At 37.8% G+C, this 144,179-nt stretch overlaps 3 protein-coding genes and 2 long non-coding RNA genes across 9 annotated transcripts; 2 read left to right on the forward strand and 3 right to left on the reverse strand.

The window, feature by feature from the left end:
- The first annotated feature begins 33,798 nt into the window (after window positions 1-33,798).
- LOC142161815 (uncharacterized) lies at window positions 33,799-39,750 on the forward strand. Its single transcript, XR_012693453.1, has 3 exons — window positions 33,799-35,180; window positions 35,260-35,539; window positions 39,321-39,750. It is a non-coding gene; the product is annotated as an uncharacterized LOC142161815 (long non-coding RNA).
- A 4,616-nt stretch (window positions 39,751-44,366) lies between these two features.
- LOC107768917 (uncharacterized) lies at window positions 44,367-45,852 on the forward strand. Its single transcript, XR_012693454.1, has 2 exons — window positions 44,367-44,662; window positions 45,292-45,852. It is a non-coding gene; the product is annotated as an uncharacterized LOC107768917 (long non-coding RNA).
- A 6,287-nt stretch (window positions 45,853-52,139) lies between these two features.
- On the reverse strand, window positions 52,140-58,377 carry LOC107817276 (squamosa promoter-binding-like protein 8). 3 transcript variants are annotated; one of them, XM_075217408.1, is made up of 4 exons: window positions 57,489-58,377; window positions 56,729-56,886; window positions 55,641-55,803; window positions 52,140-55,534 (listed from the first exon to the last, which is right to left on the reverse strand). In XM_075217408.1, exons 1-4 carry the CDS (start codon window positions 58,091-58,093, stop codon window positions 55,432-55,434), a joined length of 1,029 nt encoding a protein of 342 aa, XP_075073509.1. In that variant the 5' UTR covers window positions 58,094-58,377; the 3' UTR covers window positions 52,140-55,431. The 3 variants fall into 3 exon arrangements, with proteins under 3 accessions (XP_075073509.1, XP_075073508.1, XP_016498564.1); XM_075217407.1 differs by having other exon boundaries at window positions 55,641-55,812; window positions 57,489-58,373; XM_016643078.2 differs by having other exon boundaries at window positions 55,326-55,534; window positions 55,633-55,812; window positions 57,489-58,368.
- A 20,025-nt stretch (window positions 58,378-78,402) lies between these two features.
- LOC107817308 (uncharacterized) lies at window positions 78,403-85,387 on the reverse strand. Of its 2 annotated transcripts, XM_016643113.2 has the most exons (7): window positions 84,061-85,387; window positions 82,564-82,658; window positions 81,428-81,523; window positions 81,090-81,348; window positions 79,363-79,507; window positions 79,222-79,271; window positions 78,403-79,062 (listed from the first exon to the last, which is right to left on the reverse strand). In XM_016643113.2, the coding sequence occupies exons 3-6, from the start codon at window positions 81,509-81,511 to the stop codon at window positions 79,253-79,255; spliced, it is 507 nt and encodes a 168-aa protein (XP_016498599.1). In that variant the 5' UTR covers window positions 81,512-81,523; window positions 82,564-82,658; window positions 84,061-85,387; the 3' UTR covers window positions 78,403-79,062; window positions 79,222-79,252. The 2 variants fall into 2 exon arrangements, with proteins under 2 accessions (XP_016498599.1, XP_016498605.1); XM_016643119.2 differs by lacking the exon at window positions 82,564-82,658 and having other exon boundaries at window positions 84,061-84,224.
- A 140-nt stretch (window positions 85,388-85,527) lies between these two features.
- On the reverse strand, window positions 85,528-88,626 carry LOC107817292 (malate dehydrogenase, cytoplasmic). Of its 2 annotated transcripts, none has more exons than XM_016643102.2 (7): window positions 88,470-88,626; window positions 87,398-87,556; window positions 87,001-87,176; window positions 86,630-86,907; window positions 86,339-86,474; window positions 86,133-86,244; window positions 85,528-85,857 (listed from the first exon to the last, which is right to left on the reverse strand). In XM_016643102.2, exons 1-7 carry the CDS (start codon window positions 88,510-88,512, stop codon window positions 85,763-85,765), a joined length of 999 nt encoding a protein of 332 aa, XP_016498588.1. In that variant the 5' UTR covers window positions 88,513-88,626; the 3' UTR covers window positions 85,528-85,762. The 2 variants fall into 2 exon arrangements, with proteins under 2 accessions (XP_016498588.1, XP_016498582.1); XM_016643096.2 differs by lacking the exon at window positions 88,470-88,626 and adding an exon at window positions 88,051-88,246.
- Between the last annotated feature and the right edge of the window lie 55,553 nt (window positions 88,627-144,179).

Here is a 144,179-nt window from a genome sequence, read left to right on the forward strand (position 1 = left end):
AGGTGCTGAAATGGAAGAAAATCCCTTTACAAATCTCCTATAATAGCCTGTCAAACCGACAAAGTTACAAACCTCCGTTAGTATTGTAGGTCTAGGCCAAGTCTTTACTACCTCAATCTTTTGTGTATCCACCCGGATGGCTTCACCCGAAATGATATGCCCAAGGAAAGCTACATATTCAACCAAAATTCACATTTAGAGAATTTTGCATACAACTTCCCTTTTCGTAGAAATCTGAGCACAGTACGCATCTGGATGCTCAACCTCTGAATGAGAATACACCAGTATATCATTGATAAATACAATTACAAACAGATCTAAAAAGGGCCCAAACACATGGTTCATTAAATCCATGAATACTGCTGGGGCATTGGTCAAATCAAACGACATAACATGAAACTCAAAATGATCATAGCTAGTCCTAAATATTGTTTTCGGAATATCTTCCTCCTTAACCTTTACCTGATGGTACCCAGACCTCAAGTCTATCTTTGAAAAATACTCGGCACCTTGCTACTGATCAAATAAATCATCAATCCTCGGGAGCGGGTACTTATTCTTGATCGTCACCTTATTCAACTACTATAATCAATACACATCCATAAGGAACCATCTTTCTTCCTAAAAATAACACAGGTGCTCCCCATGGTGATGTACTAGGTCTGATAGTGCCTTTTTAAAGCAAGTCCTTTAGTTGTTCCTTCAACTCTTTCAGCTATGTGGGGGCCATTCTATAGGGAGGAATAGATATTGGATGAGTATCATGTAGTAGGTCGATAGCAATTTCTCGCTCTGGCGGGAGACCTAGAAGCTCACCGGGAAAAATATCGGGAAACTCATTAACCACAGGATGGACTGAATGGTTGATGACTCTACTTCCACACCCTAAACCCGAACTAAGTGATAAATACAACCCTTTCTGATCATCTTCCTTGCTACTCAATTTCTCGCTCTAGCGGGAGACCTAGAAGCTCGCCGGGAAAAATATCGGGAAACTCATTAACCACAGGATGGACTCAATGGTTGATGACTCTACTTCCACACCCTAAACCCGAACTAAGTGATAAATACAACCCTTTCTGATCATCTTCCTTGACTTGGGATAGGAAATAAATCTACCTCTCGGTGACACCGTATTACCTTTCCACTCCAAAATAGGCTCCCATGGAAATTGAAATCGGACTATCTTTGATCTACAATCAACGTTGGCATGACAAGAATCCAACCAATCCATACCCATTATAACATCAAATTCTACCATATCTAACTCGATTAGGTCCGCTACGTTAGATCAACTATGAAATACTATTATACAACCCTTATATACTTGCTTAGCTATCACTGAGTCCCCAACAAGTGTAGACACCTCAAAGGGTTTAACCAATTCAGTTTTTATTCCAAACTTACTAGCAACCAACAGAGTAACATATGATAAGGTGGAACCTAGGTCAATCAATGCATATACATCAAATGAGGAGACCGATAATATACCTGTAACAACATCAGGGGATGACTCTTGATCATGTTGTCCTGCCAACGCATAAATGCGGTTCTAAGGACCGCTCAAGCTAGATGTTCTACCTACACCTCTACCACGACTCATTGGTGCTTGTGAACCAGTTATAAATCCCGCTTGCTGAGCTATGCTTACTTCACCTCTCGTTAGACAATCCCTCATAACGTAACCCAGATAACCACAAGTATAACAAACACCCAATCCCATACGGCACTGCCCGGCATGCTGCTTACCATAATGAGTACATCGTGGCAAAGGAGACCTCATCTGGCTTGACTCACCCCTATACTGAGAACCTAAGGCCAAGGAATTCTGACCAGGCCCTGAATATGTGGAACGATCAAATCTCTTACCGCCAAACTAGGGGTGAGCTAGCCGTTGGCTGGGCTGGATACCTCGGGTACTGTTGCCTCTAACCACCTCGAAACTCACACGAAGAACCCGAAGACCTCTCACTCTTATTTTGGGACCTATCATGCTCACGATCGGCCCTATGTTTCTTCTTACACTCCTCTACACCCTGGGCATATGCCTGAATATGAGAAATATCTATGTCTGGCTGAAGTGAGACCGATATACAATTGTTAAGCAAGTGCGGCTCTAATCCTATCACGAATCGGTGAACCCGATCCTCCATCTTAGATATAATAGTGGGAGCATACCTAGCCAACGAATCAAACTGAAGACTGTACTCCCATACACTCATGTTACCCTACCGAAGGGTCAAGAACCTATCAACTCTAGACCGTCTAAGCTTTGGTGGCAGATAATTATGAAGAAAAGCTTTTGTAAAATCTTGCTATACAGCTAGAGGGGCATCCTCACCTCTAGACAATTCCCAAGACTCGTACCAATTAACTGCAACATCTCGGAGTCTATAGGAAGTTAGCTCAACTAACTCAGTCGTAGTGGCCTTCATTACCCTTAACGTCCTCTGCATTCTATCAATAAATACTTGAGGGTCTTTATTTGGGTTTGCTCTAGTGAAAACCAGAGGGTCCAAATTAATGAAATCATGAACTCTTGCACTGACGGACCTATCTACATAACCAATAACTACTTCCTAATGTCGATCCTGCACGGCTACTAATTGACTTAATAGTTGAATAGTATCTCTCATCACCTGACCCGGTGTATCTGGTTGAGGTGTTGAACGTACAAGGGCGGGCGTTGCAGCTAGTGCCCCTCGGAATTCTTCTAGAAAGGGCGGGGTATGTGAAGTATAAGATATAATCTCACTATGAGACTCTCCTCGAGCCCTGGTAACTCATGGCGGTCGACTAGTAGTTTCACCATCCATGGACATTCCCTTCTGGGCGGCTGTAGTTTTCGGAGGCATCACTAAAAACGTAACATATTGTTAGGAACATGAATTCTTATATCGTACCATGTGAGATAAAAAGATAAGATAACATCTTATATGTCCTGTAGCCTCCTATCTATAAGTGTGGTGCACAACACACCCATAAACAAGACTACTAGACATGGTTTGTAAACAACCCTAGGACATAGCTGCTCTGATACCACTATTGTCACGATCCAAACCGATTGCCCGAATCCTACATGTCGAACATCCTTAAGCATGCGTTTAAGATATAAACTTGAATAACATACGTGAGGGAAATCTATCCAAAAGACATATGAACATACTATATACTAAAAACTGAAAGCCGACAAGGCAACATACTATCCAACTATACATAACTGTCTACATACCTTTAATAGAAATACAATTGTACAAATACGGGACTGAGCCATGTCATACCCATATATATATATATATACACATTCTAAGAAGGGGGACCGTCGGCTTGCCTACCTACACCTGCGGGCATGAAACACACGCCCCGGGAAATAGGGCGTCAGTATGAATAATGTACTGAGTATGTAAGGCATGAAAATTAGTACATAAAAGACATAGATGAAACATGGAATAAAGAAATTCATCTGTAAGTCTGAATAACTTTGTAAATTTTGGAATATTTATAATGTCATGCACGTGCATATAAATGTCATTCCATGCATAGGTGTAGGTGTATATAACATCATCAAGCCTCTGAGGGCATTCCATCATATCGTCTCGGTCACTCTGGGCAACATCATCAACATATACCAACTGATCAGTTGGTGGTGCGTATATAACACCGTAACCTTTTTCCTATATCCCGTCTAAATATAATATACATATATACACGTATAAAAATCCATTAGGTCATGGGTCAATGTACATGTATAAATGCATGATATGCATAAGAAATACGATAAAAAGATTTTCTCTGAATGCCATAAAACTCAATATGCCTTTCAGATAAACTTTATTAAATACGTCTTTTTCTAAGACCCATGAAACGACGATAGAGTAATAAGACTTATGGGAGAATAAGAATATACACATCTCTAGCATTTTTACGGATAGAATAATTTATGAAAGTTGTGCATTTGCTCGTTTCGTTTGTGTCGAATAGATCATGCCAAAAAGAAAGAAGGTACGGCCTTAACATACCTGGAGTAGGGAAAATTTCGTATGATATTCTTGGAAAAGGTTGCACTGTACTCCTTTAGAACCGCAAAATTTTTACATTGTTAAGCTTCTAATAATTCTCGTTAGATTTTGGTTGAAAGTCGTTTTGTTGAAAGCTTTGTGAAAATGGCTAACGTTCTAGTTGTGTCTTTGTATTCCAGACATGAGAAAATAAAGTTTGTTGAAAGCTTTGTGAAAATGGCTAACGTTAGTTTGCCATTAGTTTGCCACCTAATGTCTTGAGAATGAATGTGAAATGTCTAATGTTTTAAAACTTATCATAATGCTAATGTCTTGAGAATGAATGTGTAATACTTTTACATTAGTTTGCCACCTGAGCTCATATGACTACTTAGTCATATGTATCAATGGTGGCTTACTGCCACGTGGGGGTGAGGGTGGGAAAAGTTAATCTTTATATACTTATTAGGTAATGTCCAGTTATCCGGTAAGTAACTAATTACCCGCATAATAAAATTATCTCATATTACTTAAAATTGTACTCATTTTTAATACACTTTATACATCATACTACCATGGTCATATGGTACCTTGTATGGTACTAGTCCATAAATATTGGGTATTATCGCTCGACCCATATTTTATCCCAAATCGGCAACCTTCAATGAAACTCATTTTATTTAATTTGTGTACCCTTTATCCTTCATGGAACTTACTTATCGCTTGCTATAAATAGTATAAATACGTTAACCTCAAGATAATCTTATCCCTGAGTCTACGTCGATTAACTGAAGACGAAACTTTAACGTACAAAAACGCGAGATGTGACAGTTACCCTCGGCAAAAACATCATCTTAGACACTTAAGCACCTTAAAGGCCTTTGGTTTTATCGAATATTCAAAATGGGACCCCATTCGAGACTCTAGAGAATGGATGTTCTAGACTACATTTTATTTTATGCTACGGCATTCAAAATGATATGCAAATAGAAAATTGCAAATAGATGCGGGAAAGTAAAGATATGGTGTTGCCAAAAGGGGAAAATTTTATATATTACAAAAAACATTTACAAAGGCACAATAATACGGCCTCAAAATAAACAAAAAAGAAAATACACAATGAAAAACTAACAAAGAACTAAGGCATTTATGCCTGGTCTTCACGAGGGCTCGACTCGTCACTAGAACCGTCAGAACCCTTAAAACCCTTAAAGCCTTTGGGACCCTCAGGCTCATAGTGTTGCTTTTCCCCGGCCTCAAGTCTCTTGGCTTATTCAATCTCGGCAGACATGTCAAAACCTCGGGAATGGACCTCCTCGAGGGTCTCTCTCCTGGATAGCCTCTTTACGTACTCGGTCTTCTTCTTTAAGCGAGCCTCGACTATCTCCATATCATCCTTATACTAGGACAGCATTTCCTCTGCATCAGAGGAATTAATAGAAGATACCTCCAACTTGGACAATAGCGCGGCATATTCTTGGCCAAGGCATCCTGTTACGTGACGGATGAATTCATCTGTGCCTGAAGTTCATCGTTTAGCTAAGACAACTTGTCATACTTATTCTTTTCCATATGGAAGTAGTCCTTGATCAATACCAGCTCCACTTTTGCAGCCTTTTATTCTAAAGCAAACAGGTCCATCCTGCCCGTCCACTCCTTGGTCGTGGCTTTAGCCTCATCTATCTCAGCCCAAAACTAGTCGATCAGTTTTACCTTCTCTTGGCCATGCGAAGTTCCGTTGTTAGCCACCACGAGTAGCTTCTCATTTTAAACCTCAAAGATCTTTACTTTTGTATCAAGGTAAATGTGCTCCCGCTTCATGGACAAGGCCTCTTTTAAGCCTTTTACAGCTCGGCTCGGAGAATTAGGAGGTCCTTGAGGGCATTGTCTTGTTGCTCACTAAAATCCATGTACATGTCCTTATTTTGGACTTGCTCTTTGAGCTCGAACTGGAGTTGGTTGATCTCCAAGCGGGACCGAAGGAAGCTTTCATGGTGAAGCACTAATGCTTGAAGAATAATGAAGTCATTAGAACATGTCTAAATGCAAGCAAGATTGAGTACGAAGGGTAGGCGCCATACACGATTTAGTGCCTGTTGTGCCTCATTGAAGAGGCTCGACGTGCCTACTTTATTCATCTTTACTTGGTCTTCCTCGGTCACCTGACAATGAAGGTAGCTGGCTACGCCCACCTGAGTGAATAAAGCTCGAGTGTCCGTTGGGATAGTAAGAACGATCGTTCTCTTGTGGTTGGGGTCAACACTTGGGGCAAGGAGGTGCTTCATTAGTTTCGGACTTGAGCTCAGTTCGCCCGCTCCCGATGGCGCATTCTTTTTTTTTGACCTCCTAGTGACCAAGCCCGAAAAAGTCCTCCAACGCGGCCATGTCCATACCATTGAAGAACGTGTTGAGGGCATCATCTGGGACCGGTACCGTCTCGTTTGATTTCTCTTTACCTGCTTGAGCCTCTTCAAGAATGGACATTGTATAGGACGGTGTCCCTGATGACGCCCACAACACACCTCAATAAGAGATATGATACGGTTGTATGCAATAATAATTACACAACTAAGAGTTGAGGTCGAATCCACTAAGAGTTATGCGGGGTGTTAGGAGTATATAATCAAAGAAATCAAATGGGTTATCTAAGATTGCACTTCCACATAAAAGTTTTGTTTTCTACTTCTACTGTTACTCTAATGAATGCAATATAAAGGAAATAGCTTAGAGATAAATGTTTTTTTGAGTTTTTTTTTCAAATAAATTAAAGGCTAGGGTTGTAACCATAACCTAGGTGTTTGCTAATAGGATAAAGATGTTAATGCTTGTTTTGTTGATTGGGGCGTATTATAGCTCTCAACTCTACATTACCCATTCAATACCTCTCGGTCAGAGAGTGATTTTGTCCAATTTGGCTTTCTCAAGTCCAAATGGGTATCAAACAAATCAGTTGATATGAGCTCAAGTCGGGTTCTTACTCTCTCTAGTTTGAACCCTTTAATTAGGCTAATCAATCTCTCAACTAACCTAATTCCTTGTTAGCTAAGTTATCCTAGACTAGGCACTTCTTTCTCAAGTAGAGCCTAAGTTAAATAGGAATGAGTCAATGTTTGCAACCATTAATTCTAAAATTGAAGCATCAACTAAGCTATATAATCAACATTCAATCATAAATAAGAACTAAATTAAAATACCGAGAAGGTTTATACACTAGGGTTGGGTCACAACCCTTATAAAAGTCTAGCTACTCATAATGGAAATTGCAGAAAATAAAGAAAAAAGCTAATTAAACTCATAATGGAAGATTAAAATGAAGAAATCTAATATTAAAATACTCAAATAAGCTAAAACTTCCTAAAATAGTAAAAATAAATGGCTACAACAGCTTTGGATGTTCAAACTTGACCTAAATTTGTGAAACTCATCTATTTAGGTAGGACCAAAATTACGGACAAAAATGCCCCTCAGGAGGTTCTGCGGTCGCACAAGTCCATGTGCGATCCTCAAATTTCTTTAGTTGGCAAGAAGGTGAGTTTCGCGGCTGCACATTTCTGGACTGCGACCGCGAGGCAATTTCTGCGGCCGCACAATTTTTGTTCAGTCCGCACTTCACAAAGGCTTTAGGATTTGGATTTCTGCCCATTCTCTGAACTTGAAAATATTTGTCGTTGCAAGACCAGTTCTGCGGCAGCACAATCCATATGCCCTGCACATTGCTGAAACTCCTGATGGGCTCATTAGCTTGGGTTACGGCCGCAGATGGAATTCTGTGGTCCACAATTTTTTCTGCAGATAGACGAGGTCAAGTTTTTTCTTCTGCGCCTTTGGGGCAGAATTTTTTCTTCTGCGCCTTTTATTCCCTTGTGCTTCGGAACACTCCTTTTTGAGTGGGATTTCATCATGGGAGACCAAACTTCCAGCATTCCTGCAATTTACACAATTTCATTAGTTTTGGGAACACAATTCAATACTTTCGGACTAAAACAAAAGCAAAAAGGTTTTAATAAGCAGTCAAAATCCCCTTATCAACTCCTCCAAACTTAAGTCTTTGCTTGTTATCAAGCAAATAAATTTGTTCCCACCACCAAAAGTTAAGGGTCATTTCAGCGAGTCAAAGGTGATCCATTTACACATCAGTTAGGACCAACAATTACCCACACTACTCATGCATTATCAACAAGGAGACAAGTTAAGCATTCATGCACATATAGTTCTACTGTGACATTTGAGCTTCAATAATTGACTTTACTCATAAAGGATTCTTTCTCTATCATGTAGGCCATGGTGGACACCAAACTCTTCCTCCTCTACTTTCCATTTTCCAAGCTCACTCAAGAAATTTAGCAATCAATCCAAAGATTCATGAAGGATTCACTCATCTCTCATAAGAGAATGTCACAAATACGACCTCAAGTACCATAGGCTTGCCCCTCATGTAGATCGCCACTAATGTAAGGTCACTCGGTTTGAAATCAGGTAGGACTTCTTTTGGGATGTAATGAAGGGTTTTCTGTTAGGGTAGGATACCATATGGGTAAGTGGTTATAGCTTTCCTTAAGCACTCCTTTGTTCATTTATCAACTCACACTTTCCAATTCTTAGAGGCACTGTCTTCTCATTAAGAGACTAGAGAGAGTTAACATCACTCTTTCTTGTTCATTTTATTCATTTTCTCCCTTTTTAATTTCTTAATGCTTTGGATAATTACCTCTATTTGGATTTATTCAACCCTTCCACTTATTCACTTTTTGCATTTTTTTTTGTTCTTTTCTTTTCTTTCCTTCTCTTCTCATAGAAATCAGTTCTTTCTCTTTTTATGCCTTGATACCTTTTTCAAGTTCCTCATCTCTCCCCCAAACATACGTTTTAGGCCATCTATTTTACAAGAGTGTTAAGGAAAGCTCGGGTGCCAAGAGAGGGTCACGACAAAACGGGTAAAGGCTTGTAATATTGTTATCAAATAAGAAAGGCTAGAGGCTCAAAGGGGTTGAGTAGGGATAACGACATTGGTTGGCAATAGAAGAACTCAAACGGGCCAGGGAGAGCCTACAACTACTTCTCAAACCAAGAAAAACTTAGGATTTTGCCTTGAAACACATTCGGGGCAAGTACTAGACCCTTCACACAGACACTTGGACTAGCAACAATTCATCTCACTCCTCACGCAACTAGATTGTAAAAGAGGATAGAGTCGAGGGCCCACAATGACCACATTTAAGTTTAAAGATCAATATGGTCCAATTAAACCACCCGATGATTGCCAAAGTCAACACAAGAGTCACAAAGTCACTAACTTGAGCTATTTTTTTTGGAAACCTTGTCTCTAACCATAAGCACGTAGTTAAGTGTGTTGTTGCAAATTGAAGCATGGTTGACTCTTTGAGCGTGACTTATTTAGGTCTTTTTATTCATTACTACTAATATTATTTCCTAAACACAAAAATGGAGTCATTCTCTTAAGAAGGTTATCGCGCCATCCATCATTGGGATGAGTCATCTGGTTCGCACAACAACTACCTTGGAAAGAACCATGGAGTTAAGAAACCAAAGGCTTATTATCTACTAAAACATAAGAAGAAGCTACTAAATCAAACAATAACTAATAAGGAAACAAAAATAAAGAAGCTAATAAGCAAAAGCTACTGAAGATAGAGTGAGTATACATAATGAGAGAGAGAGAGAGGGATAGAGAGAATATATATACATAATAAAAAAAGAGAGAATATTATCAAGTTATTACAGGCCAATTGTCTGAGAATGTATCAAATGTAACAAAAAAACTCCACCCCCCCCTCCAGAATAAAGATAAGCATTGTCCTTAATGCTTGCAAAATAAGAGTAGAAGAGGGAAAAGAGTGAAGAAAACTCCCTATATCTCCTTGGACATCTCTATGTCCCCAGCAATGTCATCGCTCTCTAGCTCAGCCAACTGGATCTCATCATCCTTGACTCTAGGTATGGCCGGGTTGGCGAACATCTGACGCACTTTCTCAGCAGTATCTGCAGGATGGTATGGCTCCTCAGACTTCCTAGTTGGAGCTACCTGTGCAGATGGGGCTGAAGGATATGGTGCCGACTGGTGCGGGTCAAGTAACATGTCAAATGGAATGTCTCCGGCTGTAGCAATTATGTTCACCTTTTTCTGGAGCTTATCCACTGACTGCTTGCTGGCCTGGGACTTCCTTATCTTTTTTACTTCCTCTCCTAACTCTTCGATCATTGACCCATATTGTACCAAGGTGTTCATGATTGTGTTCTGGTTATCCAGAAGATTCTTCAATGTCTCCTCAATGGTTGAGGGAAGTTAGGTGCCTGAGCAGTTGGCTACACTGCAATAGTACTGGACAAGTCAAACAGCTTTTCAGTAGTTGTCTGCATCTAATTGTTGAGACTTACCAATGTATGGGACACTTGCAGTGTAGAGAGTGGGACAGTAGGTGAAGGCACTGGCTTCAAAGCCGAGGTGGGAGTTGTAGCAGGAACTGCAAAATAGGGGTTGTAGATGATGGTGGAGGCATGGATGCGACATTGGAGGAAGGCTCGGCCGAAGTGGGTGGAACATCAACTTTCTTAGCAACTACCATAGTTGGCTCATCAGACTAGCCTATGGTGGTAGAAGTATGACCTTTCTTTTCAGGTTGTTCGCATCCATCAGTGAGTACCAAGAGAAAGGCTTCTTCGGTCTCACCTTTTGTATCATAATCCCTCGGCTCTACCCATGCATTAGTGAGATATTCTATAATAGTGTTGGGAGATGGGTAGGATGAGTCATATTGTCGAGCAATCACTGAGATGTTGGCTGACATCATGGAACCCACATTGATAGGTTACCCAGCCATAATAGAAGCAACCAAAATTGCCTGAGGGATCGGATGATGAGTCTCATTTTGGCTTGGGTCTAGTCTGCTGCACACAAATGTCTGCCACCCATTTGTCTCAAAGCTCAAGGACTTTCGATGGATAGGAAACTCAGTGTTAATCCATGGTAGTGGTGGCCCTGGTGCTGCTATAATCTCCGCTAACCAAGGTCGGGCTACATCTCCCAGTGCATACTTCTCCAAATATTCCTTCGGCTCAACAACTTTGAAGCCCGAGTTTGTGTTGAGTGTATGTTGGTCAAATCTCACTTTGAGGTTACACACTTTGGTTACTTTTGTCCCCTTTTTGATATGCGCCACATTGGGTTAGAATTCACGGACAAGTTACTCTTTGGAATCCACTACACTCTGAGTGAACCACATCCACCCCTTGCTTTCCCTGAACTATCTCAACACTGATGGGTTGTACCTCTCCAAGTGTTTCAATGAAAATTGTCGCTCAAGGGTTAGTGACCTCGTTGTCCACCTTGTACAAAAGCTAGTAAAGGCAGCCAGGCTAACAAAATGGTCCTTCCAAGCATCTTTCTTTTTCGATCTTTCAAGACCGGAAACCGTAGAATCTCCCCCTCTGCCATAATCGGGGATATCCTGAGCTTGTGTATTCTGTTCCTCATGGACAGGTGTATCCGATACCTCAGAAGCCTGACTAGCACTTTTCGATCCCTCGAAAGTGCTATGAGGTGAGGACGATTCTTCCCTGAGTTGGAATCACCCTTTATACTTTGACTATACGGTCGACTACTCGTGAACAGAGGCTGAGTTGCCCTCTTATGCTTTCCTAGATGGGACATATGAACTCGCCTTGGAGAGGTCTGCACCTCTCCCTCTCCCGATTGTTGTCTTCTTTCTAATTTCCTTTTGTTGGCCAAGAGGTAAGGCTCTCTTTCCTCGTCCCTGAGAAGGTTCATCCCTCCCTTTAGAATTGATGCCTCATCCCCTAGATCGAACCAGTGTCTGTATCAAGCAAAGGCGATTGTTAATAGCAATTCAATGTACAAACATACACAGGAGATATGCAAGTAAGGCATAAACCAGAAGATACAATAAGGGTACTAAGTCAAAGCATGCTTGTAGGGAACAGGGTCTGTGGTCTGCATAATTTTTCTTGCGGCAGACCAAGCTTTGTGGACCGTACATTGTTTATGTGCGGTCGCAAAAGTCAAGTGCGGTCCGCACAATTTCACTTGCACCCGCACCTCTGAGACCCACAAATTCCAACTCTCTGATGATAGAGAATTGGGTGATGTGCGGCTGCAACATGTTTTCTGCAGTCCGCACAATTAGACCTGCGGTTGCACATTAGAGTCAAAATGTATGGACTCTCTGATGACTGTAAATGGGCTATTTTGCAACCGTGATGAGAATTCTACGGTCCACACATTTTAATTCATGGCCACAGAATAAGTTATTCACTAAGCTTCCCCAAATTTCACATATTCAGACCACACAAATTCAAGTGCAGGCACAGAATTTAAAAATTACGTACAGATCAGTTATTTTAGTCTAGGTTTTTCAAATTCGTGCATACTTTGACATGGAAACGTCATAGAAACATGAAAATATCTTAGCCCAGTCCCCATGGAGCATGTATTAGTTAATCCCTTACAAATTTACCCCCACGTAGATACACAATTGAATTCTAATGATAAATGGCCTAAAAATAACTAAACTGCTACAAATTAAACTAAAATGAAAATATTAACAAGGAATTTGAAGCATACAAGATAAATGAGCATAAAGAGTGAGTGATCAAAGTTGTTGGGAGTGTATACAGATGAAATCACCAAGAAGTTTTAGCAGAGGAACATTTTTTATGCTCAGAGAGTGAAAAAACGTAACAAATACCTTTGTTCCTCTATTTATATGACTTGGTTAGATAAGGGAAAGAAGGACGAGTGCGGCCGCAGATTTCCTATGCGGTCACAGATTTCCCTTGAGGCCGCACATCGACCTCTTCTCTGACATGCTCAAACTTCAGAGAGTTTATATTTTCCACCTCTCATTTGTGCGGTCCGCAAGATAATTGTGCGTATGCATTGATTTTTTGCTACAACACCCATAATCGTGCGGTCCACACAAATCTACTACGGTCTGCAATTCTTACAACAATTAGCCCGATTTTTTTCCACAATTCCTGTAAATCATACTCAGTCCTGTAGCACACTTCAAATCAAGTTAGAACAAAAGTAACACCTAACTACCAAAGAAAAAGGAAAAGAAACATGGGTTGCCTCCTAAGATGCGTTTGATTTAATGTCACGGCACGACGCAGAATACAATCAATTGAAATGAATGACCGCCACGACATGGCTATCTCCAAATTTTTACAAGTAGTGCTTCACCCTGTGACCATTGACTCAGAATACTTCATTATTTTTGTTCTTCAAGTCCAATGCACCAAAAGGTGTCACACCCACAATTTCAAAAGGACCATTCCATTTATACTTTAGCTTCCCGGGAAATATCCTCAACCTTGAGTTAAACAACAATATAAGATCCCCCACCTTGAACTCTTTGTTCCAAATTTATTTGTCATGAAGATATTTCACCATTTCTTTGTACAAGGACGAACTTGCATAAGCATGGTACCGTAACTCATCTAATTCATTCAAATGTGCAACCCTCAAGTTACCGGCTACATCCCAATCAAGATTCAACTTCTTTAGAGCCCACATGGCCTTGTGCTCAAGTCCACTGGAAGGTGACAAGCTTTCCCGAATGCCAACCAGTATAGTGACATTCCAATATATGTTTTGTAAGTTGTCCGGTAAGCCCATAATGTATCATCAAGTTTCTTGGACCAATCCGTCCGATTAGCATTTATTATTTTGGATAAAATACTCTTTATCTCCCGGTTGAAGATTTCCAGTTGACCGCTAGCTTGTGGCTGATAAGGAGTCGTGACTTTGTGAGTAACATCATACTTACTAAGTAAAGTGTGGAAAGCCTTGTTGTGAAAATGTGATCCCTCATCACTTATAATAGCCCGTGGAGTACTAAACCTTATGAAATATTCTTCTACAAAAACGCCACCACACTTCTCACCTTGTTGTTGGGTGGAGCCATGGCCTCAACCCATTTGGACACATAATTCACCGCGACCAAGATGTAGGTTTTTCCACAAGAAATCTCAAAAGGACCTATGAAGTCAATACCCCACGCATCAAAAATATCAATCTCCAAAATGATAGTGAGAGGCATTTCATTTTTTTTTGAGATTCTACCGGCCTGTTGACATTCATCACATCTTTTCACTAACTCATTTGCATCCTTGTAAAGAGTGGGCCAATAGAAACCACAACTAAGCAGTTTGGTTACCTTTCTCGCTCCACCATGATGACCACCATATGGCGACGAATGACAAGCCCCAAGAATTTCACCTTGCTCTTCTTCCGGTACACATCTTCTAATCACCCCATCCATACAAATCCGGAAGAGGTATGGTCCATCCCAATAATAATCTTGACAATCCCGTTTGATATTTTTCCTTTGGTTTGAAGAGAACTCATCCAGAATGATCCCCCTAGCAAGAAAATTTGCTAGATCCACGAACCATGGAACCTCTTTCATTGAAATAGCCAAGAGTTGCTCATTAGGGAAAGAATCACTAATTTCAAGTCCATCATGCGGCCTCCCCTCCTCCAAACGAGACAAGTGGTTGCCACTTGGTTTTCACTACCTTTTCTATCTTGGATGTCAATATCAAACTCTTGCAACAAAAGCACCAATCTCATCAACCGAGCTTTAGAGTCCTTCTTGCTCATAACGAAGCATCGCATGATCTGTGTAGACAATGACTTTTGCACCTATCAAGTACGGGCGGAACTTCTCAATTGCAAACACAATGGCAAGGAGCTATTTCTCCGTTACGGTATAGTTCACTTGGGAACTATTCATGATCTTACTAGCATAGTAGACCGGATGAAAAATCTTGTTGATGCATTGCCCCAAAACAGCCTCAACCGCTATGTCACTTGCACCGTACATGAGTTCAAAAGGGACACTCCAATTTGGAGCGGTGATGAAGTGAGTAGTTGTGAACTTGAACTTTAACAATTCAAAAGCTCTCATGCAATCATCATTGAAGTTAAACTTAGCATCCTTCTCAAGAAGCTTGCACAACGCGTTCACCACCTTAGAGAAATCTTTTATGAAATGCCACTAAAACTCCGCGTGGCCTAAGAAACTCCGCACACTCTTCACCGAAGTTGGAGGTGGAAGTTTAGAAATCACCTCAATCTTTGCCTTGTCAATTTCAATTCCATTCTTTGAGATTTTGTGGCCAAGTACAATGTCCTCCTCGACCATGAAATGAAATTTTTCCCAATTTAGCACCAAATTTGTTTCTTCACATATTGCCAACAATTTATCCAAATTTGCAAAACAATCATCAAAAGTATCTCCAACCACCGAGAAGTCATCCATGAAAACTTCAAGGTAGTCCTCCATCATATCTGTGAAAATAGCCATTATACACCTTTGAAAAGTCATCGGTGCATTGAACAAACCAAATTCCACCCACTTCAAAGGAAAATTACCACATGGACATGTAAAGGTTGTTTTCTCTTGATCTTCCAGAGCAATAAAATTTTTGTTGTAGCCAGAATACACATCAAGAAAGCAATAGAAAGCACGACCGGCCTATCTATCAAGCATTTGCACTAAGAAAGGAAGTGGAAATTGATCCTTCCTTGTGACTTTGTTGAGCTTGCGATAGTCCATACACATTTTCCAATCGGTCACCATTCTTGTAAGAATCAACTTATTATTTTCATTAGTGACCACCGTCATGCCCCTCTTCTTTGGGACACATTGAACCGGAGAGGTCCACTAACTATTGGAGATGGAATAGACAACCCCGACATCCAACCACTTGATAATCTCCTCTTTGACAATTTTTTGCATAGCCTTATTGAGTCTCATTTGATGTTCAATAGATGGTTTGGCGCCATCCTCCAAGTTGATCTTATGCATGCAAAATGCAGCGCTTATCTCCCGAATATCCGTCAAGGTCCACCCAATAGCCTTCTTCCTCTTTTGTTGAACCGACAAAGTGGAATCTACCTGCACGTTAGTCAAACAAGAGGAAAGAATAACTAGTAAAGTAGAACAAGGACTAAGAAATTCATACTGAAGATATGGAGGCAATGGATTCAACTCCAAGGTAGGAGGCTCTTCAATAGAAGGCTTTGTAGGAGGAGCTGTCCTATTTTTAAGATCCAAGGACAATTTCCAAGGTGCATAGTTATACGACCCCATTCCTTGCAAAGAGTTCACATATTCCATGAAGCCATTCATCTAGTCATCATCAAAGTTGAGCAAGACGACCTCCAACATATCACCAACATTGATCATAGCACTTGTTTCATCAACAATAAAATTGGTCACCAAGTCCACAAACGAGGACACCTCATTGCTATTTGGTTGCCGCATAAACTTAGACACATGGAAAACCACTTTTTCATCACCAACACGAAAGGTAAGTTCTCCAGATTTAACATAACAAAGAGTCTTCCCCGTATCAAGGAAAGGTCTCCCAAGAATAATCGGCACCTCATAATCAACTTCACAATCTAAAATGACAAAATCTGCCAGAAGAATGAATTTATCAACACGAACCAAGACATCTTCAATCACTCCCAAATGTCTCTTCATAGTATGATCGGCCATTTGCAGTCCCATAGAGATGGGTCTTGGTTTCCCAATTCCCAACGTCTTGAAAATCGAATAGGGCATCAAATTAATACTTGCCCCACGATCACAAAGAGCTTTAGCAAACTCGACACTTCTAATTGTACAAGGAATTGTGAAAGTACCGGGATCCTCCAACTTAGGAGCCATTAATTGCACAATTTCACTCACTTGATGAGTGACTTTGATGGTGTTAAAGTTCATTGACCACTTCTTTGTCACATGATCCTTCATAAACTTTGCATAGCCAGGTATTTGCTCAAAATCTTCAACTAATGGTACATTGATTGAGAGACTCTTCATCATTTAAATGAACTTTTTTAATTGATTCTCACCATATTGCTTGGCAAGTATTTGAGAGTATGAAGGTGGAGTCTTAGGCAATGGTGACTTAGCCTTTTGCACTACTGGCGCCGGTATGTCAATAATTTGATCCCTAGATGAGTTCACCTCCTCTTAAGTCTCTTTCACACTACTATCAATATCAATTTGAACTTTATCATTTGATTGCACCACATTATTCGAGATCTCTGCTTCTTGTACCACTTGCTCATCATCTACAAGTTGCCTTTGACTTAAGGTGGGGGCATTCCCACCTCTTCCACTTCTTGTAATAACGGCTATGGCATGCCCCATGTTGTTTTTACCCTTTGGGTTTACTGCCGTGTCACTTGGTAGTGACCCTTTAGGACAAAAATTTAGAGTTTGAAAGATTTGCCACATTTGATCTTCTAGGTTGCGGATTGATGTGTTGTATAAGGCAAGTTGGGCATCCGAAACGGTATTCTTTTCCATCATTTACTTGAACATATTCTAAATACGCCCCATCTCATTGTTGGAAGAACTTGGACAATGGGAATGATAAAGAGGTTGCTCAATTGTTGATACATCGGGGACCTTTGAAAACCCGACCCCGATTAACTTGATTATTGTTCCATCCGCTTTGATTGTTACCCCCCAATTTTCTTGATTGTTGTTGTTATGCCAATTCCCTTGATTGTTGCCACCACTCCAATTACCTTGATTGTTAGAATTTCAATTGCCTTGATTGTTTTAAGGCTGCCATTGTTGTTGGTTCGGGCCTTGGAAGTTGTTTCTTTGCCCTTGAAAGTTGTTCACATATTTCACCTCATCTTCTTATTCATTATAAAAATTATCTTGATCAAAACCACTATCCTCTTGCACATAATTCTCCACTCAATTTTGCACTTATGGACCCTTGGTCATTCTCTTGTTTAACATCATGTTCACCCCTTCCAAGGAATTGACTTGCTTAGAATTTTGCACTTGATGAAGTTGAGCCTTTGAAAGTTGATTGATGGTGGTAGTCAATTCGGCAATGGCTTGCCCATAGTCATGCAACTCTTTGTGAAGTTGGATTATGTTTGGATCACCTTGCAAAACATTTGTCCAAGATTTCCACGCCGATGATGTTTCTGCCATTTCATCCAAAATCTCACACGCCTTCGCATAAGGCGTAGTAACAAAGTTCTCACTGGCAAGTTGATTCACTACACATTGGTTGGTTGTGTTAATCCCACGATATAAGGTTTGTTGAATCATGTTTTCCATCATATCATTGTTGGCACATTCCTTGACCATTGTTATATATTGCTCCCATATCTCGTGTAGTGGTTCATTTGGCTCTTTCTTGAATGATAAAATATCATCTTGAAGTGTAGCCATATGCCCGAGAGAAAAGAACTTAGCAATAAATTTCTCCGTCAAATCATCCCAAGTCCGAATGGAATCATTCGGTAATTGTTCCAATTAATCTAAACCTTTCCCCCATAGAGAGAAGGGAAAAAGCCTTAGCCTCAACGCATCTTCGGAGACATTTGTTTGTTTTCTCCTACAACAAGTATCCACAAACCCCTTAAAATGTTTATACGCATTTTGACTTGGAGCACTGGTGAAGAAAACCTGTTGCTCAAGCAAAGTAAGCATCACATTGGTGATTTGAAATTTGCCTGCCCTAATACAGGGAGGGACTATTGCACTAGCATATCCTTCATTGGGTAACACCCGGTGTGGAGCCTCTCTTGGTGGAGGTGGGGGTGGAGCGGGGACATTGTCATGACGCACTCGACCTCTTTTATTGGCTTGAGGTTCAAGAGGAACCTCATCAACTTGCCCATCGTCGACGTCCACATCCCCCAAAGGCATATTTTCGAGTTCATTTTTTGCTGCCATAATTGTACCTAAAATTGTTTCACACAAGTTAGTAACAACGGAAGGAAAAGAAGATAGACCAAAAACAAACCCAAATATATAGCTAACACCGTTTTAACTCCCTGACAACAGTGCCAAAAATTAATGACGCCCACAACAAACCTTAATAAGAGATATGATACGGTTGTATGTAATAATAATTACCCAACTAAGAGTTGGGGTCGAATTCATTGGGAGTTATGAGGGGTGTTCGGAGTATATATTCAAAGTAAGCAAATGGGTTATCTAAGATTGCACTTCCACAGCAAAGTTTTGTTTTCTACTTCTATTGTTACTCTAATAGATATCATAACTTAGGTGTTTGCCTAATGGGATAAAGATGTTAATGCTTGTTATTTTTATTATGGTGTATTATAGCTCTCAACTCTACATTACCCACTCAATACCTCTCGGTTAGAGAGTGATTTTGCCCAATTTGGCTTTCTCAAGTCCAAATGGGTATCAAACAAAATAGTTGATATGAGCTCAAGTTGGGTTCTTACTATCTCTAGTTTGAACCCTTTAATTAGGCTAATCAATCTCTCAATTAACCCAATTCCTTGTTAGCTAAGTTATCCTAGACTAGGCCCCTCTTTCTCAAGTAGAGAATAAGTCAAATAGGCATGAATCAATATTTGCAACCATTAATTCTAAAATTAAAGCATGAACTAAGCTAAATAGTGAACACTCAATCATAAACAAGCACTTAATAAAATACCCATAAGGTTACACACTAGGGATGGTCACAATCCTAGTAAAAATCAATCTACTCATAATGGAAACTATAGAAAATAAAGAAGAAAAGCTAATTAGACTCATAATGGAAGATTAAAATGATGAAACCTAATGTTAAAATACTCAAATAAGCTAAAACTTCCTAAAATAGTAAAGAAACGGCTACAACAGCTTTGGATGTTCAAACATGACCTAAATTTCTGAAACTCGTCTATTTATAGAGGGCCAAAAATTGCGTACAAAAATGCTCCTTGGGAGGTTCTGCGGCCGCAAAATTCCATGTGCGGACCGCAGATTTCTTTAGCTGGCAGGAAGGTTAGTTTTGCTACCGCACATTTCTCGACTGCGGCTGCGAGGCAACTTCTGTGGCCGCACAATTCTTGTGCGGTCCGCACTTCACAAAGGCTTCAGGATTTGGACTTCTGTGCATTCTCTAAACTTAAAAATATTTTTCATTGCAAGACCACTTCTGCAACCGCACAATTCATGTGCGGTCCACACAATGCTGAAACTCCTGAAGGGCTCTTTGGCTTGGGATGCGACTGTAGATGGAATTTTGCGGACCGCATATCTTTGCTTATGCGCCCTTTATTGCTTTTTACTTCGGAACACTTCTTTATAAGTCGGATTTCATCATGGGAGAACAAACTTCCAGCATTCCTACAATTTACACAATTTTATTAGTTACGGGAACACCATTCAATACTTTCGAACTAAAACAAAAGCAAAAAGGTATTAATAAGCAGTAAAAATCCTCACTTATCAGTCCCCACGATGTCAATTGTCGTGCCCCCTTTTTCCCTCATGGGAGTTCGGGTTTCGACATTTATGGGGGGAATAACTCGTTTCCCTTTTGGAAATTTGGGTATTTGGAGAGTCGCCATCTAACGGATTATGGTGTATTCGGGCACCTAAAGTGACTAACGCATGTAACTAGTATGAATTACCAGAGATTAGGGTAAGGGCTTGAAATAACCTTGAGGGGAAGGTGTTCGGCACCCTTCGCGGTCCATAACGGTGTGTCCCGACCGAACTTAAACTATGTGAATTAGTCATTTTAACAAATAAACAATTTTAACACATACTCGCAAGTAAGGCATGTTTTGACATTCTAAGTACAAGTATGATTCAAGTAAAGAAAACAAGGGAAAAGGTTTGATCAATTTGTACATATGTAAAGAAAAGTAAATTCATTTAAACAACGAGAGTTAGGAAAGAAGGGTCCTAGGTTGGTTAGCCTACAGGATCATACCCACACAATGCCCGGTAATCACTCCTCAATGATGGGCTACACCTAACATTAGCGCGTAGTCATCATATCCTTACTACCCAATTCCCTCCCCTTGGTCATAGCCTAAAGCGTTCTAGCAACCTTGAAAGATATCCTATGCGTGCACTACATGTCCCTTCCCCATGGCCTTGGAGGTATTTATGGCCTCTAATTAGGTAGTTCTAGACCATCCTAAGGTACTTAAAGGAGAAAATCTAGGCGTCAACCAAAAACAATTAGGACTGCATTTAAAGAGGGAATAATTAAAGGCTCACATTTTACCTCCACAAACAGAACAAGTGCACGTCTCAAACAACAGTTTTCAGATATTTAAGAGGAATTCTAGAACATGATATCTAGATGAGTAGAGAATATGCAATATTAAGTTGGACCAAAGTGTCAAAGACCTATTCAGCTTGCCCACTGCTTTTAGACATGTTGAATATGAGCGGTCACAGATAACAGAACATAGTTTTACAGTTGCAGGATTTTTAAGCGCCCTATAGGCTTGCCTAGGCGTATAATAGTGATATCCTATGAGCATGGTATCTAATCATTAATCAGGAGTGCAATAAATCAGTAAACAGTTTTAAACGGGTAATTTGGATCCTATAGGCATGCTTTCTAGTAATATTATTTAACGCAGTATAAAGAAACGAGTAGATTATTAAACTGATTTAGAATCTACAAACATGAATTAAAGTTAAACTGATTTTAGGTCTAACTAAATTGGTTTTAGATCTTATATGCATGATTTCTAATTGAAAATAAGGTGAAGCAAGCAGAATTTATCTGACCAAAGCGAAATCCCTATAGGCTTGATTTCTACTAAAACTGATTTTTAATCCTATAAGAATGATTTCTAAGGAGATGAATTTGAATACATGTTGTAATGGAAACTGAACTTCAATTACTTTACGCCTTATAGGCATGACATCTAATTATATGAAATGGAGCAGGTAGAATTCATTTCAACCAAGAAATCATATAGGTAGATTGTCTAACACAGCACATGTAAATCAAATAAATCCTATAGGCATGTTATCTACCCAACTTTACCCACAATATACAACTACCCTCCCTTTTCACTACTCATCCCAATATTTGTTTACAATTAATTATTACAGACCAAGAATTGAATAAATTACATAAATACAAATATATATTGATCTATAGGGAGCCTGAAGTTAGCCCAAAATAGTTTCCCAAGCCTCCAGTAGTCTTAAATGCCCAAAGTTCCATAGCCAATTTTATGTCTAGGTGTGTCAAAGTTCCCTAAGGACCTCAAGGATCCCGGGAAGTGCTCACACCTAGACCTTTCTCAAATAATAATTGATTTATGTGCAGTGTGGAAGTGCCAGCCCTGATATGTTAGAGTTCAGAGAGATCTCAAGGGTCTCTAAGCAGTACACATATCAGAGGGGTGGGACTTAATAATCTAGGAGTAAGTGAGCATAATGGTTTGAAAGAGTTTAATAGACAGTATAAAGAAAGTTCTTAGGAGTGAAAAGAATTTCTAAAAAGCAGTACTGATTTAGGGATAAAACAGTTTGAGGAAACTATGAAAAACAATCTGCAATCAGAACACAAGTCATAGAACAAACAGGCTTCAGGAAGTACTTTGGCAAACAGCTTTCACACAAGGAAAAAGGGGTTGGGAATACAGAGAATATTTCTTAATGGAGCACATAAACAATAGGATGCATAGAGTTCTTAAGGGGTTCTGCAAAACTACTAGGTTAGATAGAATGCAGGTCATACAGCAAAGATCACAGCAGAAACATGTTGAGGACATCTAAACAACACAGCTAGAGTCACTCTAGAGGGATTAAATAACTTAGCAGGAGTGAGGCAGAACAGGCAAGGACTTAAACGGGCATGTCAGGCAAGTATTAACAAGTGAAGGCATGCTAATTATACAAAAGCAGAGTTTAGGCATGCTAGATAAACAGTAGTCAGTCAAACAGGCTTAGTTACATATGTAGACATGTTAAACAAGATAGCAACAAGCAAGTAAAGTGGAAACATGCTAATCACAGATTTGAATAGGCAGTATTTGGCATGCTGGGTAAGCAGTAAACAGAAGTAAGAATGGACTCAGGCCATATGAACTAAGGCAGTAAATAAACACATAGGTTTAGATTCTTAAAATTAATGAGAAACATACCTAGTTAAAGAAAGAAAACAAAAGATGTGAGAAAGGTATTGTGATATTTCCAGCCTTGGCTTGCAGCCGGCTAGAATAACCGAGATCACAAGTAGTAGAGAGAGCCATTTTAGAGTGTAAAGGTCATAGTTTCTGAACTATTGTTCGTGTTTTGAAGTGAAAATAGGTAAGGTCTGATATAGTAATCAAGAGTTAAACAAAATAAGGTAAAGGATCAATTATATAGCAATTAGGGAAATTCACAGAATCAGTCACACACGTGAAATTAGTAAAGTCTTCCCCTTAATCAAGGGATAATCACTCAACGGTAAAAGCATGACAGATATTTAAGGAAGGAAATCAAGTAAGACTTGGGTACAGAGTATGTAATTAGGGGCAAATGAACAGGAGTTCAATTAAGGAAACAATTAGTAAGAATCAGCAAGTAACATCGTTAATTCAAATAAGGCAAGAGAAAACTAATTAAGGAAAGAAGTTCAATCAAACTAGAAAGAGTTCAAATCAAACCAAAAATAAGAACTTCAGAATAGTCAAGGGTTTAATTAAAAGAGAAAATCACGTAAAGAGTCATCTAATATCGCGTCCTTAGCCCGCATTGATCAATATCAATAAGAATAGCAGTCGTATAGGTATAGACAATTCAAATAAGCAAGAAAGGAATAGTCAGAATTCAATACATAGGTTTTAACGAAGCAAATTGGTAAATCAAGAATCCAAATCAATTACTGATTTAAGGAGAAAAGTATAGGTTTACTATGAATAGGCAAAAAATGAACATAGACACATATAATCAGTATAAAAGTCAAACCAAGAACATTAATAGAGGCACATTAGGATAAAAAATTAAAAGACATCGAATTAGGCTAAAGAAGGATCACAGAAACCAAAGTATAGGACAAAGTCAGTACACAAGTAACTCAAAAACCAAACAAGTGTTGAAAAATTAGGGGTTTTAGCATAAACGAGTTGGGGTTGGGGTTAAAGCAAACCTTACAAAATCGGTTAAAACACATAAGAAACAGAATATTAAACACTCAAAATTCTGAAACATTTTTGGAAAAGAAATTTTCGGGAAACCCTAGTTTAGAAAAACTGGAAAACCATTCGAAAATCAGAAGGTCTTTGTAAAAATCAGAAGGTTCTTGTAAAACTCATATGAAATAAGTTCGATCTATCTCAGATCTTGCACAGATTTGAGAAGTTCAAAGGACAAATTAGGGTTTTGAGGAGAACAATCACAGAGATGAAGAAGTTGGTTTAGAAATCCATAGATCATAGGAAGATTTACTCGAAATCGAACCGGAACAGCCTAAAACAGGCAGGCAAAGACCAAAGGCATAAGCAGTCTAACCCTGGTCCCTTGAAGACCCCAGAGACGATGAAACCATCGTAGGAGAGGCCATTAGAGGCCTGGGGTGGTGAGCAACCACCATGAATGGCCATAGATGAGTGACAGCGAGGGTGGATTAGGGTTAGATTTTGAGAGCATTTTGAGAGAAGAGGGGATCAGATGTCGGCGTGAAAGGAGAGGGAAATAAGAGGTTTTGGGGGGTCATTAGGTTTAATTTCTGAAAGGGGAGATATGGACCGTTGATCAAAATGATCAACGACCAGGATTTGGCAAGAGGTGGGTCGGGTGAATGCTAGGTTTGGGCTGGGTAGCTTTTAGGCCCGATTGGGATTGGGGGGTTAAAATTGGGCTAATTAAATAGGTTGGGTCCAAAATGAAAAGGGGATGTTTGTTAAATACGTAATTAATTGCTAAAATAATTTGTAAAAATAGTTAATAAATTATAAAAATGATTTTCATGCATGGAAATATTTTAAAGTAATTACGTAATATTTGAAAAATATAAAAGTCTATTTTTCGGTAAAAATAATGTAATAATGCATGCATAGGCTATAAATGCAAAGTAATTACAATTGCATTCTAAAAATACATATGTGGCTATTTGTGCAATAATTGAAACTTAATACGAATGCAAATGATAAAATTAAGCCACAAAAATTATTAAAACTATTTTGTGATGCAAAATGATGGGATAAATTAATTAAAAATATTTTAAATGCAGAAATTGTATGAAAAATACTAATTGTTGCCAAGGCATAGTTTTGAAAATATTATAGAAAAAATTGGGTATCAACATCAATAACCACCAGCTACCTCCTTAGGGACCTGAGCGTCTTCTTGGGAGGTTGCGGCCTCCATCTCCCCCTCTCGTTCCAGAGCTAGAGGGGGATCGACCTCGTGGTCACCTTCCTCGACTACCGCCTGCTCCCCCTCATTGAGGGTCGAATCGTGGGCAATAAACTCAAGGTCGTCTTCCTCGGGATAATCCCTGAGCCGGTAGAGGGAATTAGAGTTCGATACCCTAGACTTGGAGCGATTTTTGCTTGTTTGGACACGGGTGGTCACCCTCTTCTTCTTTACCTCGGCGTCTGGGGAGCTCGAAAACTTCATCATCTTCTTTTTCTCCTCCTTTGCGGTAGCCCCGAGCTGTCCCGAAGTGAAGGGTTCGGCAAGCGAGGATGGATTTTCATCCTCATCCAACGACCTAAGTTCGGTGGTCTTGGGCAAACCTATAGGAAGAAAGAATACTTATCGATGTATAAGCCAAGAGTATGAAGGTACTCATTGGGAGAGAGCCTCACCACGGGAATGAGCCTCCATTTGTCCTTAGAGAGCTTGCGCCAAGCGCGCTCGATGTATGGCATCTATTTGCAGATCCCCTCGATCCACTCCTTAAAGTGGGGGACTGCATTGGGAACTTGGGAAATCGCTGCACAACGACAAACACAAGCAGTTAGCAAAAGAGTAAAATGGAATGCCAGATACTCGAGAAGGAAAAGGCTTGCGGGAGGCGTTTCACTTCTCTGGGTGTTGATACCCAATTTTTTCCTCAAATATTTTAAATATACATATATACTTTCAAATAGTGCACATGCATTATCATTTGTTTACAAGCATGCACAAGTATTTTTCATAATTTTTCTATAATTTTAAGGGTTTTAAATCAACTTATTTTTTGCATTTTTATTGTATAAATATCTAATAATTTTCTTTCATATTATTTTTATGATGATTAAATCATTTAAATTTATAATTTATGTCAACATAGTGTTTAAATATTTTTAGTGCATTTTGCATAATTGCTTTGTATTTTTTGGCTAAATTGCACATCTTTGCAATAATAGACTATTTTAGTATATAATTACATTACTTATGCAGGAAATGATCTTTTATATTTTTAAAATGTTAAATAACCATTTTAGTGCACAAGGGATATTTTTGTGTTTATTTATTATTTTTACAAAAATTTTACTAAATAAATTGGGTATTTAAATAACAGCCCATTTTTAGGATTATTTCGGACCAATCCCCAGCCCAATTACCTAAAATATACTAGCCCAACACCCCCAACCCAAATCAAACAACCCCTAATCCAATACCCAACCGGTAACCCATTTTATACCCGACCCAAAACCTTTCTTTCAATCTTGGTCGTTGATCTTTCAATATCAATAGCCCCCATTCACCTCTCGCCCCTTTTAATTAAAACCTACCCTAACCCTAACTCCACATTCCCTCCAAGCCACCGACCTCACACTCTCTCCTCTCCTCCTCTTCTAAAACCCTAGCATCGTCACCCCTAATCTCTTTCGATTCCAACCAGATATGGAATCAATAGGGGATTTCCTTACCTTATTGATCATCTCTCGCTATTGGCTACTCGTTTATGGCATAACATAATTTCCTGCCTAACATGGCAAGCTGATTTCCCTCATTCTGAGCCAAATCTGGTTCGAATCATCACTCCTTTTTCATCTATATTCATTCTTCGTCTCTTTATGGTATGAATCTCTGAGATTCTGTTCGATTCTTCATTTACCCTAAAATTAAGGCTCAGATCTTTTCAGATCTGCTATAGCCTTTCCTTTTTGTTAAGTACTTCTCTTTAATGTTTCTGTATACCTATCTATGTGCATTTTTATGATTTTCGTTGATGTTTCTGACTAGTTTTACTTGCCCTCAAATTAAGGCTCAGATCTTTTCAGATCTGTTATGGTTCCTTATTTTGTTAAATATTTCATTAGTACTTTTGTATATTTACCTGTGTGCATTTTATTTGATTTTCCTCTGATTATTTCTGACTAATTTTACTTACCCTAAAAGTTATGGCTTCCGATCTCTGTTTCATTTTCTTTATTGATTATGTCTATCTGTTTGTGACTCTTGCCATTAATTGCTTCACTTACCCTAAACCTAAGAGTCCTTGATTCCCTAGATCTTTTTGATTCCCTAAATTACTGTGACTACATGTTTTACGCGTCTTTGTACTGTTACTTCTGGCTTACCTTAAATAATGTTCTGAGTTTCCTTTCCTTAATTAGTTGATTGATTACTTCCATGTTTATGTGCTCTAGTCTAATGCTATTTAAACTCCTCCCTTTTCCCTTCGGACAAGACTTAGAACTCGAGTATTTCTCACTACTAAAACTATATACTATACTGTTATTCTATTCTGCTTTGATTCCTGGCCGGCTAGAAGCCAAGGCCAAAAATCTTCTATTATTTGCTGATGTTGATGATCATTGCTGCATCACTAAATTTCTTTCTGTTTCATCTGAACTAGTAAGTTATTGAAACTTCCCTAATTTGTCACTTGTTCAATATGCTGTTGTTATTAGACTCATTGCTCTATGTGTTTTAGACATGTTTAAACTCAGTGAATTAATAGATGAAACCTATTTAATTGTGGGTAACTTAAAACTGCTATTTGGTATTAATTATGTTTTGACACTGATTCACCATGTAGACTCATTAATTTGTTGTTAAGTCTGTTGTCATGTTATTTACTTGATCCTGCACTCACCATGTTGTATCCTCTTTGTTAATGTTTATTTATAACTAATGTGCATATTGACTCATAATTGATCTCACATGACTTATCCTAATCTGAATTCCTTGTTGCCTTTGTGAAGCATGTTTAGAAGTTGGTCTTCGTCAGCTTGTTTCAAACTTGTTAGTTTCAAGTATGTTTAGTTTCAAAGTGTTTGTCTCTACTTTTGTGTGTGATTCTATCCCTAAGTGTACTTCCAAATCCTGCCTTGCACTCTTCTAAATTCTAATTCTTTGCTGGCTGTAATCTAAAGTAATCTAAGTACTTTTCCTTGACTTTCCTGGTGTGAGCACTGCTCATGGTCCTTATGAGACCCTTGTGAACTCTGACACACCAGAATGTGGTCCATAGTTTTTCTTGAATTGGTTCTGATATTTATACTCTAGTGTAAGCACTGACCGGGGTTCGTGAAGCACTTGGGAACTCTAACACACTAGAGAATTGGGTTTGGTATGCGTATCTTTGAAACAAAGGTGAATCAGTCATTGGGGTCACTATGAACACTGGCTTTTTGGAGTTATTGTGGATTGAAGGTCCTGGCCTATCAAGATATTTCTGGGCCTGCTGCAAGGCTTCCTATAGTCTATACACTTTATAATTTAGTCGTTTGATTCTGGTCTGTAGTAATTATTTGTAATGACAATTGGGGGTTATAATAAAATTGGGATATGGGCTTATTTGATATTCTGTATAAAATGGGTAGATAACATACCTATAGATTTTTCTGCTATTATATGTTAGATAACATGCCCATGGGTTTTACTTTACGCTCGAAAATTGTATTTTTAAAACTTGTCTAAATATTTGCGTATGCTATCGCATGTTAGATAACCTACCTATAGGGATTTCATTCTAGCTCAAATAAGTTCTGTGAGTATACTGTCTATTCTGCTTCATATGATTAGATACCATACCTATAAGAAATGCAACTTATAGCATACTCTGAATTGTTCCTTTAGAAATCACGTCTATAGGTTTTTAGTTAATTGTCAACACTCGCTAAGTTAATATGTGTATCTTTAAGAATTAATAAGTAGTTTCAATTACCAAAAGTAGAATGCATGCCTATAAGAATAATTATCACTTGTGCCAAATATTAAAACTGGATTCAACATGGTGTCTTGCTAAGTACCACTAGAAAGCATGCTTATAGGAGTAACTAAATCTGAATATTTCTGTTGTCAGCTGTCGAGAAAATCATATAGATAACCTGCCTATAGGTTTAAACGCTTATAATTGAAACCAATAGGCAATTATAGAATCACCTAGAAATTACTTTCATAATTTGTCAGCATGTTTAAAATCCAGAATCGCATAGAACTCATGTCTATGGGATCCAATATCCTTAACTGTTAAAACGGTCAACATGCTAATCTGTTTGCTTACATTTGCTGCTTAATGTGTGGAGGCTAAAATGAGCCTTTAACTGTTCTTGTATGAAAGTCCAACTTGTTTTTGTATGTCACCTAGTTTTGCAATTTTGAGCAACCTAAGTTGAGTCTAAAACCATCCAAAATAGAGGTCCCAATGCCTCCAGGACCATAGGTAAGGGACGGGTAGTGCACGCATATGATACGAGTTAGAATTGATTATATCACTTTAGGTAAATAATTTTAAAATAATAATCGGGTAGCAAGAGATAATAGTCTGTGCCTGCTGAATAATATGAGTAACACCCTATCTTGTGGGAGTTACGAAGTATTATTTATGTTGCACGGGGTGATCTTTTAGGCCCCATTCCTATTAAATAATTCCCTCGCTTCTTTATTAGACTAATTCACATAATTGAGTTCAGCCGGGACCCACAGTTATGGTCCTCGAAGAGTGCCTAACACCTTCTCTTTGAGGTAATTTTAGACCTTACTCGATCTTTGGTGACGTAGACTAATCAAACAGAGTTATCTGCAAATAAGTGCCCTAACGCACATTAATCTGTTAGGTGGAGACTCTCTCTTTTAAAACCCTTCCTTAAAAGAGTTGTCAACATCGAAACCCGATTTCACAAGAAAAAGGGGCGTGACATCGGGAACGATAGAAATTTGGAGGGATGAGGTCTTCTATTTTCACCCGAACAAACCTCCCCTGCCAGCCTTGATCTTGGTCATCATCGATGCTCAAGAACAAAGCATTGCTTGCTCAGCGGACGAGCTTGATCAATCCCCCTCAGAAGATCGGGGACAATATAGACGAAGCAAATTGTCGAGGGTGAACCGAGGTGCTTTGTTATTGTTCACGAAATGTCGGAAGAGGATTACAATCTTCCAAAAGGATGGGTGAATCTGCCCAAGGAAGACCTCGTACCTTTTGCAGAAGTCGAGAACAACGGGGTCCACCGGGGCGAGCATGAAGGGGTAAGTGTAAACACTTAAGTACTCCTCTACGTGAGTGGTAATGTCATTGATAGGAACGGGGACATCCACCTCATTGTCCTCCCAGTTACAGTATACCCGGACTGTAGGTAGTGTTTCCGCAGCAACGGAGCATATGTACCTCCATTCTCCCTAGCCTCGGTCATGTTGGCTGGAGGCCTTCTCAATGTGGAAGTCATTCCTAATAGAGCAGCCCTCGGGTACAAAGCTCTTTAAGGGGGCTCCTGGGCCACCTCAAGAACGGTCACCTCGGCATCTGTGGTTGGGTTGGAAGATGAAGGAGCGGTTTGCTGAGGCATGTATTTGGAAGTTTTTTCCATCGGGATCTAGGAAAGATGAAGGTTTGATAAAACAATATGAAGTTTTGAAGAAAAAATACGAAGGTTTGAAGAAAATATATGAAGATTTGAAAGTGGGATGAAGATATAAAGGTCTGGGTTGAAAATTCAAAGATAATGTATGAAAGTTGTGGATGAAGATATGAAGGTCTAAGGAGCAATGTATGAAGATTTGAAGGAGTTAAAGGCAAGTAGAGAATTCGAGGGTAAGTCTTAAGAGTTATGGAATCGAAAAGTAGAGAAGTAAAAATTTGTGGGAGCTTTTATAGAGGAAGGACAATCATTGCATGACGTTTCACATTCGAGGACAGTCAGTCGGTGGCTGGCACAAGTCTAAGTCAGAACGACACAATTGATGGGATATTTTGTTGACCTGTCACCTCGGTTGTAACGTATGAAGGAAGGAATCGAGGTCCATCTATCGCTTCCCATTATTTCGGTAAAACTATTCTTCAAAAAAAGAGGGGACTATCTGCGTCTACCCCGATTCCTCGATGAGAGAATGAAGGGAGATCATGGATCCGCAAAATTGTAATCAAGGTTAGAGACCCTTCGTATCAAAACCTAGGAAGAGTGAACGATGCATCCCTCATCAGGTATGGTAAAGTAATGCGCCCCAGGCTAAGTATAAGTTCTAAGACTTCAGGAGACACGGTGACCGATGTTGTAATGTATGAAGGAAGGAATCGGGGCCCATCTACCTCTTCCCGTCATTTCGGTAAAACTATTCTTCAAAAAAAGAGGGGACTATCTGTGTCTTCCCCGATTCCTCAATGAGAGAATCGAGGGAGAGCACGGATCTGCAAGATTGTAATCAAAGTTAAAGACCCTTCGTATCAAAACCTAGGAAGAGTGAACGATGCATCCCTCATCAGGTATGGTAAAGCAATGTGCCCCGGGCTAAGTATAAGTTCTAAGACTTCGGGAGACACGGTGACCGATTTTGCATGATGGATAGAGAGTCGTGATGCTCACCCTCAACCGGATATCATGGCGCAAATCTCGCACAATGTTGATTATGGATTAGTAATTACCGAGAAAGAAGATTTTTACCTTTTTATACTTTTACTAGGAGTAAAACTCTCCTACTATATAAAGGGAAAGTTTTTCTTTAGTCTCACACATTGTAACACGTAATTCAAGGTAATTTTAATTTTACTATCTAGCAATTGTTAAGAACTTTTCTCACTTGTACTATTTTTCATTCACGACTAGGCTCGAACAGAGGGTCCAATCGAGGATGAGGTCGCTGTTCAATCCAAGATTAAGCTTGGTCATAACATTACGATTGAATTTATCGTTTATTTCGTCTTTAATTCATTTATCTGCTATTCTTAATTATTCATGTTGAATTAACCATGTATCCTTTAAACCACATACAAATTTAATTGTTACCTAATTTTAGGGCAAACATGTAGGGCAAGTTAATTAAGGTCGGGAACTAAAGCTTTGTTGCCTTGTTGTTTTGATCTTAGAATTAACACAAAGAAAAGTCTTGTTAGCTTAAACTTTGTTGTTTGTTCATAATACAATGATTTTGTATCTCCGTGTGTGCTACAAGTATCTATATAGCATTGGGATTCAAATCAATCCTACATGTCCGGTGTGCAACTCCATGAAGAAAACCATTGATCATATCTTCTTTCAGTTCCTCAAGGAAACATCCTTCTAGAATACTATCTGCACATTTGCTAATGACTAGTCCATGCACCTTCAGTTCACTCCTAGAACCTGGAATACCACTTGGAACAAGCTAAAAGCCGAAGACATTAAAGATCTTTTTGAATGGCACTTCCCACTGCCCTTCTGCTTTTAGAATATTTGGTTAACTAGGAGCAATAACCTCTTCAATAAGAGGAATGATCATGTCCAAGCAAAGTTGGTGATTGCTTAGGCTACTAAATATCACCTGCTAGCTAGGACTAAGCCTCAAAGGCAATGGACAATAATCAGTGTTAAATGGGAATCACCTGCTAGAGGATTCTTCAAAGTTAACACTGATGGTTCCTCCATTAGTAACCCTAGGGTAGGACGATCAGGGTAAATTATTAGGAACGACTCCGGAAACTGGGTTTTAGGCTATATGAGAGGTTATCCATCTATAACCAAATATCTAGTTGATTTACTAGCAATGCAAGAACGGCTTAAGATGGCAAAGGAGCATAATATAACCCCTCTTATAATCAATACTGACTCAAAAGAGATCATTAGAATGTTGGAAATTTGTTATATCCCTTATAACAACTTTGTTTTTGAATGCAGGTCATTGATGACCCCGTCGGGGAACCCAGCAATCAACCATAGCTTCAGAGAGCAGAACACGGTGGCGGACCTACTAGCTAAGGAGGGAGAAAGGAAGACACTGTTCAACACCACTAGGATTATGGAAGTTCCTTCGGTGTTTGTCAATGAAGCACTCTGGGCAAACATCCTAGGAACTACTTTTGTTAGAAAAACTCTAGTCTATAATATAACAAATATTGTCTCAAACAATACTATCCAACTGGACAGCTCCAATGTGGCGCTACCCATGTAATTACCTTTGTTAATTAAGTATCTGGTTAACTAAAAAAACTTTGTGTGTGCTCAGAATATATGCAAGAATTATAAATTTTTAAGGCAAGTATAATATATATGAAAGAATTATAAAAATTTAACAAATACGATATTAAATTATGAACTTGGAGTTTTAAAAATGAATGAGTTTAATGGCAAAATCTTAACATATTGAACATATCAATTCAAAATTATGAGAGGGTAATGAATATATTTTGTAATAGCTCGTTTTGGAAAGCATGAGAAACATGGCGAAAATATTGTTGCATATATCTAACGCATTAAATGGAATTTACTTTGTACACAGAAAATACAGCTCTTTATATTTTATCTTTTTTATACGTCCCAAACTACTCCCTAGACGTGATTGACACCTAGCTAATACCATCTGCCAAGCGAACCCCTTTCACAAACATTTAACCATTTACATAAACACTGGAGAAAAATTAAGTGCATGCTAAAGGTATTATTAATAGTTAAAGACGAAATAATTATTACCCAATACCTTAGACAATTGATAAAAGAACTAGTAACTACTCAAATAATTAAACTCTAGCTCAAATCTCACACTAGCATCCGATTCTTCACAATATGTATATGTTCAATACTTTTATGAGATGATATCACTACAAAGCTAATTTTGATGATACCTTTTTGTGGCTCAATATCTGTAAAGAATTAGAAAAATATGGAGACATCTATTGTTGTATTTCCTATCTCAATCTGTACAGTAGCTCACGTATATATGCAACCTAGAAAGAATCTAAGAAATATCTAATTGTTACATGTGTCCCTATTATATTTGTGTATTGATAACTAACTACGGGATAAATACAAAAATATACGTATAGCAAATAAAATTATTTCTAGAACATTCTGTTAACGCGCGTCCTTCCCATGCTCCGTGACAACGGCGGTACCCCGAAACAAAGGGGCCAGTCTTCGTCGTGCCAGGGTATCCTGATCCGGATGCCACGAGCTGGGCTCTAGTCAGAGCCAAATTAGGTCTAAGGTTCTGTGAGTGCAAACAATCAAAAAACAGGCTCAATAGTTGTTTTCCCAATCCAATATCCTCAATACTCTCAGTAGGTCCTTATCTTTCAATCTTCAGACAAAGATGAAAACATTCTCAATTAAAACAAAAGCTTCTTTCTAGGTCACAGCCTGCTCGACGATTTGTGAACCATTTTCGGCAATATTTTCTCCGTCAACACTGTCCCTCAAGTTGGAGGCCAATTTTCGGACTCCCAACTTGGATAACAAAGAATGATGAAGAGGTCCGACGAGGGCTTTTGTAAAGAGATTTGCCAATTGGGAAGAAGATGGAACAAACAAAAGCGGAATCAAACTATCAAGCAGTTTCTCAAGAACGAAATGGAAATCGGGCTCTTTATGTTTCGTTCGTTTGTGAAAGATAGGTTTTTTAGCAATATGGATCACTGCTTGACTATCATAGTGGAGAGGAACAGGCAAAATCGGAGTGACAGTCAGAACTTGAAGGAGACGAACCACCCAAGTTATTTCTGCAACAGGACGTCGCATTGATCTATATTCTACTTCTGTCGAGGATAAAGCAACAATCGGCTGCTTTTTCGACTTTCGAGAAATTGGACTTCCACCAAGACTCAAGAAGAAACCACTCACTGACCGCTGTGTCTCAGAACATGAAGCCCAATCGGAATTGCAATAGGCCAATATCTGAAAAGACGGCGTAGAGGATAAGAACAATCCAAGACCAGATCTCCATTCAAATAGCATAGGGTGTGCATAGCTTCCCGGAAGTGACCTGTACAGGGTGATTGCATATATTAACTAAGAGTTTGGACTGCGAAGCATAGGTCCGGTTGAGTGTTTTTTAAAAAATTCAACTTTCCTAAAAGTCTTCTATACATGAGAGGGTCTAGATGAGGTGTTCCACGAAAAGAGGAAAGTTTGAAATTGGGATCCAATAGAGTGGAAACAGGTCGTAAACCTGTACAATTGAATTCAGAAAGCATCTCCATAGCAAATTTTCTTTGTGTAACAACCAATACACCATTTTCACGCACCAATTCCATACCAAGAAAGTAATTCCCAAATCCTTTATTTTAAATTCAGGGTCAAGGAATTGTTTCAACTCACTAATTTCGTTCGTGTTGTTTCCAGTCATCGGTATGTCGTCAACATAAATTGCAAGAATAGTTACCAGATTGCCATTTATTTTGAAGAAAAGAGAATAGTCATTGAGGGAATAAATAAAACCCATGGTGGCCAAAGCAGATGATAGCCTGGCGTACCACTGTCTCGGGGCCTATTTAAGGCCATACAATGATTTGCGGAGCCTGCAAACATGAGAAGATGAAGGTGCAGACATACCGAGAGGGAAGCACATGTTTACCTCTTCATTCAAGTCATCATGAAGGAATGCGTTATTCATATCAAGCTGGTATAATTCCCAACCTTTCTTTACCTGAATAGCTAGGATGCACCGAATTGTAGTCATTTTTATAACTGGGGAAAATGTCTCTGTGTAGTCAATCCCTTCTCTATCCCCTCGAATGACCAAGCGTGCATTTAAACTTTCCAAGGAACCATCGGACTTCAATTTCACTTTATAGACCCATTTACAAGGGAATGGCTTCTTTCCTGCTGGGAGTTCCACAATATCCCATGTCTTGTTAGATGCTAATGCGTCAAATTCTTAGGTCATTGCATCCTGCCAACCAGGGTGTGGTGATGCTTATAGATAGGAGGTAGGCTCAGTGATTTGACAAATGAAAGAATTGAGTGCTTGGTTGTGTTGAGTCAAGCCAGAAAAAGAGGAATGATGAAGAAAACAAACAAGAGGGTTAGGAGAAATAACAGAAAAAGCAGTATCACAAATATAATCAGAAAAATACTTAGGTGGATTGTGGTCCCGTTGAGATCTGCGCAGCAGTTGCCCTGGTGCAGAGGATAACACTTCAGTAGAGGGGAAGGGTGATACAGCTGATGTACCCGTAGAACGGTTAGACACAGGGGAAGAACAAGGAGAACGTGTTTGATTGGGTGTTAATGTAGAAGTAGAGTTAGGACATTGTGTAATGATTCTAGAAGGAAAAATAGCTTCCGTAGATTGTGGGAGACATGCTGGAAAAAGTTTGGTCATAGGAATAGAATAAGAGAAAGGAAAATTGTTTTCTATAAACCTGACATTTTCAGAGACAAACACCTGATTAATCTGCAAATTGAGTATTTTACACCTTTTTTTCCCAAAAGGATATCCCCAAAACACCCCAGGAATAGCTCTAGGATCTAGCTTATCCCTATTTCTAATAAGAGTAGAACTAAAATACATACACCCAAAAGCTTTAATAAAATTGTACTCAGGTGTATGACCAAAGAGAGACTGTTTTTCAACACTGTAGAAGGGTATCTGTTAATTAAATGAGTAGCAGTAAGTAAACACTCCCCCCAATATTTCATAGGTACATGCGACTGAAACACAAGGGCTCTACAAGTTTCCAACAAATGTCTATGCTTACGCTCAATCACACCATTCTATTGAGGACTTTTCACACAAGAGGTTTGATGAATTATGCCTTTGGAATAGAAGAAATCCTTAGGAAGTTGTCCTTATCCTTAGGGGTGTCAATAGATATTCGAAAACCGACTAAACTAACGAATCGTACCGCACCGAACCGATTTTTAGGTTTCTTTTTAAGAAACAATAGATTTTTATATAAATCTATAACTGCACCGATAATTAGGTAGGTTTTTTATTTTATAAAAATAAATCGAAAAAATATCGAATAAATTTTACATATGGAAAATATATTTATTTGATGCATTAAATTTTCTTTGGGCCTTGGAATTATGAAAACTATTACAAGCCAACAAGTAATTAAACTCAAAATACTAATTCCTAAAACATATTATGCTACTTCTACTTAAACTAACTTATTTCAAGTATCTTTATTAGCAAGACACAAAGTATTCTAGCGATTATAAGTAGCAAACTACAATGTATTGAATAAGTTTCCTTTCATATAATCTAGATTTATCTTTTTGAATATTTTATCTTCTATGGACTTTATTCTTGAGCCTCATCTTGGTATATCTTTCAATTCGTATGATTTATATTTTCTTTGATTTTGTTTGATTTATTTTACGTTGTTGTAGAATAGTTGATGGATCTATACTCTAGCTATCTTTTTTTTAATTCATCACCCTTTAAACAACAAAAATGTCTAGAGAGTTTTGCTAAATTCTATAAAAGAACGTATGTTATTGCATTCTACTTCTACTAGTGAATTTTACATGATATTTAAAAAAATACCGAAAATTAACTGAATCGTACCGATACCGAAGAGAAACCGACATGATTGGGACGGTTTGGAAAAGTCTAATTTTGGTTATACATAATAGAATAACTGAAAAACTGGTATGGTACAAATTTTATAAAATAACCATTCGAACCGAACCATTGACACCTCTTCTTATCCTAGCTCATAGGTATTGTCCGACCTTATAACTTTTACTTTGGTTGAAAATTGCTTTTTAACAGAAGTAAAAAAAGATTATATGGCAGGGAAAGTATTTGATTTAATGGAAAGTAAAAATATCCATGTACTTCTTGAGAAAGCATCAACAATACTGAGAAAATATTTTTCTCCTTTATATGTGGGTATGTTATATGGTCCCCATGTGTCTATATATTTAGTTCAAAATTTTCAAGAATTCACTTGCTGAGAAAGACTAAGATCAGACTGCTTATCCACAACCCGTGGAGTTTTGGGATCAAGTTGGTTGTCTCCTAATGTTAATGGAAGTTAAGACTAGAAAATAATTTTGAAAAATGAGGATCTTCTTAGAGAAGATGCTCTGATACCATGTAAAGAATTAGAAAGATATGGAGAAACTTTCGTTTGTATTTCCTTTCTCAATTTGTACAACAGCTCACGTATATATACAACATAGAAAGAATCTAAGAAATAACTAACTGTTACAGGTGTCCTTATTCTATTTGTGTATTGATAATTAACTACTGAATAAATACAAAAATATATGTACGACAAATAAAATTATTTCTAGAACATTCTGTCAGCTGGGCTCTAGTCAGAGCCAAATTAGGTCCAAGGTTCTATGAGCCCAAACAATAAAAAAAAACATGTCCAATAGTTGTTTGCCCCATCCAATATCCTCAATACTCTCAGTATGTCCTTATCTTTCAATCTTCATATAGAGATGATAACATTCTTAATCAGAAGAAAAGCTTTTTTCTAGTTCACAACCTGCTCGACGTTTTGTGAACCATTCTTGGCAATATTTTCTCCATCAACAATATTTTCTAATATGCCCAAATTATGATATTACTATATAAAGATTTTATCCATTATAAATTGGTCTACATAACAACATAGTAGTATTATTTAATAAAAAATTCTAGAAAAATAATGATTTTATCCATTATAAATTAGTCTACATAACAACTACTATTATTTAATAAAAAAATTTGTAAAAGTAAAATTTTAACAAAAAATATACTTCCTCCGATCCTCAATAAGTGATCAATTTATTTTTTTATTAAATATCCAATGCGGAAGGATAGCCCAAAAAGATAGACAACACATCTCACCTATGTGACGACAGTAAGAAGTGCGAAGTTTTTCCTTTTTCTTTTGTTAGAAGTACGAAGTTGACCATAATTTATTTTGTGAGGACTACGCTATAGTATAGACTACTATAGTATACTACTACTGTTTTACCACTTTGCTACTCTCGAGGTCTTGTAGTGCACTTTCATTCACTCGCTTCTAAAGCACGTTTGCCTCACCCTTTCACTCAACTACTACATCACCCACATATTCTTTTGCGAATAGATCGGCACTACTTTAAAAGTTTTGGACCTAATTGTCAGAAAGAATACTTGGGGATTTATTTTATACTTTCTTCTTTGATCTTTCGGTAGATTTTTTGTTTCGTATTTTCCATTTCATATACTCTCTCCGTTTCAATTTAGATGAGATAGTTTGATTCGACAAAAAGTTTAAGAAAAAAAAAGACTTTTGAAACTTGTGATCTTAAAATTTTAGGGCAAAAATTTTGTGAGGCCATGATATTTGTGTGGTATATAAAAGTTTTTCATTAAGGGTAAAATAAATAGTTTAAAGTTGAATTATTTCCAAATTTAGAAATGTGTCATTTATTTTGGAACAGACTAAAAAAAAGTACTTCATTGTATATAGGTAAAACCGGGCTCGTGATACACTCCGGTTCCAGACGTAATAAGCCAAGCCCGAGACATGATGGCAAGGGGCCAAAAATCAAGGCGAAGTTCTCATCGAGTCGGAGTCCAGGGGCATAACGCCTATCCTCGAGAATATCGGGGTCATGGTTCGGGACCGGTCCTAACTTTGAATAACTTTGAAGGACGTTGTCAAGTAATCAAGCACGGCCAACAGAAGGCCGTGATATCCGTCATCAGCCGAGTATCACGGCGGAGATCTCGGCATGTATCGATAGGAACCGACAATCAGTTAATTAGATGATTTTTACCTTTTATAAGAATTGTACCAAAGTGAGACTCTCCTACTATATAAAGAGTGTCTGATGATTCATAATACACGTTGTATCACGCATTCCAAGGTAATATATTATTATTTTTCTCTGTTATTAGCTCTCTTCTTGTTCATTAGTGTTGGCTACAGTGAGCCCGGATCGAGGGTGAACATCTCACTAAAGCTGAAACTATCCGCGTGGTTTGAATTTATTTTTATCTTTACTTGTTCAATCTAATTCAATTTATTGCTTTGTGTCAAATTAATCCGCATATCCTTAAAATCACTTACAAATCCAATTGTTATCCGATTTTGAGGGTAAACACTCATCTAATTTGAAACGGAGAAGTAACTATTAATGGGTAATTTTTGGAAGCAAGTATAGCTTTCGAAGAGAGAGATGAATAACGAGTAATTATCATGGAGATTTAAGTTATATATAGTGTAATTTTTTTTAAAAAAAAAAATCAATTAATCTTGATATGTACTTGTAAGTAAATTATCATTTTATTACATTTCCAGCATAATTATTAAAAAGTATATTCGTAATTACCTAATAAATAACACAATTGTGTAAGTAATTTTTAACCCACTGTCAGTAGCAATTGACTTAAAGATCTTATCATAAAAGTTTGGCTTTGTGAATGCAACACCCTCTCTTGGTGTTAAAAAAAAAAAAAAAGGAATCACACAGTAAAAAGTAATGTTATATATAGTAGTCATATACTCCCTCTCAGGGGCAGAACTACGTACTAAATTTAGGTGCTTCAGCACCCATTAAACTTTACACAACATAGATATAGTCATATAAGAAATTTAAGGCATCTGATATAAAAGGAAAAGAAAACACCTACCAACAAAAAAATTAAGTAGTTACTACACATCAAGAAAAATTAAGCACCCACGAACATAAAATTCTGGATCCGCCACTGCCTCTGTCTCAAATTATCTGTCGTGACTTCTAAAAATAATTGTCTCAAATTATTCGTCATTTTATAAGTTTAATACACAATTAATTATTTTTTCTCATTTTACCCTTAGTAATAATTGTTCTAGCAGATGGAGATAATACATAAATAGAATAACTATTCAATGAAGATAGAGAATATATTAAAATACTAGTTAGGAATAACTGGTCTTCGTTGGCACTTGCAAGGAATCCAAGATTTATCCCCTTGGTGCATACTAGTTGGCACTTGAATGCTGCACTTGAAGTAACCGAAAACCAGTAGATTTTAAAGTTTCTGCTGTGCAGATTGAAGGTCTTGGTGCTTTGGATAATGCAGCTGCTACAAGGGTTGAGGCAGTGATTAAAGATGTTGAAAAGGCAGAAGGTGTTATATCTACTGGTGAGGTTTTAAAATCTGGTGCACAAGAATGTGGTGATGCTTTGGATAATACAGCTACTACAGGTGCAAAGGCAGTGAATAAAGAGGATATGTGCCCTCAAAATCCTGCAAATGTTCAGGTCAATGTTGGGGTACAAACAACTTTTTTGAATGCTGCAACTAATAATTTGGAAGGACATGAACATGCTTCAACTTCCTCCAATGAAGATGGACTTAATAAGAACACAACTGGGAATGATTGGACTGTGGTAAGGGAAGCTTTTACCAAGTAGAACACACCTACAGGTGCGAAGACACAGCAACAAAAGACGAGGGGTTCAGGTGATCGACGAAATGCTCTACAAACTGTCGCCAGTCCAAACACATTTGAAATCCTAGCAAATGAGGAGGGTGTTGATATAAACTCATCAACTCTAAATGATCCTAAATTGTTGCAACAAATAATTTCAGCTACTACCTGTGACAACCACAAGCGAGGCAGTGTGTTTTCTTCTAAGGAATTGAGTGTTCGATGTAATGCTTCGGAGAACAATTTAGTTGGAATTTCAAGCCTAAACTAAAACCCCACAAACAATTAACAGAAAACACAAATGAAATAGACAAAATAAAGGTCCAAAAAAGTACTTAAATATCTACAAATCTAAAGGAAAAAACTTGCCATCAATAAAAAGTCTTATCTTAAAGAACCCACAAACAATTAATCACAAGAAAACCAACGAAATATACTTACTCAGAACCCAAATTAGACTATTCAACCCAAGAAAAAAAAGCACAAAGTAAGCAGATAAATAAAGGTCCAAAATAGTACATATCAATAAATCTACAGTTACCCAGAAGCCAAATTAGTGTAAACGAAAACCCAAATTAACGAAGCATACCCAAAAATTAAACAAAATAAAATTACTTCTTTTTAGCCCAAGAATCTGAAATTATAAAAAGTTCAAAGCTTTGAGTATAAAAGAAAGATTGTACAGAGATACCCAGATATTGTACACAATAAAAGATTATTTTTTCATCTCCATTAGTAAGAAACTAGAAAAATTGAATCTTAAAGTATAAGAGCAAAACTAAAAATTGAAAAAAATAGAAAAGTTTTGAGCAAAGAAATACTTACCAATAGAGAAAGGGATGGAGATTTGCAATATATGGGTGAGAGTAATTTGAAGACACATGCAACCGAGAATTGAAAGGAATGAATTAGGTTAAGGAGGCAATTAAGGTGAAGCTGCAGTGAGAGAAAAAAATGGGGAATGGACAATGATATTGTACTGGGGGAGGGGGAATATTTTCATTAATTCTAATATTTGGGGGGAAATTTTGAGTGAAATTTTATATAAGAAAATTTTAGACTTTTGCCTATAGGTTCCTAACTGAACGTCTTTAGCCTTATTAGAATTGGGGGAAATATTTTATAAAGTGCAATTTTGGTGGGAAATTTTTTGGGAAATATTTTATAAAGAATTTTTAGGGTAAGCTTGTAAAGTGTTGTATTTAATATGATAATATAACAACTCTTTAAAAACGTTTTAGATTTAGGCAACACTTAAAAAATGTTGTCTTTATATTTAAAAGAAACGCTTTATAAGTGTTACCTTAAAAGCTGTGACCGAAGACTATACTCAAAGGTCACGCCTAAAAAGTGTTCCTACAGATACATTTGACAACACTTTTTAAGCGTTGCCTAAATTAGTGTGGCTGTAGGCATAAAATGTTGCAGTGTTCGGACAGAACTTTAAATACAATTAAAATCGAAAAAAAAAAAATATTGCACAGCTGATTAAGCTCATATATATGGTGCTTTGCATGAGTTATTCTGTCGGTCGTTATTTAACAATTAATTGTGTTGGAAAACATTTCAAGTGTATATATTGTTTCCATTGATGGTTTTCTTGTATGGACAGTCATTTGATTTATTAGCGGATAAGGTAAGAAATCTTGCATATAATTACTAATGATCAGAAAAGGATATTCATTGATTTGATGGGTTAGATAAGGATTACACCTATTACACCGAACAAGAGAATGATATTTTACAAGTTGCATTTATATACTCTCATGTACCACATTAAAAAGATAAATCAAAGTATTGGATTCAACCCGCCCATAATAGATATTGTTTGTTTTGGACATCTTATATATTTCGAATCTTCTCACTAAATAATGTGTTACTTTATTCGCACATCGAACACAAATAATATAATTAGTTCTAATGACTAAGTTAATCACATTAATTACTTCAGGAAACCAAACAAGTAAATGTTGCTCTTCATGTGGCAATTAAAGTATTTTAAAAGCCCTCGTCCATGTTATTGCTTCTAAATGCGTCCTTTTAAATATATTTCTGTTTATTAGTAAGATACTTCTTTATAAATGATGTAACTTGGCCGTGAGATAATCGGGTTATTGCAACTCACACACAAGCTACTTACTACAGCTTCTCATCAATCAATCAATATATATATATATATTATAAAAATATTTTTAATTGAAGTTTTGGCTATTGAAACTTTTTCTTATTATAAAAACGGACAAGGTCCGAAAGCAATAAATTTTAAGTAGATTTTTTGTCTTCGGATACTGAATCGCATACTTCCTTTTAATAAAAAGTAGTAATTAATAAACTAATAATTATCAAGTAATTGTCATCGAGATAAAATAATCATTCATGTTATAATTAATCATCACGTGTTCGATATTTTTGTTTCGATTAAGCAGTTAAATTTGTTAATACTTATGCCGTTAATTAATAGATATTGACAATTGACATTATCCTCTACCATAAAATAGTACTCCTAGTAGATGGAATTACCAAAACTGGACAAGAAATTTGGATGACCACTTTGTGCGTATTATTAAGGGTAATAAACGATAGTTATTGTTGAAGAAATTCAACCCAAAAAAAGAAAAAGTGAAAATATAACTCCCGTCAGAAATTTCTTCCTTTCTGGCATGAATTGTTTCTCACGCTCCTTGAAAGAGTTGAAACAAAAGGAGTAAACCAAACCCTTATTTTCTGAAAAGCTACCAGACAGAAAATGACAAAATACATGAAAGAAATGTTAAAAATTGGATAAACTATTAAGATGAAAAAAGGAGAAAAAACATTAACCAAATGAAAGAGAATTTGTCACAGTACTAACTTGATGAATAATTGTAAATTAACTGTAAAATTAATTAGTATATTTTTTTTTTAACTCAACCAAACCTCTGTAATTCTAGTTTAAGGCATAGGACATAAAGGTAATTTTAGGCATAGGGAGTTTTAAGGATCACATCGTCTATCCCTTTAACTGAAAACGACTGCAAGCAACCTGTGGTCTACCTGTATATATGTATCCCTCTCACATTAATAATTTCATATTAATCTTTTCTTCTGAATATCCAATAAATCAAATAACAAAATAAAGTACTCCATTATTTTATATAACCATGTCTCTCTCTATATAAATGAGATATGACGCGCAAACACCGACTCAAAACGTTTTGTTCTGGTTTTTTAGGCTTTTAGTTGTTTCTCTGCAGTTGCTCTTTTGTCTCCAAAACACAGAAAAAATACTAAAAGTTGATAAAGAACAGAGAGAAAATGGTGGATCTTAAGAAAGTTTGCTCCATGTGCGGCGACGTCGGCTTCCCGGAAAAGCTCTTCCGCTGCTGCAAGTGCCACCACCGCTACCAGCACTCGTATGCTCCGCCACCCCTCCCTACACACACACACACACACTCATACATCATGTCGATGATGATTTTCTTAATTAGAATTGCTTTACCCATCGTTGAAATTAATTTTTTTTAGTTTAGATTTTTGTTTTTCTTTCTTGGCATTAACTTTCTTGGGAAACTTTAGTCCACAGATTGGTTTGCTTTTATAGTCTTTTTGACTGATTTTCTGTCCGTATTCTCTTTGTTTTGCCTTTTTCTTGTTTGTGGCAAACCAAACATGACATTAGTCCACCGCCACCATGCGCTATTTGAGGGAACACACATATATCCTACCCAGACTTTCAATACTTCATAATTCGGAAATTTTAGTTTGTGATCATATAACGATGATTAGGCCTTGTTATATTAATTACTTCACCTTTATGTTAGATACTATATTGTTATTTAGAAATCTTCTTGTCTTCTCAGAAATTTAGTCGTACCTTCTATTTTTTACTTTTATTTTGTATGATAATAGTATGAGATCATGAGTCATAATTATTGATGTTAGTATGTCATGATTAGTACTTAATTGTGATATTCCGTGTACTTGCAAATACTGTTTTTTTTTTTTAAATATTTGTTTTAATGTATGTGTAAATATCATACAGGTATTGTAGCAACTTCTACAGTGAATTATCAGAGCCAGTTCAGGTATGTGACTGGTGTCAAAGTGAGGGAAGAAGCAGCTCGAGGCGTGGAAATTCGTCTAAGAAATCAGCGGCGGGTAGTAATTCAGGAGTAGGCATAAGCAGCAGATCAGAATATCCAGGTGATAAAATTAAACAACAGCATGATCATAGGGAAGAAGGAACTCATGATCAAAAGCCAAAGAATAATCACGGCGGAGCACCGTCTCCTCGTACGTCCACTCGCAGGTACAAGCTTCTTAAGGATGTCATGTGTTGAAGAAATTCACTAAAGGAAAGAGAGAAGCTTAATTCTCAGGTGGTTAATCATGTTAATATTATGGATAATTGTATGTTTTTTTTTTATTTTAGTTTACTCTTTTGACCGGTAAGAGTTTTCTGCCCTATATGTCCTAGCTGAATAAGTTTGTTAAAACACAATGGAGCTCTATATACAAATTAGTAGTAGATGATAATCATGCGATAATATGGGTTTTTCCATATGCCTTCTCTTATAAGTATATTATATCTTTCTTGTCTTTTTCTTTTGCGTAATATCTTTTCTTGATACTTAATTAATTCCCTATCTTCATTATAAGGAAGTTCATGCAAGAAATATATATTACCACTTTTGTTTTTCCAACGGAAGAGATTAATCTTAGTGACTCCGGATTTAGAATCTAAACTATGTGTATATCATTTAATGCGATTTTACTTTTCTTAATTTTACATGTATATACAAAGTTCGAGTAGAAAATAGTAAGTTTAACCAAGTCCACAAAAACCTAACCGTCACAGTAGGGATTAATACTTTCTTGATATAGTAGGGTTTCTGTGGTAGGGGCTGGACATTTTGTCTATGTCAATTCACAACTTATTTGGGTTAGGGAGTAGAGGGTATAGGCTTAGGGGTGGGGCTAAAGTAGCACTTCCACTTGTGCACTCTATTGCTTGCATAGTTGAGTCTCTTAAGAGGAAAGGAAGGGGAAAAAAGTTGAGTCTCTTAAGGAGAATTGAATGCGCCTTTAATTCCTTATTGCATAAGAATTCATAGTACTTAAAGCTGGTAACTTTTTCCAGGTTCATTGAAGGTATTTATTGAGACCTCTCTTCCCCTTCTCTTTATTATTTATTGGAAATAAACTTAGGAAAAGTAGTAATATTTTAAAAAGTCAATGAACTTGGTAAATTGTACTTCCGCCGATACACAATAAGTGACTATATTTTTTTTTTTTAACTTTTGGTTCAAAATAAATATTCATTTACATAATCAAAAAGAAATTAATTTTATTTTTTCAAAATTTGCCCTTATTTACATATTTCAATGTGTCAAGATAACAATTAATTTAGTCAATACATTTTTTTTCTCGAGGAGTCTTGTGGATGTGTCAAAGATAAAATGAGTATTATACTACATTGTAATCCAGTGGAATTGCTTTGGGAATTTAAGAAGATTGGTATGAATTAAAGTGACGTTTATCTCCTAGCTAATCAAGATTATCTGCTAATTAAGTTTCGCTCTCGAATAAGTACATAGGTGATAAAGCTTTGTCAACTGTTCATCTTTTGTCTTTTTCTGTTGTGTCAGCAAAAAGCTCCCTCGAAGTGAAAGATTGAAGTGTTAGTCAAGCCATGGGACATTACTTCCAACGAACAAATTAAAATCACTCCCAAACTTCTTAATTTTCCTTTTTTTTTCTTCTCATTTTTCTTGTAATGTGGTGTTTGATGAGTCAAATTGAAAGTGCATAATCCGATCGTGCTGCCTATGGAGTAATTACCTCCTACCAATATAACTATTTAGTTCTCTGCCTATCAAATTTTAAGTGCATGATTAAATTATCTCGTATTTTTTGTCTCTATATGGTTGTTCCACACTTCTTTCTTCTTGCTATCCACCATCTCTTGGGTTATTTCTTTAAAGTCTCCGGATCCCCTCCTTGAGTCTTCCCAGTTAAAACGGTTAGATTTTATTTAAATTTATTATTGTATTATTCTTTTATATATGTACACACACATGTTGTAGCTTTAACTTAAAATTACAAGTCCTAAGAGTGAGCAAGACTCACGTTTTTAACCTATTTTCATGGTAAGAAAGGTACGTAACTCAATAGATCACCTATAGATATAAAAGAAGGTTTATATGTTTATATATATATATATGATAAGATAGTACTAGTAGTTGTGTGTGTCCAAGTGCATGTCTTTTCACTTTTCTTGATTTGTAAACTATCGAAATAAGAAGCCACATGGTGGGCTTGCTTGGCTTCACAAATCACAACTTTTAGTTTGAAAGCAACAGTTTCAAGATGAAGTAGAATCAACACTGATTAGAATGCAATATTCTAGTTGCTTCTTCCGTTGGTATCATATTCTTAATTATTATTTAAACAAGAAAACGTACTCTTTACTTATACAAGTAACAGTAAACGAAAGTATTCTGATTTAGCTTTTTTTCCGATGTGCAGATTCTTTTCCCATCGATCCATGCAATGTTGTTTACTAACGTGGTATCTTTGCTCTTTTTAAGCAATGGCTTTTCGTTTGTTCCATTTAGTTTGGCTAATACGTGGCTTTTTGTACGTTTTCTCGATTTTTCTTTTCTTGAAGAGAAACCTAATATGCAAAAGTTTGAATAGTTTAATCAATGTTACATTAAGTACATCGATGTTGACAAACAGGCGTGATTAGGCGGAATAGGGTTGTACACATTCGAATTGCGAGAATGGGGTTATACACATGCAGTAATGTCCATGCATGAGATCTATCTTTTCAGCAACGGTAAAGTTACGTTGTTCTGAGCCGCGGAATCAATTACTAATGCGTGCATCAAGATAGGCTGTGTAAACGTGGAATGCTTCGTGTAATAGACTACCTTTTTTAATGTCCCGGGCTTGTAATTAAAAGGAATACATTTCCAAGACCAAACTGCTCGAAATTGAAAATATGAGCCTCCAACTTTAAAATCTTAAGCAATGAAGCATTTCATGACCTTTTCTGGATGCTCTTATTATATCTCAATGTGAGAGCCGATAGGTACTATACATTTCTAAGATCCTCTTACATGTCACATGTTTATCTGAGCTCGAAAAATATATAGGATTTCTTAAAGCTTTTCACTTTAATATTTTTATCCGTAAGTACTATATAGGTAGAAGTGGCTTGATTGAATATAATGAATCGATCAGAGAAAAAAAGGAATGTAAATTCGGAGTGACTTGACCGACTGAGTTAGAGAGAAAGAAACCGACGTGATAGAATACATATAGAAACAATACACGTACAATCTTTGTGCTATTCCTAGTAAAATAGCACAAAGAATATGAAATTGGCCAAAAATGACTTTTTATAATAGAGCTTTAATGGAGTAATAGTACTACTTTTTTGTAGTTTTCCCTAGTCATTTATACAAAAAGTAACTTTCACAGTTCAACTGACTCTTTTATCATTTTAGTATCATCAACTCAATAAACAGGTCCCCACTCTTCTAACTACATGGCTTATATTAACCCCAATGAAAAGTGTTTTTAACTCTTTATCCATAATACTGTGTGGTGGAAAGCTGTGGATGGTGATATACGACGAAAAAATCTCAGTTTTGAGTTATTCGGGTAGGTAGTGTAAGAAAAATCTACACAATTAACATATAGAGTAATTATAAAAAGAAATTGTAATAAATATTTGTTAGGATCATATGATAAAAATATGTAACTTACTATCACAAATTCAAATTCAAGAAATGTGCAAAAATTCTATATTCTATCAAATATAACTTTTAATTTTATGCTAGGTTCTTGGTACTTATATGTAACAATCCAACTCACCAGTGATGTTGTTGTATTGGGAAAATCGAGTTTCCATATTAAAGTGATTGGAAGATGACGTGTCATGACACGAAGGCTGGTCAAAGAGTGATGATTGGCAAAGAGACACTAGTTGCAATAGATACGAGCAGAAGGTATAAGTAGAGGCACGAGCAGTTATTCAAAAGACTCAACGCTCGTACCTATTTATACTCAAAAGTCAAGGAGAATGAATTTGACAACATAAGAGAGTACAAATACAGTATTTAATAAGCAGTAAATACTAAAAACGTTATAGAATCTATATTAAATTACAATGATTATGTAACGTAACATTTAATGCCTTTAATCGTCTATAGTGGCCTAATTATAACAAAGGCAAAACGTTTATCTTTAAGATAACTATAAAAAGGAGAGAATGAAACATTTATAAAGACACAAAAGATCATCTGAATATACTGGTTTATTTTGTTTTCTTTTGTCTTTCTTATTGTTAGCAAAATTACTTTTCTTTATTCAGTTTTGATTATCAGTAACCCGTGTTCTTCTAAATTAAAGTTTTGACTGAAATTCCACTTTTTGGTTAAACAAATGTCCGCTTTAATTCCATGCCCGCACAGTTTTAAAATACGTTATTAGGGTCCAAGGCATGTTTACTTATATATCAATATCTCTCGTGCTTTATCGATGAGAGATTGGCCTAGGGTGTCACATACACTCCTTAAGGACTCATCATATTTGCTGAGGTTTACCCCACCACCGTTAGGGTCATACACAAAGTGACTTTCATACCATATATAATAGCCCGATTCAATAATGATATTGTCCACTTTAATCTAGGCCCCACAATTTTAAAATATGTCACTAGCTAAAATCTAAAGCACGATTATTTATATAATATAGTAATAGCATCTCTTCCCTATTTTATGGGGTGAAATTCGCCTAAAATATCACATTATGACATCAATCAACTTTTGGTATCACACTTGGAGTACAGTGCCCAAAATGTCAACTTTGCAGATATTTGTATTCTGGCGAGATTAAAAAGGGAAGAAGATATTTGTCCCGTGTTTACGGCATCATGAGAGCAATTGTTGAGGCTTGAGGGCAACAATGATAGTGACCCCCATTCACTTTTATTGGAGCTTTTTAATTCAATCTTTATTTAATTATTTTAAAAAATCTAGTATTGGTTACAATTACGGCGACGCAATATTCGATGATAACTACGTTTCCCTTGTTTATTTAATTTAAAGTGGGATTTGTAGTTAAGATTCTAAGCATGAGTTTTGAGTTATCTTCATCTTCTTGTCTCGGGAGATGAGAGATCTGCCTATGCACTACAATCAGTCAATCACTACGCAGACATGATAATGTATTCATATTTGCATCAAACAAAGTAAATATATTTTCCATAATTAAGTTAATATTTACTCTCCCTTTAATTTGATAGTTATGCATAAATTATTTGTTTGCTGTAAGTATTTGTGCCTGTTTTTTTCCTTCATATTTTTATATATCCTTATTAAATTAATGTAATTTGATTAAATATGATTGCAAATAAAAAAAATTGAGTTCATCCCGTCATCCTTTTATAGAATTATCTCGTTGAGCTAACCTAAGAGTTCCTTGTGATTTCACGAAACCTTCCACTGTAAGATAGGAATATATAATTGGGAAAATGACGTTATATAGTCACTCTCAAAATTATAATTAAAAAAATATTTTTTTAAATTTTATATACGTTTTCTGCTATTGAATATAATTAATTTTTGGTGCGAGCTAAAAGTGAAAATATTAGCTTTTTGTAGACTAAACTGAATATGTTCAAACAATTTAGAAGAGTTTTGTTGGAGTGGGCTAGTCATATTGAAGGACTGGATTGGCCTCCTATTGAGGGCCGGTTTAGAAGATACAAGTTCCCAAATGTGAGATGTGACCCTCGTAAAAATTACGCGGAGTAGCCACTTTTGAAAGTGGTATTTATATTTTATCCAGTATGTTTAATGCTGAGCAAAAATAGTCACTAATCTATTAAAATTAATATGAAAAGACAGTGTTACCCTTTCTTCTATCTCTTTTTCTTCCCAAACCCTCTATCAAAATTTCAAAACCCTTTCTCCCGATCAAACTTTCCCAAACTCCTCTCCTCTGATTACCAAGAGAACGATAGGCACCTCACATTAACATACTACTTGCAAGATAAAATGGCAAAATTGAATTTTTCACAATCTGTGGACTGGAAATTCGATATAGTTATATCATAAATAATTTGTCCTACAAAAAAATTAAAGATAGCTAGCCTCTTTCCCGTGAACATTTTATTCGCATTTATAGGTTCAACAAAATCAATCTATCTAAATCAGGCAGATTTCAACTTGGCAGATGTGCACGCCAGATGTGAGAGGGTTCTGTGTCCGACGAATAGTAAGAAAATCCCCAAGAATCCAAGCGTTCTCAGTGTGTGGAACAGATTCCACTGCAAGCAGATAGGCAAACAAATATGTTGAATTAGCACGCAAGACTATGTCTTTGTTCAAAAGTTAAGGATACTTGGTCCTGAACTTAGAATTACAAGTTCAAAAGTTAAGGACACTTGGTCCTGAACTTAGACTAACAAGTTCAAAAGTTAAGAACAATAGGTCCTGAACTTAGGCTAAGAAGCCCAAAAGTTAAGACAATAGGTCCTAAACTTAGACTAACAAGCTCAAAAGTTAAGGACAATAGGTCCTGAACTTAGACTATTAAGCTCAAAAGTTAAGGAAACTTGGTCCTGAACTTACAGTTACAAGTTCAAAAGTTAAGGACACTTGGTCTTGAACTTAGACTTACAAGTTGAAAAGTTAAGGACAAGTAGTCCTTAACTTAGAGTTACAAGCACAAAACTTAAGGATAAGTAGTCCTGAACTTCGAGTTCCAAGTTCAAAAGTTAAGGACATGTAGTCCTGAACTTAGAGTTGTAAGTTCAAAAGTTAAGGACATTTAGTCCTGAAGTCCTGAAATTAGAGTTGCAAGTTCAAAAGTTAAAGTTTATTAAACAGTGGCTAAAGACTAAAGACATTTTAAACAGTGGCTTAAAAAAAATACATGTGTTATTAGAGGCTAACCGTGCACTTCCCCGTGACCTTCCTTCCCCTTAGAGGGTCAATATTGAGGGCCGGGTTCGGACTTTTTCTTAATAAATAATCATAAGTATATATAACTATCTACTGTTGACATCATGATCGCAGATATATCACTGATTTGGATTTTTTATTTCTTTCCATTTTTATTCAAAGGAGTATTGGGTTGTTTAGGTGGCTAGCATTAGCAAGTGAGATAACACGGGCTCGTATTCAGATTATCCATCAGATAGTCTTGTAAAAATAGCACGGTATAACTAGTTTTCGGACTGTTCATTTAAAAATAGCCAGCGTTTACTAAGTCAATAAAAAATAGCCACCATTTTGCTGCAACAGAGACCGGTCCAGCATAATATACTGGAGTTCGGTTCATCTGTGTATGAACTCCAGCATATTATATTGGACCGGTATACTTTGCTGGTTCCAGTATAATATACTGGAGACTGGAGCACCGGTGCTCCAAACTCCAGTATATTATGCTGGACCGATATACTTGCTGGAACTCCAGTATATTATGCTGGAGTTCTAGTGTACTTATGCTGGAACTCCATCATATTATGTTGGAGTTCCAGCATACTTATCCTGGAACTCTAATATAATATGCTAGAGTTCAAGTATACTTATACTGGAACTCCAGCATAATATACTAACGCATTTTTCGGGTTTTGAACAGTGTTTTCGCTCAGATTTATCTTTACATGAAAAGTGGCTAAATTTCGATTACTTTTGAAACTGAGCTATTTTTGAATGACCAGTTGTAAATCTGGCTATTTTTGAATTTCATCCATCAGATAGTCTTGCGACGGATCCATATTGTTTAGGCCGAACTCATAAGCGACCTCTTAAAGTTGGCATTATTTTTTCATTTTAACATCTTATCTTAATCATGTTCCATTTGAACATTCTAACCACATTTCATATGCATCACTTAAACACAAAAAACTACAAGAAATGACACAATTTGAGAAACACATTACATGTTTTTATACCTGATATACGTTTAATACTACAACAACAACAACAACAAAATAGTCATGCTAAAATGTTGGTAATAAAATTTGAAAAGGACATGAAGATGAATCCCAAATACTAGCAACCTCAATGCGCAGAGAAAAAAAGTTACGTAATTGATAGGGGTTGGAATTGTTAAATTTCGTCGAATGTTCGGAAGAGAGGGCTTAGCTTGGTTTTCAAGAAAAGCATGAAAGTAACATCTTTAGAGAAGCTTCTTCTTCATTTCTGATGCAACACAAAAAACGTGATAACTATTACTCATATTGATAATTGGTCCAAGGATGATTGATTGAATTTCCATTGTCAAGAAACTATACCAATTACCACTTCCCTTGTACTAACTATATGAATGTGGATGAAATACTGCCAGTATATGATATTATGAATTAATTAATGACACATGACCAAAATTAATGAAGGAAAATTAAATGCCTCAGAATTGGAGAAAGGAAAAAGGGAATATGAGTAATAGTTATCCGGTTTTTTGTGGACTTGAGAGTTGGGAAGACTGATCCTGATCTTAGAGAACATAAGAGTTAGTTCACTCAATGCATCGGTGATCAGCTAAAGTTGTGGACAGGGATAATATTATTATTTGCTTTTTGTTTATTACTATTTTGAAGATCATTTAACTTGAAAGGTTCTTGGAGTAAAGTCATTCCAAGGTTGATTATATTTCATTACAACAGTTAATTTGACAAACATTAAGAAAATACACGTGAGAATTCACCAAATATATTGAACAAATTTACTTTTACGTGGAAACATTAAGAATACCGTATAATTTTAATATATAGAAGGATTCAACAATAGAATTTTCGTGGATATTTTTAATAGTAATTAAAATCCAAGTTAGCTATATAATGTCGAAGAATTTTTCATGCTCTATGCAGCCTTCTTAATTATATTAGATTCTAGTGATGGATGTAGAATATAAGTTGTAGTTAAGTTGAATCCAATAATTTTAGCGTAATCTTTATATATACATGTTAAAATATTTAAATATTAATACTATATTTTAAATTTAACAGACAAAATATTGATCAATGGGTTTAGTGACATCTCTAATTCAAATTTTAGATCTGTCCTCTTATACACAACTAACATAAACTCCTTTGAATCATGTCTCACTGACAAGAAAGTGCCAAACAATTGATACGTAGAATAGTCAAGGACAACAGTTGGTCCAATTATTAGTATTCTACTTAATGACAATAAAACACCCAAATAAAAGTAAAGATATCATTTATTAGGAAAACAATAAAGAAAGGGAAAATAGAGAATGAAAGAAGACCATGAAATACTAGATATTTATGTGTTATTTGATCATTAAAAATCCTTTTATAGGGGACCCTCAACGCATAAAAGCTTGATAAAAAATACTTTCATGCACGGAACAGCTTCACTATTATAAACCATTTTTAATTGTCTTTTAATTTGCTTATTTACCAATTTTTATACGTGGTAAAATGTTGTGTTGTAGTAAACACGTTATTCCAAGTCGAACAACCTCTGAATATGCTGTTAAACCTATAAAATATCATAGAAATATTAAACCTCTGAATATGTTGTGTCGTAGTATTTCTATGCGTTTTTCCATAGAAAGAAATACCAGACAAAAGAAAAATATAATGATGCAAATTTTGAAAAATGGGAATTCACCTGCCTGCACTTCTATTTCAAGCTGCCATGCATGTCCAACCCTTATAGCAAAAATAGAAACTTCTATTTTCTCGTGAAAACGTTTGAATGTAATTTGTCTTACCCCTCATCCTATTCAACTAGTATCAATTAAGAAACTGTTGGGATTAGGCCGAAATACGAAGTGAGGGGAAATGTGGGAAACTTAAATTCTTTGATAATTCAAGATTAATCAGTGTCTAAGTACATGCATATGATAATAAGATTAATAAGTCTTCTCTATACTATATTAACTTGATTAACGAAATCAAAGTTTAGTCAGTGTGATATGAAGGTGGAATAAACTAGTTAGCAAATATATATATAGATATATATCATTCATAAATTTCATATCTAAACTTCCTTTTTTTGGTGGGGTGGGGGTGGGGGTGGGGGTGGTGGGTGGAGGGGGAAGTATGTAATTTTGTAGATGCATGGTAGTACTAGATTGTTGTGGCCATTAAAGCAAGCTTGAAATTATGAGAAGTTCAAAAGAAAATAGATTAATTTGCGGTCACCCAATTGAGAAGAAGAGTGAGCTTGTTGATGTTGAGGAAGTTGGTATTGTTGCAGCTGCAGCTAGTAGTGGCAAAGCCAGAATTATCCCTAAGGGGAGTCAAAATATAAATAAGTAAGCATATGAAAAAGTTAAGGGGAGTCAAAACATAATATATATATATATACATAAAAATAAAATATTTAACCTATTTACGCGGTATAATTTTCCGACGAATGAGTGTCAATTGACTCCCCTTGCCAACGAGTGGCTCCGCCACTGGCAGCTAGCTGATATGCTCTTTGCCTAAAACAATCCATTGAATTACTTGGTGGTGATATGGCCACTGTCACTGTTGATGAATGTGCTCCTGATTCAGCTGGAGACTCTTCCCCAAAAGATAAAACAAAATTTATTCAAAAATAAAACCAAGAAAACGCCAATATTCAATTTCCTATCATGAACAAAAAGGGAACCACTATACAGAAGATAACAAGAGTTTAAGTTTTATGCGTTCTAGTATAAAAAAATATTTACATAGTTAGGACACTTATAAGGTAGTTATAAGTCATATCTTTATTATTTGTATTAATTGGCTGGAAATCTAGTAAAATTAATGTGTTGTAACTAATATGCTATCACAAGTTAATTAAATTACACTATAAAAAAATCTTTACTTGTGAGGATTTATCATGAATTGACTGTAGTTTTATGCTGGCTATCTTCCTAATGCGATCCTCCTGGCCTCTTTGCGTTATCAATATATATTACTCCTCTGTTTCAATTTATATAAATTTATTTGACTGAACACGAAGTTTAAGAAGAAAAAAAAAAGAAGATTTTTTATGTGAAATAAGACACATATATTTTGTGTGACTATAAATCAATGTATAAAGTCAAATTGTTTCCAAATATGAAAAACCGTCCTTTTTTTTGACACACACTAAGGAGCCTGTTTGGACATAATAAATTTTTTCTTTTTGTCCAAAAATTTTCACTTTTTTTCGAAATTAGCGTTTGTTCATAAAATATTCAATTTTCATTTGAAGATGCATTTTGAAAATTTTCGTAAATTTGAAAAATTCCAAAAAGCTGTTTTTCAAAATTTTCACTCAAATCACTTACAAAACATCAAAAATAACCCAAAATTCTATTCATGTCCAAACACAACTCTAAATTTCAAATAAATTTCACCATTTTTTGAAGTTTTACAATTCTTATGTCCAAACGCCAACTAAAAAGAAAAATAGGTTAACATAAATTGAATATTTAAATCCCAAAAAGCCGTAGGAGATGAAAGTTACTTGAATTAAGCTTGTCGGATAATGAATTCAGGGCGCTGCCAAGTTGAGGCTGTTTCTTGTTGATTACTTGCTGATTCTTCCTCCTTCTCCGGTTGTGATCTGCCAATCTTTTCCGGCAACTTCTTTTACCATTATCGAATTTTGACAGATCATGGAACCTGCGCAGCTTTTTTATCAGAATAATTATGAAATAATGGTACTAATTATATTGAATTTAAGAAGAAATTTAAAAAAAAAACTTTTCTCTGTGTTGATTAAAGCTGATGATTCTTTCTTTTAATGCTTAAACCAAAACGGAAAATGCTGTCTTTACTATAAGAAGCAAAAATAGGACAGTATGTAACATGTCATAACGGGGTAGCAAAACTAATTGAGGAACATAATTTTACGGACATAATTGCCCTCTGGATATATCTCCCATGTACGTACGACTTTTCAACTCCTCAAACCCCAATCATTAGCTCTTTAACATACCAAAGGGCATTTCCGTCATCTACTTTCCCATCTCCGTGGAAGTTGGAACGACGCATTCTCATTGTTACAGTCGTACAATACAAGATTATTGTAATGTGGAAAAGGAAAAACACATGGAAAGGCAAAAACAGTCCAAGGTTTCTAATTATATCTGTGTTTTTTTTAAGCATAAAAAGAATAAAGTTAATTAGCACTCTAATATTATTCTAACTTCAGTTCATCACATAATTATCATAAAATATTGTGATTTAATGCATAAAGATTTTTTTTCCCAACGTAATATAACCTGCTGCATTGTTGGCAGAAGCGCTGAGTCACACCGGCGGCAATAACGGTGGCAGCTTTTGAGTGAAACTCACACACTTTATGTCGTCGGTGGTAGTGCTTTGCATGAGTGAGATCAGCGTTGCAGCCGTCAGCTTGGCACTTCGGCGAACCGGCCTCCACCGCCCTAGTCCGTCGGAAAAGTCGGTTCACGAAATCGTCTTCCGACGATGCAAAATAAGTTCTTCCGCCCAAATTCAACCCAATCCTACTAGTATTAGTGAAATCAATACCACCCATAAACTGGAGTTCGCTTTTTGGTAAAACCGTATTGAACCCGGTCGAACCGGTAGGTTGTAGAGAAAGCATGGATGTATGATGTGTTTGAGAGTAGGGAACATCATAAGTGTGTGGGTTGTACAAGGAGCTAAAATGGTTGTTATTTGGAGTTGTTTGAAATTGGGGAAATTGATGATTTTGTATTTGTTGTTGTTGTTGTTGGTCGAGGTGGTTTCTTATAGGTGAAAAATGGGCAAGAGGGTTGACAAAAGGGTCAAAAAATTGATCGTTTTGGTCAGTTTCTTGGGTGGTTTCCTCGCCGCCAGTTTCCCATTCATAGTCCAGCATAATTTCTCCTAACTGTTCACTGCCAATAAGCTGTGTATAAATAAAGAAAAAAAGATAAGGAAATTGGAAATTATAACATCTCTATATATCTGAAAATTGAAAAAAAAAAAAAAGTTGGGAATTTTTGAAGTGAGGGTGGAGTGGGGAGGAAATCTGCAGGGAAGATTTTGTGGAGTGAAAAGGCTGCAGCTAAAGACTTTACTGTTTAGCATTCAGTGAAGAGAGTTTTAGTAGGTGTGCTTTATAGGTCTATGTAGGTAATAGCAATAAATAGAAAAAAGAACATTTTTTTTCCATCTTTTTGAGTTCTCAACAAAAGAATAAATAAAGTTTGTGTGTTGAGTTTTAGAATGCCTTTAAGAGACATGTCGGTTTATTGGAGACTTGTTGCTTTTCTTGCTGAATGAATTTAACTTAGATAGAAATTCAAGTTTTTTTTTTAAATATATAACATTTTGATTATATATATATATATATATATATATATATATATATATATATATATATATATTAAAGATGTTCTCGTAGACTACCACGTGTTGTCGGTACAACTTCAATAAAGGCATGTCCGACGTCTAAGCGAACTCTTAAGAAGTGATCGAAGGGCATGGCCGATAATGCTATTGAAGATCAAAGTCGAAGAGTCAACAAAGATCGAGAACGAAGAGTCAACGAAGATTAGAGTCGAGGTCGAGCACTCACCGTAAATAGAGTAAATAACAACTAGTTTTATGATAAGACATCAAAGGAGAATATTCTAGTGAATATTCTTTGTACCTGTATTATTAAGGTATTCTAGGTATATGTTCCTTATAAATAGAAAGAGACACAAGAATCGGGGAGAGAAGATGTTCACTTGTAAGAAAACACACTGACTTTATAGAGAGAATCTGACGTTATTGCAAGCACACGAGAAATACATTTTTACTAAGATTCTTGCATGACTTTTCCGCTTGATCCAAGAACTACTTGAATATTCGAAGGCTTATCAATCATTCATCATTGTCAGAAGGAATATCCACAAATCTCACCCCTTTTCGGGTGACTCGCATGTTCTTATTTACTTAAATGACATTCATTTTGCTATTTATTATTATTATTATTATTATGAGGTTTTGGCATGGTATAACAACATACTCATATAATTGGCAGAAAATAGCTCTAGTTATAGATATTGGCATCAAATAGCCAATAAATGTATATCACAATAATAATATGTATATCACAACTCTCTTTTTTCTTCTTTGTCTATACCAACATGTATATTAAAATTTATTTTCATTCTTTGTATATAAATAATATTATTCTTTTTATATCAATAATATAAATTATATATATAGTTATTGCTGCCTTTATATCAATGTATATCACAATAAAAATATTGTATTATTTGAATATCACAGTGTATAGCACATCGGACATATGTATATCAAAATAGATATCATAAGTTTATTTTTCTTCTTTGTGTACATCAAAAATTAATTTTCTTTGTATACTAAAATATTATTTACTCCCACAATTATATTTATTATTTTTATATTTTAGAACTTTCTTAAACATGCTATATCAAAAATTTATTTTCCGTTTTTTATCAATAATTAATAATTATATTATTTGTATATCACAGTGTATAACATAATAATAATGTGTATATCAAAACAATTATTAAAATTTTATTTTCCTTCTTTGTATAACACATTTCAGATTGAAAATTCAAGTTCAAAATGACTCCACATGTGTATCCCCTATTGTAACCCGTGTATATCTCTATGTACATCAATGATATCTCATGTATATTATGTGTATCTGTGTATATCCATGAAAATTTGTGTTATATATACGATATATAATGTGATATACACGGACATCCATAAAATTGTGTTGTATACCGATATACAAAGTGATATACACAGACGTCCTTAAAAACTTGTGTCTGATATACACTGATGTACCCGATATACAAAGTGATATACATATTTCACAGTTGGATTTTTAGGTATGATTTTTTGCTCGAAACTAGTCTAAATCACTTTTAATCTTGCTCAAATTTTGTGTATAGCCTCGTTTAGGTATTTTCAACTAATTTCAATCACACTCACTCATTCAATCCAACCAAAAAAAGGAAGAGAGAATAAAAACAAAGTTGAAATATATTTGTTCTCTCTTAGTTTTTGTTAATCTTGCTCAAATTTTGTATATAGCCTCGTTTAGGTATTTTCAACCAATTTCAATCACACCCACTCATTCAGCCCAACCAAAAAAAAAGAGAGAAGAAAAACAAAGTTGAAATATTTTTTTTCTCTTAGTTTTTGTTTCTGATTTTCTCTGATGTGAGATCAACCTTACCTTTTCATCCCACTGATTTTTTTTTTTTTTTTTTGCATAATTTGCAAGAATTTTTGCTAAACTATGAGAGCGAAAGAGAAGAGATAGAAGAAGAAATACAAGGAGAGAAAGGGATAGGGAAGCTAAGTGTGTAGTTTTTTTAGAGAGAATATGAAAGAGAGTAGTTTTTTTTAGGATTTGGCTATATTATGCCAATTGTTTGGGCTATCTTTTCCAAAACTAATATAAGGCTAAAAAATTGCAAATCCCTATTATGGGTTGATATAGGATGCCATTTTTTCTTATTATTTAACGCTACCTACCACCTTTTGGGTCATTGAATATTGTTAGCCTTGTCTACATTTACTGCCATTCGGTCAAATATACACCTTATCTACCACAAAATCGGATATCTTGTCTATTGGGATATTAATATTAGCTAAGATTGACTCTACTTTATTTGAATCTAATTGGTTGAACCCGGATCTAAATTTTGGGTCGAACATATATATAGATATCAAGCCTTTTTTGTTTATGTTGAACTCTTTAACTCCAATTTTTCATAATTTTTACTCATTTTATTGGTCGTTAGGCCGCAATATTTCATACATAAGTGAGATTTTCTTAAGGAGAAAAACTAGGTAGTGTTTGATTGTTGGGATAATGGGGTAGTAAGCAAAGGGTTGGAGGAATAAGAAACTCTCTGTTGTTGAAGAAAATAAAATATCTTCAGGCTGAGGTGCGGATATCTCGCTTTATTTAAGGAGATTCAAGCCCACTGCAACAAAGTCTTCACTGGTCCAGCAGTAATCCTCTTGACTTGTCTCCCCAGGATACAACAGCCCGATCACGTTGTATGACTCGAACAAACTCTAGACAAGTTGTTGAGTCCAAAACTCCACCAAGATGAACACCTTCCTTCAATAAAAGTAAAAACTCTCTTCTTCTTTTTCACAACTTTAACCTCACTTTATTAAAACACTCCACAATTATTTTTCATAACACATTAGGGAAGAAAGACTCCTATTTATAGGTGTAGGAATTCTTCCTTGAATTAAATTGGAAGAAAGTGGGATAATAAGTTATGAAATCATGGAGAACATGAGATAATTAGTGTGTAATTAGTGATAGAACATGGGAGAAGAGTTACAGCCATTTTCTACATCATGGAATAGTGGGAGTTATGGGAGTTATGACCATTTTCTATATCATGGAGTAGTAAAAGTTATGGCATTTTTTATTTTAATATTAAAATGCTAAAATATTAACACTCTCCCTACTGTGCCTCCTGCACGGGGTGCTTTTAGCGAGCAATTTAGAACTATTCAAAACCTACTGTACTTGGCCATTACAAATCAAACAAAACAACTTGGGAAACACATTTATTAGTTGAAACACATTTATTATTTGAAACGCATTTATTTTGTCTCTCTATAATGGCATCTTTGTATCTCCTCAAATAATTGTCTTATGTCTCTCATGTTTGTGTCTCTAGCTAAGAAGAGAGAGATAGAAGTTGAGAATAATAGTAAGTAACTAACTGATGTGAGGCGGCTTTGCTCAGAGATAGGTTGTATAACCATTTACAGCCACTAGAAAGGATACATCCATACAGGGAAGAGGTGAGGAGAGCACATTATAGATGGAAGTAGGGGTGACAGACGAATGGGTTGGGTCGGATACAGGCAGGCCGAGAATGGGTAATACAGAAGTAGATAAACTATTCGACCCAATCTATATTTAATACGGATAGAGAAAATCTTTTAATCGAGAGATTATATTATAGATGACTTCTGGATTATGATAACTTTTGAGAGAATACCTAATCTCCAAAACATGAAAACCTCCAAATTTTAATCTTTATTGATTATCCATTTTTAAGTGATAATATGGATCTTATTCACACTTGACTCATTTCAAAAGAAGTTTATTATCTAACCCATTTTTTTAATAGATACTCCAATATGGATGGATAACTGTTTTTCTTAAAATCTATTTTGCCACCGCTAGATGGAAGCAGCGACTTCAATTACGTATAAAAAAGTTTTATGTTGTTAGTGTAATTTAACCTTTATAGAGGTTATTTCCTTTGTTTTTTGGATCGTCAGATCATGTTAGTTACAAATAATTATTTATTACTGTGAGTAATTTCACTTAATGGTGTAAATCTATTAACATTATCATTTATCAGTGTACAACAATTAAACTTTTTTATTTACAAGTTTCACCAAAGTTATCTATTCTAACCCAACCTATTAAGAATATAGTATAATTGGATGCTAAAAGTCACATTATTCTACTTTTAATTTACGGTCTCGATTTCATGTCTTAATTAGAATTGAAGAGTTCTTTATGGGAGGATGCTTTACAACCTGTCATATGCCTTCTCCGCATGAATCTGAATTAGCCGAGCTATGAATTTTAATTTAAATACATGTTTGGAGCAAAAAATAAATGTGAAACTCTGTTAGGATCGAAAAACCAGGTGTCATGCGGAAGCTAGTAAAGCAAACCCTCAACGATGATAAATCAGATAACAAAAGAAAAATCTACCAAAAGAGACACAAACATATAACGTGGTTCGGTCAACTGACTTACATCCACGGGCGGAGATGAGCAATTCACTATGACAAAAGAGAGTACAAAATATGGTTCTAATTTTGGTTATACATAATAGAATAACTGAAAAACTGGTATGGTACAAATTTTATAAAATAACCATTCGAACCGAACCATTGACACCTCTTCTTATCCTAGCTCATAGGTATTGTCCGACCTTATAACTTTTACTTTGGTTGAAAATTGCTTTTTAACAAAAGTAAAAAAAGATTATATGGCAGGGAAAGCATTTGATTTAATGGAAAGTAAAAATATCCATGTACTTCTTGAGAAAGCATCAACAATACTGAGAAAATATTTTTCTCCTTTATATGTGGGTATGTTATATGGTCCCCATGTGTCTATATATTTAGTTCAAAATTTTCAAGAATTCACTTGCTGAGAAAGACTAAGATCAGACTGCTTATCCACAACCCGTGGAGTTTTGGGATCAAGTTGGTTGTCTCCTAATGTTAATGGAAGTTAAGACTAGAAAATAATTTTGAAAAATGAGGATCTTCTTAGAGAAGATGCTCTGATACCATGTAAAGAATTAGAAAGATATGGAGAAACTTTCATTTGTATTTCCTTTCTCAATTTGTACAACAGCTCACGTATATATACAACATAGAAAGAATCTAAGAAATAACTAACTGTTACAGGTGTCCTTATTCTATTTGTGTATTGATAATTAACTACTGAATAAATACAAAAATATATGTACGACAAATAAAATTATTTCTAGAACATTCTGTCAGCTGGGCTCTAGTCAGAGCCAAATTAGGTCCAAGGTTCTATGAGCCCAAACAATAAAAAAAAACATGTCCAATAGTTGTTTTCCCCATCCAATATCCTCAATACTCTCAGTATGTCCTTATCTTTCAATCTTCATATAGAGATGATAACATTCTTAATCAGAAGAAAAGCTTTTTTCTAGTTCACAACCTGCTCGACGTTTTGTGAACCATTCTTGGCAATATTTTCTCCATCAACAATATTTTCTAATATGCCCAAATTATGATATTACTATATAAAGATTTTATCCATTATAAATTGGTCTACATAACAACATAGTAGTATTATTTAATAAAAAATTCTAGAAAAATAATGATTTTATCCATTATAAATTAGTCTACATAACAACTACTATTATTTAATAAAAAAATTTGTAAAAGTAAAATTTTAACAAAAAATATACTTCCTCCGATCCTCAATAAGTGATCAATTTATTTTTTTATTAAATATCCAATGCGGAAGGATAGCCCAAAAAGATAGACAACACATCTCACCTATGTGACGACAGTAAGAAGTGCGAAGTTTTTCCTTTTTCTTTTGTTAGAAGTACGAAGTTGACCATAATTTATTTTGTGAGGACTACGCTATAGTATAGACTACTATAGTATACTACTACTGTTTTACCACTTTGCTACTCTCGAGGTCTTGTAGTGCACTTTCATTCACTCGCTTCTAAAGCACGTTTGCCTCACCCTTTCACTCAACTACTACATCACCCACATATTCTTTTGCGAATAGATCGGCACTACTTTAAAAGTTTTGGACCTAATTGTCAGAAAGAATACTTGGGGATTTATTTTATACTTTCTTCTTTGATCTTTCGGTAGATTTTTTGTTTCGTATTTTCCATTTCATATACTCTCTCCGTTTCAATTTAGATGAGATAGTTTGATTCGACAAAAAGTTTAAGAAAAAAAAAGACTTTTGAAACTTGTGATCTTAAAATTTTAGGGCAAAAATTTTGTGAGGCCATGATATTTGTGTGGTATATAAAAGTTTTTCATTAAGGGTAAAATAAATAGTTTAAAGTTGAATTATTTCCAAATTTAGAAATGTGTCATTTATTTTGGAACAGACTAAAAAAAAGTACTTCATTGTATATAGGTAAAACCGGGCTCGTGATACACTCCGGTTCCAGACGTAATAAGCCAAGCCCGAGACATGATGGCAAGGGGCCAAAAATCAAGGCGGAGTTCTCATCGAGTCGGAGTCCAGGGGCATAACGCCTATCCTCGAGAATATCGGGGTCATGGTTCGGGACCGGTCCTAACTTTGAATAACTTTGAAGGACGTTGTCAAGTAATCAAGCACGGCCAACAGAAGGCCGTGATATCCGTCATCAGCCGAGTATCACGGCGGAGATCTCGGCATGTATCGATAGGAACCGGCAATCAGTTAATTAGATGATTTTTACCTAAGTTAATTAGGTGAGGAGAGCACATTATAGATGGAAGTAGGGGTGACAGACGAATGGGTTGGGTCGGATACAGGCAGGCCGAGAATGGGTAATACAGAAGTAGATAAACTATTCGACCCAACCTATATTTAATACGGATAGAGAAAATCTTTTAATCGAGAGATTATATTATAGATGACTTCTGGATTATGATAACTTTTGAGAGAATACCTAATCTCCAAAACATGAAAACCTCCAAATTTTAATCTTTATTGATTATCCATTTTTAAGTGATAATATGGATCTTATTCACACTTGACTCATTTCAAAAGAAGTTTATTATCTAACCCATTTTTTAATAGATACTCCAATATGGATGGATAACTGTTTTTCTTAAAATCTATTTTGCCACCGCTAGATGGAAGCAGCGACTTCAATTACGTATAAAAAAGTTTTATGTTGTTAGTGTAATTTAACCTTTATAGAGGTTATTTCCTTTGTTTTTTGGATTGTCAGATCATGTTAGTTACAAATAATTATTTATTACTGTGAGTAATTTCACTTAATGGTGTAAATCTATTAACATTATCATTTATCAGTGTACAACAATTAAACTTTTTTATTTACAAGTTTCACCAAAGTTATCTATTCTAACCCAACCTATTAAGAATATAGTATAATTGGATGCTAAAAGTCACATTATTCTACTTTTAATTTACGGTCTCGATTTCATGTCTTAATTAGAATTGAAGAGTTCTTTATGGGAGGATGCTTTACAACCTGTCATATGCCTTCTCCGCATGAATCTGAATTAGCCGAGCTATGAATTTTAATTTAAATACATGTTTGGAGCAAAAAATAAATGTGAAACTCTGTTAGGATCGAAAAACCAGGTGTCATGCGGAAGCTAGTAAAGCAAACCCTCAACGATGATAAATCAGATAACAAAAGAAAAATCTACCAAAAGAGACACAAACATATAACGTGGTTCGGTCAACTGACTTACATCCACGGGCGGAGATGAGCAATTCACTATGACAAAAGAGAGTACAAAATATCGAGAGAACAACCTCACGAAGAGGCAAACACAAGTGACACACTAACATTTGTCCCGTAAAGTTCTCACCCTAAGCACGACTCTCAAACATCATATGACTGCATTGTGGATGCTACTGAATGAGAATGATGGATCTTCAATTTAAGGAACTCCAAACATTTTTCTACAAGAAAAGGAACTAGCAAAATATGGGAGATTTGTAATTTCCTTCTACAAGAAGGAAAACTCAATTAAGGTAAACATGTTGTCCTTTCCTTCAATAAATAGGAAAACAAAATATGTTAAGAAAATTAAAATGTATTCACATTGATAATGGTGGTGAATATTGTGGTCCCTTTGATAACTATTGCAAGGAATTCGTTATCAGAAAACTCCGCCCAAGACGCCTCAATTGAATGGTTTGGCAGAGAGGATGAATAGAACTCTGGTTGAAAGAGTTAGATGTCTGCTTTCAGAGGCTAAACTTCCAAATACATTTTGGGCGGAAGCACTTAACACTGTTGCTTATGTTATTAATTTGTCTCCTGCTGTTGCTTTGGATAGTGATGTCCCAGACAGAGTTTGGTTTGCCAAAGATGTTTCTTATGATCACCTGAGAATTTTTGGGTGTAAAGCTTGTGCGCATATTCCTAAAGATGAGATATTGAAACTGGATGTCAAAACTAAGCAGTGCATCTTTATCGGTTATGGTCAAGATGAGTTTGGGTATCGGTTTTATGATCCAGTTGACAATAAACTTATTAGAAGTCGTGATGCAATATTCTTTGAAGACCAGACTATTGAAGATATTGACAAAGCTAAGAAGATAGATTCTCAGAGTAATGAGAGCTTAGTTGATAGTGATCCAGTTTCTATTGCTAAGGCACCTATTGCACATGAAGTAACCCAAGACAATAATGGAGTTAGTGATCAAGATCAAAATGATCATCATGATGTAGATGTTATGGATGCTTCAGTTGATGAAGTTGTGGTTGATCGACAACCAATTCCTGCTCAGGTAACTACTTCGAATGCTCTTGAAACCTCTCTTAGAAGATCTACACCAAAAATCGATGCGCTATCCTCCTGATGAGTATGTACTTTTTACTGATATGGGAGAACCTGAGAATTATGATGAAGCCATGCAAGATACTCATAAAGATCGGTGGATTGAAGCCATGGAAGATGAGATAAAGTCACTCCATGAGAATGGAACATATGAGTTAGTGAAATTACCGAAAGGTAAGAGAGCTTTATCTAATAAATGGATATTCAGAACAAAGCAAGATAACCATACCTCTGCGCCTAGATACAAGGCGAGGTTAGTTGTTAAAGGTTTTGACCAGAAGAAGGGAGTTGACTTTGATGAAATTTTCTCCCATGATGTGAAGATGTTTTCTATCCGTGTGGTTCTAGGCTTAGTCGCAAGTCTAGATTTAAAATTTGAGCAGATGGATGTCAAGTAAATGAGGAGATTTATATGGAGTAGCCTGAGGATTTCGTAGTTAAGCTTGCAGATAAGCATGTGTTTTGCAGAAATTTGGCAGGCATGAAGCCTGTCAATAGTTCCTCTACTTGAAGATACATTTGGTCTCTTGGCTGGAGAGGGAGTTTGTTGGGCATATGCCCATGTTGTCCAGCCAAAGTCCCAATGGCCTAATCCTATTCTCTTTTGGTTTCCATTCCTATTCGAAATTGGATTCGATTTTTGTTCCCATTTAGAGTTGTTTTGTCTTTAAGGGAAATCACCACTCATGATCTAAAAATAGGACAACCTTGAAGAATTATTATATGCTCATTGAAACAAGTCTTTGAAATATTTAAGCACATAAGAGTGATTTTTGAGAGAGCTTTCATCAAGAGAGAAGAGAGAAGAAAAGTATTTGTGTTGCTGCAGATTTTTATTCTGACTAGCCAACGTCAAATTGCGTTTTCCAATTTGTTAACCGTTGGTTCGAGCTAAAATTTTGATTGAGTGTTCATAACATCTTGGTCTTTGATTTGAACGGTGAAGATCGGATTTGGAGGTTCGTACATCTGATTTCAAGCCTCGAACAATAGCTTCGTTTTTGCGGATTCTCCTCTTTCTTCAATTGATTTGTTGCTATTGTTGCTCCGTATTTGGCACTTGTTGTGTAGCTAATTTGGAAAACTTTTGTAACCCTCTTATTGTTATAGTGGATCTTTTTGGATCTTTGTACTCCCGTAGTTTTTATCTTCGATTTGAATGGTTTTCCACGTTAAAATTTGGTGTTCTTTACTTTTTTTATTTTCGGGTTTGCCTCTTTCTCGACATAACAAAGCTCTAACAGTAATTTGTTAAAGATGAAAAGGAGAACTCTTTCTCTGTTATTTTAATTTGAAATTACATAAAGATCTATAAATTTATGATCCATATTATTTACTAAGAACGTACGCCTGAGAGACTGTTGCATGCATATACTATTATTTCAAAATATCTTCAATGTACATAGTGTTTAACTTAAAAGATTTTGAACTATTTTAAAGCAAATCAATCAAAGATGAAGGGGTAAATCGTAGTCAAACCTAATTAATACCGGATCGAAAAATTGAATAATAACAATTGCATAATAGATGAATAGAGTATCAAAGATCTTATTAAAATTGAGCACTGTCTTTCCTCTCCGTAGAGAGGGAAGAAGAATTACAATTGCTTTGCCCTTTCGGGGTACCAGAATGGAGCTCTTCTCCTCTTTTCTTTTTGAAAAGTCCCCATCCTCCCCTTTAGAAGTGGAGTTTTATTCTTCCCTTTATTCTATGAGAGGGCCTGGAGAAAAAAGCCGCCCCCTCGGAGTTTTCTTTTGCTTGTATATATAGTCGAAAAACCCTCTTACCCTTGCCACGACTTGGCGTGTCTGGGTCAGTGAAGTTTCCTGGTCGTGGAAAGGCGTTGCTTTCGTCGCTGTGTCGAATGTCTTAAAGGATGGATGAGGTTAACTTCATTGACTTCTTCTACCTTGTGGCAAGAATGGGGTCGTTGCCACTTTGGTCGTGGTGGTCAGATCTTGACCAATACAGTTAGTCCCTCTATTCGTCGGGGTCGTGCCTCATCGGGCTCGACAGACGGAACACATGTGCGACGTAGTCGAGAGAAATCTGACCCCTTATTCTGTTCCTTAGTTGCATTTTGTGTATTTTGGATGGCTTGTGGATGTTTTTTTAGTACTCTGAACCGTTACGAGGGTTTCAGAGTCGTAACGCCGGTTGGTAAATGAAGCCTTACTTCGTGCGCAAGCCATCATTATGACACACATTTCTGAGGAACTGAAACGTTTCGTGTCTCGTTGGATTCGAATGGTGACTCTCGGGTTTCAAGCTCGGGGAATTTGTGTCTCTTATAAATAGGGAAACTTTGTCATCTGCTTCTCACACTTCATCGTTCATTTTGAGAGAATTCCCCGGATATCTCTTTTTCTGATATCTCGAGTTCCTTCTTATTTTCCTGCTCATGCAACCCCTAATCTTTTCACTTCTTCCGGAAAAGTTTTCCTTTTTTGCTAAAAATGGCCGGCGATTCTTCTCGTGACAATCTTCCTGCCGCAACACCGGTAACTGAGAACCCTGTACAGGCCATCAGAGAAGTGGATGCGGTAGAGGATGAGGAGGTTACCTCGGTGGATGAAATCCTTCCCCGCCCAGGAAGGGACGTGACTGACTTCAGTATCAGTGGTGGAACAGAGCCGGAGGACATTGCTCCCGTTATAACAGAGAGAGGGATCGTGGAGTTGAGGGAACAATGGGGAATCCCTAGTTTTGTCGAGATACAACCGGTGGGGAGGAACGATCAGGTTTAATTCGACCGTCCTTGATTTTGTATGTTCTATGCCTACCCCTTCATTGTAGGGTACACACTCCCGCTTCCTATGCTAGTGGTGTATTTCTGCCGCTACTATGAGGTGTGCCCTGCTCCGTTTTCCCCTTATTTATACAAGTTGTTTCTTATGCTACTCAAATACGCGGAGCTCGCCGGTCGTGAGGTCACTCTGGGCTATGTGCTTAGCCTTTTTGCTCCCCAATTGATTCGAGGCCCGATGATTCATGCACGTCCTCGGGGATCGAAGGGTCTGGTGGTGAAGATGGACGATAGAACCAATCGTCACTTCTACGAGAATTTTTTCTACGTGCGGACCGAGCATATTGTGGTGGACTCGACGGGGTTCCCCCGAGAGATGAAATTTTGCCCGTAAGTCTGCGTCTTTGATTAACGGAATGTTCGATTTTTTTTGTGATGTGGATACTAAATTGCCTTATTGTTCTGTAGCTGAGAAGTTACCCCCGCCGCCTCTTGAAAGGATTCGTGAATGGGTGGAGGCCATTCTTCCCCACACGGTGGGGGTTCGTACCTGGTCGACTTTTCACGAGAGGTTTGGACGTATGCCTCTTACAGGTGAGATGACGTCCTTATTTACTACTCTCTTTATTCATTTTTATTTCGCCTCTTATACATTGTTTGTCGTTGTCAGGGAGGGTACGGAGAGCCAGGGTCCCGCAACTAGCCTTCTGCCAGCCGGCTGCATCCGCTCATCTTGTCGCGGTACCTGCTGTATGTTCTTCGTCGACGGTTGCTTCGGTCGAATCTGCAGCCTTGGTTACTCCAGCAAAGGCTGCTTTTCAGGACGAGGTCACATCCAGTGCCGTCCGTCCTACGAACGAGTCACCATCGATGGGGGAGGAGGAAGGGCTGTCAAAAAGACGAAGGGTAGAGTTCGAGATGGCGCCTCCGACAGTGATTAACCTGGACGAATCTCCCCCGACAGGATCAGGGGAAGGCGTTGCCATGGCCTCTCCCATAGAGGTGGAGCAAGTTGTCAAAGCTGGCACCGGCAGTCAGTGCCTGGAAACTCCGGTTGCCGCAATGGCTCAGCCAAAAGTCCCTATTGTTACTGATGTTCAACGCCTTGTTGGAGCGGAGGACCAGACCTCTGGTGCCGCTATAGTAACTTCAGATGTGCCATCTTTGTCTGCAGTGGGTCGTGCTCCTCCTTCCGCAGCAAAGAGGGGGAAGGGCGTGGTGATTGACGAGTATGAATCCGAGTCAGAACTGGATCCTGATGACGTCAGGATGTTCGAAGAGGGCCTTACTCATTCGGTAGTTCATGCAGGGGGATCGGCTCGTGTTCTTCGGATCCCTTCTGATGTTAACCTTTTGGTGCAAGGGGATAACTTGGTACCGCAATTTAGCTTGCTATGTTCGGAGGCAGAGAATGAGTCCCTGCAAAATATTCCTGATGCCGAGTTGAGGGACGAAGTTGTCGTCATGGGCTTGAGAATACGGTACATTTGGCTTCTTGTTTTAAATTTCCCCCTTGTTTGAAAGCATTAGTTTAATTGCATTTCTATTTTTCAGACGTATATGGTGGAGGTGGAAAACATCCGTAGGGCCAATACTCGGTCGAGGATTTTCTTGCAGATGTTGGAGAAATACCGTCGCTACTACAACAGGTGTCGTGAGTTGCATGAACAGCTGAGGACGGATCCCCGTAACCGGGCTTTGGGCGAGGAATTGGAGAAAAGGATCAAGAGTTGCTGCAGACGATCCGTAGCAAGAGCGAGTTCGAGGAGCAACTCCGCCTCAAGGACAAAGAGCTCTAATTGGGTAAGGGGGTCACTGCGGAATGTGAGTATTTGCAGGGCAAGTTGAGGTCGATGTAGGCGGAGATGGATCAGAACTTGGTTCGAGTCGAGGAGATGAGCCCAGAGTGGAGAGGGAAGTTGGCTGCGATGGAGAGCAAGGTTGCTGGTTTAGAACACATTGAGAGAGCTTGGTCTGAGGCTTTGGCAAGGGCGACGGCCTTGGAGGACACCATTCGCGTACTCCAATCTGAACAGGAATCGGAGAGAGCGACAACTACTCTTAGGGAGGCGAGGCTCGAAGAACGCATTGGGACAATTGATCAGGAGGCGTCGACCCTGGGGGATCGAGTCGCGGCCTTGGAGGTGGAAAATTCACAACTACTAGCCCAGATTGCGTCACCTGCCACTGCCGTTCTTTGCCACGTGCATGAGCTCTAGGTTTATGCTGAAGCTCAACGGGATATATACAAGAATTTGAGGGAAGCAGGCACCGTGACTGAGGCATTTTATGAAGAAGCGCGAGCGAAATCTCGTGAGGCTCGCACAAATTGTGGATACGATGTGGCGACACCCGAAGCTAATGGTGGTGCGGATGGTGATGATGACGAGCCTTATGGAGATGGTGATGACGACGGCGGCGATGACACCGAGTGAAGAAAGTTGTACTTTGTTTTTATTTTCATTTCATTTGTCGGTTGGCATCTGTTTGTTCCCCCATTTTTATATTTGTTGGTTGGCCTGGGCCGTATGTAAGCGGCGATTGCCCGCACCTATGACTTTGCATGAATAAAGAGTTTTCTTCGCTATTTGCCTTGTGCTTCAATTTTTGTTCTAGCTATTTGTGATTGTCGCAAGACGGATGCCCGCCAAGCGAGTCCTGGTTTTCCTTCTACTTTTTGGTGAAGTCGTTTGGCCTCGAAAGGGTATTCATTCGAACCTGTCGAAATAACGACCCGTCGTGGTTTGAACGAAGTCGAAACTTTTTTTTTCCTTTTCTGATGGCGAAGGCCCTTGGCCTTAAGGGTGTTATTTCGAACTTATTGAAATAACAACCCATCTGAGTTCGAACGAGGTCGGACCTCTCTTCTTCTTTGATGGCGAAGGTCATTGGCCTTAAGGGTGTTATTTCAAACTTATCGAAATAACAACCCGTCTGAGTTCGAACGAGGTCAAACTTTTCTTTTTCTTTGATGGCCGAGGCCCTTGGCCTTAAGGGTGTTATTTCAAACTTATCGAAATAACAGCCCGTCTGAGTTCGAACGAGGTCGGACCTCTCTTTTTATTTGATGGCGAAGGCCCTTGGCCTTAAGGGTGTTATTTCGAACTTATCGAAATAACAGCCCGTCTGAGTTCGAACGAGGTCGAACTTTTCTTATTCTTTAATGGCGGAGGCCCTTGGCCTTAAGGGTGTTATTTCGAACTTATTGAAATAAAAGCCCGTCGTGATTCGAGCGAGGTTGAACTTTTCTTCTTCTTTGATGGCGGGGGCCCTTGGCCTTAAGGGTATTATTTCAAACTTATCGAAATAACAGCCCGTCTAAGTTCGAACGAGGTCGAACTTTTCTTCTTCTTTGATGGCGGAGGCCCTTGGCCTTAAGGGTGTTATTTCGAACTTATCGAAATAACAGCCCGTCTGAGTTCGAACGAGGTCGAACTTTTCTTTTTCTTTAATAGCGGAGGCCCTTGGCCTTAGTGGTGTTATTTCAAACTTATCGAAATAACAGCCCGTCTGAGTTCGAACGAGGTCGGACCTCTCATTTTCTTTAACGGCGAAGGCCCTTGGCCTTAAGGGTATTATTTCAAACTTATCGAAATAACAGCCCGTCTGAGTTCGAACGAGGTCGAACTTTTCTTCTTCTTTGATGGCAGAGGCCCTTGGCCTTAAGGGTGTTATTTCGAACTTATCAAAATAACAGCCCGTCTGAGTTCGAACGAGGTCGGACCTCTCTTTTTTGTTGATGGCGAAGGCCATCGAAATAACAACCCGTCTGAGTTCGAACGAGGTCGAACTTTTCTTCTTTTTGATAGCGAAGGCCCTTGGACTTAAGGGTGTTATTTCGAACTTATCGAAATAACAGCCTGTCTTAGTTCGAGCAAGGTCAAACTTTTCTTCTTATTTGATGGCGGAGGCCCTTGGCTTTAAGGGTGTTATTTCGAACTTATCAAAATAACAGCGTCTGAGTTCAAACGAGGTCGAACTTTTCTTCTTCTTTGATGGCGGAGGCCCTTGGCCTTAAGGGTGTTATTTCGAACTTATCGAAATAACAGCCCGTCTGAGTTCGAACGAGGTTGAATTTTTCTTTTTCTTTGATGGCGGAGGCCCTTGGCCTTAAGGGTGTTATTTCGAACTTATCGAAATAACAGCCCGTTTGAGTTCGAACGAGGTCGGACCTCTCTTTCTTTGATGGCAAAGGCCCTTGGCCTTAAGAGTGTTATTTTGAACTTTTCGAAATAACAGCCCGTCGTGGTTCGAGCGAGGTCGAACTTTTCTTCTTCTATGGCTAAGGCCCTTGGTCTTAAAGGGTGTTCTTTGGGGGAGTCCCAATTTGCTTAATTTTGCTTGCATTGGAGAATATGATGCATTTCATAGGGGTGTCCCAGTTTGTTTAATTTTGCTCGCATCAGGTGGCTCAACGCCGTGGACATGAGATGCTAATATTTTGCACAGGCTCTCGTTGCACGCGTGTTGCAGTTTCCTGTACGACTTGGGTCGTTCGTCTCGAAGACGCCACCGGCCGGGAGGGTTTTGGCTGTGTCGTAATCTTTGGTTCCTCAATCTGGGTACCCTGCGCTCGTTTGCTCGCGTGGATTTTACGTACCCGGTTTTGACGAAGTATGGGGGATGAGGATGAGATGTTCCTTGCCTCTGCCCGACGGTCTTGAGAGAAGGGGATAAGCTGGATTGCAACACCTTTCGCCTTGTCCGGGATATTCGAAGCCGATAGAGCAGGGAATTCCAGACCTCACGAATCCGTTTGGTTTCTTTTCCCTTAGCGCGCTCTCCACATCTTGCGTGAGTTGGGTTCTCTTCTCGTGTTTCTTAGTTTCGATCTGGGAAAAACTAGGAATTTTCACTAGGAAATCCCCACAGACGGCGCCAAATTGTTTGACCCAAAAAATTTTGAACTCTTTTTAAGCAAATCAATCAAAGATGAAGGGGTAAATCGTAGTCAAACCTAATTAATACCGGATCGAAAGATTGAATAACAACAATTGCATAATAGACGAATAGAGTACCAAAGATCTTATTAAAATTGAGTACTGTCTTTGCTCTCCGTAGAGAGGGAAGAAGAATTACAATTGCTTTGCCCTTTCGGGGTACCAGAATGGAGCTCTTCTCCTCTTTTCTTTTTGAAAAGTCCCCCCTCCTCCCTTTTAGAAGTGAAGTTTTATTCTTCCCTTTATTCTATGAGAGGGCCTGGAGAAAAAAGCTGACCCCTCGAAGTTTCCTTTTGCTTGTATATATAATCGAAAAACCTCTTACCCTTGCCACGACTTGGCGTGTCTGGGTCAGCGGAGCTTCCTGGTCGTGGAAAGGTGTTGCTTTCGTCGCTGTGTCGAATGTCTTAAAGGAGAGATGAGGTTAACATCATTGATTTCTTCTACCTGGTGCCAAGAATGGGGTCGTTGCCACCTTGGTCGTGATGGTCAGATTTTGACCAATACACGTAGTTGTACAAATGACAGGGACTAATTCTGTCCGATAGGCTAGTATATAATTATATGTACCATCGAGCATGAGTTTTGCTGTCATAAAATAATTTTGTCGAATCAACCTGGCATGTTCGGTGATTGTTATGTTTACTTAACTTTTCGGCCAGATTTAATATATTTTGTTGGCCAAATTTATTTTTCGAGTAATCAATCATAAGTTTAGTGATTCCATTGCTTCAATAACATTCGTATAAAACATGTAATAAGTTGACTGGCCATTTAATAAATTAACTTTATTATTATTCGTAATTTCCTACGGCAAATTCTAAAGCCTCCCATACCCGCAAGTCGTGCTATTTGTACATTATGGCCCTTTACAATTTTGAATTTAAGAAAATAATCTTTTTAGATATCTTATGTGTAAAAGACATATCTCTTACATATAAAAGTAAATCTCTCATGTGTAAAAAAAAGAGTTAGGGTCATAAAACTAAAAATAAATTTGTAAATCTCTCCGCAGTCCATATCATATCAAGTACTTTAGGTTCAGCGATTCAGCATAAGCAAGCAAGTAAGCAGAATGTAACTTTCATCTTTTCCTTTCTTATTTCTTTTCCCTTTATTTTTGTTTCAATTGTTTTACGAGAAATAATTATTCAAATATTTAACATGGCTTCAGAGTTTTATTGCATTGGGTTGGAAAAAGTCTGCCACAGAGTTGACTGTAAGTGTACGGATAATCCACTTAGTCAGACAAAGGTATGCTTGACATTAGAAGTTTGGGACAAACACATACACATATATTCATTTCTATGTCAGTACACTTGGTTTCTTTTTTCTTTTTGCTTCACACGCCCCATAAACCAAGTGTAATAGAGTTTCTTTGTTTGCTATTTTCGCGAGAAAATAGATTACTTGATCATTAATTGTTGTGTTTTTTTTCAATTAACTAAAATGGGGACAAATAACGTAATAAATATACCAACCTAGGAGAGGTGGACCAAATGACATCGGTGAGCCATCTTTCAGATAGCTCTCACCCCCAATTCCCATTGCAAGTGGACACTAAGAAGTGCAAACAAAAGAGACATAGAAAATCTCACTGACATTGAAAACGGTCTGTTGAAAGCAATTTGGTAAAACGTGCTAGAATTTGATTTCTTTTTCAACCAATTTTCATTAACGTGTCACTCCAAATACCTTAACAAGTCTGATTGATAATGTGGTCAAACTGCAAATACACTTCGAATGGAGGACAAGAAAGCAAAAGACCACTAGGCACTAGCTATACCCTTCTTTTCGTAGAAACTTATCCGCATTCGATTTATACCAAACTATACTAATTTACCATAGATAAGTGATAAATAAAGACAAATATATATATATAATAATTAATCGAAATATGACTAATCATAACAATGTATGTGAACACATGACATAGTTTTAAGAGTGACCTTTTCTCAAAATCCTAAATTTATCCTTTCTTTCTCGCAGTAATTTCCATTTTTTCACTTGTATTTAAGTGTATGTTGCAATTTGCAAAAAAGCTGTTACTTACTAATTTTTAGCTCTTGCTTATCATGATATGTTTAAGTGCCTTTGGTAGCCTTGACACATGAACATAAAATAGAAAAACATGTCCGATGATCAGATAATAAAGCAAGGCCTCACCAACTACAGCAAATGCCCTGGCAATACCAAAGTCTTGTGGGGCTGCAGAGGCAAAGCTCAGAAAGATTTCCATAATCATCACAGCAAAACAAACGTCTTGTTTCTTTGTGTCTAGTCATCATCTCACAAATCTTAATGATGGCTAAAAAATGACAGTAGTGATCATAAATGCATTTCCAAATAATTGGGAGTACAAGCAAAGGCAGGGGTCCGACACTCCGACTCTCCCACCCCCCTCTCCAATATCCAGATATCTACTTGCAACGACGAATTCGAGATCTAGAGTCAGTCAGTGGGTTCAAATGAGTAATATGTATATATTTTACCTTTTTGCATATGCATACATAATTAGAGCGGAAAACAATGAGTTCAATTAAACTCAAGAACTTGTCCTAATTCCGTCCAAGATTTTCAGATGGAATTCAATTATAGGAGTGTCTAACAAGAACAATGATTTATTTGGACTGAGAAAGGTTGCTGCTACCTGCAGTGCTTGCCCAGGAACAAAGAGTAGTACCTATCAATGAAGACAATACATTGAGGAAGAGAAGTTGCCAAGAAAATTATAAACACACCTACAATAGGGTTCAATCATTCACTTTCGGAAGAGGAAAAATGTGCACACTTTTATGGTGTTGTGGTCCTACAACTATGTTTTAGCTTTGTCAGTCTCCCAAACATGTAGTGCCATGTGTAACATACCAAGAATGGTGTCATATTATTGCACCTTCCTTGGTCTAACTATTTTTGTTCGAACGTGAACATCATGTCCAAGGTAAAAGATTAAGAATTGTATTAAAACTTCCTCATTGGGGGATGATTTTATATATAGCAGTTTATAGATTAATTTATTTCCGCAGAGGTAATATAGGAGGCCCCCTTTCCAAAGTTTGGACACAATTGACAATTTTCACTCTCAAGTTTCGACTATAGCATGCACATTGACTTAATGTGAAAATGCGATAATAATACCAATTACTACCATATAGTTCTCCCCTTTTTATTGTAGCAGTTCAGAGAATAATGTTTCCACAGACAAAATGTCCCCTCAAATATCAGGACACATTTGTCCATTTTCACTCTGGACCGTGGCATTAACATGTGAAGTTAATTCTTGTACCGAATCATTCTCCCTTTTCCAAAGGAGTGGGGAGGGATCAGAAACTCAGAATATTAACTGAGAGAAGTTGTTCCTGGCTTCCTGCACAACACTATCATACCAAAGTTCTCCAAAATATAGACTTATCCAAAAGCATATAATCTAGGAAAAATCATGTTACAATGACCATAAAAAGAGGACCCTAGATACCTTATTTTTCTATCTAATCCCCTTTCTCTGCCAAAGTAGAGAAATAGAAACGGCCAATTGATGTTATGCATGCACTAGCGAGAAGAACAGCAAAGTCACATGCACAAACTCCAAAATAAGTCTATGTGCTATCTATCATCCTACAGTCTTATATTAACGAAACTGAGATAATATAGTTTGTATCTTTCAGGTAACTTATACATGATTTTGAGCTGTAGAGGAAAAAAGAGGAGGCGCTAATCAAATTCTGCTCATTTTCCCGAAGTGAACCATACAATCTTGACAACCGTTAGCAGCACATTGACATTGATATTTTCACCCAAGTGTGAAGCAAGTCTGAATAACTTATGTTTTGCCCCTTCTGTAATGCAGAACCAGAAGCACTCTCTTGGCGGTTGCTCAGAAGTCTAGACATTAGATAATCACCAGAAGAATTCCCCGGCAGGAAGATAAACAAACTGACTAAACTCCACTCAAAATTTCTCCAGCTAGCTACATTGCTAACACTACCGTTAAGAATATTGCTGCTCACAGTTTTAGATTAGGTCTTCAATTGCTGAAAGCACCTGAAGAGTCTCTCTTGCTATATGCTGTGATTAATAAACAAAGAAAGATGATTTCACCACCTTCAAACTACAATCTGTTTCTTGATGGATGGAAATGCTACAAGTGTTTATTTTAATATGGAGATGCTGGTGTTCTAAGTACCATGCACAGATGTGCAAGAGGTAGGGAGTACAAAGATTTACCTTCATATGCAATATTTATTACACTTGTTGATTACTCATTCTGCTCGGTCCTGAATGGTCAAAAGAAAAAATATATACATTAAGGCATAAAACATTTAGAGGAAGACAGATTAAAAGGGCAATGCAACCACCAAAGCTTACTTTGGTTTGTCAGTTAAAGTCACCATAGATCTGAGGACATCTGGATTAATACTATCTGCAAGAACTCCTTGATCCGATATCCATAAAGACTTCTCCTTTACAAAGCTCTGGAGTTTCTTCGCTTCGTAATCAAGTAGAGTTTGATCTGCATCAAGTAACTAACTATTTGGACCGGTTCATATTTCAAATATTGAAACAGAGTAGAAGAACAAAGTAAACACTAGAATTCTCTGCAAGAATAAGGAAATGAATTATGAAAGAGAGAAAAGTAAAGGGAGACATAAGTTAAAGTTAATGGTCATTCTAGCGCTGCAACTTGCATAAAATCATTCCTACACTCAATAAGACCACCCTAATGTGGCAAGTCATGATGGGGTTGGCTTTGATAAGGACCAGAAATCTACTTATATGAAAGAGCAAGGTAACCAAATTTAAACAGCTGGCAATCAAAGCTAAATTTGTTAAGTTTCACATGAGCATGACTGCACAAAAATATGGGGCTCGAAGGGATGACAGAAAATGGCCAAGGTATACTGGTAGTAACATAGGTTGCCTCGTGGGATGTCTTTGCCTAGAAAATTATTTACTTACTAGACGAAAAAAGAGCAGAAAACATTGTTAGGCAACTAAGTAGACCCAAGTTAAGAACATTAATTTATATGAAATGAGGGTGTTAAGGCAATATGAAACAAAATGATAGACAAAAAATAAGAAATCCAAGAAACAAGATAAAATCGTCTACAGTATAAAATCCATCTCATTGCAAGTATACTCCCTACCTTTATGCTTAGACTGTTGCAATAAGTGATCCTCCATGAAAAAAGAATGACACAATTTGGATCACAAAGGTCAAACAAGTCTACTTATTGTATATTAGAAACTAATAAGAAGTATGTAGCCTTTTAAACCTAGAATATTTAAGAACGTATTCAAGAAAATCTTAATTAAAAAATTATTTGGCTCTCCAAATAGTGCATCATTTATAAAATGGATCAGAGGAATGTTCACTCTCTAGAAAGGCAAATTCACCGTCATCACTTGTCTATCCTCTACTTGGTGCAGTGTCCGGTAGAGATCATGCATCATGGCTTTAGCCTATCGCTATTCTTTGCTCATTCTAATCTTAATAGTTGTAAAAACTGTTTGTGTTCTCCTTTTTCTTCTCTAATGTGATAAACCCCACTCCAAACCCTGTGCCCTCAGGAGTATTCTCGTTTTTCTTTCTCTGACGTGATAAATTCAAATCCAAACCCCCTGCTCTCAGGAGTCAACAGTGGCCCTTTCTACTTTGTTCCCTCGGTGGTTCAAACCTCCACCCTCTTGGTTAGAAGTTGATCTTGTAACGAGAGCAACCTCACTTGCAACCCAATTCATGAGAGGAAAAAGTCTCAACTCTCAAAAAATTTGTTTACATCTTAAATAACTTCTATCAGCTTTACAACAACAACAACAATAACAATAATAATAACAACAACAACTTCTATCCGCTCTTAAGCAACTTAATTTTAATATATTGTTCTTCTTCACTGGTGACTGGTAAAGCTTTGTCTCTGAAAATGCAGCTCCTGAAACAGCACATGTTTTCATATATAGAAACTTCTTCCTCGTGCATTCATGTATAACTCAATCACTCAGATAAAGCGGATGAATTATACTCGCATAAAGTTTATATGTAAGTGCATACTTTCTAATAAATATTCACAACACAAATGTGGTAAGAAAGAAACCTTTCTCCAGAATGGTATGAGCAGCATGAAATGGTATATTAGCAAATACATCAGCTCCCGGGAACATGACCCAAGTCTTCTCCTTTGAATCGTGATTACCACAGGTTGAACAAACCTCTTTCACCAGTAGTCTTGATTCAACATCCCTCATTAGTGACTCAAACGGTGTAGGAACGCTAGTTTTTGTCGTCTTGGCCCTCCTCCTTAGTGCAGTTAATGCTTCCCTGTTCCCATTCCTCACTCTATCATTTTCAATTAACTGCATTACATTACACATAGTTTGTTTATACATTTGAACAGAAACTATTTTGCTTCAACCTAGAGGGCATTTCAAGTACCTGTTGCCGAGCTAATAAAAGATTTTCAGCTTCTATTTCAACCTCAATAAGCTTTTCTTGCAATTGTTTCATTGAGTCGTCCATTGATCTCTGAAACTGCAATAGCAATTATGAGTGTCCGCGACTTTCCACAAACTAATTCATCAAGTTTCTATGCACAAAACAACTCTGGCAAAATAACTTTGGAAGTAATGTCAGCATGTAAGGGGAAAGAATGAAATAGAATTTTAATCTCCACCAATCATATTCTCTAATACAATCAGACACTAGGGGCGGGCGTCGGCCGGTTCGGTTTTCATGAAGTTCGGTTCGGTTTTTTCGGTTTTCTATTTGGTGCACCAATAACCGAACCAAAATTAGTTCGGTTTCTTTGTTAATTCGGTCCGATTTTCGGTTCAATTCGGTCGGTTTGGTCTTGTCGTATTGAGCTTTTCAATCGAACTTTTTCTACTAAAAAATATGTTTAATTTCATGTTTTAGTGCAATTAAAACTTGAAAATACGATACTTATAATATGATTAGCCAAAACATTTATTTGACGTAGGAAACATAAATTAAATATGAACTAGGAGAAGACTCAGTCCTGCAAAGACATCTGTAAAACATGAACATACTAATATGAGTCCAGCTAAATCTAAGGCAGTCGTTGCAAATGAGAGTTTGCTAGAATTGATGGATATTACTTAGCCACAGTCGAGAGGAGAGAACCAGTCATGGGCAGACGAAACGGAAAATATGGAAGCTCAACCAATACAAGAAGAAAACTTCGAAAACCGAAGTTGCAAAACCGAGCACCGAACCAAATACCGAAATTATAGAAAACATAAACCGAAAACCGACCGAATAAGCAAAAAAACCGAAACCGAATGAACCGAAATTTACGGTTCAATCGGTTTTTTCGGTTCGATCGGTATTATACTCACCCCTATCAGACACACTTCCGCATTCGTGATACAGATATGCAAAAAAATAAATAAGTCATAATTTGTGATACTCGTCACTGAGCTCAATTAAATGTTATTCCTAATTTCCAACGAACTTGCATAAAAAAAGGAAATCATGAAGTATTAAGATGCTTTAATAATTAGAATCTATATGGCATTAGAAAGAGGTGAGGGAAGAGCTTTCCAGCTTACAGAGTGCCGAGGGACGAAGGAGAAGCTTTGAGGTCGCCGGTTGCTTAGCGGAGTTCAAGTTGGGTTTTGCCGGTAAGGATTTCCGGTGTGTGACCCTGAGAAACAGCGATTTTGGAATCAGGATTTCAAGAGATTCGGCGGCGGTTGGGAGCGATTATTTGTAGCAACCTATATTTTTACTCTATATTCGTTGGCGAAATATATTTCACTAAACAATACTTATTTACTTGGGACAGAGGAAATCAATTGGTCTCTTGTCTTTTTTGTTTTTCTCTTTCATCTTTTGAGGAAACTTTTTCTTATTTTGAGAAAAATACCTATCTTATTAGGAGTTGCGTGAATTCAATAGCTTAATATATTTACAAGACATAATTTGTGATAAATTATGACAAAAAATTGGTAATTATTGATAAATCTAATATAATAGTTAGTAGATTTATCAGTTATTATATATCAATATTATTAAACCACAATATTAAATGCAATCTATTCAAATATTATATCCACAATATGATACATTATGAAACAATTGATAACAAGCTATAAGGAAGGAAACATTTCTTTTTCGTGTTTTGAAATTTTTTATAGGACTAGCTTTTGATGAATTCTCTATCACACTGTTGGACGAAAGAAACAGGTGCTCCCTCTCTGTTCCATATCCATCTCTAGCCTTGTCTATGTTACAGGACAATAATCATGCTTATATAGCTGGCTGTATCTCTAGCCTTGGATTGGAGCATGTTTTTCAATAGCTAATAACTATATTGTTTGGTTTGAAAACTAAACTTGTTTTGACTAAATTAAACAAAGAACTGTTATTATAGATATACAAAATAGCACATGCAGTTCCTTGTTCAAACTCATTAATCTGGAGATATTTTAAACTTAAATTATATTTCCACTAAATTCCTTCGCATAAATTCTTTTTCCCATGGATTTCAAATCTTTGACCATGCTATTCCCTTATCCTCCACATCATAGGATGTCAAATACTTTTTTCCCATAATTCCATTAACTATTGATAGAACTTTCAATTTCTGAACTTGCGTATCTCCTATTTGACCTTGAATATTTGGTTGCTAAATTAGCAAAGTATTTGCATTTTTATTAGTCATGAGATCGAGCAGTGGTGCAATAAAAACCAAAACAACACATCATGATTCATGGAGAAGTAATTTTCTGAAAGACAGCCTCAACTTAATTAAACTCGGCCAAGCATTTTCTCAAACACAATATGTCCACAAACTCAACAAACTATCAAAATCCAAGACTTTAAAGCCCTAGCTCTCCCAAATTCCCACTAGAAATAGCATTCAACGGCTTCTCGTTTCAGAAATAAACAATCAGAATCACCATCAACAAGATAAAATCTCGGCAAAAGATTCAAACATTGAGCAGAACGGGAAAAGAGAGAGCGGGAATAGCAAGAGGAAAAGAAAGCTGCAGCGAATGAATAAAAATACAGAGCAAAGAGAGAGAGAGAGAGTAGTTACGTACCTAAGAATTTTAAAGGAAAGAGAAGAAATTGCTGCTTTCTTGAAGAATCCACAGTCGCATACAGCCGAGAGAGTGAGAAAGAGAGTTGAGAGGGAGGGAGACAGACAGACAGTGTATTTTGTTTCTAGGGGTTTGATTGTTTGATCGATTATACCCAAATGCCCCCTTAAAAAGTTACGCAGAAGGAACATTTTTAAAAGAAAATTAATTTAAAAATAACGTTTACCAGTGCACCAAGGTAGTCAATTTTAAAATTTATACTTTTTATATATAGGCTAGGGAGGCTCCGCATAAATCCACCCCTACCAATTTACCAGTGCACCAAAGTAATCAATTGACCATGGTGGCCACAAATATATTTATATAAATAATTTTAAAATCGATACTGTTTATATAGCCTAAGGAGGGAGCATGAGTGCATATACCTAGGGGTGTCAATGATTTGGTTTGGTTCACCCAGTTATTTTATAAAATTTGTATCATATTAATTTTTTTTGATTATTCTATTATGTATAACCAAAATTAAATTTTTCAAAACCGTCTGAGTGATATCGGTTTCTCTTCGATATCAGTGCGATTCGGTTAATTTTTGGTACTTTTTATATGTCATGTAAAAGTCATTAGTAGAAGTAGAATGCAATAACATATGTGCTTTTATAGGACTTAGCAAAACTCTCTAGATATTTTTACTGTTTAAAGAATGATGAATTAAGAAAACATGAAAGATGACCAGAGTATAGATCTATCTATATTCTACAATAGCGTAAAAGAAACGAAGCAATAAGTTGCTACTCATAATCGCTAGAATACCTTGTGTCTTGCTAGTGTATATATGCTGAAACTAATTTCGTTTCAATAGGAGCAGCAAAATAAGTTTGGGAATTAGGATTTTGAGTTTTAATTACTTGTTGGCTTGTAATCGTTTTCATAATTCCAAGGCCCAAGGAAAATTTTAATGCTTTATTACTTTAAAACTTAATATATAAATATATTTTCACATGTTAACTTATTAAGTACAGTTCAGTATTTTTTTCAGTTTATTTTCATAAAATTAAAAATTTACCCTAATTATCGGTATGATTATACATTTATATAAAACCCTACAATTTTATTAGAAAAAAAACCTACAAAATGGTTCTGTATAGTGCAGTTCGATCGATTTAGTCAGTTTTTAAATATACATTGACACCCCTAGATGTACCCCACCCCTCCTCATAAATCCGCCCCTATCAACTTACTAATGCACCTAGGTAATCAATTGAACATATTTATATATAGTAGATAATTTTAAAATTGGTACTGTTTAATGTGTTTATATATAGCCTAGGGAGGGGAGCATGGCACATATACCCCACCCCTTCCACATAATCCGCCCCTGTATGAGTCTTCTGTTATTGATTTTATTTAATTTTATGATAACATTTCATTCACACAGTTGCGAATACAGATTTTCAAGGGACACCAAAATCGGACCAAACCTCAGAAGTGAGCACATTAGTATTCAGCTTTTCGATCTGAGCATTATAAAGTAGAAACGACTAAAAGAGTCCGTAAGTTGGTTACTAAGTAAGAGACCAAGGAAGCATTTTAAGTAGAAAGATGATTCTATCATATACTCCAAGTAGTAATAAACTGAATATTCCATTTATTGCACTTCATCTTCCCACGTTTATTTTCCTCAGCGCGCAAACTCACACCATTATTAGTTGAGGCATGAATACGCCAAGGACTTTTCCTCGATCAATTCCTTCGCTGTTGCGTCCATCTTGGCTCTTGAAAACTCATCTATCTTCAGACCTGCATCAGAGAAACAGAAAGTTCAAACAAAAGATGTTCACTAGACAAGCTCAAACAAAAGATGTTCACTAGCCTGAGTACTAGACTTTTTTTTAAGATAATGGTGGTGTATGGGCCATCTTGCGCGAGCTTGACTAGCGCAGGTTCTGGATAACTTTATCCACCAACTCTTAGACAAATAGGATAAAATTACCTAGCATTTCTTGCCTCTTCGTGGATTTAAACTGTGTTTTACATACCCCGTGCGAGTACTAAAATGACACAGACAAACTAACCTTGCACAATTGACCATTCTCCTTTCTCACAAGTAACTGGAAAAGAGTAAATTAAGCCAGGTGGGATGCCATAAGATCCATCAGAGTAGACTCCCATTGAAACCCATGTCCCCTACAAAAAATATGTAAGCAAAATTTAGTCTAATAAACCAAAGTGACATATGTAAGTGTTATAACTATACAGAAAGATAAATGGGATACTGAACCTTTGGAGTGCCCAGAACCCAATTACGTATATGATCACAAGCTGAGCTAGCAGCAGATAATGCACTTGATAGCTTTCGAGCTTTTATGATGGCGGCCCCTCGCTGCTGCACTGTTGTGATAAATTCTGTGTTCAACCTAACATTTTCAGGGAAGCTTATTAGTACTGATTTGATCTTCTTATTTTGATTATATACTTTCTTGTATTTGAGGTATAAAGTTATGGATAGTATGTCTGCCTAAAGTTGTAAAGATATGAAAATAAGACTTAATAATTGAATAGAGCAATTTACCATTGATCATTAGCCACAAGTTCTCTGACAGACTTTTCACCACTAGTAGTTTTTACTGTTGCATGATTCACATCTGGATACTGAGTTGAAGAGTGATTTCCCCATATTGTTACATTCTTTACATCACCAACATGAACATTTAGCCTCTCTGAAACCTGACCTAAAGCTCTATTGTGATCAAGCCTTGTTAGGCAAGTGATGTTTTTCTCCGGAAAGGAAGGTGCGAATTCTTTCAGAATAAGCGCATTTGTGTTAGCTGGATTCGCAACAACCAAAACCTGCAACAATCGCAGACCACGATAAACATGTCTATTTTTGAGTTCGTGTTGTCTTCACAGATTACAAATTGAATAACAAATATTTTTTTTTACCTTGCAATCAGGGGCAGCATGCTGTTCTAAGGCAGAGGCCTGTGCCTTATAAATTGAAACATTTTTGGACATCACATCCTTTCTTTCCATCCCTTCCTTTCTTGGAAATCCACCAACCATAACAGCAACATTGACATCTTTACAAGCTTCGACAACATCCGTTGTAGCAACAACACCTATAGAACAATAATATTCAATATATTCACTAAGTAAAAAAGAAAAGAAACAAAGCTGTGTGAATGCTTTTCTCTTCTACTGTTTGACCTTTCCGGTCATTTGTATGTTTTCAATCAATTGACACATAGTTCAGTTACTTTAATGTGACAAAAGAATAGTTTTGCTAGTTTACTGTTTGGTAAAATATAGTGGCCATACTTGAAATTAAGGAGTTTCTTACCTTTGAGAAGAGGCAAAGCTGCATCAATTAATTCCATTTTTACTCCTTTCAATGCCTCAGCAGCAGGTTCAATATCAAGCATGTGTATGATAACAGGTTGATCAGGGCCTAACATGGCTCCTCGAGCAATCATCGGAACAAGAGCATATCCAATTTGACCTATTACAAGACAAGTTCAAACCAACATGAAGCATCATCATACATCTTTTACCATAACTCTAAATACTAAAAGGAAGACTAAAGGGGCTGTGAATTATTCAGAATCAGAATGTTTTGGCACCATATTGCTATTGGAATGTGATGGACCGACGTGAACAGTGCGATTCATATAGCCAAATGAAACTTGTTTGGGATCGAGGCATAGTTGTTGTTGTGATAGTCGAATGTTAAAAAAACTCGCCTTTTCACAATTCAGCTATTATTGAGCAAAATCACATGAGCTAAACTGCTAATCACTATATCCTTGTTAACCGATCAACAAAATCCACTTTTAGAACTTCTTATAGCATGTACTATTAGGAGGCCTATTTCCTGATTTGTATATACGAGTTGTAGCAAAGGGGACCATAATCAAAACATTCAGAAGCCGAACAGAGTAAATAAAATGTTCACAGTATAGAAAATAATTGCAGCCATATAATTAATTAACATGCCTGCAGCACCAGTAACAAGCACTGTAATGGGATCCTTTTCTATATTCAAGAAGCTCCATATGTGCCTAACAATCTTCCATGACAAACACGCACAACCCAACAAAACAAGAGGCTTTTCCATCGATCCCAAATATTCCATTTTAATAAGAAAATAAACAGAGAGAAATTTCACAGAAGCTCACACGATAATCGGAATTAGGTACTGTAACACGATACATTTATGTGATTTTTAAAGGAACAAAAGAGGAATTTTCACAAAAAAGAAGTTTGAAGACAAGGCAACCAAATGACAAAGACAAAATCCACAAGCTATGAAATAGAATAGTAACTCATCCATGTCAAGAAAAGAACCTGATATAACTACCAAAATGAGAACGAATGATTATATGATCATGGTGTTAAAAAAAAAAAAAACGTACCGGCGGCTCCAGTGACAAGAACTCTAGTAGGTTGTTTTGCCATGGTTGAAAAAATGCAGAGTCTGAGTAGATAATATTATGAAAGTTAAATTAGTTACTTAAAATTTTACAATGTTAAGGTCTGTTGATATAGATTATGAGAAGTAGAGTATGGAGGTATATAGAAATAATCCAAGGAGAATTTATAGGGATAAGTTGCCTAGAATATAGGATATGGCCATCAAAAGCAGTTGTAGCAATCACAGGAAAAGCTGAATGTTCGTTGCTGCCTCACGGACTTGGCATCAATCGGACTTGTTCAAATTTTAAATTTTTATTAGGAGAACGCCTGAGACGATAACTGTGCTACCCGTGCAATGACTTTTTCCTTGTTATTGTCTCTTTGCTCTGTAATTAACAGGAGAAGATAGCATATTTAACAAATAGATTTACTTTAAATATTAAACTTTGTAAATTTCTTTTTAATTAATTTTCAATTGCAAAAGGATAAGACAAAACTTATATTTGTGTTTTTGAATATTCCCTCCGTTACCGTTTATTAGTCCTTTGTTTTAAACATATTATTTTCTTTCAAGAGAAAATTATTATTTTCTTTCAATATTACCTTAATATTAAGTACTTACACTTTTTCTAATTTCTCAATGGATGTACCTAGTCAATAGAGCATTAGAAAAAGAAAACGGAGGAAGTAGCGGAAAGTAAACGGTCAAGAAATTAAAGAGTAAAACACTTTGTTGCTTGAATAATTAATCCACTTTACTACTGCTTCAATTGTAACACAAGATTCCTCTTATTTGCATATGGCATAATTATGAAAGCACATGAATAGTGTAATTGTTTTTAAGGTACAAATTTGTTAAAGACAAATAATATTATACATCAAAACTTTTAAAGGTGTGTCACCACTTTGCTGTTTGACCATATTACTATTACACGCGTCAATCAACGTCTGACACGTGTCATAAATCGTTAAAAAAAACTGAAAAAGAACCTCTGCCCCCTGCCCCCACTCCTCATCTTCCCAAAGAAAAAAATACAGAAAAAAACCCCCACCCCCTCCTCATCTCCCCAACCCCATCATCTTCTCCACCACCACCATACTATCACCAACCCTTCCACTACAAGCACCTTCTTCCCCAACTATAGATTCAACTCTTTTCCCGATTTTTAACAAGTTTTAACAGCATTCATCACAAATCCTTATAGAAATTTCAAAATCAAGCTCAAACACAAAGCTTCAAACTTGTTAATGGTGTTTTTTGAATTTTATCAAAATTAATCACCTAAGTAAATTTTTATTCAACAATAATCACGAATTCAAACTAATTTTCTAGGTCATGGAACATCAAAATCAACAATACTCGATTAAATTTTCAAGCTTTTTCAAAAGGTCAATAATGGTGATTTTTACAAGACCCAATAGCTCATATTTTCTTCTTCCTTTTCTTTTTCTTCTTAGTCATGGGGGTTGAAGAGATGAAATATGAGGGGGTATATAAAATTAGGATGGAGGTTAGGGAAGAAGACGAAACGGGAGGGGGAGGAGGGGGAGGAATCGCTGGGGTGTGGGTTGAGGAAGAAAACGTGGGTTATATTTTTTTTTCCTTTAATTTGTAAAGAAAATAGGTAAAAAAAGGAAAAATAAAATAAAAGAAATTAATTTCAGATGAATTTTGTAGTTTTCACGTGCCTCTTTTATGTGTACTACACGCGTGTGACACATGGCAAAAGAGGTGTGTAATTGACACACTTTTAAAAGTTTTGGTGTGTAATACTATTTCTGTATTTAACAGATGTGTAAGAGGGTTTTGAGTATAAGGTCGATCGATAAAGTATGTATTTTGCCTTGTTTTTAATGCATCTTCTGAATTTGGAGCTTCCTTTCAAAAGTTATAAGAATATTTTACAATATTTATACTTCAACAAGCATTAATTAGTTGACACCTTTTAGCCCACATAATAAAGAACACCACTATTTCCCATCCTATTTTGTATAATATCGTTTGAAATTGATCGAACTAAATTTACTGTATGTTTAATCCGAAATCGGATTGTTAGTTAGATTAATATTCTGAAATAGAAAGTCAAGTATGTACAAAGGAGGATATCTTGTGTTTATCTCAAAAATACGAATAACAATTAAATTTGATTTGTGGTTTTAAAGATATGTGATCTAGTTCAATACCAATTGACAGTCAAGAAATGTGAAGTAGAAATGAAAGAAATAAGAGAATCATTGTGCAGTAGTGACCTCGAGCTTAGTGACCTCGAGGTTGGTTTGGGATAATAAGAACAATAAAGCAAGAAAGTAAAGTAAGTAAGAGCAGTAGAGCTAAGAACTGATGAACAGTAGGCGAAAAAGTAGAGAGTATATTCTTTGCTCAATGATTGGGTGATGTTACAAATGTTTGGGGTCCCCTTTATATAATAGGGGAATCCCTAAATAAGGCATATTTCTATTTATAGTAAGGAATATTCTTGGTACAACTATCTAACCACCTAGTACGAAATAATACAATCCTATTCCGGAATTTGCGCCGTGATCTTGGGGATATGGCAGGAATATAGCCCATTCTGTTACAAGTCCGTAACGGTACTACTCCGAGGTCAAGCACACTCGACCTCGGTATGTATCGTGCTCTGCCTTCGAACTCTAGTCTGGTCCCTCGAGTTCGAACTCGATCTTGCCTGGGCTCGGACTTTGGATGACCTCTCGAGTATATAGATCGAAGGCATACGATCTCGACCGTATACAGATAGTCCCCGCGTTTCATAGAATAAGATGATAAGAAAGGATTTGATCCTCGTTTTCCCGGAGTCTTTAGTGATGACGTCATTTCCGTAACGTAGGCGCTTGAAGTGACTGAAATGTCCCGTCGATCCACTTCCCTAAAATATTGAATGCACGCCAGTACTGGTCGGCCACTAGCTCCGCTGAACCATCGTTGCTCTTCTATAAATATGAGGCTATTCCTTTGTGTATAGAACTTTACTCTTTCATTACATATTTCCCTTCTTCATCTCTTTCTCTAATCACATGTTTCCACCGCCTCTTTAAATGCTGGGAAACACCAGGTTCTTGTAAAAACATCACATTTCGATACAGCCTGTATTCTTTAGCCTAAAAATCATGGCTAAAACTTTCAAAGCGGTCCCCAGAAAAGATAAAGCATCATTTTCTTCTACCTCTCAGCCGGCCAAATCGGTGGCGCCGCCGACTCTTGAAGAAATCAGCCCTGGCCCTTGCGTGATTAAGAAGGACTTCAGTGTTGAAAATCCCCCCGATGTCCCAGGCCGGTGCGAGCATACGTCTCGATATCTTAGTTTGATATCGGAGAAGAACCTCGAAGCAATGAAGAGGGCCTGCTGCTGGGAGACGAGGTCCTAGTTCAGATCCCGAGCCCCGAGGAAAGCATTACTACCCACATTGAGGGGTTTTAAGTGTTTACACTTACCCTTTCATAGTGGGTCCCCTCGATCCGGTGGTGATAGACTTCTGCAAAAACATACGAAGTCATACTCGGCCATATTCACCCCTCCTTTTGGCGCATCGTGATCATGATGCGTTATTTTTTCGAAAAGGCCGAGGGGTTGGAGTTCACCCTCAGCCATCTGATTCGATTGTACCGGCCCCAGCTGTTTCGAGGGCTTGTCAAGCTGCAACATCGAACAAAGAAAGCCTTTTTTGCTTGTAGCGACGAAGCCAAAGATCGAGGCTGGATGAGCCGATTCATCAGAGTAAGGACTTCAGATGTCATTCCCAAGGATAAAATGCCGTTCCTGGAGAGATGAAACTTTAACCGTAAGTAGAGTTCTTCTTCCCAATATCCATTCATTCTTAGCTTTCACACCTCATAATGCCTTTACTCTTTCTGCAGCCACTGCCTGGGCGCCTCACGCGGTCCCCAACCTCGAGGACTGGGTCCGAAAGTTAGCCGACACCTCCTCCTACGATGAGCGCAAACGGCGTGAATTATCGAGGGGCAAGTGGGAGGCCAAATATCATGGTAAGTGCTTTTCACAAGTTTCAAATACTTTCATTTATTGGTGGCGTCGACTCATTCACATTTACTTATGCAGGCATCAGAGATGTCTCCGAAATGAAGCCAACGGGTCCTGGGGAAGGGATGTCACGACCCAAAATCCAACCATGTCGTGATGGCACCTATCGTGATACTAAGCTAGCCAATTATTTTCGAATACTCCATTTTTCAAATAAAAACTTAAGGAAAATCATAATCTTTTAACATAAATTCAATAAGATAAAAGTAGAAATCAAAATCCAGCGGAAAGAAACACAATCCCGACCTCGAGTGTCACTAAGTCATGAGCCAAAACTACTACATCTGTTCGAAATAACATGACCAACACGGTATGAGAATATCCAATTAAATATACTAAAGGAAGATAAGGAAAGGAGAAGGCGGAACTGCGGTCGCCAAGCAGCTACCTCGAAATCTCCACAGAAAGTCTCCAACCAGCAAGATCAGCAACCGCTACCATGCCCCGAGATACCTGGATCTGCACACAAGGGTGCAGGGAGTAACGTGAGTACACCAACTCAGTAAGTAACAAGTCCAAACTATGAACTGACGGTAGTGACGAACCAAACCTCAACAGGTAGCAATATTTAATTGTACAGAAAAGTAGACATGCTTAAAGTTCAAGTAAATTCTCAGTAGTGATTAAACACAATATGAACAATACAGAGTATAAAGCTCAGGAACCTCTAAGTACCAATGCACAGATAGCATGATCAATGTTACGTATAATACTTCCACTCACAGTGCTCAACCACTCGATACTGTATATGGCCCATTCGACCCAGGGAAGATCCATCCTGGAATATATATATCACTGACTATAAGTCACCTATATCACAGACTATAAGTCACCTAGTACCAAGGAAACCGGCCAATACATCCTCATGGAGAAGATCCATCTCCATACCAATACTTCGTACAAGATCCATATTCAAAGAAGATTCATCCCTCAATATCATCAACTGCGTTTACTGGGGTGTAAAGACTCCGGAGGGAATTCTCTGAGCCCAAGCGCTATAACAAGCCAACGAAGGCATGTTCAATATCTCATTGTGGTGTGCAGCCCGATCCCATACTGTCACTCAATATCAGGATCTTGGCCTCACTCAGTCATTACTCTCCAGTCTCACACAAACGGGCTCAAAATGTCATGATACTAGCCCAAACAATGATATGATATGTCAAATAGCAATAATCGAGACTGAGTCATGATATAATATGCATGAACAGGACTGAGTATAGAATATAAATGATGCTAATGACATGACAACAAGAAACGACCTCTCGGGTCTCAACTGTATTGGCGTGAAGCCTTAACATGGTAATTAGAATGATTTGCAGCTCATTAACTTAATCACATAGATACAACATAAATATCAGCAAGAAAGAGTCACTAAGCGGTGCTCTGGAATGATTTAGATCGCATTTCTCATGGTGCACGCTCACACGCCCGTCACTTGGCATTTGCGTCACCTCAGTAGTAATCATAGAACACATAGTTCGAGGTTTCAAACCCTCAGAACCAAGTTTGAAAGCATTACTTACCTCAAGCCAAGACAAACTCTATCCCGCGATGCTTTTTCCTCTCGATTCGGCCTCCAAATGCCCCAAATCTAACCAAAATCACAACCATAACATCAATATATGCTAAGGGAACAAAGCCAAAATGAAAATAATCAAATTACATCACAAATCCCGAAATTGGTCAAACTCGACCCTCGGGCCCACATCTCGGATTCAGATAAAATTCACAAAACTAGAACCCTTACATTCTCACGAGTTCATACATACCAAGAATACCAAAATCTGACCACAAATGACCCCTCAAATCTCTGTATTAAGGTCTCCAATTTTCAAGCCTTAAACCCCCAATTTTTACTATTAATTTCCATAGATTTCAAGCTTATCAGTCAAAAACCATCATAGAAACAAGTTTAGGGTCCAAAAATCTTACCTCTACGAAACCCTCTTGAATTCTCTCTTCAAATTGCTCTCCCAAGCTCAAACCCGCATGAAAATGGTGAAAAACCACTCAAAAATCGCGAAGGGCTAAATTTATATGTTTTGTCCCAGCTAAAACGCTTCTGTAGTCGAAATCTTGCACCTGCGGTCCCAGGTGCGCATCTACAGAATTCACGTAACCACCCAAGGACCACACCTGCGATCAAAATCCCGCACTTGCGCTATTGCAGGTGCGCTCAAACATCCGCATCTATGGTTCCAGCTCCTCTCACCCATTTCCGCAGCTGCGGCCCCCTTTGCGCTTCTGCTGGCCCGCACCTGCGGTCCCCAAGCCACAGGAGCAGTTATGGCAGGAGCTTCAGCAACTTCAGCTGCAAATTTCCAACTCCAAACCTCCCGTCAACCATCCGAAATCACCTCGAAGCCTCCGAGACCTCAACCAAAAGTATGAATAAGTCATATCACATTATACAAACTTATACCAACCTTCGGAACACTCCAAACAACATCGAATAATCAAAACACCCTGGGATTCAAGCCTAAGATTCCCAAAATTTCTGAATTCCGCAAATGACCAAAAAGTCTACCAAACCTCGTCCGAATGACCTGAAATTTTGCACACACGTCAAAAATGATACAACGGTCCTACTCTAACTTCCAAAATTTCATTCCGAACCTTATATCAAAATTTTCACTACCAACCGAAAAGCACCAAAATTCCAACTTCGTCAATTCAAGCCTAAATCTACCACAGACCTCCAAATTACATTCTGATCACGCTCTTAAGTCCCAAATCACCTAATGAAGCTATCCGAACTATCAATTCATATCCGCACCCTTTTTCACATAAGTCAATATCCGATTAACTTTTCCAACTTAAGCTTACTCAAAAGAGACTAAGTGTCTCAAACCTCTCCAAAACCACTCCGAACCTGAACCAACTAACCCAATACCACATAATACAGTTGAACAAGACATAAAGAAGTAGAAATTGGGGAAATGGAGCGGTAATTCATGAAACGACCTGCTGAGTCATTACAAGGGACCAAGTCTTCGATTCCGGAATTGGAGAAAGACAACAAAAGAAAGAAGGTTTCAAAGCCTGAATACCCTCAAGACAAGAAAACCCCTGCTCGAAGGCTACGGAAGAAATTTGCTCACGTGGACGTAGATTCGGCCCATGATTCCCTAGATGACGAAGAAAATGATGGTGAAGAGCCGACGTTGGTGTCGTGCCCCCTTTTTCCCTCTTTGCATCGAAAAATCGGGTTTATGACATTTTTAGGTATGGGACAACTCATTCCTTTTGGGAACTGGGTTTACATTTAAAGAGTCGCCGCCTAATAATTTAAAGTATATTAGGACACCTATAGGGTTCATTTCTAAGTTTGTCTGATAACCAGAGACAGGGTAAGAGCTTGAAATTATCCTAAGGGGAAGGTGTTAGGCACCCATCAGGATCCACTAGTGTGGTTCCCGACCAGACAGTTTTGTGAATTTTGTACAATTAGCAGATAGCCAAGTATAGGCTCAAATAGTAGGGGATTTGAGTTTGAACACATAAGAGTTTGAAAACAATTATTAAAAGGCGAATTTTGAAAAGGAGTTACAATTCTACAAATACTTGAGTATAAAAGAGGAGGGGGGTCCTAGGTTTATTTATAATATGGATCACAACAATGCGATACCCGGTATGACACTCCTCAAAAGAGGGGATACACGTGGTATTAGCACACCGGTCATCATATCCATTCTACCCTTCCCACCCCGTTAAGGTATTAAAGCGCGGATTGGTCTCGACCTCTATTGTATGCTATTACCCGTCCCATTCCTATCAGTCCCGGAGGAATTTAGGACTACTATTCCTATAAGAGGGAGGGTTTTAGGCTGACTCTTGGGTTTTAAAGGTTAAAAGGCTAATACAACATAAAAACACGTAGGACTGCATATTAGGAGAAACATATAAACAAATAAGAGGCCCATATATACCTCCACAGACAATGCACATAAATGGCATGACTTAAACATATTTACGGTCAGAATTTAAAGTACTAAGGCAGGATTTTAATTATTGAAGCAGACCAATTTATTACATAACTCAGATAAGAAGTCCGAATCAGGACTGCCTGTTGGTTGTAGTGGTGCTAATTAAACAAAGGCGAGTTCAGTTTTATCATTATTACATAAGGCTTGCCTAAGTGTGTATTGGTGAGGTCCTATGAGCATGATATCTATTACTGATTAGGAGTGCAGTAAAACAGTAAATAATTTTTTAAACGAGCAATTTGGATCCTATAGACATACTTTCTAAACCGTATTAGTGAAAAGAGTAGGTTATTTAATCTGATTTAGACATGCACGAGTCAAACTGATTTTTTAACTAAACTGGTTTTAGATCCTATAGGCATGATCTCTATTATAGCTGATTTTAATTCCTACAGGTATGTTATCTAAGTATCAAAGACTGATTTTGGTCCTATAGGCATGGTATCTAGTCGAACGTGAAATGAAGCAGGAAGGATTTATAGCAAAATTCCTATCGGCATGATTTCTATAAAAATACTGATTTTAATCCTATAGACATGACATCTAATTTCGAAGTTGATTTTAACCTTGTAGATATGATGTCTTATTATAGCCATTTAGATCCTATAGGCATGGTGTCTAAGTGTGGAATTAAAACATGCAGAATTTATTAAAAACGGTTCCTATAGGCATGTTATCTAAGTGCGTGAAAGTAAAGCATGCAGAATTTGAATTAAAACAGAACAGATCCTATAGGCATGTTCTCTACCCTTTTAATAGCTAAAACATGCATAATTACCCCATCCCTTTTCACTAGCTAATCCCAATATTTGTTACAAATTATTACAGGCCAAAAGACTGAATTACATCAGGAAAAAAAATGTAAAAATAAGAAGTCACAACCATAAGAAGTATGATTCTGAATTCCTCTCTCAGTTATAGAATAAACTACCTCAAATGCCAATGTTGCTCAAAACCTTTCTCAGACTTGGGTGTGTCAAAGTTCCCTAAGGGTCTCAAGAGACCCCAGGCAGTGCTTACACCTAGGTTTCCTAACAAGACAGAAATGAGTGCAGTGTGGAAGGGCCAGCCCTTATGTGTCCAAGTTCAGAGGGAGCTCAGGGGTCCAAGGCAAGACTCACATAAGAGGGGTAGAACCTAAGTTCTAAGAATATAGAGGAAGTGCAGATCACAATTGAAAGAGATTTATTTAAAACTGGTTTGAAAATAGTAAGTGGTAGAGTGATTTGAAAATAGTAGTAGTGACACTCAAAGTACACAGAATCAGCAGTTACACAAAGGGGTCAGGGGTTTTGGGATTACATTGCATAAAGCATATGACCCCAGAAAGGGTCCGGTTTGGTCATGTACAGCAATAGATGATACTGGTATGCCCACAAACCAGCCAGAGCACACAAACACATAGGGGGATATGGGGGTTTGGGATTCATAAGTCAGCAAATCACATAACAAGTGACTGACAAAGTACATACATAAGGGAAAAACATTAATTTAAAAGGGGAGGGAGCAGAGTGCAGCATGCTTAGTAATGCAACTTTATTACAGAAACATAAGCAAAAGTAGACAGGCATGAGAGAAGTTGGAACAATTACAGAAACATGTTGTTGTTGATGCTTGAAAATTAACTAGGACATACCAGTAAAGAAGCAAAGTGCAAAAAGAAAAAGCAAGCAAATGTCCATAGTCTAGCCTTGGCTTTCAGCCGGCTAGAATAAGAAGTAGCACATGTAGCAGTAGAGAAAAGGGAGAAAGTTTTGAGTGTAAGTGTGTGTTCTTGAACTCAAAAAAAATGTTTGTGTCTCTTAAAGAAGAGGGGTGCAGGGTATTTATAGTTTTTTTTGAAAATGAGTGAAAAGTAAGGTAATAAGTAAAGTCTTAACACAAACATGAAAACAATCACAAGTCAGAATCAATTAACACAAGTGATTCCCTTTAATTAAGGAATCACTGTTTAACAAGTAGTAGCAGGTTTAATTAAAGAAAGAAATCAGTTTGGGGACAGATTGATTATTGCCATATAAGGGGCAATAAAAGCATAAAGTAAACAATCAAGTCTAAGTACAAAATATGCTTATTTTGGGAAAGGATTCAGCAAGGTAAAACATCATAGTAAAGGGAAAGGAATTGATTAATTTTAAACAGGCGAGTGAAATTAGGGGTCATAAAAGAAAATCTTTTTGCAATCAGTCACAAGACTAAGATCAATCAAGGAAGAAACATGATTCTGCACTTCAGTATATAAATAGAGTGAACAGAAGCATCAGAAATTGGCAAAAAAAACAACATACAATAGTAGCAGAAATAAGCATAGGATTCAGTAGTGAACAAAGTTAGACAGCCAGGGCTCACACGTATAGCCAAAGTGAAGAAGAGAGTCAAAACCAAGTAAAGGTCTCGCAGTAACAAGTGTGGAAACCTTTTGAGAAATTAGGGTTTCAACAATAGTCGAGTTAAAAAGATAGTAAAACTCAGAATCAGATAAGTCACATAAAGAGAAGAGAGTCTGAAATAAGGAACTTTTAATCGCGTCAAGTATACATTCAAACATGCAGTTTCAGACCAAAAGAACTAGGGTTTTCCACAATAATCGAGTTTAAAAGATGGTAAAACTCAGAATCAAATAAGTCAACAAGAACGGAGAACGTAATCGAACCAGTACACACTTAAACAAACATTTTCAGAACTCAGATGCGACCAAAAAAGGAATTAGTGTTTTCAACATGCTGACTCAGATAGAAGAACAACATGAGCAAAACATAGCAAAATCACAAACAACATTAAAATCGGAGAAGAAATCTTTTGAAAAACTTAAAGGAAAACCCTAATAAAGAGTCGTTTTGAAAGAAAAGTTGAAGAAAGTTCGAGAAAACACTTAAGACATTCATAGTAAACATAGATCTATGGTAGATCTGAAAGAAAAATCAAAAATCTTAAAGATTAGGGTTTTGAAAACCCAGAAAAGGTGAGAAAGACCTTGAAAGTTACCGATCTAACCAGGAACGTCAAGGATCTGCCTTGAAATGCCAAGAATGGCCGGAGAAAGGTGATGGATGGTCGGAGAAAGGCCATGAACAAAAGTTGAGCAAGGACTGGACCAGATCCCTTCGAGGTCTGGCCATGAAACCACAGAAACAAACACCCAGGAGCCATAGCCAAACATATCTCCAATGGCCACGAGAGGCCATGAATTCGGCAGGGTTTAAGGCGGATTGGGGTGGGATGAGATGGCGGCGGCTAGGTTTCATGAGGGATTGCAGAGAGAGTTGAGAGGGAAGGGATCCAAAGGTGGCGATTGGTGAAAAATGAGGCAGGTTTAGGGATCTTTTGGGTTTAATTATGGAAGGGCGAATGGTGATCGTTGATCTGAATGATCAACGGCCTGGATTCAAAAGGGTAGGTAGGGGAATCCGGGTTGGGTCATTTAAATGGGTTGGGGGTTGGGCTTGAAATGGAATTGGGCCGGAGAAATTGGGTTTAATTTGGGGTCGAATTTAGGCTAAAATTGAAATGTAACTAGGCTATTATTTAAATAACCAAGTTTCCCCTTTTAAAATTATAAAAAAATGTAAATTAATTTCTGGAAATAAATTGAGAGCACTATAATAATTTTTAACATATAATTAATAATAAAAAATACAGGACCTAATTTTATGAATATAAAACACAATTGAATCTTAAAAGGGCCAATATTGTAATTATATGCAATTTAGCTTAAAAATACTAAATAAATTTGTAAAAATATGAAAAAATCGTCTTAGATATATCTTAGCATAAATATAAAAGTCCAACAAATGAATTACCTAAATAATAATTTTGGAAATAATTATTGGGTTTTTGTCAATAAAAGAGGGAAATAAATTGATTTTAAAATCTTTAAAAATTATGAAACAATAATAAAACATTTGGATATGCTTACATATGCATATACATGCTATTTTGAAGTTATTTTTCATATTGAAAATATGGAGAAAAAAATTGGGTATCAACAGTTGATGCCTCAAACTAGGAAACCAATCGAGACCGCCAAGCCCTCTAAACTAGAGACCTCATCTAATGGTGAGGGAACCTCTAAGAAAGATTCGGGCAAGGCCCTCGCATTCCTGGAGGTTGAGATCGTTTCTCCGCCTTTAACAAATATACCGGATGGGGCAAGTGCGGAAACCCTTGAATCTAATCATAACGCCCCGAGTGAAGAACTCGGGGCCATGACAACAGGTCACTCCCTTTCTCTACCATCTTATTCCGAGGAAGAAATCGAAGATGCTAACGCTCTGCGTACAGCCGATCTGAGCAAGGTCCTTGAGGAAGATCCCTTTCAAGGTTGATTTGCTGGGATTGTGGATACCACCGACCTCAGTGATGCATCCACTATATTTGAAGAGGCTCAACATCTCCTCTCTCCGGTAAATATTATCTTTCATTGTTGTAATTTCGTATTCCTTTCCTTTCCTTTGACTACTATATCTTCATTTTATGCATAGGCCATCGTCGAGTTTAGAGCTGAGCTGAGCCAATATGAGGTCGAGCTTAAGAAATTTTCGGGCAAAGAGAAGGCCCTAAGGCTCCTCTGTAGCCAAAAGGAACCGAGGCTTAAGGACCTTCAGGCTGAATTGGCCAAAGCTCGGAAAAATAAGGTCGATCTAGATGAGCAAGTAACTGTGATTTTAATAGAGTATGGTCTTCTTAGCCTTACTTCGGAGGCTAATACTTTGGTGTTTCAGTTGCAGCAGAAGTTGGAGATGATTGGGCAACTTCGGAGTAAGGTTGATCAAGTTAAGGCTGACTAGCATATGTGGAAAAAGAACGTGGATCAGCTTACTGCCGATAAAGAAGCTGTCACAGTCCAAATGACCTTGGCTGAAACTCAACTCTGAGGCATTAAACTGAAGGCTCTGGCCTAGGCCAGGAAAATCGAGGAGTTAGAGGTAGATCTTGCTAGAGCCCAGGCTGAAGCTGCACAAGCTAAGGCTGAAGTTGAGAAGACGAAGGCCACGACTGATAAGGCCATTGCCGCATACTTAAGAGATGTCATGTCTGTTCAAGCGGAGTTGAGGGAGGCCTCCAACCAGGAAAAACAGAGCAATGATTTGGCCAAGTGCTAAGCCCGGAGGGAGACGCTCAAAGAAATCCACGCCTGAGGGTTCGACCTTACTGAAGAGATGGACGAAACATAGGCGCAGGAAACCGATGCCAGGTTTCTTGTCTCTTCAGATGATGAAGATATTGTGAGAGGCTCCGGGGGAGAGGAAAGTGAGGAAGGTATTCCCGAGGAGGAGGAGGCTCTCACAGATAGAGCTGCCGAGGGTGCGGTTCCCGAGAAAGCTGCTTTCGGGGACGTAACCCCAAAATAGATTAGGTTCTCTTTTTTTTGTGTAAGGGCCTCTTCTAGGCATTGTAAATATACTTTTTGTAAAACATCCTCTGTGAATATAAAGAACCTTTTTGCTCTATCCTCAACTTGTGTTGAATTTCATTTTGTTCTCATTTGTGGAATATTTCGACGGAACAGCTCAAATGGTTCATCCGAGTATTGGTTTGGACTTAGAACACAATAAACCCTTACGTTTTTATTGATCAATATAACACCCCTTAAGGTTTTGTTAATCCCCGAGCTAAGTTTAAACTGATTCGATGTAAGCTCGAGATGTCGGGACCCTCGAATCCGAGATGAGTGAGAATGGGGCCTCAAACTATATATGTTTTATCCCTTAGGCTCTTTAAGCTGGGCCAATTCGGCCTCTAGAATGGCTATATAATTTTCCCCTCTTTTCGGCTAAAAGACTTAGTGAAAATTTAATTATGCCTTAGCATGTGTTTTTTGTACTCATTGGGTTTTTCGAAGGTTTGACGAATCGAAACCTTTATTAATAGTTTGTTTGTGTAAATATAATCGAATACCTCTTGAGGTTTTCCGAAGTTTGATGTTATCGAAGCCTTTAGATTATTCGAGGGCTGAATTTATCGAAGCCCTTTATATTTTGATTTTGCCAAGGGTAGCCTGATTTAACTGGTTTTTACAAAGTGTTTGAAGGCCTTTAATTTTATGGTAGAAGTCAGACATCTCCGAGCCGCATTATTTTGGCTGTAGCCTTTTTATATGACCGTAGTCTTTAATATGGCTGTAGCCTTCGGGTATGTCACTTGGAATTAATTCTTGATAACCTTTTGAACTTGTTCGAAAAGTTAGTCCCCGAGTATATTGGTCTTGGCCTTTGTTTCAAGGGGATTCCACTTTGAGGTCTTGTGAGTCCGAGTTTTCGACGACTCGAGTGTGCTGGCTATCGATGACAGTCCCCGAGTATTTCGGGTTGCATTTGCGTTTTGGCTCTTGGGCCGCTTCCCATAGGATTGTAAGTGTAGAGCTCGTATAATAGTAAGCTTTTTTGAGACACAAAGTATTTTTGATATAAACAGAATGCTTCTTCAAATAATTGATACATGCATACATGTTTTGCCGTCGGGGCTCGACTATTCTATATGGACACAGTTCATTTGACTGTTTGGCCCATTATAAAGTTCTCCTATCGAGGAACTCCAAGGCGTGAAGTATTTTTCTTGAAAATGTAACCTCCGAGGGTAATGCCCCCCAGTATTCAAGGTTGATTGAAAAGAAGCCTTGGATACTATTGAGTTTTCCTTATGTAGCACATAGTTGTTGCCTCGTTAAAAACCTTGCCGGTAAAACCCATTTGGGACAAAATCCGATCTAAGGGAAAAAGAGTGCAACACATGCTTTAAAGCCTAAGGCCTTCATGTAAAAAGGGTTTCTTTGAAGTCGTATGCCTTTGATAGCGTCGATCGAAAATCTGTAGTGAGTTAGTTTTAAACTCAAATGGAAAAAAGGATAAAGTCATACCTTAGTAGTAGTATCGTTTGAGTAATGATATGTTCCAATTGTTTCGCAGTTGTTCACCTTACATTGTTCTAAGTTTGTAACATCCTTTGCCGACAACTCCAAGGACTCGGTACAGTCCTTCCCAATTCGGGCCCAGTTTCCCTTTATTCGGGTTTGAGTATTGAGGGTGATTTTCCGTAGGACTAAGTCCCCAATTCCAAAGTGTCGGAGGTTAGTCCTTCTATTGTAGTATCTTTCGATCCTTTACTTCTGTGAGGCTATCCAAACAAGCGTTGCTTCTCGCTTTTCATCTAATAGCTCGAGGCTAGTGTTCATAGCCTTGTGATTTGATGCCTCCGATGCATGTCGAAACATGGCGCTGGGTTCTCCGACCTCGATAGGGATTAGGGCCTCAGATCCATAAACTAAAGAGAATGGTATAGCCCTCGTGCTCGACTTTGATGTCATTCGATATGCCCAAAGGACCTCGGGTAGAACTTCTCTCCATTTTCCCTTTGCATCGTCCAACCTTTTCTCTAGGTTTTGAATGATAGTTTTTTTTTGTTGACTCGGCCTGTCCATTTCCAGTTGGGTGGTACGGTGTTGATAATATCCTCTTTATTTTATGTGCCTCGAGGAACTCTGTCACCTTGCTGCCGATGAATTGTTTTCCATTGTCACATACAATCTCGGCAGGTATCCCGAACTGGCATATGATGTCGTCCTAGATGAAGTCAATAACTTTCTTTTCTCTAACCTTCTCGAAGGCCTATGCTTCCACCCATTAGAAAAATAATCAGTCATAAACAAAATAAATTTAGCTTTACCTGGAGCCATTGGTAGAGGGCCGACTATATCCATTCCCCATTTCATGAAAGGCCACGGGGATAAGACCGAATGGAGTTGCTCCCTGGGCTGATAGATCATTTGTGAAAATCGTTGACCATTATCACATTTTTTGACAAATTCCTTAGTATCCTTTTCCATGGTATCCCAATAATAACCTGCTTTGATAATTTTGCGAAACAAGGACTCGGCGCCGGAGTGATTTCCACAAGTACCTTCGTGGACTTCTCGTAGAACATAATCGGTGTCCCCTGGCCCCAAGCATACTGTCAATGGTCCGTCGAATGTTCCTCGGTACAATGTTCCATCTTCATCTAATGCAAACCTAGCAACCTTATGTCGTAGGGCCCTCGATTCTTTGTCTTCCGATGGGAGCTTTCTGTCACACCTCCGTTTTCCTACCCCGGAAGGGTATATAAGGGAGTTTTTTCAATTTAAGTGACAATCGAAATGAGATTATTTATTTAAAATCAGAATCGCCACTTGGGATATTTATGCTGTCCCAAGTCACCGGTTTAAAATCCCGAATCGAGGAAGTTTGACTCTTATTTATGGTCTGTGAACACAGAAATCCGGGTACGGAATTCTGTTAACCCGGGAGAAGGTGTTAGGCATTTTCGAGTTCCGTGGTTCGAGCACGGTCGCTTAACTTTTAATAATTGGCCTATTATCTGATTAATTACACATTTTTAAAACCTTCGTGCGTTTTTAACTTTCTAACTGCTTTTAATGTTTCTGGAAAATTCAAGGTTATTTAAAACACATCGTAAGCCAGGCTACATGAAATGCACCCGCGGTTCACGACACGTTCTATTTAACCTTGTTGAAAATTAGAATCGGGTCACATGAAATGTACACCCCAATTTTAGTAATTACAAATCACAACTACGTCACGAGAACCAATACTCGTAGCCATGATAATTATCTAATTAACGCGCCTAAAGCAAACTACGAAATTCATTCTTGTAGTATCTAAGTTACAAAATTAATATGAGGGTCATAGGTGATCTAATTAAGATGGCACACCTCACTCCATTTTTAAAGAACTACACTTAATTGAGATGACCTTATGATATCCTAATCTAGAATTGATACAAATTTAATGGGCAGCTATAGTAGTAAAGAGTTTGAAGTACATGGTTGGGCCCTTAATTATTCGAAGCCCAATTTTGGGTTTGAGCTTAAACCAAGGAAATTATTCAAAGAGGGAAAAATTGGGCTCAAGAGAATGAGCCCCAGAAAAGTGACCGAGCAGATGCTTCTCCATTCCAAAAAGGGTCGCCGATTTAGGCCTGATAGCACTCAAAGAGGGCTATTTTCTTATGAAGCCCAAACAATTCACATTTCAAGTTTTAATAAAGCCCACTAGCATACAGATAAGTGATATGTTAGCCCAAATATCACAATACTTAGCTAGCCATGTTATACATCCTTTAAACAAATTGTTCTACTATTACTGCACCATATATATATATATATATGAAGATTTAAAACTATTACCAATTTATTGCTGAATTCACACATATAATTGTCCAAACAATATTGAAACTCTAAACACTCAGATTGAATATATACAATGGTGATGATGGATCCTAACTAAATCCAGGTGTTCAAAGCTAGTAGCTAAACCAACGAAATCATGATAAGAATTTAAACCTGGACTAAATCCTTAATACTAACCTAAATAATTTTAAATAAAATCAAACAAGAGATGTTCATCATCTAACCCCAATCCATACTATAGAAAGTTTAAACAATATGCTTAACCAAGGACTTTCTAGCCAAATCACAAACTAACATAATAAGCTAAAATCCTAAACCAGCCTTGACAATGATATACAACTTCAGTAGCATGAATGAATGAAGAGAACACATAAGATAAAACTAAACTTAATACAGAAATTGGATTAACCTTTAAGAGAACATATGAAATAACATTTAGCAAACTAATATTAATCTTTAAATCTCCACACTTGTATACATGTTTCAAACTTGCACTTCATATATCATTCAAGGTCCAAAGGATATTTGTATGTCAAAATAATGCAAACAGAGTGGGGATTTCAGCACTAGCAAAACAACAGCCAAGCAGCAAATCAACAGCAGGACTCAGCCCTTTTTGGACCCTCTTTAAACCCAGCAAAATCAGAATTATCATGAAGAGGAAAGTATGCTCTTAAAGTTGCAAAAAGGAATCAGAAAAAAAATATCCAGTAATGCAGAAAACCATTTGTGTATTTTCTACGGTATTTTCAGAATGCCAAATCTCTAATGAAGAAAGCAGGCAAGCACTTCTTTTTCTTCTTCTTTTTTAAGGTTTGAATTCTGATGAATTTTTCAGAATTTTTCGTGCAGAGAATGATGCTCAAAGTCTCTCTTTTGAGAATGAAGGAAGGGCACTACTTATAGGCCTCTAAGGCCATGTGCTCAAAACAGAATTGAGAATTATTCCCAGCCTGCAAAAGACATATTTTTTAACTAACTAGGATAGCTGGCTGTCTTTTATTGGCTCAACATATTTGTGCTAACCAAATAGGGACAACTGCCCTCTTTCTAGAGTCTTCCAAATAGGAAATATCTGGAAACCCTTGTTATTATCTCCCAAATTAAACCCTTAAGTTTCCAATTGCTCAATTAACCCCCCCTAAGGATTTGCAAACTATGGCCAACAAGAACAAAATCAAAAGATCAAAGTTTCAAAAATAAAATGCCAAACAGAACCCTACTGGAATTCAAACCTAAAGCTAAATTAATCAATGAATGGAAACGGTTACCTAAATAAATCTACAAGAAAGAGCATGAATTTTTGGATAAATATGGATGGTAAACAAAAATGCATATGAACCCTAAGTAGACCAATTTTATGCTACTGAAGGTAAACAGTGTATACCAAAGTGCTGAAATTTCAAGTGCCCTAATAAATGAACCAATAAGAAGAATTAAAAGTTACGAACAACAGGGAATGAATCTAAACATGGTAAGATTAAACATGCGGCCAAAATCAAACCAGTAATATGCGGAAACAAAATCAAACAAAAAGAAAGAAAAGATAATTTACCTACACTTTCCCTTTCAATACTGGAACTACTATGAACTTGATCAATCCATAATTCAGAAGTGAACTTGAACTACCATTAATCGACTGTTCTTGTGTTTTGGGTTCACTTAACCATCCAACGACCGGAAAAGCAAAAAGGGGAAAAAATTAGGGCTTGAGATTTTCAGATTCAAGATTCGAATAATTGGAGGGTGTTTTCGGGGAAATTGGTGATAGATGTGGGAAGAGGAAGGGACAGTGGTTGCCCAATATCGATTCGGGGAAGTTTGGAGGGATTAGGGTTTTGGGACTTTGAGTTTAGATCTAAAATTGGGGGAATTTGAGAGGGATACGAGGGAAACTATTTTGGGATTCGGAAAGAGGAGAGGACGGGGATTATAGGGTGTAATTTTGGTGTTATTTAGAGGTGGTCCCCCGCCGTGAGGCAATTTCTGGCGGCAGAATACAGCGGAGACAACGGTGAATATGAGGGCGGCTAGGGTTTCCGTCTTTAAGTTTGAGAGATGGAATGGGGGGGGGGGGGGATTGGAATATGGGGTAGGCTTGTTCGGACAGTTTTATAATAAATGAGTGACTAGTTTCGGGCCGTTGGATCACAATGATCCAACGTTCGTGATGAGATCAGGGTAAAACGGGGTCGTTTGGGGATGGGGCAGGCCCGGACCGGGTTAATATATTGGGCTGGGGGTTGGAACGGGTAAGGGTGAGTTTGGGCTTAACCTGAATTGGCCCAATTTGAATTAAAACAACCCTTTTGCAATTAACCCTATATTTCCTATTCTTTTTGTTTTTGTTTTTCTTTTCTCTTTTTTTTTCAATTAAAAACCTAAATTAAAATCCTAAATTAATCTAGATTGTAAAACTAATTAATTTCATAAAAATTATAAAAAATACATTGATCCTAAATCAAAAGAGAAAAAATATTATTCTAAAATTAAAGCTAAAAATGCAACAATAGACCATTTTTGTGATTTTCATTTTTTAATAAAACAAATAATTAATTAATTAACCTTATGAATGTAAGGATAAAACCTAAATGCAATGCATGTTTCTTTTGGCATTTTTCATGATTTTTAATTTAAATTAAACGTGCACAAAAAATGCAAATAATTAATAAAATTCTACAAAAATCCTATAAAATGGCAAATAACTGGAAAAAATCTATTTTCTTGGATTTTATAGGAGTAATTCATATAGGGCAAAAATCACGTGCTCACAGCTGTCCCTCTTTGCTCGGAAACACGAAGAGTTTTTGGGCAAAGATAAAGTGAATGGATACGAGCGATTTTTGCCCGTTTGAATACTCCGTGGGAAGTACTTTTTGAAAGATTTGACCACACCTTGCTTCCGAGGTTGCCTACAGATCCTTGGCTATAAAGGAATCAGGTCAGTATAGTTCAGGAATTTTTGGTAGCTGGGACTACCGAGAAGCTGTGATTTCACTGCTGCTGCTGCTGATACTGATCACTAAACTCCTTATTACACCGAGGCAAAATAAAAAGAAGCTAGGCTAAATTGTGATCTATGAATTACAAGAATCCTATCTACCATCTTCAAACTAGGTCTTGTTGCATTTATAGTTTTGTTGTGTGTCTTGAACCGTTGACCAGTTTTCTCAAGGTGAATTTATGTTATTACTAATGCGAATTGAATTCTGAAATGGGTTCTCTTGTTTTCAAGGTGGGTGCCTGATTGCCGACACTTGAACTGTGTTCCCTTGTTCTCCAGGTGGACGCCTGATTGCCAAAACTTGAACTGTATTCCCTTGTTCTCCAGGTGGGCGCTTGATTGTCAAAACTTGAACTGTACTCCCTTGTTCTCCACGTGGGCGCCTAATTACCAAAAACATGAATCGTATTCCCTTATTCTCCAGATGGGCGCCTGATTAACAAAACTTGAACTATATTTCCTTGTTCTCCAGGTGGGCACCTGATTGCCGAAACTTGAACCGTATTCCCTTGTTCTCCAGGTGGGCGCCTGATTGCCAAAACTTGAACTACATTCCCTTGTTCTCCAGGTGGGCACCTGATTGCCAAAAACTTGAAATGTATTCCCTTGTTCTCTAGGTGGGCGCCTGATTGCCAAAACTTGAACTGTACTCCCTTGTTCTCCAGGTGAGCACCTAATTGCTAAAAACTTGAATCATATTCCCTTATTCTCCAGGTGGATGCCTGATTAACAAAACTTGAATTGTATTCCCTTGTTCTCCAGGTGGGCGCCTGATTACCGAAACTTGAACTGTACTCCCTTGTTCTCCAAGTGGGCGCCTGATTGCCAAAACTCAAACTGCATTTCCTTATTCTCTAGGTGGGCACCTGATTGCCAAAAACTTTAACTGTATTCCCTTGTTCTCCAGGTGGGCGCCTAATTACCAAAACTCGAACAACATTCCCTTGTTCTCCAGATGGGTGCCTGATTTCCAAAAACTTTAAATATATTCCCTTGTTCTCCAGGTGGGCGCCTGATTGCCAAAACTTGAATTGTATTCCCTTGTTCTCTAGGTGGGCGCCTGATTTCCAAAACGTGAGCCATATTCCCTTGCTCTCCAGGTGGGTGCCTGATTGCCAAAACTTGAACTGTATTCCCTTATTCTCCAGGTGGGCGCCTGATTGCCAAAAAACTTGAACTGTATTCCCTTGTTCTCCAGGTGGGCACCTGATTGGCAAAACTTGAACTGTTTTCCCTTGTTCTCCAACTGGGCGCCTGATTGCCAAAACATGTACTGTATTCCTTTGTTCTCCAAGTGAGCGCCTGATTACCAAAAACTTGAACTCTATTACCTTGTTCTCCAGGTGGGCGCCTGATTGCCAAAAACTTTAACTGTATTCCCTTGTTCTCCAAGTGGGCGCTTGATTGCCAGTACTTTAACTGTATTCCCTTGTTCTCTATGTGGGCGCCTGATTGCCAAAACTTTAACTGTATTCCCTTGTTCTCCAGGTGGGCGCCTGATTTCCAAAACTCTAACTGTATTTCCCTTGTTCTCCAGGTGGGCGCCTGATTGCCAAAACTTTAACTGGTTCTCCAGGTGGGCGCCTGATTGCCAAAACTTGAACTGTATTCCCTTGTTCTCCAGGTGGGCGTCTGATTTCCAAAACTTAAACTATATTCCCTTGTTTTTCAGGTGGGCGCCTGATTGCCAAAACTTGAACTCTATTCCCTTGTTCTCTAGGTGGGCGCTTAATTGCCAAAACTTGAACTATATTCCCTTGTTCTATAGGTGGGCGCTGTCGTGCCCCAAGTCCGGGTTTCAACATTTACGTGGTGTAATGACTTATTTCCTTTTAGGAATTGTGTATTTGAAGAGTAGCCAACTAACGTATTATGGTGCGTTACAACACCTAGAGTGATTAACTCTTGGGTTGGTTTGCATTACCAGAGATTAGGGTAAGGGCTCGAAGTAACCTCGAAGGGAAGGTGTTAGGCATCCCTCTTGGTCCAAAAAGATGGGTCTCGGCCGAACTTATATTCACAAATTAGTCTATATATAAACAGTTGAATCAAATAAGTTGCAAGTAAAGCACGTTGGATAGTTCAAGTAGTAAGATAAAAGTTTGAGCAAGTTGTAAAAGATGAAAGTTTTAAATAAAGAGAGGGTTTGGTAGAGAGGGGTCCTAGGTTGTTTGTCCTATAGGATCACCCCATGCAATGTCTGGTAAACGCTTCTCGATAAGGGGCTACACGTGACATTAACGCGTAGTCATCATATCCCATGTCTACACTTCCTATTCCCTTATTCGTCATGCAAAGCGAGTGTTTCGTCACTGATACCTATTTCGTGCTGCTACCCGTCCCTTTTTAATGGTCCTGGAGGGAGTTAGGACCTCTACCTGTAGGTAGTTCTAGACGTACCCCTAAGGTTTAGAAAGGCGAAAACTCTAAGGCGACACTCAAAACATTTAGGACTTCCACATAATGGGAGCAATTAAGAGGCTCACAGTTTCCTCCTTAAACAAACATACAAGCAGCACGACTCAAATACAATTAAGGTCTTTATTAATCAAAGTCCTAAAGCAGGATCTCTAAGTGACCATGTAGAAACAAACCAAACTTTTTATACCTAGAAGTTATAGCCTAGTAGTTGCCTAGGGATTCCCTTTTTTAAAAGCTTATTAGAATCGAAAACGCTAAGTGACAGAGACAAAGACAGCTTCAGAAAAATGCAGTTTTGAAAACGCCCTAAGGCTTGCCTATATGCAGAATATTGCAGAAACAAACAGGTTTTTGAGATAGACTCCTTTATTACCTATAGGCATGATATCTAATGAGATTAAACCAATTTTGAAAGAACTTGTTTCAGGAAATATTTAACACTTACTAAGACCAGATTTAAAAATAAACTAGGTGTAATGAAATTGACTTATTAGGCTAATTAGACTATCAGACAGACTTGCGAGTAGAGATCCCTATAGGCATGGTATCTAGGCGTATTACTGATTTTAATTGATTTGCAGCAATATACAGCAATACTCATTAAAACTGAATTGGTGTTGAATCCTATAGGCATGACATCTACTGATTCGAGACATAATTGCTTGGAACCTATAAACATGGTTTCTAGCATGAAAAAGTGCAAAACCTTATGAACATGATTTCTATTTGATGCAAACGAAATTGGAAGTGAAATTCTATAGGTCATGATTTCTATTAGGTAAAACAATCAGATTTAGAAGAGAAAACCTATGAGCATGCTTTCTACTTATGCAAATAGTCAGACTTCAAAAATAAGGTCCTAAGTGCAGGATTTCTACCCATATTACCCTTTAAAGTATGCATCTACCCACCCTTTTACTAAATACCCCAAATATCTGTTTACAAATTATTACAAACCAATAAATGAATTACATAAATAAAAAGAGAAAAGTCAAGAAGCTATTTTATAGGGAGCCTATAATTAGGCCCAAGTTTCCCAAAGCCTCCAATGGTCTTACAAGCCTCATTTCCATAGACAAATCAGAGTCTAGGTGCATCAAAGTTCCCTAAGGGTCTCAAGGACCCCGAGCAATGATTACACCTAGACTTAACAACCAAGAATTGAACCAGTGTAGTGTGGAATGGACAGCCTCAGTATGCCAGAGTTCAGAGGGCTCTCAAGAGGATCCCAAGGCAGTACACATACTAGAGGGGGCATAACTTATTGACTAAGAGTAAAGTGAGAGTGCATGATATAAGTTGAAAAAGGTTTATTAGAGACTGTTTTGAAAGTAATTAGTAAAGCAACAAAGGTTGTTTGAAAAGAGGTTGGAGTGGTAAACAAAGTCTAGCACTTCAGGATAGGATCATACACATAATCCAAATGAATTCAGTAGTCACACAGGGGTCAAGAGGTTTGGGGATACACAGACATTTGACTACAAACACATAACCCCAGCAAAGATCTTAGGACTGGTTTGGACATGCTCAGAAATAGTTGACACTGGCATAATCACAAACCAGTCATGGAGAACATAAACACATAGAGGGGGATAGGGATTTGGGATTCATAAGATGGTAAGTACACAGTAGGTAATCAACAAGGCATGCTTTGAAACACATATAAGGGAATACATTAACCTAAAGGAAAGGGGGGCCATAATAACATGCTAATAAGGTAACTTAACTACAAGTTTCACAACAGAACCATAAGTAGAAGCAGACTAGAAATAAGAGAAACTGAAATAATAAGAGAAACATGTTGTTGTTGAGGCTTTAAATTAAAACTAGGACATACCAGTGAAGAGAGAAGTAAGCAGAATGAAAGAACAAGAGAGCACAGATGATTAGCCCTGGCTTGCAGCCAGCTAATAGCAGCAAATAGCATAAGAGAGAGGGGAAAGAAGAGATTTTTAGTAAGAGAGGTAGTTTTGAAAACCAAGTGTTCGTGTTTGTTAATGAAAGACTTAGGGTATTTATAGTTGAAAGTAGGTAGTGAAATAAGGTAAGAATCATAGTAGTATAATAATTGAAGAACTCAGAATCAATCAATTAGAGAATCAAGGAAGTACTCCCTTAAGTTAAGGGAATTAAATCAAACGGGAAGATTCAACATCATATAAGGCAAGAAGAAAAATTAGTGCATGACTAAATAAGGAAGGAGTCAAGGTTCAGTAAGCATAGAGTAGTCAATTAGGACTAAATTCATAAAACCTTAATTAAGGACATGACTAAGTAGAAATAAAGCATCATAGCAAATATGATAACGAAATCAGTCAGCTTAAATAGACGGGGTAAAGCTTTTAGGGCTTTTAAAAGAAAATCTTTCAATCAAACCATCAATTAAGGAAATCAGAATCAATCAAGAGAGAGTCATGATTATGTATTTTTAACATATAAATAGAGAAGATCAAACAGACGTAACAAACAAGCAAGGTTAGCTATAGTGACAGAAAGAAGCAAGAGATGAACAAACAAAATGAGCATAGTCATACAGAAGTGACATGAGTAGGCTAAGGATTCGGTAAAACACATTCGAAGCATGGTAACCACGAAAGATTAACAAGAATCAAGTAAACAGGCTAACACACAGAACCAAAGCAAAGAAAATCTTAGAAATTAGGGCTTTTGACATAGGCGAATTAAAAGCAGTAAGAACATAAGATCGGTCAAAATAAGCAAGGAAAGAGTTTTAATCATAAAGAAAATCGGTTAATACAAGTGTATAAAGAACTCCGAGAAAACCCTAATTTTTTAAAGAAAGTAAAAACGGTTTAAAGTTGAGTATCTTTGAGAAGAAGTTCAAGAATAGTGCAAATCATAGGAAGAAACTGACTTAAAGCGTTAAAAATAACATAGATTTAAGAGATTCAAATGAGAGTTAGGGTTTCAAAAGGGAAACACAAATAGAACGAAAGAACTTGTTGTAAACTTTACCGATCGTAACATATAAGGTGTGATTTTGCCCAAAATCACATCGGAGAAGCCATGAGTAACAAAACAGAAACCCTATATCCAAATCGGCAAGGCCCAGGACCCTTGAAGGCCTTAGAGATGATCAGCAAGGCGAGGGGGAAACCATTAGAGGCTTGGGGTTGAAAGGTGGTCGCCGGAGATGACCGGAGAAGGGAGGCGATTGACAGATTCTAGGGTTAGGTTGAAAGAAGAGAGAAGATGAGAGGATTTGAAGGCGGAGGATTTAGAAAAGTGATTAGGGTTAGGGGGTCTTTAGGATTAAAAAAGGAAAGAACAAAGGAGGGCCGTTGATCTTTTAGATCAATGGCCAGGATCTGATGGGTTTGGGTCAGGTAGGAAGCATTTGGGGCCTGGGTCGGGTTTTTTAATAGGAGATTGGGTTGGGGAGGGGTCCAAATTAGGCTAAAATTGAAAGCCAAATTTGGCTATTATTTAAATAGCCAATTTTCCCTATTTTAATTTATAAAAATAATAGGTAATTTCTGGAAAATAATTTAAGGTGCTAAAATGATTTAAAATACATAATTATCATTTTAAAAATATAGGGACCAATTTTATGCATTTAAAATATATTTATACCTTAAAATGGGCTAACATTGCATTTATATGCAATTTAGTTTAAAAAATACTAAATGTAATTATAAAAAATGCATAAAAATTATATTAGCCATATTTTGGAATAAGTATAGAAATTAAATACATAAATTATCATAAAAATAATTTAGGAAATAATTATTGAAATTTTATAAATAAAAGGGAAGAAAATGAATCAATTTAAACCCTTAAAATTATGGGAAAAATAATAAAAACCTTGTGCATGCTCATATATGCATATATATGCTATTTTGAAGGTATTTATGTATATTTAAAATATATAGGGAAAAATTGGGTATCAACAGGCGCCTAATTACCAAAACTTGAATTGTATTCCCTTGTTCTCCAGGTGAGCGCTTGATTGCCAAAACTTGAACTGTATTTCCCTTGTTCTCTAGGTGGGCGCCTGATTGCTAAAACTTGAAATGTATTCCCTTGTTCTCCAGGCGGGCGCCTGATTTCTAAAAACTTGAACTGTATTCCCTTGTTCTCCAGGTGGGCGCCTGATTGCCAAAACTTGAACTGTATTCCCTTGTTCTCCAGGTGGGTGCCTGATTGCCAAAACTTTAACTGTATTTCTCTTGTTCTCCAGGTGGGCACTTGATTGCCTAAACTTTAACTGTATTTCCCTTATTCTCTAGGTGGGCGCCTGATTGCCAAAACTTGAATTGTATTCTCTTGTTCTCCAGGTGGGCGCCTGACATTACAACAAAATAGACAAAACAAAAGAAACTTTTCTGCCCCAGTTTGGTATCTGAGTGCATCTGTGAGTGTTAATCGAATCATGTTATCCAAAATCTCTAGGAACTTAAAATCTAGATCCCATTATCCAAGAGGATCCTAAAAATTTTCAATTGAATCTTATCTTAAGAGCGAAAGCTTTAAAGCCAAATTATATTTCCTTAATGTAGAGCTTATGCTAAATCTTGTTACCTAGAAATGTCTTGAAATTTAACTAAGTCCCATTGTCCAGGAGGGTCCTGAGAACTTTTAAAAAAAAAATACAAATTGAATCCCATTATCTATGAGGGCCCTGAAAACTTCAAATTAAATCCTATTATCTAGGTGGGTCCTGAAGATTTACGGTCGAACCTGTCTGGTACATGCTTTCCTCATGGAGGGTTCCTCCGGCACAAACGAAATTTCCTGCCCCTGTTTTAATCACAGAAAATTTTATCAGTTTTTAAAAATGTGGTGGTTAGTTTGCGACATTCTTGCTGAAGGTGGCCTTTTCACTACTGTGCTTTGTTTTGACTGGCTACCTTGTCCTAGCCAAGAATTGTTTGCCATTCCGACTGAATTTCAACCACAGGACCCTGAATGACCCGAGTGCTCTGCACTCAACCTGCTGTTTTACATTTCTGTCCTTCCCATTTGAACCTCTGTATCTTCCACAAAATTCACAAACCACTCGACCAATGGAACTTTCACTAACACCTTATTTTCCATTTTGCATCATGCTATTTCTGGTATGTTTTGGCCAACTTTGCTTTGTGTAATTGGAAGTTGGTAGTAAGCTTTGAAATCCCTTCTTGATTGCTTACAGAAGGCTGACACTGGAAAATCTTTAGAGAGATAGACCCAAAAGAAATGAAATGCAATAACTTCGAGAGTTAGGAATAAAGAACAAAATCCAAAACAGGATGACTGTTTGAGGGAGAAAAGGAAAAGAGACTTATATGAGTGACACATCTGGCACCAATGATCATGACATGCATTTCGGATTAATCAGCCCACAGCCTGTTCAACCAATCACCTTTCAGTTGTCATACTTTATGCCCCGGGATTTCCATATTCTAATCTCTTTGCAAAGTCACTGACCTTGTTCGGCTCGCAGTGCCCTAAAGGGTTTTCACAAACAAACCTCTCTCATTTGTTCATCTCTCAACTCACTATCGCCTCATGGTACCCGTGAAGGTTTTCATAGATAAGACTCTCTCATTTCAATTTCTCTTATCTTTCCATCGACCTACGGTGCCCGCGAGAGTTTTCACCAATATGACTATCTCATTTATTCATTTTTTCCTTGTATAGAACGGAGTGTCGCCCCTGATAACTCATACCTCTATCTTGCCTGACTTGGCATTCCTTAAAGATTGATCAGAAGGCCTTTCTTTGGACCGTAATGTGGGCTTTTGGATGGGAAGGGAAAAGATATTATATAGGCTTAAAAACAACTGAAATGAGTTCAAGATTACAACTTTTGGAATCAGATCTCTTATGAAACTGCAACTTCTGCCCCAGTTTCTTTGCCTGGGGACTTTTGAATTTCATTTTGATGGGACTGAACAGTGAGACTGCCTACGTATCCTTTAAAGGAATTAGGCCGAACGTAGTTCATGTCATAGGAATTGCTTTGTTTTTGTTACTTTTCTCTTTTTCTTTTTTCTCTCTCTTTTTCTTTTCTTATTTTTCTTCTTCTTTTTGTTTCTTTACTCTTTTTCCATTCTTTTCTTTCTCTTTTTCTCTTCTCTTTTTATATTTTCTGTATCTGTACTTCTAACTTTGCTTCTGATTCCAAAGGAGGGCTATGAAAAAAAATAAATAAGGCTCAAGAGGGGTAACAAATGACAAACTGTTTTGATAGCAGAATAAAATGTCTTCGTCATTCCAATCTTCAAAACATGCCAAGTACAAACAACACAATTTAAACCAAATAAATTATACATAATATCTTTTGACTGCATCAGACTTGATAGTTATATCTACACATTTGCCTTCTATATCTGTTAAATACAAAGCAAATTGGACAACACTCTTGTTACAATGAACGTCCCTTGTCAATTTGGGGCGAACTTGCCTTTCACTTCAGCCTGATGTGGAAGGATGCGTTTCAATACTTGCTGACCCACTTCAAATTTTCGGGGACGTACCTTTTTGTTGTATGCTCGTGCCATTCTCTTTTGGTACAACTGGCCATGACACACTGCTGCCAGTCTTTTCTCGTCAATCAGACTTAATTGCTCCAAACGGGTTTTGACCCACTCATCATCATCAATTTCTGATTCAGCAACAATCCGAAGGGATGAAATTTCAACTTCCGCGGGTATCACTACTTTAGTACCAGATACCAACAAATAAGGAGTTGCACCTACTGAAGCGCGAACAGTAGTGCGATAACCCAGCAAAGCAAAGGGCAACTTTTCATGCCATTGACTGGAACCTTGCACCATTTTCCGAAGTATCTTCTTTATGTTCTTCTTGGTTGCTTCGACTGCTCTATTCGTCTTGGGGAGGTATGTGGTGGAATTTCGACGCGTAATTTTAAACTGTTGACATACTTCTTTCATCAAATGACTGTTAAGATTAGCACCATTGTCTGTGATGATTACCTTTGGGATTCCAAACCGACAAATGATATTTGAATGAACAAAATTGACCACTGCCTTCCTGGTCATAGATTTGAAAGTTTTAGCTTCAACCCACTTAGTAAAGTAGTCAATGGCCACCAGAATGAACATGTGTCCGTTTGATGTCGCGGGCTCAATTGGTCCAATGACATCCATGCCCCAAGCAACAAAGGGCCACGATGCAGACATTGTATGCAACTCAGATGGCGGAGAATGGATCAAGTCTCCATGTACCTAGCATTGATGACACTTGCGCACAAAGCTGATGCAATCTCTCTCCATGGTGAGCCAGTAATACCCTGCTCTAAGAATTTTCTTTGCCAGAACATTCTGGTATTTCTTTGCCAGTAATACCCACTCATATGCGGCCCGCAAACTCCGAAATGTACTTCAGTCATGATAGTCGTGGCTTGATTAGCATATGCACCTCAACAGCCCAAGGTCTGGAGTTCTTTTGTACAAAATTCCCCCGCTCAAGAAAAATCCACTAGCCAAGCGCCGAATTATTCTCTTTTGATCCCTTGTGGCTTGTACCGGATATACCCCATCCTGATGTATTCCCTGATATCATGGAACCATGGTTCACTATCAATTTCTTCCTCAACCACATCACAATAGGCGTACTGATCACGAACTTGAATATGCAGAGGGTCAACATAAGCTTTGTCCGAATGGTGCAACATTGATTCCAAGGTAGCCAAAGCATCAGCAACCTCATTATGGATCCTTGGGATATGCCTGAATTCTATTGATCGAAACCGTTGACAAAGATCATGCAAACATTGCCGGTATGGTATGAGCTTTAAATCCCAAGTCTCCCATTCTCCTTGAATCTAGTGCACCAAAAGGTCTGAGTCTCCCAATACTAAGACTTCTTGAACTCCCATATCTACTGCTAACCTCAATCCCAAAATGTATTCCTCGTACTTAGCCATGTTGTTGGTATAATAGAAACGAAGCTGGGTTATAACAGGGTAGTGGTGCCCTGTTTCAGAAATAAGCACGACCCCTATTCCGACACCTTTCATGTTAGCGGCTCCATCAAAGAAAAATTTCTAACCTGGTTTTTCGACCTGATCCACCTCGTCAATATGTATCACCTATTCATCGGGAAAATGCGTTCTTAACGATTCATACTCTTCATCCACCGGATTTTCGGCCAAATGATCGGCCAATGCTTGGGCTTTCATAGCGGTCCAAGTCACATAGATGATGTCAAATTCTATGAGAAAAATCTACCACTTTGCAAGTCTTCCTATGGGCATAGGCTTCTGAAAGATATACTTTAGAGGATCCAAGTGAGAAATGATGTAAGTAGTGTATGACGACAAATAATGCTTCAACTTTTGTGCCACCCAAGTCAGGGCGCAACATGTCCTTTCAAGGGGAGTATACTTAACCTCATAGGATGTGAAATCCTTGCTGAGATAATAGATGGCTTGCTCCTTCCTGCCAGTGATGTCATGTTGACCCAACACGCAACCGAACAAATTGTCCAGGACTGTCAAATAAAGAATTAAAGGCCTCCCAGGTTCCGGCGGGACCAACACATGTGGGTTTGACAAATACCCCTTGATCTTATCAAATGCCTCCCGGCACTCATCAGTCCATTTGACCGCAACATCCTTCTTCAGCAACTTAAAGATGGTCTCACAAGTTGTTGTGATTTGAGCAATAAACCTACTAATGTAGTTTAAACGCCCGAGCAAACTCATCACCTCAGTCTTGTTCCTTGGAGGTGGCAATTCTTGGATAGCCTTGATCTTTGACGGGTCCAGCTCAATGCCTCGACGACTAACTATGAATCCCAAAAATTTTCCGGATGGAACACCAAATTCACACTTGGCAAGGTTGAGCTTAAGATTGTACCTGCGGAGCCTCTAGAAAAACTTCCTCAAATCTCCAACATGGTTGGCATGTTGCTTTGACTTTAAGATCACATCATCCACATAAACCTCAGTCTCCTTGTGTATCATGTCATGGAACACAGTAGTCATTGCCCTCATGTAAGTTGCCCCAACGTTTTTCAAACCAAATGGCATTATCTGGTAGCAATAAGTTCCCCATGGTGTGACGAATGTTGTCTTTTCTGCATCTTCCTCATCCATCAAAATCTGGTGGTATCCCACATAGCAATCCACAAAAGAACCGATTTCATGTTTGGCGTAGTTGTCAATCAAAATGTGGATATTTGGTAATAGAAAATTATCTTTTGGACTTGCTTTGTTGAGATCGCGGTAATCAAAGCATACCCTGGTCTTGCCGTCCTTCTTTGGCACTGGCACAATATTATCTAACCAAGTAGGGTATCGCGTGACTCGAACGACCTTTGCGGTCAACTGCTTTGTGATTTCTTCTTAGATCTTCACACTCATGTTAGTTTTGAACTTTCTCAACTTCTGCTTAATGAGAGGGAATGCCGGCTCAGTGGGCAATTTGTGAACCACCAAGTCAGTACTTAGACCCGGCATGTTATCGTATGACTATGCAAAAATGTCTTTATATTCGAACAACGCTTTGATTATTTCCTCCCTAATTTCTGGTTCCAAGTGTACACTTATCTTGGTCTCCCTGGTGTTATCTAGATCCCCTAAATTGATTGGTTCAGTTTCATTCAAATTAAGCTTGGGTTTCTCTTCAAAGTGACTTATCTCTTTACTAATTTTCTCAAATGTTTCATCTTCATCATATTCTATTTCATCATCACACTCTATTTCTTGGATTAGTATTTCAAAGTTAGATTGCTTTTAAGACTTGGCTGAAGGTTCTTCATGCATGTCATATCATTGAAACCAGCATAAAACGAACTGTACAAAGAAAGAAGAGAAAATGACACTATCAAGAGTAATGGAAAAGGGAAATTGCATTTTATTAAACTAAAGGATAGAAGGGTTTGTACATCAAATTACACGGAAAATAAAAATCTGAATTACAACCCTGGAATAATCCAGATAAACTGAAAGGAAAACAAATCAAACTACCAAAACACCTTCTGGATAGGGAGAGGAGTGGCATCCGAATTGTTAATCTTCACTTTTGGCCCAACAAACTGCACATCCATTTTGCTGGAACCTTCCCCAGTTTCTACCATGTTCACCTCATCAAACAGACTCTGGAACCTTTTAACCAATTCCTCATAAAAATCAACCACATGCCTTGGAACTATTGACACTGGACGCTTCACAACCCCTGCCTTGATGAAAGACCTGGAGAGACGTGGGACTGGCTTAGGGAGCGACCATGCCTTCTTTTTCAGCTTTCGAGCCTTCTTCACATCATCCCCTGTAGGCTTGAACCCTAGAACAAATGTGCCTAAATTTTCACGTAAGGACACTGGCTGCACAATACCTTGTAGAGATGCACCCAGACCCTTGCCTGGCATAAAACCATTTTTCAACATCTTGGTTGCTACCATGACGATTGCAAATGCTAACTTTGGACCCGGGATGTATTCCCCTTTTGGAACCTTTTCAACTAACACTGTCTTAGACACTTGATAGACCCATGCCCCCTTATCCTCTTCAGCTTCAATAAATGGGACGAAGGTATCATTGAAAGCACATAAATTCTCATCGCCATGCACGGCGATTTCTTGTCTATCCCATTCGAACTTCACCATCTGATGTAAAGAGGATGGAACTGCCTTGGCAACATGTATACAAGGCCTACCCAACAACAAATTGTAAGAAACAACCACATCTAGTACCTGGAACTCCATGGTGAATTCGACTGGTCCTATTGTCAACTCGAGCATGATGTCACCAACAGAGTCTTTTCCTCCCCCGTCAAAACCTCGAACGCATATGATGTTCTTGTGAATCCTCTATCATCAACTTTTAACTTGTTCACAGTAGAGAGAGGGCAGATGTTTGCACTGGAACCATTGTCAACTAACACCCTCGTGACCACAGACTCTTCGCATTTCACTGTGAGATAGAGGGCTCGATTATGTTCCGTACTCTCCAGGGGCAAATCATCATCAGAGAATGTGATCCGGTTAGACTCAAATATCTTATTGGCAGTCTTCTCTAGATGGTTCACAATGATTTTGTTGGGGACATGAGCTTCATTCAGAATCTTCATTAGGGCCCGGCGATGCTCATTTGAATGGATCAAAAATGATAACAAGGAAATCTGAGCAGGAGTCTTTCTCAACTATTCTATGACGGAGTAATCTTGTACCTTCATTTTTCTTAAAAACTCCTCTGCCTATTCTTCAGTGACTGGTTTCTTCACTAGAACTGGATTATCTCTGAGTGTTTTAGCTTTCCTTACCTCTTCCGGGGTAAAGCATCTCCTCGAACGAGTTAAACCCTGGGCCTCATTGACTTTTTCTTTCACTTCCTTCCCCTTATAGGTCATTATCACTCACTCATAGTTCCATGGGACAGTCTTGGTGTTAGCTACCGGCAGCTGGGTCACAGGTTTGATAATGATAGGGTCTCTACGAGCACCCTCCACAATTATGACTGGTTTACTTGCGACCCACAGCACGATCACCTTTGACTTTTATTGCTTTTCTACAACATCACTTGGGGACCTCCTTTCAACTACCACAACTGGCTTATCATTTGGCATGCTCAACTTGTCCATCGATCCTTTAGCTATCAAAGAGGTTGATTTTGTGAAAACTAGGTCCTTGACCGACTTACTTTCACTAGACCGGATCATTATGACAAATTGTGAAGGCTTCTTGGGCTTTCCATCTTTATGCACTATCTCAATCACGTGTGTTTTAGCATGGGCCGATAATGGGTTCTGATTGATATCGGGTGCTTCTGGGCTCTGGACCACAATCTGGTTCGTATCAATGAACTCTTGGATTGCATTCTTCAAGTGCCAACACTTTTCTATGTCGTGCCCCGGAGTATCATAACAATACACACATTTGAGAAAATAGTCTAGGTTCTTTGGAGGGGGTTTGGTAGTTTTGAATCAATTGGCCTCAGAACATCCAACTGCCTCAATATTTAAAATAAGCTGGTATAAACTTCCCCGAGCGGGGTGAAGGTTTTCTTCTGCTGCAACCTTTCATTCCTGAATTCTAGTTTGGCTCAAAAATTTGGACCAGTGGGGTTTCGGTGTGTTTGTGGTGGTGGTTAAGGGTTTCGTGGGGCTGGTGCATGCCATTGCGGGTGAGGACGGGGTTAAGCATATGACTGTACATTATGACATGATATTGGGGTGGTCTGACTGAGTATTGAGGCTCTGGTGGTGGAAAGTAGTGTTGGGTTGGACTATATGGAGTTGGGGTATAGGTTTGAAGCTGGGGTCGAGGTTGGATGTAGTGGGTGGGAGAATCCCCTGGTCCGTGCCATGATCCTGAAACGGCCATAACGACATCCTCTTTCTTCTTTTTCCCAAGCACGCCTTCGGTACCATTCTAGATTGTCTGCGTAGTTGCTTTAATGGTAGAGTAGCTCATGATCTTGCTTGACTTGAGCCCTTCCTCTACCATCCCTCCCATTTTTACTACTTCATTAAAGGACTTACCTATGGCCAAGATCAGATGACCAAAGTAAGTAGGCTCCAAGGCCTAAACAAAGTATTCCACCATATCGTTCTCCTCTATTTGAGGGTTAACCCTTGCTGCATGTTCTCTCCAGCAAAAACCGTATTCCCTAATACTTTCACTAGGATTCTTCTCAATCTTAGTCAAAGACAAACGATCTGGAACGATCTCGATATTGTATTGGAAATGATGAGCGAATGCTTGGGCCAAATCTTCCCAGGTATACCATCTGCTGTGATCATGATAAGTGTACTACTCCAATGCCGCGTCACTCAGACTCTGGCTAAAGTTTGCCATTAACAACTCATCTTTCCCTCCGGCTCCTCTCATTTTATTGCAGAATCCCCTTAAGTGGGCCACGGGATCTCCGTGCCTGCCATACAAGCCAAACTTGGGCATTTTGAACCCAACAGGTAGATGTATGTCAGGGAACAAACATAGATCTTTGTAGGCTACACTTACCTGACCTCCCAATCCTTGCATGTTTCTGAGAGATTGTTCTAAGCTTCTCACCTTCCTAAACATCACCTCATTTTCTGGGGTTTTAGGTGGTTTCTCAGTCTCAATGGGGAGGTCGAAATGAGGAGTGTATGAGTAATGATCTAGGGCTTTGAAAGTAGGCTCTGGGGGATAGTACTGATTATCTTGGGTCTGGAATAATGGTTCACTAGAAGATCAATGGAGTGTAGCTGGTGGAGGTGCTATGAAAATAGGGGTAGCTGGTGGAGGGGGTATAGGGTTGTTTTGGCTGGTGGAGCTTGTATGGTTTGGGAAGTGGTGCCATGATAGTGGTGGTAAGGGGTGAAGTTTGGTGCATGTTGCGGGGATGAATCTGTAGTGCGAGGTTCTTGGGAATGAGCCAGAGATGGGATGAAAGCGGGGTTTTTGGGATATGATGGCGGGGGATGCCCTTTCATCCATGCCTTATACATCTCTGCCATTTGGTGTTTCAACTTATGTAACTCCTCTTTCAGACCCGATTCAGTTTCCTCCACCTCCCTTGGTGGATCAATAATGCTTGCATCCAATTCTTGGCCAGTCATGATCAACTTGTCTTTGGACCTGGTGTTGTACGGGTGAGTTGTCAGAATGCCGCACAAACTAACCCCCTTCCTGTACTCAATGACAACATCGAACTTGTAAGTGTTAAAGATTTAACAGATAGGTAACCGCACATTTGGGTTGCAATGCACCTAGACAGTTAAAGCTTCCATCGTGCATTTGAACAACTGCATGCTTCATCCCGGCTTTTAACTAACTCTTCGCATTTTGTGCTTTCTATTCTCTCTATTTTCGCTTTTTGCTCCAAACCCTCTTTAATCACTATTGCCCTTTTCCACTCATTTTTGTTACTTCCCTTTTATTTTGCGCTCATTTCCTCTCTTGTTTTTCCATTACTTCCTTCCACTCAATTTTCTTTTCTTTTATTCCCTTTCCCCTTTTCTCTTTTTTTTCTTCTCTTTTTCAGTTTTCCTTATTTTAGGGTTATGATCGAATCCTATGGGGATTGCCTACGTATCATGATGCCACATGAATCAGATCATTACGTAGTTCAGGGGACAAGTGCAAAATTAAGGAAAGATACATTTTTTGGGTTTTTCAAATTTTCATAAAATAAATAAAAAAAATATCCCGATTACAATGACTTCCCCTACAGATTCAAACATAAAAACTGACAGACTCAACAAGTGGACGCCAAAAGAAAACTGAAAATACAGACTAAAAATGAACTAACAAACTCTAAGAGAAACTGACAATGCAGACTCGAACAAATAAAATCAAGAATACATAAGTGCCTCAACTACTGCTCCAAGGGCCCGCGGGACATCAGACGGTCTCGCCGCGGGCCTATGCACCATATCTTCTTGGAGGCAAAATAGGTCATCCATGATCTTCCAGACAAAAATCATAATGGAAGCGAAGAACATGGACCTGGTCATGTCTTCACATTCGTTGTACTTCATCACAATGTAGTCCGCAATCCTCCTAACCCTTTCCCCGATAATACCCTTCTCTCGTAGAAACCGTCCGATCTGCTGAGATCTGGCCCCCAAAACTTGTTCGGTTGTATGATTTTGCTTTTGAAGCTCCTGCACGTCTTTTCTAGCTGCGACATCAGGGAATGACAATGTTCTCTTTCTGCTTTGAAGCTCTTTGTTTGTTTGGCCATCTCATTCTCGAGGGTAGTTAGTTTTTTCTTCAAGTTGGCGGCTTCTCCCTCATATTTCCTTTTCAATTGCCGGACAAACTCTGTCTGTCCCTGTGCGTTCTTCGCTAACTGTGCCCGGGCTCTCTCTAGACTACACTCGGATTTTTCCAAATCATCCCCGTACTCAGCTATTTTCCTCCTAAGACCATTTATGAGTCTTTCATCCTTTCGGCTCATTTCCTGATTCTCAACAGCTATCTTCATTTTTTGGATCTGGGTTGCAAGGGCTTTATTTTCTTAGGCCAATTTCTTTTTCTCCCCTTCATCAGCAACGACCTATACACTTTTGTCACATTTAAGATCGCTGATTTGCCCCTCCAATTTGCTTATTGTGGCTCTATAGCTTGTCTCTTTTGCCAACCAATCTCATTGCTCCTGTGCCCCATCAGTGAATTGTTGAACATGGGGCCTTTTGGCGGGCCTTTTGGCGGGCCGTTCAGGCTCTTGATAGACTTGATACCTTTTACCATATCAAGTTGTATAACTAGGCTCCAACTCGCCTTTGGACAGATCCCGTACTTGAGTCTTTGGCTCCAGGAACCTACACTGATGCCAAATTCGGCGCACCTTTTCTTCTAGGAATACAGCTTTTGGCCCTAGTTCGATGACTTGTCGACTCAAATCTTCATCATGTGGGATTGTCTAGTACCTGCCTAGCTGGCGCAGAACCCTGTGTGAGGCATAGGGCTGAATGCTCCGGAGACCCATTAATAGAAGAAAGCACACTTCGGCCGACGTGTAAATGACTTCAGTGACCGGGAGCAACCCGAATGTCCACTCAATTTTGCTTTCGGTCAAAGAGCTCAAATGTGAAAACCATGCATCCGTACCTTCCGGAAACTCATGATCTTCCACCTGTTTTTCATGTTCTTCAATGCATTTAAGATAGGTCATACCACAGTTCATGTACCGCGGACGATGGCAGAGATGTTCTTCCATCCAAAGTTGTAAGAGCATGTTGCAACCCTCAAAAAAATTTCCCCCTCCTCGGCAAACAATTAGAGCTCGATAAATCTCCACTAGGATCATCGATACAATGGTGCCATTAGCCTTTTTAGTCATGAAGTCGGCTATTCCCACAAGCCCTAACTCTATATTTCCATCATTTCTTGGGCAAATTAAGATGCCCAGGAATGCCACTATAAAACCCAGTCCCCGTCGGGCTTCCCATTTACCTTTGTTACCTGAATGAGTTAGACCGGTATCTGAGGCCTCAAAACCGTGGGGATCCCTGTAACATCGGTACAAGAAGTAGAATATGCAGCATCCCTCAACCAAATTTCCGTCTTTAACTTCCCGACTGATACTTAGAAGATCTAGAAATTTATGAGCAGTCACCACTCTAGGTGCCACTGGGTATTGATTTATGAGATTCCCATTAAAACCAGCATAGCCCACTATTTCCTCAAGCGTAGGGGTTAACACAAAATCAAAAAAATGGAACACATTATGCGTCGGGTCCCAGAAAGGTATCAAAGCCTCAATTATATCCAACCTCGGCTTAATCTTCAACAGACCAATGAGACTGCCCAAAGCTTAATCTAACGGGATTTGCTCGAGGACTGTGAAAGGTTCATTTTCAATAGTGCTCATCCTGCACATTTATTTAAAGTGAGTGGTTAAAGGCCATGATTTATTTTGACTCAAGAGAAAATTATCAATTTTCAAAAATTAAAACAAAACACCTTTGCAAAATACGGCCCTTCAGCACCTCAGGAATGAAGATTTTAGGGTTGTGTTTGCTAATCGGCCAAAAATTTGAAAAAGGATCATATGTGGCTATTTTTGCAAAAGCAGCCTTCCGGCGCCCTTTTGGGGCACTTTCGCTATTTTAGACAAGAACAACATTGTCTAATTTTATTTATGACAAAATAATAACACTTTATATTTTTGGGTTATTTTTGCAAAATGGAGTTGGACCCGATGAGGGTTGCCTACGTATCCTACATCCGGTGAGAATTAAACTTGCGTAGTTCAATCAATTTTGATGCAATAGAAAAACATAAACATTTTGAAATAGTTTTTCCTTTTTTTTTCCAAAAAATTCGGCAGCGCTTCGGGTTATTTGGACACCAAGTTTTTTCATAGGCGGGTAATTTCCTCTCTGTTACCTCAACTTGTTTTTTCTCAAATTTTTCTTCCCTATTCTAGAAGCCGGTCAACATGCAATCCGAGTCAAATAAATGTGCAAATAGCAAGTAAAAATGCATTAGGATGGTCTTTTGATTTCGGGTACAGCTCGAGCCGGGGGGGGGGCCGAAGGGGGCAGCGTACCGGGAATACAGAAGCTTCACCGGCTTTGCAACTTGTCTAAACCTCGTTCTAAAATTGGGATATGACTCTAACAGAAGAGAAGCTACATGAAGTGCACCCTTCCCAAATAATTTAGAAGACTCAGAGAGAGGAAGGTTTCGTAGCAATATAGATACATTTCAACAATATCAAAGCGGTAAAAGAGCCGCATTTAGCACATTAGGCTCAAACATATAAAAATCGGATAATAAATAAAAGCCAACTATAACAGTTATTCTAAGCACGAATTCTGAACCCTAAACTAGAAGTTCTGGGTTCTTTTCCCCACAAGAGTCGCCAGAGCTGTCACACCTCCTTTTTCCTACCCCGGAAGGGTATATAAGGGAGTTTTTCCAATTTAAGTGACAATCAAAATGAGATTATTTATTTAAAATCAGAGTCGCCACTTGGGATAATTTATGGTGTCTCAAGTCACCAGTTTAAAATCCCGAATCGAGGAAGTTTGACTCTTATTTATGGTCTGCGAACATAGAAATCTGGGTAAGGAATTCTGTTAATCTAGGAGAAGGTGTTAGACATTCTCAGGGTCCGTGGTTCGAGCACGATCGCTTAACTATTAATAATTGGATGATTATCTGATTAATTACGTATTTTTAAACCTATTGTGCATTTTTAACTTTTTAACCGCTTTTAGTATTTGAGGAATTATTTCAAGGTTATTTAAAACACATCGTAAGCTACGCTCGGAGAAACATTTTAAGCTTTTTTCAGAAACCCTAATCGGAAAGAAGTAATTTTTTAAAGAAAAATTGGGAAAAACATTTAAAAACTCAAGTAGAGCACAGATATAGAACAGATCTAAGAAAAAAATCAGAGAATAGCTCGAATAGCTTAGGGTTTTAGGGGAACCCTAAAACGAGAAAGATTTTGAAAAGGTTCGATCTGAGTCGGAGAGGTTAGAACCATGCTCAAAACATCATTGTACGCCAGAGCAAAACCGGCAAGGGCCATAGAACCTTGGATCTGTAGAGATCTGAACGGACACCTTCGAGGTCAGACCTAGGACCTTCGAATACCAAGTGTTTGAGAGCAGAGGGAGATGAGTTTAGGCTATCCATGGCATGAGATGCCATGGATTCCGATGAGCTTGAGGTAGAAGATAGTGAGAGAGGCTAGGGTTTCGAGAGGGTTCGAGAGAGTTTGAGAGGAGAGGGATTTCAGGGGCGGCTGATAGAAGAGAATGAGGGGATTAAGGGTAGTCATTGGGGAATTAAAAAGGTAAGGAATGATTGTGGCCGTTGATCAAAATGATCAACGACCTGGATTAAAAGAGAGGTCCGGGTGGATCGGATAAGTGGGTCAGGGGTCGGGTTAAATTGAAATTGGGCTGGGTAATTTGGGATTTGAAATTGGGTTATTTGGGGGATCAATTTGGGCTATAATTGAAATAGCCAGTTTTTTCCTTTTTAAAAAACAGTAAAATGACTTCTGAAAATAAATTAAAGGTACTAAATTAATTAATAATATATAGATATTATATTAAAAATGCTGGAACCAATTTTATAATTATACGCGCAATTAAATCTTAAAATAGGCTAAAATTGCAATTAAATGTAATTTAACTTTTAAAATACTAAATAAATTTACAAAAATGTGCAAAAAATACCTTAGCTATATTTTGGTATAAATATGAGAATAAAATAAATTATTCACCAAAATGATTATTTTGGGAATAATTATTGGTTTTTGTACTACTAAAATAGGGCAATAAATTGATTTAAAAATCTTTTAAAATTAGGAAAAATATTAAAACATTTGGATATACCTATATATGCATACATATGATATTTTGAAAGTATTTTGCATATATAAAATATATAGTGAAAAATTGTGTATCAACACCCTGTCACTTTTCTGGGGCTCATTTTCTTGAGCCCAATTTTTCCCTCTTTGAATAATTTCCTTGGTTTAAGCTCAAACATAAAATCGGGCTTCGAATAATTAAGGGCCCAACCATGTACTTCAAACTCTTTACTACTATAGTTGCCCATTAAATTTGTATCAATTCTAGATTAGGATATCATAAGGCCATCTCAATTAAGTGTAGTTCTTTAAAAATGCAGTGAGGTGTGCCATATTAATTAGATCACCTATGGCCTCATATTAATTTTGTAACTTAGATACTAAAAGAATGAATTTCGTACGCTTTAGGCGCATTAATTAGATAATTATCATGGCTACGAGTATTGGTTCCCGTGACATAGTTGTGATTTGTAATTACTAAAACTCGGGTGTACATTTCATGTGACCCGATTCTAATTTTCAATAAGGTTAAATAGAACGTGTCATGAACCACGGGTGCATTTCATGTAACGTGAGTATAATGTGACGGCGAAATGTCCTTAGGTGGTTTGAATATGACGAGAAGGGTTTTCTTGAGATGTGAAAAGGACTATTGGGTGCTTGACTTCTATCTTGATGTGATATAGTCTTGAGTTACGAGAGTGTTGAAATATTTTTCATGTTGTTTAATTCTGGAACGAAGTATGTTTCATGTCTTGTTGATGATTTCAGACTCGGGAAGATTAAGTAATTACGTAGTAGTTATGGTTGTGAAATGGTATAGGGAGATGTCAATTTGAGGCTAAGCAGGTGGATTATAACCTGCGAGGTAATCTATGAATGTATGATATTTATGATGTTGTATTGAGGCTTTCTTTTCTAACAGTGGGTTATATTTGTGCGATTTGAATTTGGATCGATTGTAATAGTTGACCTGACCATCACGAGGATGCATACGAGATTTGTAGTTGATTTGAGGTATTAGATGGTTTGTGTTACATGAGCTTATGAAGGATTTAGTTGAATCTCACTACAGTATTATGGCAGTAATGAGGTATGGTTATTGTAAGTTATCAGATATTTACTCCATGGATTTGAGCCAAGTGGGGTAGTCTTCTATCGACGAGTTGATTGCACGATTATGTGTTGTATTGGTTTAGATTTGAGGTATACTTGTGAATCAGTTATGACTTGTAGAGGTTGAGATCGAGGATGACTCAAGTAAGGAAATTTCTAGATATAGGTTGTATTACACTCTATAGGTATATAAGGATCATGGAATGATTGAGGGGTTATTCGTGAAGGAGGTAGTATGCATGGAGTAGGAATTTGTTTGGTTGTGTTAAGGTGGGGTTACTTCTTTGGAGCGATGTTGTGCTAATTGAGCATAGGTCGTTCGGCCCGTTTGGGCGGTTCAATTGAGATTTGAGCATAGTGGATGACTCTCGAGGAGATTCTAAAGAGTTTAAGATTCATATGTGGCGTTTGAGGTTTTTCCGGATTTGTGTATGGCTAGAATCTAAGATTTACATTGGATGGTGTTGAGACGCGCGGTATTTCTATATCATTATGGAGTTTACATTTCAGTATCAGTGTCACGACCCCGGTTCGCTCTCCGTGAACCATCATGACGGCACCTAGTTTCTATGACTAGGTAAGCCTAAATTGCGGAGGATAAACCAAATTGCAGAAATTAAACGATCTAAGATAGAATTAGAGTAATAAAACAGTGTTTAAAAGTGCCACTCGGCATACACAATATTTAACTCTCAAACCAATACATTTTTTCAAGACCCAGAAACCCATTAATCACAAGCTAAGAGGTACATAAGAAGCTTTAACTCCAGAAATGTCTAACAAAAGGGAAGTACTGAAGGGCTATACTAATACAGAAAGATAGAAAGAGACTCCTCGGTCTGCGGAAGCGGCAGATATACCTCGAAGTCTCTACAGAAGCGCCTCGCCTCAAGGATGATAAGATTGAGTGAAAGTACCTGGATCTGCACATGAAAAACATGCGCAAAAGGGCATGAGTACACCACAGCGGTACTCAGTAAGTGCCAAGCCTAACCTCGGTCGGATAGTGACGAGGAAGGTCGGGGTTCTACTGAGGTTAAATAAAATACAAAGTATAATCGTGTAGAACAAGACAATATAATTAAGTGCAACAGTAACAAATAACATAGAATAGAAAGAGCAACAACAACTAGAACAGAGGCAAAATAATCACCGAGGGAACACAGCTCAACACAGAGATAGAAACCGGGGATCTACCAGGATATCGTCTTGTAGCCCCCAAATGTAAATGTCCAGTGGATCTCCCGGGTGTTGTCCCATAGTCCAACTCATAACGCGCCGGGGATCTACCCAAATTCCGTTCCGTAATCCCCAAATGTAAATACCCAGTACTGGGGGAATCTACCCGGTGTAGTCCCAAATAAACAGACAAGGGAGATCTACCGGAATCCCACATCCGTAGTCCCAAATGTAAATACACAGCAGTAACATGAAAATATATTCAGCAAATGTCGATTTCATATTAAGGCTAACAGGTAATTCTAGTCTAGCATGCTGCACAGAATTCAGGTAAAACAGTTTGATCAAATAAATTAATTAAATCACTTAGACATGCTTTCCTAAGCTAACAACTGGCTTAAAGTGCAAGTAATATAAACAGGAAAGAAAACATGCTAGTAATTACTTAATAAAAATCAGATTTTCCAACAATTAGCACAAGTATGCACTCGTCACTTCACGTACAAGGCATTTCAATTAACAATAATACCTGTGAGCACGTGATTTTTTCCTCATAAGAATTGCTCCAAAAGAATTCCCAAAACTAGGTCTTTTCTTTAATTATGTGTTATTTTTAGGAATTATTGTGCGATTTTCCTGATTGTTTGCATATGTTTGTGTGCATGTTTAATTTTATTAGTGCATTGAAAATACAAAAAATATAGCATTTGCATTTAAGATTTTGATTTTTACATTTTTGGAATTAATTAATAATTAGGTGTTTTACAAAAATGAAAATTCACAAAAAAATAAACATATATTTATATTTTGGTCAAATTGTGTGATTTTCTTTTAATTTAGTGTTTAATTATTTGTGATAGGTATTATTTAAAGTTAATTAATATTTTTAAGCCAATTTAGGCCTTTTATAATTTAATTAGGATTTTAATTTCAAATTTTGAAAGAAAAAGGAAGAAAAGAAAAGGAAAAGAATTAAATAAAAGAGAAGGAAATCGGAATTGGGCCAATCCAATTTAATCCCCAAGCCCAAACCAATTTTTTTTTACCCCAGTCTAACCCAAAACCAGGCACATACCCGGTCCGTCTCCAGCCTCAACCAAACGATGCCGTTTCAGGTGTTTCAATCTAGACCATTGAATCAGCCTGATCGAATGGTCCAAAGCCTCCCTCACAACCCGACCCGTTCCCTCACCCGGACCGCCCCAATTGAAACCAAAATGACACCGTTCCCATTTACGATTTAATCAGAGCCGTTGGATTTCAATCATCCAACGGCCCTAATTAAATCAAACATTTAATATATCAAACCCCCCAAACCCTTACCCCTCTCAGAACCCCCCCTCCTTTGTCTCTCTTTAGAGACCAATCGACACACCACCGTCTTCCGCCCGCCGGAAATCGCCCACGGCGGTGGACGGTGCCCAAACAACCCCAAATTAACACCATCGACTCTCCTTCATCTCCCCGTTCCGAATCCTTAACATGTTACCTTCGAATCATCTCAGAACTTGTCGAATATCTGATAAAAATTTAGACCCCTGAACCCTAACCTACCCAATCGACCCCAAATTAACACCACACAACCGCCTTGACCCCCTCATACCTAATCCATCACTAGTTTCCCTCGAATACCCTTGAACCCCTCGAATCTGGATTTGAAAAAAACGAACCCCAAATCCCAAAAATCCAAATCGTTAGATGTTTGAAGGTTTGAGGTCGAAATCGACCTTAGTTGTGTGTTCTCAGTTGAGAACACTCGATTAAGGTCTATTCCGGCCATAAATTCGAAGAAAATCAAAGGCCTAATTAGAGACAGTATTCAAATATTTGGAGGTAGATTTCCCGATTTTAATTTTTTTCTATTTCCTTATATTATTATCTTCTTCTACTCCTTTCTATTATTAGAATATTTATTTGGTCAGTTTTGTTCTATGTTTTTTTAGTTAATAGATTGTTTGTTGATTTTGTTTGGTTTTTGTTTTGTTTCTTAGTAGTTTAAACTCACAGTAGTTCTTGAATTGATTCCTTCTAATTTTATTGAAAAATTAAAACTGTTTCATTTTAAGAGCTATTAGGCAGTCTGCTGGGAGAGTTTGTTTGTATAAAGATCGAATAACCTAAAATGATATGAATTGGGTTCAGCCTGGTCTATGAATTTCAAGTTTAAAAATAGAAACTTTAAGATAATAGTGGGAATTATTTAAGTGTTCACCTAATTAAGAAGCTTCTCAATAGTAGTAGAGTTAGAATTACACTAATTAGGTTAAGTGGACAATTAAGAAATGAAAAGGTAAATTGGTAATGGAGAAAGCACTAAGCTGAATGCTTATTTAAAAGGGCTTAACAGACTGAAAAGAGGAGAATCGAAGAGATATAGAGCTTAAGATATAGAAGAGAGAGACTGGTACTCTAAAACACATAGGAGAACATTCTGACAGAGAGGAGAAGAACATTCTGATATTCTGAAAGTATTGAAAAATACAGATTTTTTTTTAGAAATAAGAATCCAATCAATCAGTTGAAAACTCTCTACTGTACCATTGAGCCTTAGTAATTCCTGATTCTTTTAAGCTCTGGAAACAATAATGTTCAGTGATGGGATTTGAGTTGATTTGATAATAGTTTTTGGGAAGGTTTTGATCAAATTGTGTTAAAGACTACTGTTTCCATTGGATTGTAAATCAATTTTCTGGTTTCATTTACTGAATTTGGGCTATGTTGTTGCTGCTGTCGATTTCTGCTGTTTAAAAAATTGCTGATCCTTCTTAATTTCTTTGTCCCTTCAATCTCAGGTACCTTCTTAGCTCTTGAATAATGATTGATTGTTGAACATGTAAATCAGGTGGAATACTAATTGGATGCAGTCTGCATTTGAACTTAATTTCCCCTGTTTCTCATACTGCTTTAATATTCGGTAATAGATATGTAGTTTTAGATGTTATCTAAGCTATCATTTGCACATTTAATGATGTGTATGTTCAGTAGTTATATGAATGGGTAATTGGACATGTATATATGATTCTGTTGTGTATGTTCAATAGTTGTATGTATAAGTAACTGGACATGTACACATGATTCTTATTTGAGATCAGTATGGTTCAAAGTATTTTGCAAGTATGTTCTATGTTTACATTTGCTCCTGAATGGGTTTGAAATGTCTAAGGATTATATTGAAAGCTTTAGTATGATTTTCTGGAATTCATGAGAGAACCAGATTCTAATGTACTAGTTTGGTGACTATCAGTGTTAGGGGAAATTCAAGTTATTTTAGTTATGTTGAAAATAATTCACTGGTTATTTATTGTTGCTTGTATGTCAATTGAGCAGATTTGGTTGTTTTAAATTCTACAGGTTTTGTCAACGTGAGGTTTAGTTAAGGTTCAAATATCAACATTTCAAGTTAATTTAGGTCCTGGAAAATTTAGAATCATATGCTGTATAGTTTCTCAAGAATTGGATCCTTAATTGTTTTCTATTTCAGAATCTTGGAGTCGTTTGTATGTTGTAACTAGCTGTTTAGGTTCATTCTGAACTTTTGCTGCTCAGCCATCACTGGATCATGATACAAACTCGATATCGAGTCTAATTGGTGTTGGTTCTGAGGCTTTAAAAAGAATTTGGGCCTTCTGCTTGGGCTCAATTTGGGCCCAAAATTTTAAAATTAATAAGAAATGAAAGTGATAGGCCCTACTGCATAAGTTTTCTTTTATTTACTTTAAAATAGGGTTCTTCGCTGTTAGTTGGGGTTGGTAAAATTTCGTTTTAAGATTGGTCTAGTTCCCCAATGTTACAAATCAATTGTATTAGTTTCTTTAAAAGGGATTACCATACCAATTGGGCGAATAATTATGGCCCTTTAATTTGATGGTGGCTAATTGGAAGGAAGAAAATATATTTTTGATTCTTGCTCATATCTAAAGTACTACATATTGATGCAAAAAATCTTGATCTTTAGTAATCAGGCTAATGATTTCGTACGCTTAACGATATGGACTTCTCTTGGTCTCAAATCTCAATATGCTGTTAATTCCTCCTAGGTAGTTTCAAAGTGATTTGATCACAAAGAGCTTCTAAATTCAATACCTCATGATGTGCCTGTTAGAATGATTATTTGGTTTGTTTTTGTGAGCTAATCTGGTAGATATTGAAATAAAGAGAAGTCTATTGGGCTAAACTCTAAGAATGAATAGGTTGAGAAAGAACTTGATAGGCGTAAAACCTTTTAATAACTTTTTCTGTTGTGTGTGGCATGATTACGGGTTCCAGAATCAAGACCAATGTATGCATTCATGCAATGTTGAGCGAAACAATCTTAATCTTAATAAAATACTATCGTGATTGCGTACATGTTCGTGTAACATAATTACTATTCTAAAAGCAAAATCAGAATATGCGCAACTTCGGCCCAATTTTCTTAACATTAATAAAACGTTATTAATTGTGGACACGTTCGCGTGACATGATTTTTGACGCATCAAACAAATGGGGTATACGTGCGCGTAACCAGTTTCAAGATAATTTTCTTGATTAAAAAGCGTTGAAAGGTAAATCAACATAGGTTTTTTTAAAAATCAGTAACTAAACAATTTTAATAAGCCAAGTATGATCAAAGCGACCGTGCTAGAACCACGAAACTCGGGAATGCCTAACACCTTCTTCCGGGTTAACAGAATTCTTTACCCAGATTTCTAGTTCGTGGACTTTATTACAGAGTCAACCGTTCCTCGATTCGGGATTTTAAACCAGTGACTTGGGACACCATAAATCTCCCAAGTGGCGACTCTGAATTTAACGTAAATAATATCGTTTCGATTGTCCTTCAATTGAAAAAACTCCCTTGTATTTATACCCTTTACGGGGTGTAGTAAAAAAGAGGTGTGACAGCTCTGGCGACTCTGCTGGGGAACAAGAACCCAAAATCTTTGGTTCAGGGTTCAAGAATTTGAGCTTAGAATAATTGTTATTTTTGACTTTATTTATTATCTGGTTTATTCACATATTTGGGCTTAATGTGCTAAATGTTGCTTTTTACCACTTTGATATTATCTGAACTGTATATATAAATTGTTATACGAAACCCTTCTTCTTTCTGAGTCTTCTGAATTTATGGTGCACACATGCGCGTGGACCACCTTTCTGTTAGAAGTCATACCAAATAGAACGAAGTTGAGCCAAGTAACTAGGCCAGGTAGACTTTCGTGCTCCCGGTATGTTGCCCCCACTTGGGCTCAAGCTGTCCGCTTGGGTAAGCCAGGTCTAGAACAATATACCCCAGGTTTTACACTTAGAATAACTGAGCTTCATGCCGAATCCCTAGTAGGAACATTTGTTTGCATCATGTGCATTTGACTTCGAAGACTCAACACAAGGGTTGGGTCTATCTAGGACAGGTGTACCCGAAATGAAAAGACCATCCTGATGCATCTTACTTGCTACTTGTGCATTCATTTGTTTCAGATTTGCATGTTGACCAGCTTATAGGAAAAGTTAGAAAAGGAAAATCAATGTGAGAACCGAGAAAGAAAATTGGTTGTTTTTCGAAAAAAAAAAAAATAATTTCCAAAATATTTTGAAATTCTGTCGAAATTTTGAAAGAAGGAAATGTTGTGTTTCTTTTTAAAATAGTTTTATTATTACGAAATACGTAAGTTTGATTCTCGCCGGATGTGAGATACGTAGGCAACCCACATCGGGCCCAACTATTTTAAAAAATAAATAAAAATAAATAGATAATAAATAAATAAAAATGTGGGTATATAAATGTCATTGTGTTGTCATAAGTAAGACGATGTCATTCTTGTCCAAAATATGCCGAATGTCCCCAAAAGGCGCTGGAAGGCTGTTTTTGCAAGAACAACTGCCTTTGGTCGTTTTTTTTTAAAAAAAAATAAAAAATTTGCCGGCTAGTAAACATAGCCTTTAAATCTTCTTCATCGAAGTGTTTTTTTCTTTATATGAATGTTTTCTTTTAGGAATATTAATGATTTTTTCAAAATGAGTCCTGATTTTGGGTTTTTAAATTAAAATCACTCACAGGTACAAAATGAGCACCATCCAAAACCCACCGTTCACAGATGTAGATGAGTTTCTATTTCGGCTTCAGATATGGTGGAATGAGTTAGGAGGAGATGGTCAGAAATGGGTCATTAAGTATTTGGAAGCTCTCACAGATATTATGAAAGTTAAACCACGCGATGATTTGATAACGGCGCTAGTGACTTTTTGGGACCCGGTTCACAATGTCTTTCGCTTCTCTGATTTCGAACTTATTCCCACATTAGAAGAAATAGCTGGATATTCCGGTTTTGACGGAGATTTGAGAAACCAGAATCTTATATTCCCAAAGGCTCCCTCAGTACACCGATTCTTTGGTCTTCTAAATATCAGTAATCAAATCAGAAAAAGCAACGTTGTCAAAGGGTGTTGTTCTTTCAACTTCCTATATTCAAGGTTCAGAAAGCCCGATGGATTTGAAATTCACGAAAAGGGACTTACTAACAAACAAAACAAGGACACCTGGAAGATTCACCGTCGCTTCGCTTTCATGGTGGCTTTTCTGGGAATCATGGTCTTCCCAAACAAAGAGCGGATGATTGATATTCGCATAGCCAGAGTTGTACAAGTCCTCACTACCAAGGAACATCACACTATTGCCCCGCTCATTCTCTCAAACATTTATCGGGCGTTGACTTTGTGTAAGTTTGGGGAAAAATTCTTCGAAGGGTGAAACATTTTGTTGCAAATGTGGTTGACTGAACATCTCCGACATCACCCCAAGTTCATGCAGTATGGTCCAAGCAAGGATAATTTCATCGAGAGTTATGAAGAAAGAATAAAAGATTATAAATCTCCAAAAAGGGTGGAAGCCTAGATATCCTATTTAAGATCTTTAATGGCAAGTCAAATTGAGTGGACTTTGGGATGGCTCCCGGTAAGAGAGGTGATACACATGTCAACCTTAAAGAGTTATTTGCTGTTGTTGGGTTTAAGAAGTGTCCAGCTGTATGCGCCACAGAGAGTTCTAAGACTGTTAGGGAGATACTAAGTGGTGCCTGATGATGAAGATTTGAATGTGCAAGTGATTGAGCTACACCCCGAAGCCACTCTCCCTGAGGCTTTAATCCAGCGGATTTGGAATGGTTGTCGATACTTGAAAGATGATACCCAAGTTCCAGATCCTGCGAAAGGTGAGATAAATCCGGGTTATGCTAGGTGGTTTGAGAAAAGATCCCGTGTGGATGATGCACCAGAACCTGATCCTAGAAGGCCCATAAAAAGACCGCATGTTCAAGCCTTTGATGACAAAATCCAAGAACGGTTGGCTTGGGGTGAAAAGGAAAAGGGGTACAAAGCAACTATTCATGCCTTAGAAGAAAGCGTGAGGAACCTCAATTTGAAGAAAGACTTACAGGCACAAGAAGCAGAAGGTGAAAAGAAGAGTCTGATTAGCGAGAATAAAACTCTCCATGCTCAGTTTCAACAGATGAAGAAAGCCTCTGAAGCGCCAGTGAGAAGTTGGAAAGATCAGAAAATTATTGCCAATCTGATGGAAAAAATGCAAGATTATGACTCCATCTTGACAAAGACTGAAAAGGCATTAGACAAAGCTAAGGAAAAAATCATACAGTTAAATGAGGATGCCAAATCTAGTGAGGAACGCCAAGTAATGAGATTCGAAGAAGAAATGGTTCAATTCAAGAGAGAGAAGGACCATTGGATACATTCAGAAGCTCAACTCCATGCATAGTTGGAAGAAATGAGAAGGTACAATAGAGACCATCAACATGCAGATATTGATAGGGAGAGAGCATGGGCAAGACTCGATCATGCAAGACTTCGGGCTCAATTGGAGTCGGCTTTAGATCGCGAGGGCCACATAAGAGATATAGCCACCACTTGCCAACAACAGTTACAAAACCAAGACCAGAATCTCCAGGACTTCAGAGCACAAAATCATGATTTGGCTGTTTACACCTCTCAAAGTTATGAGAACTGCCAAGGGATGGATTATGAGAGGTTTTTAGAGCATGCACCTACTTTTGCCCGTCATCTTGCAATGGAGTTAGAAAGAATGTACCGTACACTAGGAGGTCAGCCGGGTCAAGCCCCACCGTGAGCAGATGTTCCAGTGATTAAAAGCAAAAGATTGTGGAGTGAAGCGTGGTCATAGTTGTTGGAACTTTTCATATAATAGTCATGTTTTAGTTTAAGTTCATGTTGAGTATTTTAAACCATTTTAAAAAGTATTGTCCAAATGTAATGTCATTTCTATCTTTGTACTGTTTCGTTTGTTAAAATAAATAAAAAGTAATAATAATTGTTTCCACCAGAACTACGCTTGGTCTAAATCATGCAGGGTTATGATACGTAGGCAATCTTCATAAGATTCGACCACAAACAAACGAAAAGAATAAAATGAAAAAAGGGGAGGGGAATAAAAGATAGGCGTTAGTGACAATAAAAAGGAAAGGTCAGGAAAAACTGGGATGACACAAGCAACCGAGAAAATACTTGGTAGAAATGACTAATTGCCTAGGTGCATTGCATCCCTATGTGTGGTTGCTTATTTGTTAAAACTCTAATCACTAACAAGTTTGGTTGTTGTTCCAGAATTCAAGCAGTTAGTAAACCTAAGCATACTGGCAACCCACCCCTACCAAACCAGATCCAAAGGAGAAATAATCATGTCTATCCCAGATATAGACACCAGTGTCATGGAGGGAGAAGAGTTGGACGTTAATGCCATAAAAGAGGAGATGTACAAATTAAAACAACAAATGGCCGAAATGTATCAGGCTTGGGCTAAAGGACAACCGCCATCCGCCTACCCGACTAACCCTACCTTCACTCCACCACCGGCTCAAACTCAGGATCATCCTGCCACCGATCTATCCCTAAGCTTTCCCATTTACCAACACTACTGGGGCACCACTTCTCATACACCACAATCTCCACCCCCTAAACCAATTCTACCCTCATCCACCAATAACTCCTGTTTTCGTAGCACCTCCACCAGCTACACTCCACAAATCTCCTAGCGAGCCTATGTTCCAGGCCCAGATAACCAATACTACCCCTCGGAGCCCACTTTCAAAGCTCCAGAAACCCATTCTTATACTCCTCGCTTTGACCTCCCGATAGAAGCTGATAAACCAGTCAAAAATACCGAACATGAGGAGATGTTCAGGAAAGTTAAAAGCTTAGAACAATCATTCAGAGACATGCGGGGGTTGGGAGGTCAAGTCAACGTGGCCTACAAGGACCTATGTCTGTTCCCGAATGTGCAATTACCGGCAGGTTTCAAGATGCCCAAGTTTGATCAATACAACGGGCACGACGATCCAGTAGCCCACTTGAGGGGTTTTTGTAGCAAGATGAGGGGAGCTAGAGGAAAAGATGAATTGTTAATGGCTTACTTTAGTCAGAGTTTGAGTGGATCAGCATTGGATGGTATACCCGCCAAGACCATGGGAGATGGTACACATGGGATGATCTGGCGCAAGCATTTGCTTGTCACTTCCAATACAATCTTGAGATCATTCCAGATCGACTATCCTTGACTAAACTTGAGAAGAAGCACAGTGAAAGCTTTAGAGAATATGGTTTCCGATGGAAGGAACAAGCAGCAAGGGTAGATCCCCCAATGAAGGAAAGTGAGATGGTAGATTACTTCCTACAGGCCTTGGAACCTACTTACTATGGCCATTTGGTCTCAGCTGTGGGAAAATCATTCAACGAAGTAGTAAAGATGGGGGGCATGGTAGAAGAAGGCCTCAAGTTGAATAAAATCATGAGCTATTCGGCTATCAAAACGACTACTCAGGCTATTCAGGGCGGCATAGGAGGGATTGGGAAGAAGAAAAGAGAGGAAGCAGCAATGGTTGATTCAGGAACTTGGTCCGGATCCAGAGGTTCACCTTACCACTACAATCAACCTCGACCCCACCAACAAACTTATCACCACAATCCACCCCAACACTACTATCCCCCACCAGAACCTCATTTTTTCGTCCACCATGCACAAGTATACAACCAACCTCCTGCCCACACTCAATGGCGTGCTCCTGTCCTGCCAAACACTTATCCACATCCACGAGCCTACCAAAACAATCCCGGACCAAGTTTCAGGCCTAGTCAAGCATTCAAGGGTGAAAGGTTGCAGAAAAAGAAAACCTTTACTCCGTTGGGAGAATCATACACAAGTCTATTCCACAGGCTTAAACAGTTAGATATGCTAAGGCCGATACAGTCCAAACTGCCAAATCCTCCTTCGAAGAATCTTGACTATACTGTCAGCTGTGAGTATTGTTCTGGTACTCCGGGTTATGATACAGAAAAATGCTGGCATTTGAAAAGTGTGATACATGAGCTTATTGATACCAATAGAATTGAAGTTCAAGCTCCTGAAGCACCCAATATCAACAGGAATCCGATGCCAGCCCATCAGGAGGCAAATATGATCGAAACAGTGCATACGGAGGGAGAACCCAAGAAGCCATCACAGACCGTCATGATGATTTGGTCTAGTGGATTCAAGATAGATGAACAATCAACAGATGAGAAGTTGGTGCTCAAGTAGAGCAAAAAGAGTGTTGAGCTATCTGTGGCAGTTGAGAAGGGGCCTTTAAGCAAAGTTGCAATGAAATAGGAAGGGGTGAAGGTAATTGTACCGGGAGCGGCCAACAAACCCATCATAATCGTGGAAGGAACCCGTGCATATCGGGTTATCATCAAGCCGGTAACCCAGTTACCAATAATCAACAGCAAGGCTATTCCATGGAATTACGAACGGGTAATAATGATGTACAAAGGGAAGGAAGTCAAAGAAGAAATCGGTAAAGTACAGGGTTTGACTCGCTCGGGAAGGTGTTTTGCTCCCGAGGAGTTAAGAAGAGCTAAAAATAATCCAGCACTCGTAAAAAAAACCGTAACTGAAGAAGAAGCAGAAGAATTCTTGAGGAAGATGAAGCTACAGGACTACTCTATCGTGGAACAATTAAAGAAGATGCCTGCTCAAATTTCCCTATTGTCATTATTGATCCATTCGGATGAGCACCACCAAGCTTTAATGAAGATCTTGAATGAGGCACACGTTCCCGATAAGATCTCCATGAATAACTTAGAAAAAATAGCCAACAAAATCTTCGAAGTAAACAGAGTCACATTTTCCGATGATGAATTGCCTGTAGAAGGTACTGAGCACAACAGAGCTCTTTACCTCACATTAAAATGTGAGAACTCTGTGGTGACCCGGGTATTGGTTGACAACGGGTCAAGCGCAAACATCTGTCCTCTCTCCACTCTAAGCAAGTTGAAAATAGAAGATGAGAGGATCCATAAGAACAGTATTTGCGTGCGGGGATTTGACGGCAGAGGTAAAGATTCGGTTGGGGACATAGTGTTGGAGCTGACAATAGGGCCAGTCGAGTTCACGATAGAGTTTCAGGTGCTGGATATAGCTGTTTCCTATAATTTACTGTTGGGTCGACCATGGATCCACGCCGCTAAAGCGGTCCCATCGACACTGCACCAGGTAGTCAAATTTGAATGGGATAGACAAGAAATAGTTGTAGATGGGGAAGATAGTTTATGTGCTGGCAGCAATGCCATTGTACCAGTCATTGAAGTGGAAGATGACCAGGGACCATAGGTCTACCAGGTTTCTGACACGATGTTGGTAGAGAAAGTTCCGGAGGGGAATACATTCCAAAACCAAAGATAATCGCCGTATCAGTCATGGTAGCCTATGAGATGTTAAAGAATGGTTTTGTACTCGGTAAAGGTTTGGGCTCGTCTTTGCAAGGCATCATACAGCCGGTGTCTCTTTCCGAAAACTTGGGAACATTTGGTTGGGATTTAAGCCCACTGCCGCAGACATAAGAAAGGCCAGAAAGCTAAAACAGAAGGCATGAGTCCTTCCAAATCTAGTCCCACATCTTTCTAAATCATTTGTCCAGTCCGGTACAAGAAGTCGCCTAGTAACAACAATTCCCAATTCTATGATTAATCCCGATGAGGA

The sequence above is a fragment of the Nicotiana tabacum genome, chromosome 7, assembly GCF_000715075.1.
Source record: "Nicotiana tabacum cultivar K326 chromosome 7, ASM71507v2, whole genome shotgun sequence".
NCBI lineage: Eukaryota > Viridiplantae > Streptophyta > Magnoliopsida > Solanales > Solanaceae > Nicotiana > Nicotiana tabacum.

Bases quoted from the DNA above. Each gene is read 5' to 3' on its own strand.
- LOC107817276 (XM_075217407.1), bottom strand. From the start codon at position 58,093: ATGCTGGACTATGAATGGGAAACTGGCGGCGAGGAAACCACCCAAGAA. The intron at 56,887-57,488 runs GTTATATTACGT...AAAGCTGCGCAG, and splicing joins TTCTGCCAACAATGCAGCAG to GTTCCATGATCTGTCAAAAT. The intron at 55,535-55,640 runs GTAAATAGGTTA...GACTCCCCTTAG, and splicing joins TCGTCGGAAAATTATACCGC to GGATAATTCTGGCTTTGCCA.
- LOC107817308 (XM_016643113.2), bottom strand. From the start codon at position 81,511: ATGGACGACTCAATGAAACAATTGCAAGAAAAGCTTATTGAGGTTGAA. The intron at 81,349-81,427 runs GTACTTGAAATG...AATGTAATGCAG, and splicing joins TTTTATTAGCTCGGCAACAG to TTAATTGAAAATGATAGAGT. The intron at 79,508-81,089 runs GTTTCTTTCTTA...TACTTGATGCAG, and splicing joins TCATACCATTCTGGAGAAAG to ATCAAACTCTACTTGATTAC.
- LOC107817292 (XM_016643096.2), bottom strand. From the start codon at position 88,189: ATGGAATATTTGGGATCGATGGAAAAGCCTCTTGTTTTGTTGGGTTGT. The intron at 87,557-88,050 runs GCATGTTAATTA...GTCTTGTAATAG, and splicing joins GCTTGTTACTGGTGCTGCAG to GTCAAATTGGATATGCTCTT. The intron at 86,908-87,000 runs GTAAAAAAAAAT...CGATTGTTGCAG, and splicing joins ATGCTGCCCCTGATTGCAAG to GTTTTGGTTGTTGCGAATCC.